At 45.2% G+C, this 144,179-nt stretch overlaps 1 protein-coding gene across 1 annotated transcript; it reads left to right on the top strand.

Moving 5' to 3' along the window:
• The first annotated feature begins 33,234 nt into the window (after positions 1-33,234).
• On the top strand, positions 33,235-122,072 carry Myrfl (myelin regulatory factor like). Its single transcript, XM_051139709.1, has 25 exons — positions 33,235-33,355; positions 45,976-46,066; positions 56,118-56,185; positions 56,275-56,524; positions 57,186-57,277; positions 63,387-63,537; positions 68,095-68,290; positions 70,742-70,818; positions 71,897-72,007; positions 74,420-74,510; positions 79,858-80,058; positions 85,885-85,993; positions 86,724-86,833; positions 97,512-97,678; positions 98,293-98,356; positions 101,184-101,269; positions 103,599-103,673; positions 103,964-104,016; positions 104,178-104,363; positions 114,954-115,016; positions 115,705-115,792; positions 118,042-118,116; positions 121,035-121,146; positions 121,440-121,514; positions 121,806-122,072. Exons 1-25 carry the CDS (start codon positions 33,235-33,237, stop codon positions 121,890-121,892), a joined length of 2,799 nt encoding a protein of 932 aa, XP_050995666.1. The 3' UTR covers positions 121,893-122,072.
• The last annotated feature ends 22,107 nt before the right edge of the window (positions 122,073-144,179 follow it).

The following is a 144,179-nucleotide window of genomic DNA, read 5'->3' as shown; positions in this document are numbered from 1 at the left end:
TTGGTTTTGATTTTGCCTCATCTTCTGTTTGCTGCTGGTTTCCTTAGTGCCTACTTGAATGTACTTGAAGCCTGTAAACAGAGCAGTGAGTGATTATCACATGATGATCTACCGCCATATTCACAAACTATTTCTTTACACATTTCAAATGTTAGGATGAAGCATACCCAAGATGCTGTGATCGAATGAGAAGAGACATTTAGCCTCTGTGCATGTGTGCATGTGTGCGTGCATGTGTGCGTGCATGTGTGCGTGCATGTGTGCGTGCATGTGTGTGTGCATGTGTGAGTGCATGTGTGAGTGCATGTGTGTGTATGCATGTGTGCATGTGTGAGAGAGAGAGGGCAAGGAGGAGAGGGAAGGAGAGAGGGATGAGACTCTAGCACTGCTATGAACCACCAGGAAGAGAGGGATGAGAGTGATTTGACAACTTAAAAACAGTAGGAAATAATCCAGGCAAAATGAGCAGGGAAAAACATTTAAAAGGAAACCATTTATAGAAAGATATGGAAGATATAGAAAGATATGGAAGAGTACAGTGAAACTATGTGACACTTACATGAATTTAGAGGAATTAAGAAATGGACAAAGAGATACAGCATTTCTGAAGCTTTTTTTTAAAAAAAAGATTTATTTATATATATACAGTATACACACACACACACACACACACACACACACACACACAGTGCTCTGCCTGCATGTACACCTGCAGGCCAGAAGAGGGCATCAGATCACATTACAGATTGCTGTGAGCCACCATGTGGCTGCTGGGGCTTGAACTCAGCACCTTTGGAAGAGCAGGCGGTGCTGTTACCCATTGAGCCATCTCTCCAGCCCTGAAGCTTTTATTTCTAAGGAAAATATCACCAATATTGTGATTAGGCAGATTCTTTCCAAATCTCTGAAAGAATATTGATAATCTTCAAACCCAGATAGCTGAAACAATCCTGTACAATAAAAGATCTTACAGAGGAATCTTCATCCCTGATCTCGTTGTACTATAGAGCAACAGTAATAAAAAATGGCATGGTAGTAGCATAGAAATAGGCTGGTTGATCAATGGAATAAAACTGAAGACCCAAAAATAAATCCATACACCTATGGACATTTGATTTTTGACAAAGAAGCCAAAACCATACAATGGAAAAAATCATCTTCAACAAATGGTGCTGGTCTAACTGGATGTCTACATGTAGAAAAATGTAGATAGATCCATACTTATCACCCTGTAGAAAACTAAAGTCCAAGTGGATTAAAGACCTCAACATAAAACCAGACACACTAAATCTGTTAGAAGAAAAAGTGGGGAAGAGCCTTGAACTCATTGGTACAGGAGACAACTTCCTGAACAGAACACCAATAGCTCAGGCTCTTAGATCAACAATTAATAAATGGGACCTCATGAAACTAAAAAGTTTCTGTAAGGCAAAGGAAACAGTCAACAGAACAAAAGGCAGCCTATAGACTGGGAGAAGATCTTCACCAATCCTACATCTGACAAAAGGCTAATATCTAACATATATAAAGAACTCAAGAAATTAAACCACCACCAAACCAAATAATCCAATGAAAATATGGGGTTCAGAGCTAAACAGAATTCTCAACAGAGGAATATCGGACAGCTGAGAAACACTTAAAAAGAAATGCTCAACATCCCTAGTCATCAGGGAAATGCAAATCAAAACGACTCTGAGGTTCCATCTTATACCCATCAGAATGGCTAAAATCAAAAACTCAAATGACAGCACATGCTGGCAAGGATGTGGGGAAAGGTGAATACTCCTTCATTGCTGGTGGGAGTGTAGACTTACACCACTTGGAAATCAATCTGGCACTTTCTCAAAAATTGGGAATAATGCTACCCCAAGACCCATCTATACCTACCACTCCTAGGCATAGACCCAAAAGATGCACCAAAATATAACAAGGACATTTGCTCAACTATGTTCATAGCAGCTTTATTCATAATAGCCAAAGTCTGGAAACAACCTAGATGTCCCTCAACTGAAGACTGAATATTCCATTCATATTTACACAATGGAATGCTACTCAGCTATTAAAAACAAGAAAATCTTGAAATTTGCAGGCAAATGGATGGAACTAGAAATAATCATCCTGCATGAGGTAACCCAGACCCAGAAAAATGCACAGTACATACTCACTTATAAGTGGATATTAACCCAAAATAGATGTCCTCTGAGAGACTCCACCCAGTAGGGGGATCTGGAGAGTTACTGGGACTTGAAGCTGGACTCTGGGCAGAGCACTGAGAGTTGTAGGGAAGAGTGTGTGTGTGGGAACAGAAGGTCTAGGAGGGAGCAGGAGATCCACAGCGAGACCACCAAGGCCTGTGGATCTGGACACAAGGAGGCCTGCACAAACGGATGCACCAGCCAAGGACAATGCATCCAGAGAACCAAGACCCATGTTCAGATGCAGCCGATGGACTGTCGATTCTCCACGTGGGGAAGGGGGGGCGGGGGGAACGGCTGCTGAACCTCCGACATGCACTCTGGTGCCCACGATTTGGTCACTGCCCCTTGGGAGGACGGCCTAGCCGGCACACAGAAGAGGGGCATGCAGGGTATCCTGATGAGACCTAATAGTCTGTGGCCAGACAGTTGGGGAAGGAGGGCACCCCCTGTCAGAGACCTAGGAGAGGGAATAGGCAGAAAAGGGAGGGAAGGTGGGAGTGGGAAGGTAAGAGCGAGGAGATAACAATCAACCACAATGTGAATCAATTATAATAAAGCTGGGAGGCAAAAAAGAAATATGGAATCGATCAAATAAGAGGAAAAGCAGAAGCAGCAAGAGAAATCATCCATGGTGCTTGGTACAGCTGAAGGTGAGGTTGGAAGGTAAGCTTTGGTACAGAGCTCCGAGAAATTAAAAAGAAATGGGTGAAAGAGGACAACAAATGAGGAAAAGCATGTGGGGGACAGCCATCAGGTAAGCATGACTGCCATTATCCAGTTCTTGGGGGAGGCTGAATATAATGTGGAGAAAAATGACAAGGCATGGGAGGAAGAGGAGGGGGAGGAGGAGGAAGAGGAGGAGGAAAGAGAAGAAGGAGGAAGGAGAGGAAGGGTAGGGGTGGGGGGGAGGAAGAGTGGGAGGAAGGGAATGAGGAAAGAAGGGGGAGATGGGAAGAATGGGAGCAGGGGAAGGAGGAGGGGAAGGAGGAGGGGAGGAGGAGTGGGAGGAGGGGGGAGAGTGGGAAGAATGAGAGGAGGAGGAGGTGGGGAGGAGGGGGAGGTGGGGAGGGGGGGAGGAGGGGGAGGAGGGGAGAGGAGGAGGGGGGGAGGGGGAGGAGGGGAGGAGGAGGAAGGGAGAAGGAGGATGAGGGGGGAGGAGGAGGAGGGGGGAGGAGGAGGAGGGGAGGAGGAGGATAAGGAGGAGGAGGAGGAGAGCCATCATACAGATTACTACTCGGCTGACTAAGAAGTCACTTGCAGACAGACTATCTCCGGAGAGGCTTGGCCATATGTGGCCTCTGTGGCTATGACAAGAAGGGTTGACTTAGCACTTTCTCTAAGAGGAAAAAAATATTAAGGAATATTTTGATAGCATTTATCATTGAATTTAATAACCTGACCTTAAGACATTAGTTAGAAGGGAGCATTAGAGATAGAAGAGACTACTACATAACGCTACAAAGACAAAAAGAGGAAGGTGGGTGGGGGGGTATATGATCGTGCCTAGTATCTCTCCTCTTCTCCCAGAGGAGGCAGGAGGATAGAATTCAAAGTCATGCTTAACTACATAGCAAGTTCAAAGGCAGCATGGACTTCAAGAAAACTTTTTTTTTTTTAGTTAAAATACTAAAAAAAGTTATTTCCTAAGCATCAAATAACAAAACATGAAACAGATTTTTAGGCCTCAGAAGAGATTATGTAGCAATCATGGTTTAGGTAAGTGGTTCCCAACCTGTGGGTTGAGGTCAAATGACCCTCTCACAGGGGTCACCCAAGACCATCAGAAAACACGAATATTTACATTCACAATTCATAGCACTGTTTGTTGGAGGTTGGCCTGGTGCTGTATATTCTGATGCTAATTACTGGTGCCTGAGATCTAGTTGCTGCCCTGAGCAGCACAGTCTCATGTACCCCAAGTATTGCTGTGTAACCCTGCCTCCTTGATTGGCTGGGAAAAAAAAAAAAAAAAAAAAAAAAAAGGCCCAAACCTGGGCAGGGCAGAAGGAAGAGGCAGAGCAAAGGTTCTAGGGTTTTGAGGAGAGAAGGATCTTGGGAGGAAGAAGCAGACAGGTACTGGAGGAGGAAGAGGGAAGAGGATCACTATGGGATGGGAAAGAGCCAAGAGGAGGAACTCTGAGGTTCCCCATGGACAGAAGTGGCCCCGATGAACAGCGTTAGCGAGTATTTGTGGGCTATGGAAGGGAGGTAGCCCAGTAGGAACTATTAGAAGCAGGTGGCATGGGGTGGAGGCTGGGAGATAATGGAAGGTAGCTTAGGGGGTTAGAATTGCCAGGTCCCCATGAAATAAGGCTATTCTAAAATATAGCAGGTGTCTGTGTCTTTATTGACTGTGAAAGTGGGCTAAATAATACCGCCACAGGTATTTATAAGCCTAATGATAAACATTTATGAGGCCATACTTTTAAATGAACAGCAACAAGTGTTCTGAGGCAGCAACAAAACAATTTGTGCCTGAGGGTCAGCACCACATGAGGAGCTGCACTGAAGGGCCACAGCATCAGGAAGACTGAGAACTGCTGATTTAGGGTAAGCAAAGTGACTGAATAAAATGACAGAAAATCAGATCAGTGAGGTGAGAGGAGGGAATCTGTAAAGCCAAAAGCAAGAATGCACGGAGAGCAAAATGGCTGACTGAAAAAAATGAACAAAGTAGGCAAAATTTTAAGGCAAGTTTCTCATGGAGAAGAAGAAAACGTAGATAACACAATATTGAGAGTGGGAAAAGTTGGTCATTACAGTTTCTGAGGTGACTAATCAGATGCAGTGGGCATCATCAGATGTGCCAGTTAACTTGAAAATTCAAGCAAAGTGGAAAAGTTCCAGGAAAAAAAAAAAGCTGAAGAAGAAATAAGCCTTGCTATTATTTTTTTTGGGGGGGGGGTTGTTTTGTTTTGGTTTTTGTTTTTTTGTTTTTTGTTTTTTGTTTTTTTTGAGACAGGGTTTCTCTGTGTAGCCTTAGCTATCCTGGACTCGCTTTGTAGCCCAGGTTGGCCTTGAACTCACAGTGATCTGCCTACCTCTGCTTCCTAAGTGCTGGGATTAAAGGCGTGTGCCACCACGCCCGGCAAGCCTTGCTATTCTTATTAAAGGTAGTAGTTAAAAATTTCCTTACAATCTTTAAAGAATGGGCTACTCTAATATGCAAATTTACACAGATCATAACTAATGTTGCCTTGACACTAACACTAGATAGAACCAGTATGAGGGACGAAAAATATGGGTTTGTTATAGCCATGCACATAGCAAACTGACCAAGTAAAATTCTTCTCAGGAATGCAACAAAAGTAGAATATTAGAGAACTGATCTCCTTCCCTGTAGAATTCAAGTAAAAAGCTAGTTGATCAACAGTTGCAGAAAACGGATCAAAATCGATAGCTGCTAATAATAACCCAGCCATCTTTCAGTCTGAGAGTACATACAGTATGATGAATTCCATAATCAGTATTCATCGGAACACAGGGAACAGCTTTAAAATAACCAACAAGACAATGGGCCAGAGAGAAAAAGACCCACAGTGGAGAAAGCTCTCCCCAGGCCCTGCCCCTTGCTGGGGAACGACAGGCAACCACTGACTCCTGAGTGTGGGAGAGCCCACCTTCTCCAGGGATAAGCCCCCTAATTGGTTATCCAGTATCAAGTGGTCTGCCTCAAGACATATACACGAGAGCAGCCTAAATAGACGCAGCAGGTTCTATCTATATACTTATATGTATGCGTATATTTAACAATAATTAAAGAAAAAGAGTCCATGGATTTGAGAGGGGACAGGGCATGGACACACAGGAGCTGGAGGGATGTGGAGGAATGTTTAACTCAGAACATGGCTGCTCTGACAAGAGATCACATCCAAAGACCCCCTAGGTCTGTGTGATCCAGCTGGAATACAAACAGGCCTTTAATCCAGGAGACAGAGGCAAACAGATCTGAGTTCAAGGCCAGCCTAGTATAGAGCAAGTATCAGGTAAAGAAAAGCTCGGGTCCAGGTGTGGTGGTACATGCCTTTAATCCCAAACAGAGGTAAAGTTAGTTTGTAGAAGGAAGCACCCATGTTTGAAAGTGATGTCTAATTGAGTGGCAGGCAAGGTGATGAATCACAGAAGATTTGACAGAATAGGATACGCCCAACTCTCACAAGGAGAGAGAGGAAAGGGAAGCTACTTTTAAGAGGCAGTTTTTCAGAGAAAGGAAGCAGTTTTACCAGGATAGTAATAAAGGTGGGTTACACAGAGAGAACTCCAGTGAAGACAGAATGGGCCAGAAAACAAGAAGATTAGAGCAGATTGTTGAGTTAGTTTGAGGCCAGGCAGAGCAATTCCAGGCTGAGAGAGAAGCCAGATTGAATAAGTCAGCTGGGAGAAGAGTTTGAGGCAGAACAGCTGAGTTGAACCAGCCAGCCCAGAGCTCAGAAAGAACAAGAAAAGCTGAGCTTATTAAGCAATAATTCTCAGAGGCTGAAAACATTTTAGGCCCAGGTTAGATTTTTATGGAGGCTACAAGCTTCCAGGACTCAGCCCAGGTTAGCAGAGGAGACAGTGAGCCTCCCAAACAACAACTGAGCCAGGAGAATAAAAGTTACTTTTACAGAGAGAGGAGAGACGGAGGTGGAAACGATGCAAATACAGTACTGAAATAGAAAATTCTCCAAAACCTGAGCACCCACCGTGGGCAGCTCCCACCTGCCTATAATTCTAGCTCTTGGGACACCCTCTTCTGGCCTCTGGACATCTGCATTCACGTGTGCATACCCCCACACAGTCACACATATAACACAAATAAAAAATGAGTTAAAATTCCTTAAAATCAAGACAAGGATACATTTTTCTCCGTTTTTAAAATCTGACATAGTAATAGAAATGCTACCACAACACAGAAAGAAAAAAAAAAAAAGCTCAGTTATTGGAAAGGAGAGACTAAAAAGAGTTTTGCAGGTTATGTAATTCACGCAGAAAATCCAATTAAATAGTCCTTCACTAAATTATTTGACCTTAATTGGGAAGTTGACTAAAATTAATATAAAAACTAATAAGTAATTGTGAATTCAAATATTTGCTGCTTTTGTTTGCAGCTGATGATGGAACTTAAAGAGATTCAATGCTCGTGACCAGAGAGCAAACACTCACCATTTCCTGCTCCACAACAGGAAGGCGGCACTCCTCCTGGACTGGAAGAACTGGTTTCAAATACATGTGGCCGAGTAAAAGTTAAAACCATGCCGAGGCAGCAGCAGAAAAGAAGAAAAGAAAGGAACGTCTTTGGATCCTACTTATCAGGCTGAACATTAGTGCTTTAGCGCAGAAGTGGACAGACCAGCCAGGAAAGCAAAATGACAAACTCTAGAGCACACTTGTGTACGTAAACTTCCTATTGGCACAGTAGGCTTGCTGTATAGAGCAGTGGTTCTCAGCCGTCCTAATGCTGTGACCCTTTAGTATGGTTCCTTGTGGTGACCCCTCCCTCAACCACACAATTATTTCCTTGCTACTCCATCGCTGTGATTTTGTTACTGCTATGAACTGTAGTGTGAACTATCAGGCATGGAGACCCACAGGTTGAGAAGCAGTGCTGTCAATGACTAGTAGAAATACCTATGGAATGACACCAACAAGAAAGGGGAAATAAGAAATTAGATCTTCCTCAACACACACAGCTTAAGTATCTCGAACTTTAGGACTTCTGATGTAGAAAATACAGATAAAATATATTTTAAGAGTTTGGAGCAGAAAGAAATCCTAAAAGATAACTATAGATTAAGATTGGGTGTGTTGTAAACTCTTAACTTTTGTCCACCAAACTATGAGAAGACATCTGTGACCATATGGAGCGGAGACTGGTGCTTCATGCTGTACACAGGAGGCCGAGGCAGGAGGATTTTAAGTTTGAGGGAGGTTTAGAAAGTGTGGTTTTGCTAGAGGTAGTTGGGGCGGGTATTATCACAAGAGGTGGGCTTTGAGGATGTATGACCCCGCCCCGCCCCGCCCAGCTTCTAAATACATTCTCTGCTTTGTGTTTGTAGTTAAAAGAGGTGAGCCCTCAGCTCTCCGATCTTCCCACCATGCATACTACACACCTCTGCTCCACCATGATGGACTCTCATCCATGTGCAGCCATAGCCAAAATAAAGCCTTCTTTAAATTGACTGTGATGTTTATTCTATAGGAACTAATACAGGCGTATAGGTGAGCGAGCGTGCTTCTCAAGCATGTATTGGTTCTACAAGTACAGAGAGGACAACCTAACAGGAAAACCATTGAAAGGCTCAGGGTGTTGGCCTTTTCAAAGTTAAAAGTACATAAATGACAAACATTAAAGAAGTGTTCACTCTCGATCAGAGAAAGAAGACTGCAGTGACATATTTAAATATATTTAACCGGCAAAAATAAACCCAGTGGACTGGAGAGATGGCTCAGAGGTTAAGAGCACTGGCTGCTCTTCCAAAGGTCCTGAGCTCAATTCCCAGCAACCGCATGGTGGCTCACAGTCATCTAGAATGAGATCTGGCGCCCTCTTCTGGACTGCAGGTGTACATGCAGGCAGAAAGCCGTATACATAATAAATAAATAAATACTTAAAAAAAACAAACCCAGTAAAATCCAGTTTTGAAGATTTTAATCAATATGTTCAGTCACCGTGGAAAGCCTTTCATTTGAATGTTAAATATTTGGAACAAAATAAGTCATTTTAGAAAGGCAAATGTTGCATTTTTTTCCTTATCTATGGAATCAATATTTAAAAAGAAAGAAAGAAAGAAATGAAAAGAAAAGAAAGAAAGAAAAGGCCTATTTGGGACCAGTGAGTGGGCTTATGTGAAGGGAGGAGAAGATGACCCAAGAACTTAAAACATGTGCACAGAAACGTCAAAATGAACCCTATTTTTAAGCAATGCATACATGACAATACATTTAAAGGTAAGAAAACTGAAAATGTTAAGCATTTACAGATACGTGAACATGTGATTTCACTTTAAATTTTTGAGCCACAGTATTGTTGGTGTACTTTTAAACAACTATTTTTAATTTGAGTTCTTTAAATCTCTTTCTCCCTACTCCACCCCAATCCCTTCCAACACCCAAACACCAGGTAGGGGAGAAAGAAGGTTAGTGAGGAGAGGGGGCATGGTTTTCCTTACCTAATTCCTGCTGTGCAGGGTCTTCAGGCTCCTTGGGGCGAGTCCAATCCTCATTTCAGGATATTTCTGAGTCTAACTGCTTCAGCAGCAACCAGAAGCAGCAGAGGGAAGCACCAGCAGCCTTCTTCCTTTTCAGAGACCCCAGTTGCTCTGCTCCGGGGTCTGGCTTTTATCCCCAACTGGCAAAGACCACTCCCCCGCACGAGGTAGTTCACAGCTGACAAAGATCTCTTGCCTTCTCAGGAGGCAACTATCAGGTGTGGACAAACTGGAGCAGCCTCTATCACCTACACCTGGGATTAAAACAGATACACGTTTACATAGAAACCAAAACTTCCATAGCATTGTGTCTCACTGTGTAGCCCAGGCTGGTCTGGGACTCGCTGTGTAGCCCAGGCTGGTCTTGAACTCATGGCAATTCTTCTGCCTCTGCTGCCCAACCACTGAGATTATATGTGTGGGGTACTGTGCCTAGCAACAATTCCACTTTTAGGTATATGCTCAAGAGAAATACTTGCACGAAGTACCGCAGAATATGTACATAATAATGTTCTAGAAAAAAATTCAAAGGTATATTTGTAAGGTGTATATACGTTCACATAATGGACTATTGTATGGTACCAAAGTGTGTAACTAGTGCCTACTTGCAATGTATTAACTTAGTAACATAGAATGAAAAAGTGACCTTCAGAAAACGACATATATAGGATACTCCTTTTCTCATAACGGTCAGTGCGCTATCTCTCTCTGTCTCTTTGTCTGTCTCTCTGTCTCTGTCTGTCTGTCTGTCTGTCTCTCTGTGTGTGTGTGTGCGCGCACACGCGTGCGTGTGAACTGGGGGAGAAACAAATCCCTGCACAAGTCATTGTTGTCATTAAAAGTAAATGCAAAAAAGAGGAAGCAGAGGAGAAGCAAGCATGGACTATCAGCACCGTGTTAGGAAGCAAAGTCTCCGGCTAGCCCAGTCCTGTGCTGCATGTGCATCCCATGGCGGAACCCTGAGAGTCTGAGCAGAACTGGTGAATTAATTTTCCAGTTTTTTTTTCTCACTTGACCTGTGTGAAGCTGTGTGTTTGCTACAGGAAATCAAAAGACAGGTAAATGATGCTCTGTGCTCCCGGATAAGCTCAAACCATGGGGGCAGTTAATGTGTCAATTTTTGCTCAGGCGGATGCTTCTGGCAAATTTAATCACTTGTCTGATTCTGCTGTGCCCCGCTGGCCCTCCCTACCTCCACAGCACTGAGCCTAAGGGGTGCCTTAGCGTCCCTGTGTTAATTCTGACCCATTTACTCACGTACTTGCTTGGCCCCCAAAGCCTGAGCCTGAATTTCAGCTCTAAGCTTAGCTTTTTAGCTCACGGAAGGGAACTGAATCTCCCTTCTCTGCCTTTGAGAGCCAGAGGCATCTGGGGGCACTGTTAGCACCCACAAGAATTCATCGGCAGTAGATTATATGGCGTGAAACTCACTTCTACTCCTCTAGGAAGGTGTCCTGAGTAGCCAGAAGTTATTTGCGTCAGATCTGTTAATCCATATTCTGTCTAAAGGCACAAATCTTTCAAAAATTTGCTTTGCCCTTAGTCCATGCACCCTATACCCAGACTATAGTTGGTTCTTGTGTATACAGTGTGTTAATTTGCGCTCTATCATTGGTTATCTGGATTCGTGCCACAGTTTCTTAACCGACTGGTACTAACATTCTAACCTAGCTGCCTCTCCAAGTTGGATGTAGTTATATCAATCCCTGAACGGGGACAAAACATGTCAATGGATATATTTCAAATGCATATGCATATAGCTGAATTACATTTAAAATCCACTATCCACCCGCAGGTCATGTCTCACCTTGTGTTTAATGGAGCAGCCACAGGCTCTGCACCTCTGCTCTCTCCCCTTCACGCCACTGCTCCTGCACAGTCGTCGTCCAACGCTACTGAAAATGCGACTCTGGCACATTGCCAGGTCCTTCCAGATGAAATTAAGCATGCTCTTTCCGTGTTCTCACCGCATGTTCTCCCAAGGTCATTTTGGTTACAGTTACTGGTGGTTTTCTCACACCTGTGATTTGAGCTTACAGACGGCACGGAGCATCATTTACTTGTAGTTTGATTCCTCATAGCAAGCACACAGCTTCACACAAATCAAGTGAAAAAAAAATAAATAAAAAGGAAAAGAAAGGAAATGAAAATTCTTTCCATTAAACTTAATGGCAGGTCCTTTTAGACCCGGGGCTCAGTGTGATCTGTGATAGAGGCACTTAAGCTCCTGGTACTTCCCTGTCATTTGATCATTTCCAGGAAAGTATGTGTGTTTGAGATAGATAGACAGATAGACAGACAGACAGACAGACAGACAGATAATAGGAAGAGAGCTACAGAGATAAAGAATGACTGAAAATGCTTAAAGCTAGCCAGGCGTAGTGGCACATGCATTTAATCCCAGCCCTTGGGAGGCAGAGGCAGGTGGATCTCTGAGTTCAAGACCAGCCTGGTCTACAGAGCAAGTTCTATCTGGGACAGGGCTACACAGGGATACTGTCTTTAAAAACAAACAAACATTTAAATTTAATTTTATGTGTATGACTATGTTACTGACATGTGTCTGCACACCACTTTTGTGCCTGGTGCTAGGAGTAAAATCTGGGTCCCGTGCAAGAGCAGCCAGTGGTTTTTAACCACTGAGCCATCTCTCTAGGCCCTATATGTATAAGGGTTTGATATACGTGTTAGAAATATCCTACATCGGCTATCCTAATCCTAGTAGTGAAACAAGAGACAAACTTGGAGGCATTATTGTATAAGACAGCAGACTGATCAGTGACAAACATCAGAATCTTAAGTGACCACTCAACTAAAGTGGCAAGAGGACCATCCCATCGATTAATTGAGTGACTAACTTATTAATTAACGTGCTTACATTTATTTTTGTTTGCAGCCCTCTGGAGAGAACCGTGGCCTCACGCACACTAAGCAAACACTCTACCATCTTTAGTGAGCTATGTCCCTAGCCCTGTTCTGTGTCTTACAAAGCTGTAACCAAAGTCCTTCAGGGACACTTGCCGAATGCTCCATTGGAAAACAAGAAGCTCCACAACAGACATTTCAGGATGGGGAGAAACTATGGAAGATGATAGTGTTAGATTGGTATTACTGGTTTTTACTAGAAATTGAGATGTGAGTGGATGGCTTTACTTAGGAGCACGTGCTGGGTTGTTCAGGATGACATGCCAAGATGTCAGCAACTTATTTTAATATGGCTCAGCCTAAGAGAAAGAAACTGTTTACTACTTAAAAAGGAAGAATATTAGGGTAATAAAGAATAAATCTGGATAAAAGCATATGGGCGTGCATTTCATGGAACTATTCTTCCAGTTTTTCTGCTAGGCTCATGTCATTTTCAAAATAAAAAGCTAGGTGAAGAGAGGAAAAAGGAAATAATTTAACTTCTAATTATATTTTTTCTTAGGTTATTCCTAAACAAACTATAGCTATGCAGTGAAAACACATTTTATTTAGTTCTGTCTTGACCTTGTGGAGTGAAAATAGTTCTAAAGACTTTGCCTTGAGAAGGAGTGTAGAGAGACTGCCACGCTTAGCCTATGTCTTTAATGTATATAGATTTTTGAGGCCGGGTGGTGGCGGTGCACACCTTTTTCTCAGCACTCGGGAGGCAGAGGCAGGAGGATCTCTGTGAGTTCCGAGGCCAGCCTGGTCTGCACAGGGAGTTCCAGGACAGCCAGGGCCACACAGTGAAAGTCTGTCTCAAAACCAAACCAAAAACAAGAACAATAAAAACCCCACAGGTTTTGAAGACATAGATTAGAGCCAGGTGTATACTGATGAATGTAATTTTCCACTTTAAAGTTGAAAATATTGAGCAAGTTCTAACTTTTTATCCTCACAAAGCCTTTAAAACAACCCAGTGTTCTTGGCCACCTACAAAAAAACCGATTATAATGATGTGCCCCCGCCCTTTTGAAGTTAAAGAAAATAACTGTTGTTTTTTTTTTTGTTTGTTTGTTTTTTTTTTTTTTTTTTTTTGTTTTTTTTTTTGTGGCTGAATGGATCTGCATGATGAAGGAGGAGATAGGAGAAACACTGACAAAAGGACACATAAGAGATAAGGCATTTATTGCCCATTTATGTAATTACATGTGTCACCAAGGACAAAGGTCCTTAAAACAAAGCCAGAGGCAAAGTAGAAGTAGTTCCTGAACTAAGAGAGATAGATTTATTATTACTTCCCTCTTCATGATTTTGCTTTCGTGGGTGGTTGCGTGCCATCCTTCCATTTTACAATCACGTTTGAGAACTTAGCCGTCTTTACGGGCTCAAGCTGACAGCTGAAGGAATGGTTCATGTCAATAAAAAGGCGATGGAGAATTTTCAGGAGTACTCGTAGGCCCCGAGCCCCGAGGTCAACACTTAACTTCCTGAGGTCTAATAGCCCCCCATTTCAAGAGGAAGCAGCAGCGGGACCACAGCAGCATGGATGTGCTGGATGAAACCGAGGCTCTACAGCAGTTCTTTGAAGGTAAGAGCCCAACTGGCAGGCCGGCCGCCATGGTGGCTTCTGCCAGGCGGCGGCGGCTCCGCTCACTTTCACTCTCTCTGCTTTGCAGCATTCGCTACGCTTCACCCTGGGACGAGTGCTATCAGATAACTCGTGAGCTGGGCGCGCAGGCTTTATTTGCTCCATTGATAGCAAAAGCGGTACGGGCAGTGGCTTTTAAAACACGGGATTCCGTCTCACAGAGCTTCTTTATCAAGAGTGAAGAGAACGCTCGCTATGATCCCCTGCCTGTGTCTTGTCTTAGGGCTCTTCACGTGTGTCCTTTATGATTTAAAAATGCCTGACTTGTCTTCTCTCTAAAATCACTACATACTGTGTAACAAGAAAGTAAGATTTTAAGAAGAATTTCATTAATTAATTAAAATGTTTAGTATAATTTAATGTAATTAACTTCAAATCAGCTTAAAACAACAAAGGAACACCCATTTCCTGCTGCTCCATCTTTCTGTTTATTCATAACAGTTTAAAAGCATGTAGCTAGGTGAACATTTGCTTTTGCTGTTGAATTTTTCTTCTCCCTGATGGGAATGACAGACACCCGACATTGTGACACAGGCTTTCTCCCTTCTTAAAACCCAACATGGCGGTGCAGTTGTTCATATTTCATTGGGAGGATATTCTTATAGTGGGTCTTTTGAGTACGTTAGAACGACCTTGCCCTCTGTTGCCCCTTTATAATGTGTAGTTGGGAGAGTCAACAGTATCTTGGCTTCAATTAGCCAGGCTGAGGCTTCCTCTGGAAGGGGAAGGTGGCTGAACTTTTACACGTTTCAGGGTTTTCCACAGAAGGTAAACAGGAGTGGTCTAGGGCACACTCACTCAAGGGCCGTTAAAATGCAGCACACTCAAAGAAGTGATTTTTGGAATTTCTTGAGTTTAGTAAACTGCCTGACAAATAAGGGATATTTACCGGTAGAGAAGAATTAAGACTCAACAAACACTGAACGCGAAGGAGGTTGGTCCTATCAAAGGCATGGTGAGACTCTAAGTCACACCCAAAAGGGATCTACACGATGAGGTAGTTTCTAGGGTTTGGATTTTGCTGGAAACGGCAAGAAAGTCAGATTAATCCGTGAGAGTCACTGTGTTCCCTTGATCCTGCATCCAGTCCCCTGGAGTTCTGTCTGCAGCAGTGGCCAGGGTTGGCATCACGCACCTGGGGCTTGCTTGGTATGGGCTGGATACACTAATTCCGTTCTGCTGTCGTCTTCGGAAGTTATATCCTGCGGAGCTGTCATGTGAGTGGCAGGACACACGCCTCAAGTTCTAGTTACTCGTGCACTTTTAACAGAGAAAGACCCCTTCATCCTGTAGACGCAAAAGCTGGACTTTGTCTCCTTCTACAGAGGAAACCTGGTCTCTGGTCTTTGCTTTTCCTGGAAGGGCTTTTAGGCTCACGTGATTTACCTGCTGTTCCCATTTGCCATAGAGATAGATCTCTATGATGCTGTTTCCATAAATCTCTTCTGTAGTTATTGGAATACGTATTCTACATGGTATATAATTACCATCATGGTCATTGTTGTCACCATCATCATCGTCGTCACCATCATCGTCATCATCGTCATCATCGTCATCATCGTCACAGGTTCTTTGTTAGCCTCAAGCTAAGCTGTGGAGCCTCTTTGGTAGAGAGAAGGAGTCCATTCTCCATGCACAGAAAGCAGATTGTTAGCGCTCCTCTTCCGAGTGTGGGGCAGGAACGGTGGTAAACTCCTGAGAAGTATAGAGGCACAGCCCTGAAAAACCACAGCTAGTTGCCAATTTTAAAAACATCCTTCCACTGTCCAGCAAACACCAAGTGTGTATCTATGCCAACTCTATCCCGTCTCCTTTAGTGCTGGCTGGCAGGGTGCTGAAACCTTTCCCTTAGGTTTGCGTGATTTCCTCTCCCTAAACCTTACAGAATAAAAATCCTCTTCAATCTAGAAACAGCAAGACTAGATGTGGTGTGACGAGGAGGGCCCGCTGCTGCAGCTGTGTTCCTGTTCCTCTCTCACTGTTTTATAGCGAATGCCACCTTATATTTAATTTTATTGGCTACTAGTGAAACAGAACATGACTGATCACTGAATATATTGGTTGTACTAACTCACTTTTAAAAAATGATTGTTATGGGGGAGGGATTTTATAACCTGAAAATAATCCCTCCCCTTTTTCTGTTTAAAATGATATCAAATCATTCTATTGCAGTACTATTTAGCATATAAATTATAATTTTAAAAAAGATTTAGACATTTTTAGCTTATGTGTATGTGTGAGTGCTTGCTTGCTTACATGTATGTATGTATATATGTACGTATGTATATATGTATGCATGTACGTATGTATGTATGTATGTATGTATGTATGTATGCCCACCACATCTGAGCCTGGTGCATGTAGAGATCAGAGGAGAACATTGAATTTCCTAGAACTGTTGTGACCACCCTCTGTGGGTACACAGAAATGAACCTAGGTCCTCTGCAAAAGCAGCAAGTTGCCTTTAACCACTGAGCCATTTCTCTTGTTCCAAGGTGTGTGTGTGTGTTTTTTTTGTTTTGTTATTTAATCAAGATCTGAAACCCAATAAAACTTTTGGGAAACTGTTGTACATTTGAAAGCAATCTTTATCCCTTCCTTGGAGTCTTTGTATAAATAAGACCCTTTTCCTTAGAAGGATTTTGCTATGTAAACGTTTAAGTGAATGATATAATCTTGAATGAAATGGCTTTGCCAGTCAAAGCTTATGCTGACCCCGGTGTTTGGTTTAAGTTGGATTACTGAAACTCCGGCTCCCCTGGATGTCTGTGGGGGTGGCCTTTAGAACCCCAAGCTGTACAGGAACAGGGACTATCAAGAACAGCCTACCTAGAAAGCTGTTATCTAAGTTTTGAACATTTCCTGTTTCTGTTTGAATTCCCCAGGCAGCCATTATCACAAGAGGGCAGTAAAGACCCAGGGAAGGCAGAAATAGCTGCTATCCCAGCAGTTCTCAACCTGTGGGTTGGGACCCCTCGGGGGGCATCACCTGCGACCATCTAAAACACAGATATTGACATTACAGATCATAATTAGAGTTATGAAGTAGCAGTGAAAATAATTTTACGCTTGGTACATGAAGAACTGTCCTAAAGGGTTACAGCATAAGGAAGGGTTGAGAATGCTGTGTTACACACAAATGTCAGGGGACACCATGGGTGGCAGTGCAAGGGTCAGGGAAACACAGAAGGCTCTGGAGCAGAAAAACAATGGCTATTAAATAGCTTTTAATTATTAAATAAAATTAAATAAATGTTAATAGCAATAATTACCTAGATCCATCTAGAATGGCTTCAGGGGAGGTGAGGTAAATCTGTTGAGTAGATGAGAGATACAGCTTGAGACATGCTTGCACAGTACAGCATACAGCTGTTGCTCCATCATATTTATGCAACGAATGGATGAGATAACAGCACAAACCACTGTTCCTGGTTTTGTGATATAGTCCAGGCTGGCATCACACTAGACATCCCCCTGCCTCATCTCCCTAAGTGCTAGGATATCAGGTATGTGTCACTAAATCCAGATTTTAAAAAAATTTATTTATTTATTTTATGTGCATCTGTGTTTCCTCTGCATGTATGTCTATGTGAGGGTGTCAGATCCCCTGGAACTGGAGTTACAGACAGTTATGAGCTGCTATGTGGGTGCTGGGAATTGAACGGGGGTCCTCTGGAAGGACAGTCACTGCTATTAACCACTGAGCAACCCTTCCAGCTTTTTGCATGTTTAAAAACAAACGAACGAACAACAACGCAGGATTATATGGCTTTACTCTTTAGCATTGCAGAGTGAACAACTCTTATCACCAGGCATTCTTGCTGACCAGCACAAGCTATGACCTAGAGTCCACATCTTACCAGAAGCCTGTGAGTGCCAATATAGTTTATTAGAACACGTCTAATCGCGTCCGTGCTGTCTGAAGTTCCATTGATGCTTTGGTGGCAGGGTTGAGACCACACGGGCTGTAAAACTTAAGATACTTACTGTCTGGCTCTGTATAGAAAATATTTGCCATCCCCTAGTCTGCAACCTAGTTAGTAATAATAGTTGTTATTTATTGAGCGTTTTTTTTGTGTGCTGCGTTTGGGACAGTAATTAAGACCACGGACTTTGAACCAGTCATTCTGGTTGTGACTCATGTGTGTTGCAAAGTGCTAATTCCAAGACTAGGGATGAATAAACCTCTCAGGACTTATGTTTCCCTATTTGTAAAGTAGAGAAAAATCACATTACCTCGATTTGTAGTTGTTTTTCATCATGCCTGGTGCTAAGAGGTCAGTGGGTCTTGCTATGCTTAGTTTTAGAGTTATTATTTTCTCTACTTGCAGAAGTTCAGGGCCGTGTTTCCTCTTCCTGTGTGAAGCTTAACCCTGCAGTTAAATATCTTGCTTAAGGGTCATCCAGGTGGTAAGTGCAAGGTCGCCGTTTGCCTTGCAAGCCTGAGGATGACTTCAGATCTCTTAAACCTACGTTAAAAACAAAAATCAAAAAACGAAGCAACCTGGGAGCTATGTCACGAATCTGTAACCCTAGCAGCCCTACAGGGAGATTGGAGACCGTCATAGGAGAATTACCCAGAAGCTGGAGGCCAGCTGGTATGGAGTCTGTAGCACAGGGGTAAAGCAGTAAGAGAGACTCTGCCTCAGCAAGCAAGGGAAAAGGGAACAAATGCTACAGATGCTGTCCTTTGAGCCCCCCACCCCCACCCCCTGCAGGCACCCGGGCCCAAATCATCATGGACTCCTCTCTGTTTATTGAACCAGCCAATCAAAAACAAAACAAAACAAAACAAAAAACCTGAAAACAAAACAAAACTGAATGTTTCTTAGGATCCCGAGTTGCCCTAAAGGGCTTGCCTAGCTGAAGAAGACGACAATAAGGAGAAAAATTTAGATGACAACCTACGGGATAATGAGTTAGGGGCTGGCTAGGGCGCTCAGTGGTTAGGAAAACTTGCTGCTCTTTCAGAGGCTTTTTATTAAGTTCCCAGCACCCACAGGGTGGCTTATAGTCTTGTAATTCCAGTTTTAAGTGCTCCAGCGCCATCCTCTGGCTGCAGCGATCACTAGACAAGCATGTGGTGTGTGTAGATATGTGCATGCAAAACGTTCGTGCACATAAAGCTTTTAAAACATTTTTAAAAGGCGACAGCAAACACAAATCAGCAGTAGGATCTTTGCTCCTCTTGGAGCGTCCTTTCTCAGAGTGTTTTCCCACCATCTCCTCAAAGTGTCTCCTTGAAGCATTCTCCTCCTCTCTCACCAGGCTCTGATATTTATGCCCTCTCAGAGTCCTCATTATTAAACTATCTCTGGCTAGAAAAGACCACACCCTCTCCCAAACACAGGAAGCCGGTATCAGCTGCGCACAAGCTAAAAGCAGCTCTCTATCCCATACTTGGGGTTAAAACAAAATCATGTTTACATAATGTAACTGAATTTTTAAAGGAACCAAAACTTCCACTACAGTTAGTTGGTTTGGTTCTGCTTTTAAGATGGGACAGACTAAAGCGTTGGTTCCCATCAATCAATAAGTCAGTCTAGAGAAGCCGACTGAAGATGCAGGGGTGTGAAAGAAGAAGGTGAGGAGAACGTTAACCCAGGCAGGAACAGCACAGAGAGCATCTGGATGGAGCGTTCCCAGGAGGCAGGCCATCCACTTCTATAATGAGAGGGGAGGTTCAAAAAAAGACATGGGTGCTGTGCTAAATGTCTCAGTTCTTTCGGCTTTGCCAATGGATTTTGAAATATCCTAAGAGGAAACAAGGCACTGAGAGTGTTTAGGAACTTGAAGTGGGAGCTACACAGTTATTGTCTGTGAAGTGCATTAGCTTCTTAGGGCTGCCATCAGAAATCACCAATACACTTGGTGGCTTAAAATAATAGAGAAATATATTTTTTTTTGTAGTTCTGGACAGAAGTTCAAAGCCAGCGGGTGAGAGTTGCACTGCTGACTATAACAGCTCTAAGGACACTCTTCCATGTCTGTCTCCCAGGTTCTGGAGGAGGCAGGTTATCTTCTGTTTCCCTGTGCTGTAGGGGCGTCTGATTTCTGCTGCCGTCTTTTCTTTCTTTGTTAAGTTTCCTCCCATCCTTTGCTGGATCCCCTGCCCATTTCTCCATGGTCATTTATCTCTGGACTTAGTCCACCCTCGGATTCAGGTTGATAGCATCTCAAGCCTCTGGACTTAATTGCATCCTCCAGGGTTCCTTTTCCAAATACAATCTCATTTACTGAATCTGAGTGGACACATCTTTGAAAAGGGCGCTTGTCAGCTTACAACACAGAGCAGAAAAGCAATTTTGTTATGGAGATGACAAGGCTGCAAGTCAGTGCCATAGACATTTAGTTTTGAGGTCACACGTTATTTTTGCATGTTTTCCTACAAGCACCTGGCTACCCAGGTACAGTCTGAAGTAGGTGAAAAGCTAGACTTGACTAAAATGAGAATTTCCCAAGCGAGTGCCGCAGCGAGAGATACGAGGAAAGCTATGGATTTGCAGGAGTGTGATGGAATGGTAGGTTGAGCCTGGTCCTGAGCAGCGCAAGGCAGGAAGAAGTAACTAGGGAACTGAGGACACAGTACTTGAGATGGTGACGTGAGAGGGTGCTCCAGCCATGGCCGTACTAATGTCTTGACAGGGTCATGAGAAGAGGTAGCTCCGCTGAGGTGAGAACAGCTGGAGGGAAGCAGGTTTAGGCCCTGACAGTTGGGGTGCTATTGGGTGATGTTGAAACCCTCAGCAATGATACGGCACCAGAGAGAGAAAGGAGAAAGCAGAAACTCAACTCGCCAAAGAAAAGGGGGGAAAAAAGGGGCCAGAATTCATCAGTTGATGCCACCAACAGGGAGTAGGCCGTGTGACATGTGACCCTGAGCCTTGAAGAATGGAGCAGTCTGGGAACAGAAATGAAGAAGAAGGAAAGGCCTTTTCTTACTTTTAGGCCTGAGGCACATGTGAGAGAGAAATCCACCTTTACTTGGGATGATCCGTAGTCTGGCTGTTTCTCATTGTACAGGGAGTCTTGCTCTAGGTCCTAACCTTCTGTAAAAATGTGTTGAGAAACACTCTAGAATCCTCAGTCATTTACTTCGGATGCATTTCCATATGGTAGAATTGTTGGCACATGAGATTTAAAACATCAGTAAGTCTTTAGTTAGTATTGCCAGATTATCTGCTGTAAAGTTTGAGGGAGGTGCAGTGATCGTTTTGTTGTTGCTATTTTTTCCCCAAGTCCATCTGCTGACCTGCATTCTTGTAGCTACCCAATGTTGGCTTGCATTCTTTTTGTTTTGTTTGTTTTGTTTTTGTTTTTTGTTTTGTTTTGTTTTTTTGAGACAGGGTTTCTCTGTGTAGCCTTGGCTGTCCTGGACTCACTCCATAGACCAAGCTGGCCTTGAACTTGCAGAGATCCACTTGCCTCTGCCTCCCTGAGTGCTGGGATTAAAGGGGTACCTGGCTTGATTTGCATTTCTTTAACCTAGGAAAAAATCGCTCTAAACCAGAGCCCTTAACCAGAGGTTCCATTTGGGGTTGAATCCCACAAGCCTGGGGGGAAATGTGTATCTACGAATGGTCATATTTACAAGAAAGCGTCTTACCAGGTACTCATAAGCCCCAACACAGAAGGGTTAGGGCCGCTGAGACTGCCCGAGGATTTGGGCCCTTTTTGGAAGACCCAAAGCCCAAGGCAGCTCCGAGGAGGAGGGGGAGAGAGGAGGGGGGAGGGGAGGGGGGAGAGGAGGGGGGGAGAGGAGGAGGGGGGGGGAAGAGGAGGAGGGGGGGAAGAGGAGGAGGCGGCCGCAGTGGCGATAGACTCAGGCGTCTAGAGACTCACAGATTCTACTGACAATGTTGTTTGGGGATAAAGAAGGGTTTCACACGCACAGAACAAACGTGTTGCTTTCCCTTTGTGTTCTGAATTGCAATGTAACTCGCGCCAAAACAAAACTAACAGAAACGGGGAGCTAGTGCTTGAAGGTCAACAAGCGCCATTTCCCTGGGATGTGACCCGACCCGGAAGGGGGCGGAGCCCTGCCCTGGCTGGCTTCCTTGTGCCCCCAGCAGCCACAGCCTTGCTAGGAGCACCTGGAGAGGAGCTATCAGGAATCAAGCTGGTGTGTAGTCTCATAGAAGGGACATTTTGGCAGTGCCTTGGTGATTGATGTCTTGCCTGATTCAAAAAGGATTCTGGGAATAGTTTACATTACAGGAGACCTTTGAAAGTGGTCTAAAAGCCAGCATGAGGGAAAATAGAGACAATGGAACCTCCTTATGGGATAACAGCGAAACCAAGGTAACAGTGGTAGATCAAGGAGACTAAAAATAATCTTTTAAACAACTATATCTATTTACTTGGTTTTTTTATTCATCCACATCTATCTATCTATCTATCTGTCTGTCTGTCTGCTCTATCTATCTATCTATCTATCTATCTATCTATCTATCTATCTATGGGTGCATGCCACAGCATGCATGTAGAGATTGGAGAACTTGGCAGGACAATTGTTTCATCCACTATGTAGGTCCTAGGGATAGAAAGAATGCAGGTCATTAGGCCTAGTGGCAAGTGATGAGTTACCATCTTTTTGACCTGGATTTCTTCTACCTCAGTGCTAGCTCAACTTCCAAATATTGACCCGCCTCTTCTGTCTCCATCAGCAACCTCTCATAAACACCCTCTGCCCATGGCCTCTCTTTCCCCCTCACTTTCAGTGCTCCCTGACCTGACTTCTGTACCCATTTGCTCTCAAGTTTCTTCCAGTTGCTGGAGCCCATTGGAAGTCTTTGCTCAGGCCCTCTGAGAGTCGCCTGCCCTTGCTCTCGTCACCTTCTGTTTACTCACACGCACACACTCTCCTAGTTACATCCACGGATCCTTGCCTCTGGCTTTCATCCAGCTTGCTCCTCTCGCCTACCCCCCCCCCCCCCAGTGTCCGCGCCAGATGCCTGCCTCCAAAGCACATCTGCTTGAGCAGCACAAGCTCTACCCATGGGTTTCCACTGATCTGGACAGCACAAACTCTGTCGACAAGCTCCAGGCCTGTGCTCATAGCTCCCGAATGTTCACACACACAGACTGGATTGACACTGCTCCTTTCCATCCGGACTGCGCTGTGTCCTGCATGCTCTTCCCTTCACGACAAGCTTGTGTTCCCTTGCTCTCGTGTGCGGTTTTGTCTCACAGCTATGGAGGCTTACGGCTCCCAGATCGAGCCCTCGGCATCTCTGGTCTGGTGAGGGCCTTCTTGTTTCCTCGCATGGCAGGAGGGGAGGAGAGGAAGCTGGATGAATGGTGCACGAGACGTGTTAGCACCAGGGCTGGAACAGTAGCTTAGTGGGTAGGAACCCTGGATGCTTTTCTGGAGGTTCCTGGGGGATAGAGTCTCACTAGGTAGTTCAGGCTGGTTCCAACTTGAGCTTCTACCCTCAGCCTCTTAAATGCTGGGACCACAGGGGGTCATACTTAGCCAGAGATTTATCTTTACAAGTGTGATTTTTATCACGCATGACGAGGTATGTCTGTTGTCTCTGTGGCTGCAGATGTGCACATGGTACAGTTTACATGTGGAAGTCAGAGGACAACTTTTGGGAGTTAGTTGTTTTTCTCCCTCCTCACTGGGTTCTGTTTCCTTAAAAGGCATTCTTTTGGGGGGCAGATAGGTCATGGAGATGGTGTGGTGTTCCATAGAAAACATGGTGGAGATGCTAACTGGCATGGTTAGGGATGGAAACCAAAGGCAAAGGTTAAAGCATAGGCTTTACCTATGTTGTCCTAGGTTCAAATATTGTTTCTTTTGCATCCGGAAGTGGTGCTGACAAACGGGTCCCTTTCCTCTTCCACAAAGGGGTTATGTGATACCTCATAAGAGAGGCTGAGAAGATCAAATACATAAAAAAATGTGTCATCCTAGTTAGCTCCAGCTGCCAACTCGACACAGCCCAGTGCTATCTAGTGAGTCGCCAATGAGGGAATGTCTCCACTAGATGGGCCTGTGGCCATGTCTGCGGGGCCATTTTCTTAATTATTGATAGATTTGTGCCATATACCTATGTTTTGTCAACTGGACACAAATCTGAACATAGTCAGGAAAAGGGAATCTCGGTTGAAGAAATACCTCCATCAGATTGGCCTGTGGGCATTTTCTTAGTTGCTGATTTATGTAGGAGGGTCCAGCTGGTGGTGCCGAGCCTGGGCACGTGGGCCTAGGCTGTATGAGAAAGGTGGCTGAGCCAAGCAGGCAGAGCGAGCCAGGGAGCTGCCTTCCTCAGTGTTTCCTATGTATGTTTCTGTCCTGATCTTCCTGAGTGACAGGCCGTTACCTGACGTATAAGCCAAATAAGCCTTTCCCACCATAGGTGCTTTCAGTCATTGCATTTATCACAGCAACAGAAAGCAAACTACGACATATGCCATGCTTGGCATAGAATTGTTACCCAACCACGCAATGTTATTAATTTTAAGGAAAATAATTGTTAATAAAGGAGTTTCCTGAAGCAGGATATGATCAGGAACAAAAAAATATTGTCACTTAGAGAATGGTTGGTTTTGTGGTACAACATGCTGCTCTGGGAGTCAAGCCCAAGACCTCACACATGAGAGACACGTTCTACCCCTGATCTGCACCCCCAGCCATGTGTCAATTCCTACTGCATCCGACACAGCAAACAAGTGAAACTGTCATCATCATTTCACAGCCGAGGGAACAGAGTCCCACAAGGCATGCACTGTGTTATTAGTCCTCGGAGCTTGGGTTTGGACAGGAGTCTGACTGACTCCTGAAGACTTGTTGAGGATGTCTATGGGTTGTAGAATTCATGGCTCCTACTAAAGCATGCAGATGTTTTTTTTAACAGTTTGCATATGAAATGATTCTGGACTGCTGGTAGCTGGTACTTGGCTGCCATCTGGCAAAGCCCAGTTCCAGCACCATGCGAAGAAGGCAATGGATTATGCTCTGTAAGAGCAAGCAGCTACAGAACCAGAGAAAATGCAGCCACTTTCACAAACACCAGAACACCAACACGGACCTGTAGTGCTGCTCACCGAGTAACAAAACCCTGTTAGGGACTTGAGGCAGCTGGCTAGCCCTGAGGTTCAGTAGTAAATATTGACTCTTGATCTTTGTATCTGGGGTAGCCCGATGGAAGGCAAGTTCAGCATTTGCTACCCTGGTATTAGCAGGTAAAAGAAACAAATGTCATGTATAGCAATGGGAAGAAATATGTTCATGTTATTTTATAGTTGGAGTTAATGCCACTTTTACAGTCCAAGGCTCTTGATAGCTTTAAGTATTGGGAGCTGAGAGTTAACACTGCCTAGAACTCTTCCTGGCTGTCAGCAACCTTTCTTTTCATGTATGCCAGCCTGGCTTTGAACCCTGGCTCTTTTGCTTTTCTGCTGTGTGACTTAACTGGCTTCTGACTTAACCTGTTAGTTTAGAGGGGTTTCTTTTCTTTCTTTCTTTCTTTTCTTCTATTTGTGTAATGGGAATAACAGCACCTACCCCATAGCATTGTGAGGGTTGATGCTGAAAGGCTGAGATGGGTGAAACCAATGGTAGTTATTGATCTTTATTCTATGGCAACTGTGAAAGGAACCAAAGTGTTTGTTTTATTTATTTTGAGACAAGGATGAGTCTAAGCTTATACACAGACCTATACATTTCTTCTTCAAGGAAATAGCCCTGCCTCTAGGGAGTTATTATAACTTTTACATGTTCACATTAGTTATTGAGCCTTTATAATCATAAAATCCATTTATAGCCCTTGGTTGCTAAGCAACAAAGGACAAAGTACTAAGTATTTCCTTTTACTATGAAAGGTTCAGCTTTTCCATATTTGTCTTGAAATCAGCATATTTTAGAAAGGACAGAACATCCAATTTCTGAAAGGGCTTAGCTGGCATTTTTGTGTGGAAATAGACTCAAGCCTGAAATGAATTCAGTGTTATTAGTTTGCTGTCCTTAGACAGGCTTAAGCATTATTGTATGGAACGTGAACTAGACAAAGTTTGAAGTTGAGGGACTACAAGTTCATAGTAAGGCGAGGTGACATGTTACCTGTGCTCTGTGATGCTCTCCTTGTGAGGCCAGGTTCTTTAACTGGCAGTAGTCTTGAGGGAAGGTCGAGGTGTGTTCCCTGAACATAAAGAGACACTACTGCCTGTGGACCTCAGTAACCAACAGTTGCAGTCAGGTCGTTCACCCGTACTGGGAAGCGTCTGGGAAAGCTGGCTCTTATGTATCTCAATCAACATAATCAACGCCCTTACATAAGATTAAAAAAATTTTAATTATTTCTGTTGTATTCAAGAGGCAAGGCTTCAGAATAGTATACCACTATTTAAAAATTTTACAAAGAACTTCAGCACAGTACATCATAGTTTCAGGGCTCACGAATGCATATATGAAAAACCAAACTTTTAAAGGTTTATGTGGCTATTTCTCTTTTCACCCACATTACAACAGCGCCAAAACAGACTAGAGCATCCCATCTGAAGTTCGGCAGCCCTTTGTCCTGAGACGCAGTTTCCAGAAGCAGTGGGGTACTACAGATGTGGAGCTAAGACAACGCGCACCCGTTGTCTTTCCTTGTGGAGTTAGAAAAGCTATTGCTTTGAAACAAATCTACTGAGAAGGCCCATAAAACGTTATCCATACAGGAAGAGGCAGAAAGGACACTAAACTTCTTATAGCTTTGGTAACAGCTAGTCAAGGCTTTGCTGCTGAGAGCAAATGGCTTTCAGAAGGATTTGTGTGAGAATGTGGCAGTAAGAGCTGTCTGTCAGAAATAGATTCATCCTATTTGACAAGAAGAGGGAGACTTTAAAAACCTCAAAGATAATCAGTAACAACAACAACAAAAGTAAACATAAATCTAGGCCAAAAAAAAAAAAAAAGATATCTATTGTCCACATGTGCTAACTATGGTGCCTCAAGCAACATTTAAACTACTGGCCCTCTGTCTGCCTGACAGGAAAACAAGGCAGAAATTTGCTTGCTGCCCAGGGATCTGCAAAGCTCAACATCGTGGTGAGGTCAGGTCTATGAAACAATGCCAAGGATTTCTCTGTTTCTTTGCTAGCTTTCCATGGAAAAAGCAAAGATCTGTGTGCCACCCATTTCTATGTGTACTTACTCTGACAGTGTTATGCCCAAATTTTGAGAGACTCCCTGAACAGACCACCGAAGAGCCAAGTCCAAATGCAATTTCGAGGAAGCCTTTAATGCAGGTTTGAACCTGGGCCACACCTCCAATGCACTGACACAGCAGATGCAGTGTCTCAATTGAGAGGGGTTTTTATAGGTTTTAGACAAAGAAATGGGTTTTACAGTACATGATTGGATGACTTTGGGCAGAAAAGCTGCAAGCAGGGAGTTACAAGCCTTGACATTTCGTGGTTGGGTAATAGGTGTAGGGGCAAGTTGGCCTATAGAAAGATTGGTTGAGGCAGTCATAGGGGCATTAGGAACTTTGGCCTGGCTTCTCCTAATTGGTTGTTGCTAGGTGCCAGACCACCTGCTGGTCAGCTGGACCAGCAGAGAGTGTACTTGGACTTTCCCAAGGTGAGCTGATTGTGTTGCTAGGGAATATTTTTTATTTATACTACTTTGTGGTTTTTTTCTGGAACCTGGGTTCAGCCCTTGGCCAGGTTTAACACAAAATGGAATTTCTTTCTCAAAATGGAGTTTGTCCGGTCCTTACAAGAGTCTGTTCCCAGTTCACCTTCCATGTTTCCCTCCCACTTTCCCATTTGACCAGGCGTGTTCACCTCATCCATTCACCGGCCCCCAATTCAACTCTGAGAGAAGTTTATAAATATACAAATCAAAATTTTATTATGCTCACTTACTGTGTAACTGTCAAGTGTGTAGAAGAGAGAAAACAACTACGTGAGTCCTGGCATGTTGGACTCAGGTCACCAGGCTTGGAAGCAAGCACCTGAGTGTACATAAAATATGGAAAATATATGTGAAGGGTAAGTACATACATAAGAGAGTACACATATAACATAGTAATTACACATATACCTAGTAAGTCTATTTAGTGTTGGTCATATGTACTTGTATTTAGGGCTGACTACTTCAGACTGGAAAACCTACCAGGGATTTTGTTGCTGGACAAAACTGTTTCTTCTGAATAACAGAAACCCCAGGGCCAGGCACGAGAAACTTCTCTCTGAGATCAGGAGAATCCAACAGAGTCACCAAACAGTATAGGCTACTCCGTTGCCTTGTCAGTGGCCATTGGTTCCTCGTAGCTCTTCATCCTGTGAGTGTCATTGTGAGTTCCCCGAAATCCACACAGACAGTTGTCATTATACGGATCTCGTTTACAGTTATATTGCAGAGATATTACTATATGGTGTTTTCCTGTCATGTCTAGAAGATGCTTCTAGCAGTAGCTATCTGGGTCCTCTGATTCTAACAACCTTTCTGACTTCTCTTACACAATTTTCCCTATGTAAAAGTAATTTTTATTCTCCTGGCTCAGTTGTTGTCTGGGAGGCTTATATTTTCTTCTGCTAACCTAGGCCGAGTCCTGGAAGCTTCTAGCCTCTGTACAATCTAACCTAGGCCTGGAATGTTTTCAGCCTCTGAGAATCACTGCTTAATGAGCTCACCCTTTCTTGTTCTTTCTGAGCTCTGGGCTGGCTGGTTCAACTCAGCTGTTCTGACTCAAACTCTTCTCCCAGCTGACTTAATTAATCTGCTTCTTTCTCAGCCTCTGATTTGCTATGGTTGGCCTCAAACTAACTCAGCATCTGCTGTAATCTTCTGGTTTCTTCTTGTTTTCTGGCCCATTCCGACTTCACCCGAGTTCTCCCTCTGCAACTCATCTCTCTATTACTATTCTAGTAAAATTGCCTCCTCTCTCTGAAAAACTGCCTCTTAAGTAGCGTCCCTTCCTCTCTCTTCTTGTGAGAGTTGGGCGTATCCTATTCTGTCAAATCTTCTTTGATTCATCACCTTTTCTGCCACTCAATTAGATGTAATTTTCAAACATGGGTGCTTCCTTCTACAAACTAACTTCACTTTTGTTTCAGATTAAAGGCATGTGCCACCATGCCTGCATCTAAGCTTTTCTTTACCTAATACTTGCTCTATACCAGGCTGGCCTTGAACTCAGATCTGTTTGCCACTGTCTCCTGGATTAAAGGTGTGTTTGTATTCCAGACAGATCACACAGACCTAAAAGTTCTTTGGGTGTGATCCCTTGCCAAAATATCCATGTTCTGAATTAGCATTCTTCTACACCCCTAGATGTTGTGCATTGCCCCATAGATGTGTCCTTTGGGGCTTGACATTCCGTGGTCACTTATTTTCTGCATTTTTATTAGTTGTGGATAACTTTAATAGTCTCCATTGTTGCAAAAAGAAGCTTCTTAGATGAGGATGGGAGCTGCACTTATTTGTGGGCATAGGACAAATATTTGGAATACATTGCTTTGGGAAAAGGGCAGTGGTTGGTTCTCCTCTGGGTTCATTGATCTTTCCATCCATGGGTGGTTGATTAGGATTACAGTACCACGAATGAATTCCCCATATTGAACAGACCTTATGCCCAATTAGATAGCTGTTGGTTATCCCCAAGAGGAAAGGGCCACTATTGCACTCCCGAGTGTATGTTACTGGGCTGGTCATTGTTGCTGTTCATGGGCTTTCCAGCTGAGTAGGACTATTGACTGCTTTCTCCCCTGGCCGCTTGCATTACGTCTTCTGAGAACTGATCCTCATGAAGAAAGTTTCCATAGCAGGTCCAGCTCAACCCCCCAGGTCCTGTGTCTGAGGTGTGTGGTACGTTCAGTAGCAGGATTTTACCTTTAAGCTATGAGAAGCAACCAAAGGCAACAGAGTAGCCTAGATTGTTTGGGGAGTCTGTTGGATTCTCCTGATCTTGAAGAGAAGTTTCCCATGCATGGCACTGGGGTTTCTGTTAGGTAGTTTATAGCTCATGGGGGAACATTGTCATCTGCAAGCTCTAATAGATCAAATGAGAATACCAATGTAAAAATGTACATTATGAAACAATAAAACTATTTTCACGTCTTCCTGTGCCACTTAAAATTTTTTTGTCAGCTTATGTACTCCAAATTTATCAAGTACAGTTAAAACTAATATTGGTAACATGCAGCCAGGTGAGTTTAGATTCAACCTTTCTAGTGCCTTCTTTACTCCATTACACGGTCATGCTAGTGTGTTTACTGAAGATAAAAATGAAGAACAAAAGTTTAATTCTCAAACAGTAGTGCCAGAAGAGGGCCTTGATGTTAGGGTCCCAAACTGCTGGGGAAATAGAGTTACAGACTCCCAGAAAGGAGGGAGAATCCTGCTCAATCTCTATCCCAAATGATTAATTTAAAAGTAGTGTAAATTTGATAGTCTACCAGCGAACACACTGAAACACTTCAATCAAAATACAATAGATCACTTTCCCTCTCTGCTTTGAATCCCATGTGAACTTACACATTATTTACTAAGAAGAGGGGGCAGTGAACTCCAGGACAAACTTCCAAGACCGAGCCAACCTTAAGTATTTACGCCAACTCAGAGTTAAAAAAAAAAAAAAAGCAATAAAAGACACACACTAGGGTTGGATTTTAATCACATCAACACTGAGGACACCTTTAAGCGTTTTTCAGTCATACGTGGCCAGCACCATCTGCAGATCCACAGAGGCCTCACAGAGGTTACATCTGCCTGGCCACCTTAGTTATTAGAGAACTCTTGCATCTGAGAAGGGAGCCCCCGAGCCAGCTCTCTCTTGTGGGTCGCAGCTGTCGTCGGCCAGTTCTCATGACAGTTTTCTCTGCCTCCCTGTCCCTGTCTTTCTCATTCGGCAACCACAGTGCTTTGAAGCAATAGCATGGGCCACTGTAATACTTTAGTATTAATTAACATGCTGCTTATGTTTTTATTAGGAACATGACTGTTTTATTGACTTTAGTGTTTCTGTTTGTTTGTTTGTTTTTTAACCAACAGTCTATTCTGCTATTATTTTGTGTGATCCTATAGGAAGTTCACATATAGTAGATGACAGCAAGACACACTCAGGCCCTTGCAATGACTAAGTCCATAGCTCTGAAAAACGGGGGTGGTAAAAAGTAATCCGATGGAGTAAGGTTACTGCTAGGATTAAAAATACTGAGAAATACTTGTAAATTGACTTAACACAGTGACGCTATGTCCTACGTTTAGAGTTTACCCAACACACCTTTCTGATTAACTAGCTCTCACGTGGCTTGTCTGAAGATCCCTTCGCTCTTTCGGGCCCTCCTTAGGGACCACACTTTACTATTTGTCATCTTTCCCTTGAAGGGCGCTGCCACGGTTAGCTTCCGCTGTCAACTTGACATAAATCTAGAGTCACTTGGGAAGAGGGAACTTGGACTGAAGAACTTTCTGGATCAGATTGGCCTGTGGCCACATCTGTCAGGCATTTTTTTTTTTTTTTTAATTGCCAATTACTGCAGGAAGGCCCAGCCCTCAATGGCTGGTGCCATCCCTAGGGAATTGGCCCTCCCCTGTATAAGAACGGAGGCTGAGCAAGCCAGAGGCAGGAACCTGGTTAAGCAGGGTTCCCTTATGGCCCCAGCTCCACTTCATGGCCCTAAGTTTCTGTCTTGAGCTCTTGCCCTAGCTTCCCTGTAAACTGTAAGCCAAGTTAACCCTTCCCTCCCCAAAGTTGTTACTGGTCACGGTGTGTAATATAGCAACAGAAAGCGAACTGGACTAAACACTGGTATCACCGCATCAAGAGGTGACCTGTGTTCTGAAGAACAAGTCCTTTCTGTCCTATTTTCATATTCAATGATTTTATGACCACCGCCCTTCATTTGCTTTGTTTTTTTATCACCACTTCCTTATAATGCCGTACTAAAAGATTTATCATCTGTTCATTCCCAAATAAAGCCAATGCAAAGCTGTGTGCTTAGCTCACTGACGGCATCTTGTCAGAGCAGCGGCTAGTCAGCCAAGCCTTGTGTGCACCTGCCTCGTTCAGGGTCCAACACTGCGGTAATTTGCCTTTTCTATATTAATCCAAGTTACAAATGACATTATTGAGAAAAATAGGAGCCTAGCCTGTCTATGGTAGACACCAAGCTTCTCTCTAGGTTATGCCTTCTGGAGGACCGTGGCATCTTACTCTAGGGGGCGGTTCTCCGTCTTCCTAATGCTGCGACCCCTTAGTGTCGTTCCTCATGTCGTGATGACCCCAACCATAGAGTTATTTCGTTGCTGCTTCATAACTGTAATTTTGCCACTGTTATGGATCATAATGTAAATATCTGATATTCAGGATATCTGATATGTGACCCTGTGAAAGGGTCATTTGACACTCTACTCCCAAAGGGGTCTCTACCCACATGTTGAGAACTGCTGCTAAAGTCATCAAATTCCATGGAATTCTAAAGTATTCCCTCTACCTTTTCCATCCTTCCTACAATGCCAGCCACCCGTCTCTGACCTATTTACCACTCTCCCACTGGATTGGAAGCTCCTGTTTGGTGTCTCTTTGAGTGCGATGTACCACACCGTTGTCACTGCCTGTTTTCTTGCTTGGCTGCTCTGCTCTTCCTTGCCTTACAGGTGAGGCGGGGTGAGTGTCGCTCACTCTCTAGTGTCTGGCACACAATACCTCACTGAACAGTCACTGCATGAGGAATAAAGGAATGAGCAATTCTGCTAAGTGTCTAGTTGAAATAGGGATGCACACGCCCATCCAGTCTCCCAAATCTGCCATCCAGCTGCTGTACAGGACAAGGCCTGCAGAGCTTGTTCCCAGCAGGCATGTGCAGGCTGTCTGCTGTCTCCCGCTCTCAGAAAAACCCAGAAGCCAGGTTTTCAATAGCCTTCTCTAGAGCGTTATAGAAACCCCAATATGGAGGTTGCCGCCTGTTACACAGTGCACTTACACTACCAATTGAATAAAGACAGATTTCCATTTTCATCTCTCAGTTATCGGTCATTTAAGCTCTAGGTGATTCATATCGTGTTAAAGTCCAGAGAGAGTCCATTCAGTCGCTGTCTTTAACAATGAGTCCTGTTATCTGTGCCGGGAAAGGGTGATTAGATCCTGGCTAGATCAGTATACACTATCTATACGTGGGAAATCCTCAAGATCTTGGGGGTGGCAGGTGGCACTTTTCCTGGGTGCCTCGTCCTGCTGCCTGCTCTGCATTAGGTACTTTTTTTTTTTTTTTTTTACCGCCACACAGGAGCCACACAAAGAGAGAGGGATCTGTTTTGGCTCTCAGTATCCAGGGAACACAGCCCTGCGTGATGGCGGCAGCACAGCACTGCGGCTTGGTCCACAGCACTGGGAACTTGCAGCTCGTTCACATTACAGCTGACCGAGGAGCAGAGACCGGACTAGAAGTGGAGGAAGACTGGAGCCTTGAAGGTTCACTCCTAGTGGCCCATGTCCACCCACTAGCTCTTACATTACAGAGGTTCTACAACCCTCTCAAACATGACCACTAGCGCAGGACCACACATCCAAGCACAGGCCTGTAGGAGACATCTCCCATTCAAATGTAATGGTCACCGAGACTATGGGCAGGATGCGTCCTTGAGCCTCTCCTTCCCTAGGCTGCTCCCCTGGTCTCACTTCCGTCTCCAGGAGTCAGCATGACTGCCAACACCAGGCCCAGGAACCGCTACACTCCTGAGGAGGCACAACACCCACCGCTCTGTCCTCCTGGCCCTGCTTCCATCTGATGATGTGTGGGCACACTCTTAACAGCCGTCCCTGGGAGGACGAAAGGTCAGCCCTGATTTTTAGCGTGGTGATGACATTAACATTTTCACTATGGCTAATTTTACGCCAGTAGCAGCTCAGTGTCACTATGATCTCGGGAGAAGAGAAAAGTCTGAACTAGTTGCTTTCTTCACCCTGCTGCACACTCTTGTACTTTCGTTTGCACAGAAACTGAATCAGAGTCTCAGGCCCATAGCCCAGATTCTGTTTTCGCTGACAGCGGCAGCCTCATTGACCCCTGCTCCTGACACCATTTCACGCTGATGAGTCATTCAGGTATCCCAGAGTACCCTGCTCACGTTTTTGTTTTTTGTTTGTTTTGTATTTATTAGATAACTGCCATGCCCCAGGTCATGTTCTAGCTGTTGCATATGCTGCTGTGATGTCTTTATATATATATTTTTTTCCTCCTCTCACTGCTCTGTGAACTTTCTGAGCAGAGAAACTGTTGATAACAATACGAGGTAGCAACGATGGAGCTGGTAGCTGCACTAAGTGCTTTCTGCGCACCAGCTCACTTAGTTTAGTACCCTATGATGTCCGGCTACTACTGCCATTTTACAGAGAGTGAGATCGAGGCAGGCCACCCTCCCATCTGTGGACATGCGATTGTGTCACTCACTTCACGGTGGTCATTGCTCTGCATAAGCGTTACCATTTATGATTGCGTCAGTTACTTTTATGTCACTGTGATCACACACCTGGCACATGCAACTTTGATTCGGAGGACATAGTTCATTATGGTGGGGAAAGCATAGCAGCAGAGGCTCATGGCCTCAGTGTCAGGAACACGAGACTGCTGGCCATGTTGTGGAGGCTGACCAAGGAAGCCTGTGGGGGCACACGTCATATTTGTACTAACAGTAACTATAGCCACTCATGCACGCCTTCATTCATGCAACAAGCTTAGTATTTACTGAATAACTACCACATCCAAGGTCATGTTCTGGGTCAGTGGTTCTCAACCATCCTGATGCCGCAACCCTTTAATACAGTTCCTCATACTGTGTGGACCCCCAACTGTAAAATTATTTTGTTGCTGCTTCATAACTGTAATTTTGTGACTGTTATGTATCATACTGTAAATCTCTGAACGCAGGCTATCTGATATGTGACCCCCCCCCCAGAGGGGTTGTGACCCACAGGTTGAGAACCATTGTTCTAGTCACTTAGGAGCCGTACAGTAAGAGACAGTTCGCGTGGTAGAGGAGCCTAGAGTCGAGTAGGGAGAGCTGGCACACCACCTGTCATTGCCACCTGGCTAAAATGCAGATGTGCAAAGCTGGTGGAGAGCTCCACGGAGGGCATGGCTTTTGCTCTCAGACACATTTGCTGCCTGCTTCCCGACCCTGAGAGTTGGAACTCAGTTGCCCACTCCATCAAGACACAACTCCCCTGACACTCCCACGAGGCCTATGCAGCCTTTCTTCCTGCACTCGGGCCTTGTCGTCCCCTCCAGCCATGAAGCCTACAAGGCAGAAGCAAGCAGACTCCAGGGATGGAAATGGGCTGCCTGCTGGGAGGAGAGGTCCGCAAGCAGGGTAGCCTAAGCAAGTGTTTAAGACATTTAGAGCAAAGCGATTATTTTTAAAAGCACAAGATCTTATTTTAAGAGCCATCCGAGAGTTGCTCTCTGTGGGTAGAACCTCCTGAAACAGTTTTATCTGACACTATGAATTTATCTCGTTGAGTTATTTCCTCCGGGTCTAGGAAGCACAGATGTGATCTGGGGTCTTAAAGAAGGCTGGCTATAGCAGGGACCATCTCTCTGTGGTCATCGTGGTGTGTGGACAAGATGCCAGGAAGAGCCTCTCTCCTGTATCCATCTGGGAAGGGGAGCGGATGCAAGTGGAGGCATTAGTCAGGCCTTCCAGGATACAGATGCCTATTTCCACCTCCAGAATTGTGTGTGTGCTTGTGTGTGTGTGTGTGTGTGTGTGTGTGTGTACCTGCACGCGCGCATGTGTGCATGCGTGTGTGCGTGTATGTGTGTGTGTGTGTGTGTGTGTGTGTGTGTTAGGGGAGGGGTGCCCTATAAAGCAGATGGGGTGCCAGCAGGAGCGTCCATGTGAAACCAAACAGATTTCTCCTTCCATCTGCTTTGCTTAGCACTTGGGTTGTCCAAAGCCCAGTGAAGCGGCAGAAGCAACCACGTCCTCTCAGCAGTTGGTTGGCACTGTCCACAGAGGCAGCTTAGCCAGCTTGCCCAGAGTCACTCAAAGCGTGTAAGTGACAAGGGGGAGCCAAGCCAGGCTTGCCTTGACACAGTTTCCTATAGCCAGCCTGGCCTCGAACTCACTACGTAGCTGAGGATGGCTTTAAACTTAGGTTCCTCCTGTCTCTACGTCCCCAATACTAGGATCACAAGCATGTGCCACCACCCCTGGTTTAAACAGCTCTAGGGAGCAAACCCAGGGCTTGGAGCATGCTAGGCAAGCACTCTACGGCCCAAGCTACTTCCTGGCCTTCTGGCTTAACTCTGAGCTTGCTCTCTGTACCCTTATTATCCTGCCTCTCAAAGCCGAGGTGCTGCCAGCAACCCTAAGCCTTGTGAGCTGCGTAGTAGTGACAACCACAGGCTAGGACTGAACTACAGGTTTAGTGACATAAGGAAGGTAAAGTGTAACATACAGCCAAGGACAGAGTGAAAAGTTTAAATTTTGTCTGTTTTTGGAAAGCTGCAGTAGCATCCAGATGCATCTCCCTCCTGTTGCTGTTCTTAAAAAATTCCTTTGCAAAAAGCAACCAGAAGGAACCTTTGAAAATGCGTGCAAGACACATCCCACCTCTTCCCAAAGGCTTCTGGTAACTTGGTCTCGTCATGCCTACACTTCTGTGCTCTGTTCCAGGAGGACTCACTGCCCACTCAGCACAGCACAGCACCCTTGCTCTTGCCCTCCACACTCCCCCTGCTGCCCAGCGTGCTCCCTTCTTGATGTTTGCATAGCTGTCTTCTTCAGAGAGGCTTCAAAATCAGAGTGATGCCCTGTAAGGCAGCCTGTCACACTGTCCTGTTATACCGTCACCACTATCTGACGATATCCTAGTTACTTCTTCTCTACGTTGTGGGTTTTGTACCCAACCCTAGCTTAGCAAGACACCTGGAAGGTTTCTATTTCATTCTCCTCTCTCCTCTCCTCTCCTCTCCTCTCCTCTCCTCTCCTCTCCTCTCCTCTCCCCGCTCCTCCCCCTCCTCCCTCCTCCTCTCCTCTCCTCTCCCCGCTCCCCTCCCCTCCTCTCCTCTCCTCTCTTTCTTCCTTCTGTGTGTGTGTGTGTGTGTGTGTGTGTGTGTGTGTGTGTGTGTGTGTGTGTACATGCTTTACAGCATGCAGGTAGAGGTCAGAAGACAATTTACAGGAAGCATTTTTCCTGGATATTGAGCTCAGGCCTTCAGGTTTGGTGCCAAATGCCTTCGCCTGTTGTGTCATCTTACTCATGAAGGACCCCACGGAAGGCCCTCGTTTCCTTTTGCTGCTTTTGTGTCTCCAGCACATTGCACAGCTCTTGGCATACGATGGGCACTTAGTAGACACTGTTTGCCTCAGTGGAAGACAAAGAGATCTGTGCTGCAATCTGCTGCACCCTAGCCTGCCTTCAAACTCAACCTAAAGCCTAATGGCCACGGCTCCATTTCTGAGCATCCCCAAGGTTAGGGATCTCTTTTCCCTATAAACTCAGGAAATGTTGATGACGTGTCTCATCCATTTCGCCCTTAGCCACGTGCCTCTAAACAGAGTTGGCTATGTTTCTTCTCCATTGGGCATCACAATTCCAGAACACACAGAGAGAAGCCTTCACATTCTTTTTGTGAAGCCAGCACAAGGCGTAAGACGTACCGGTGTGAGCTAGAACTGAATTACTGCATATTTAAATCACACCCGGGGAAAGAACCCACAAGATGAATTAAGCCCTTAGCCAACTATCTAGCATCTATTTCAGACTTTAATAAGATGAAAGAGAAGACTTTGCTTTCCACCTCTGGCCAAAGCCATAAGACAAAACTCCATTTATTTCAGATTCTAAAGGCATGAGGATTTTGTTATCTAGAAAACTAAAATGTTTTGCACAACAAAGTGAGCCACACAGAGTGGATGCTGGGATTTGCCAAAGACAACCCCCCAGCCTGCTGTGCGTGAGCCAGCCTGGAGCAGCTGACTGCAGTGTGCTGGATGTGAGAAACCATCGCTTACCTTAGCTCAACCCTTAGGCAGCAGCTTCTAGATACTGGCTCCCTGTGATGCTTACCATGGTTCTTTCCATGCCGAGACCCTTTGATACAGTTCCTCATGTTGTGGCGACTCCAAACCATAAAACTATTTTCATTGCTACATCAAAACTGTAATTTTGCTACTGTTATGAATTGTAATATAAATATTTTTTTTCTGATGGTTTTAGGTGACACCTGGGAAAGGGCTGTTTATACCCCCAAAGGGGTCATGACCCATAGGTTGAGAACTGCTGCTCTGAATGGTGGACTGTATACAAATCAGCATCTTCTTTTATCCCCAACACTAATGAAAATTATTCTAATATAAAAGAAAATCATTAAACTTATCACTGGGTGTTCCTTGATGGGAGTCTTCAATCATTATGCCTCCTGTGTATGTATCTATATATGTATGGTATTGATTTAAAAAGTTAAACAGATTTTTCTCTTAAATAAATTTTAGTATTGAATCACCTTTGTGTAACTTAATGATAAAGTCTCCAAAAACTAAATTCTACCTAACAATATTCTATTCAGCACTTGGGCATAATACTCAACAATGGTATTACTGTGTAGTTTTCTCTGTGCATTTCATTTCTGTCAGTTGTGGCTTTATAAAAGTATTTCAGCCTTTTACCTTTCCTCTGTGTTCTGGCATTGTGAAATTAGTGGAGGAACCATCATTTTGTTCATGTTTTAAATGTGTGCTCTGTGATGCCATTTTATTAATTAGTTAGCTAATTTATATTTCTCTCCGTGTGTTGTGAATGTATGCTTTTTATAGTGTTGTGATTTAAAACAAAGCAAAACAATATCTAAAAACTATGACCAAGGCAACATAGAGAAGCAAGGGTTTATCTGGGCTCAGGGTTCCAGAAGTTTGGATTTTATGATGGTGGAGCAGAGGTGCCCCGCATGGCAGCTGGAACAGCAACAAGCTGAGGGCTCACCTTCTGAAACATAAGCAAGAAGCTAAGAGAGCCAACTGGGAATGCTGTGGGCATTTAAACCTCCTAGCCCAGCGTCATGGACGCACTTCCTACAATAAGGCCGCATTCCCTAAGCCTCCCCAGAGAGCATCTCCACCTGGGGACCAAGTAGTCAGGTATCTGAGTGCATAGGGGACGTGCTCATCTGAACCAGCACGCTTCTGTTCCACAACTGTGAAACTGGTAGAGCAATTATCACATTCATGTTCTAAAGGTGTAGTCTGTGATGCTGTTTTACTTAATTAATTTTTAGTTCTGTGCGTTTGTGTTTGTGTGAGTGTATGCCACTTTTTTGTAGGTGCCCACAGAAGCCAGAAGAGGGCATCTGGAGAGTTACAGGCAGCTAAGCCAGAAGAGGGCATCTGGAGTTACAGGCAGCTCTGCGCCACTAACCTTGGGCCTTCTGCAAGAGCAGCAAACACTTTAATCTATCTATCTATCTATCTATCTATCTATCTATCATCTATCATTTATCTACTTATCATTGTGAGATAGGTCTCACTAGGTAGCTCTGGCTGGCCTGGAACTTGCTGGGTAGACCAGCTTGGTCTCAAACTCAGAGAGATCTGCCCTTGGTCTCCTGAGTAATGGGATTAAAGTTGTGTCCCACCATGCCTGGCCTCCGTGGCAATAACAAAGAATGAAAGTTTTCCTATTTATTTGAAGGCTGAGAATAATTTTAGACTTTGTCTTTATTTTTGAGAATTCTGGCAACTTGGCTTTAAAATTGCTTTAAAAATATCATTTTTATGCAATGTTGTACAACATATTTTCTCCAAGTATAAAGTAGCTGTTTGTAAATAATGAGAAATTATCTTAAATCCTATAACTAAGGCACTGTTAATAGTGTTGTTGTCATACTTTGTCTCTCTGTATATCTATGTAGAGAAGAATAAATGAGTGGATAGGATAACATTTTATGAAATAAATATTTATTTCCTAAAGTACATTTCCTTCTTGGCCCAGGCTGGCCTCAGACACACAATCCCATGGCCTCTGCATCCTACATTCTGGGGCTCACAGAATTGCACCACAGAATTTGTCTAATAAATAGATCTTACCTTACATATATTATATTAATTTTACTTTAATTCAATACAACAAAAGTAACTTAATGTGAACCCTTGGGATTGCAGATTTAAAATAATTTTAATACTGTTAGAGAGACCAATTTTTTTTCCCCTTTGGAGAGACCAATTTTTAAAGAATTCTTTAAGGCCAAGAAATGGGCCTTAATTACTGATGTGTGGACTAAATATTTTCTACCTGGCTCAGATTTAGGTAGTGCTATGGCTTATTATTCCAAATTCATGTGCTAATAGAGTTACCAAGCTGGAAACTCAATACATCTATAGTACTGAGGCACCTGAAAAGTGACAGTTTAGAAAGGGTTATTAGGGTGGGACCCCCAGGATTGATCTCTTGGTCTTTGGTTAAAAACAACAACAACAACAACAAAAAAGGAACAGAAGCTAGACACACAGACATGAAGGTGTGGTCTCCTGGCATCATTTGACACAATGTGCTGCTTGGTACCCTGCCCCCAAGGAAGCTGTCACAGAGCTGAGCCAGTATGAGTGCCAAGCATTGAAATTCTAAAATTATGAACTAAACAAACTACCTTTCTTTGGAATGTTATCTTGCCTCGAGTACTTAATTATAGTGACTAAACTCTGAGTAATCACCACCATCACCACCACCATCACCACCATCGCCATCATCACCACCATCACCATCATCACCATCATCACCATCATCATCATCATCATCATCATCATCTTTCGAGGGGCTCTGAGATATGGATGATGGAGTGATTAGCATTGTGACCTATCATTTCATCTCCAACCTTCCAACTTTTATTGCTTATATTATTTTTCCCTTATTCAATTCACAAAACACCCCTCCAGTCCTTTCAAAAAATAAATCTAAGAAGTCTTGACAGATAAATGGATTAGATGCTGGACAAGAAAAAAAAAAAAAAAAAGCACCATAGGTAACATTCTAGGGATAATGGGAATAATTTGAGTAGGAACATAAGTTATATTAAAAATCTGTATTAATGTTAAATTTTCTGGTGCTCATAACTGAATTGTAATTGTGAAAACAATGTTTTTATACATAGGAGGGTGCCCTGAAATATCCAGGTACAAGACTGCACTCTTAAATGGCTGAGAAAGGTCTGATAGGAAGATGTGTGTGTGTGTGTGTTTGTTTGCTTTGGGCTTTAAAGATAAATGACTTTGTATGTGTGTGTGTGTGAGATATACGTGAGAGAGGAGTATGAGAGTGTGTGTGAGAGTGTGTACGAGAGAGTGTGTGTATGTGTGTGAGTGTGTATGTGTGTGTGAGAGAGCTTGTGTCCATTGAATGTGCCCACTCACAGAGCTCCTACTTTCTTCCGTGTTATTTTGTATATTTATACTTCAAAAGAATAAATATTGATTTGTTTGTTTGTTTGCTTGAGACAGGGTCTCTCTGTGTATTCCTAGCTGTCCCGGAGGTCACTCTGTAGACCAGGCTAGCCTTGAACTTACAGAGATCCTCCTGCCTCTGCCTTTGGAGTGTACCACCATACCCAGCTGGGAAGAAATACTTTAAAGGACATTTGATTTAAGTGGCGTGGACACCACTAAGAGGGAGCTACTGTTTGTGTTCAACAGAAACTGGAATAAAAGTGGAATAACCAAGACTCAGAGTGTGAAAAACAAAACTAAACCAGGATTTGGGAAAACGGCAGAAATATTTAGATTATTATCTAGTTTTCTGCCTTACTACTGTATCATTTCATCTAAAATGCTGGATTTCAAAAATAAAAAAATAAATAAAATGCTGGATTTCAAGTCTGTCCATTCAAATGATTGGTTGGAATAGCTGGGTTGGTAACTGGGCAGTACACTGAGTTAGTTCTGCCTGTTCTGTCTGGGGGGCTCCCTGCTGTACCTGTGCTGCGGCAGGTGCCTGTGCGAGAGCAGTCAGCTCAGAAAAGGCGCAGTGGACCTTCTAAATGGCACCTACCAAAAACTTTGTCGCCGAAGAACAATGCACGTCTCTCCGTTTATTTAAATATCATCTTAAGGCCTCAGATGGAGGTTTCTAGTTAAAAATTACTCTAGTGTAATGATACATATGACAATGCTATAATGAAACTATTATTTAGTATGTTAAAATAAGGAACTAATTTCAAGGTGTTTTTAAACAGACACTTAGGTGTTTTGGGCTTTCTGTTGTTGTCAGTGAACCGTCCCCGCTACACTCATCTGAGTGTTAACTGGTGTTGTTTGTATAAGAACACTTAGTTCTTATGGTTTATTTCAGCCAAGCATCCTATTTGATGATCTGGACATTTGGGGCAATCAGTTATTTTTCTCTTGAGTTTGTAAGTATCAAATCTTTTTAACTGCTGGCAAAAGTGTTTACTTATTATTATTGTGTGTGCATGATGTGAGTGAGTGAGGGTGTGTGTGTGTTGGGATGTATGTGTGTGAGGCATGTATGTGTGTGAGGCATGTGTGTGTGTGTGATGTATGTGTGTGAGGCATGTGTGTGTGTGATGTATGTGTGTGAGGCATGTGTGTGTTGGGATGTATGTGTGTGAGGCATGTGTGTGTGTGATGTGTGTGTGTGAGGCATGTGTGTGTGTGAGGCATGTGTGTGTGTGATGTGTGTGTGTGAGGCATGTGTGTGTGTGATGTGTGTGTGTGAGGCATGTGTGTGTGTGATGTATGTGTGTGAGGCATGTGTGTGTGTGATGTATGTGTGTGAGGCATGTGTGTGTGTGATGTGTGTGTGTGAGGCATGTGTGTGTGTGATGTATGTGTGTGAGGCATGTGTGTGTGTGTGATGTATGTGTGTGAGGCATGTGTGTGTTGGGATGTATGTGTGTGAGGCATGTGTGTGTGAGGCATGTGTGTGTGTGAGGCATGTGTGTGTGTGATGTATGTGTGTGAGGCATGTGTGTGTGTTGGGATGTATGTGTGTGAGGCATGTGTGTGTGTGATGTATGTGTGTGAGGCATGTGTGTTGGGATGTATGTGTGTGAGGCATGTGTGTGTGTGATGTGTGTGTGTGAGGCATGTGTGTGTGATGTATGTGTGTGAGGCATGTGTGTGTGTGTGTGATGTATGTGTGTGAGGCATGTGTGTGTGTTGGGATGTATGTGTGTGAGGCATGTGTGTGTGTGATGTATGTGTGTGAGGCATGTGTGTGTTGGGATGTATGTTGTGTGAGGCATGTGTTGGTGTGATGTGTGTGTGTGAGGCATGTGTGTGTGATGTATGTGTGTAGGCATGTGTGTGTTGGGATGTATGTGTGTGAGGCATGTGTGTGTGTGGGATGTATGTGTGTGAGGCATGTGTGTGTGTGATGTATGTGTGTGAGGCATGTGTGTTGGGATGTATGTGTGTGAGGCATGTGTGTGTTGGGATGTATGTGTGTGAGGCATGTGTGTGTGTGATGTATGTGTGTGAGGCATGTGTGTGTGTGTGATGTATGTGTGTGAGGCATGTGTGTGTGTGATGTGTGTGTGTGAGGCATGTGTGTGTTGGGATGTATGTGTGTGAGGCATGTGTGTGTGTGATGTATGTGTGTGAGGCATGTGTGTGTGTGTTGATGTAATGTGTGTGAGGCATGTGTGTGTGTGTGATGTGTGTGTGTGAGGCATGTGTGTGTGTGATGTATGTGTGTGAGGCATGTGTGTGTTGTGATGTATGTGTGTGAGGCATGTGTGTGTGTGATGTATGTGTTGTGAGGCATGTGTGTGTTGGATGTATGTGTGTGAGGCATGTGTGTGTGTGATGTATGTGTGTGAGCATGTGTGTGTGTGATGTATGTGTGTGAGGCATGTGTGTGTTGGTGATGTATGTGTGTGAGGCATGTGTGTGTGTGTGATGTATGTGTGTGAGGCATGTGTGTGTGTGATGTATGTGTGTGAGGCATGTGTGTGTGTGTGATGTATGTGTGTGAGGCATGTGTGTGTGTGTGATGTATGTGTGTGAGGCATGTGCATGTTGGGATGTATGTGTGTGAGGCATGTGTGTGTGTGATGTATGTGTGTGAGGCATGTGTGTGTGATGTATGTGTGTGAGGCATGTGTGTGTGTGATGTATGTGTGTGAGGCATGTGTTTGTGTGTGATGTATGTGTGTGAGGCATGTGTGTGTGTGTGATGTATGTGTGTGAGGCATGTGTGTGTGTGATGTATGTGTGTGAGGCATGTGTGTTGGGATGTATGTGTGTGAGGCATGTGTGTGTGTTGGGATGTATGTGTGTGAGGCATGTGTGTGTGTGTGATGTATGTGTGTGAGGCATGTGTGTGTGTGATGTGTGTGTGTGAGGCATGTGTGTGTGTGTGATGTATGTGTGTGAGGCATGTGTGTGTGTGTGATGTATGTGTGTGAGGCATGTGTGTGTGTTGGGATGTATGTGTGTGAGGCATGTGTGTGTGTGTGATGTATGTGTGTGAGGCATGTGTGTGTGTGTGATGTATGTGTGTGTGGCATGTGTGTGTGTGATGTATGTGTGTGAGGCATGTGTGTGTGTGATGTATGTGTGTGAGGCATGTGTGTGTGTGATGTATGTGTGTGAGGCATGTGTGTGTGTGTGTGATGTATGTGTGTGAGGCATGTGTGTGTGTGATGTATGTGTGTGAGGCATGTGTGTGTTGTGATGTATGTGTGTGAGGCATGTGTGTGTGTGATGTATGTGTGTGAGGCATGTGTGTGTGTGATGTGTGTGTGTGAGGCATGTGTGTGTGTTGGGATGTATGTGTGTGTGTGTATGTGTGTCATGATGTATGTGTGTGTGGTGTGAGTATATGTGTGAGGTGTGTATGTGTGATATTTGTGTGTGTGGTGGGCACGTGTGTTTGGTGTGTGTATATGTCATGATATGTGTGTGAGGTGTGTATGTGTAATGTATGTGTGTGTGGTGGGTATGTGTGTGTGATGTATGCGGATGTGGTGGGTGGGTGTGTGTGTGATGTAGGTGTGTGAGGTGTGTGTGTGGTGTATATGTGTGGGTTGGGCGTGTGTGTATGGAGGTTAGAAGTCAACATTTAGGAATGGGTTCCCTCCTATTTTCCAGGGATCAAACTCAGGTGGTCAGGCTTGTACAGAGAACTCTCTTTTTTACCTGCTAAGCCAATTTACCAACCCCCCAAAATGTCTTTTATTCCTCATTATATTTCTTTTACACCATATTTTGTATTCTTTTAAAATTCTAATAATACTACAATCAGTAAAAAATATTTTTTTCATTTTGAAAGTCAAGAAGAAGGAGATAACTATAATATGTTAGCAAGCCTATAAAAAAGTAAAGAAGATGTTGAACAAACCAATCAGCAAGCCATGCGTCCATCCATCCATCCATCCATCCATCCATCCATCCACTCACTCCTCTATCCATTCATTATTCACTTATCTATCCAACAAATGATAATGTCGTTGCTTATCTTTCATGCCTTGCCTCAGTATGGATCAAGTAAGAAAGACACAGTCCCTCTCCTTAAAGGAGAAGAAGGGAGGGATGGGGGAGGGGGAGGGAAGGAGGGAGAGAAACAGAGGAAAAGGACAAGAAGGAAGGGAAGGGAAGGAGAGGGAGAGGAAGAAGGGACAGAGAGGGGGAGAGAGGAGGAGAGAGGAGGAGGAGGGAGGAGGAGGGAGGAGGAGGGAGGAGGAGGGAGGAGGAGGGAGGAGGAGGGAGGGGCGTTCAACAGTGTGCAAGACAAGTGGTCAGTGCTGCAGGGATTCCTAAAAGGGAACATTAACCAGCCTCAGATGTTCATAAAAAAATAGCTGATTATCACAAACGATCAGAACAGCAAGTTCTGATTGGCTAAAATAAACCGTAAGAACTAACTGTCATAATATAACTAATACCAGGAAGTCTTGCTTGAAAGGGTGATCTGAAGAGATTTCAAAAGGCATTACTTAAATGGAAAAATGACTACGTTCCCAATAATTGCACTGTGTCATTTGGCTGCCTTGTAACTCTGGGCATCTGCTTGTCAAGGTTTTAGCAGTCATTCTGAACAGTCATGGTTCTTAAAAAATCTTTAATTTTCCTTTGCAGCTCAGGGAGCCAGTGGCACTCTGGAAAATCCAGTGCTGGACACAAGCCTGCTTGAAGAATTCTTGGGCAGTGACTTTGCTTTAGGAGCCTTGTAAGTAATGGTGGCACCGCTTGCCACTTGGTGGTTTTTTTTTTTTTTAAATTGTGATGTAATTGATCTGGAGAGAACTGGCATTATCATTATTATTATTATTATTATTATTATTATTATTATTATTATTATTATTATTATTATTATTATTATATAAGAGCTTGAGTAGAACTGATCTTATTTCTTCTATGAAACTTGGGCAGATTTCACCAGTGCTTTTCTTCTCTTCATGGAGGTGATTCTTGCTCTTCCAAATCTCTTCTTTTGCAGCAAGTTTAGTATCTCTAGCAAATAGGGTGATAGTCACGTTACTGATGGGTAGGGCCAGCTTCGGCCATTTGTGGCTTCCAGTGAATTGGTTAATTTTATCTAGGTTATTAAGTTCAATGACAACTTTCCTATTGTATATTTTAATTGTTTTCATATTCACGAGTATTCGTCTTTGTATGTGTGTGTGTGCCATGTGCGTGCCTGGTGCCTACGGAACTCAGAAGAGGGCACCAGATCCCTTGTAAGTGGAGCTACAGATGGCTGTGAACCACCATGTGGGTGCTGGGAACCAAAGCCAGGTCTTTCTGCAAGAGCAGCCAGTGGTCTCCAGCCTTTCCTATTATGCTCTAACATAAGTAGGCCCTGTAATGCTGGCTCTGCTTTTGCCGTGGAGCCAGGCATGCCTTTTCCTTATCAGTCTGGCGGAGTGTTTATTAATTTTCCTCACTTTTTGAAAGAAAGTTATACCTTTGTTGTTACTGGTATTGATATAGCCATTCTAGATTTATTTTTTAACCTATGTGTAGTAAACTCAATGCACTTTTTAAAATTTATCCATCTGTCTGTCTGTCTGTCTCTCTGAGTGTATTTGTGCGTGTGTACTTGTGTGAGTATGTGCCACGTGTGTGCAGGTGCCTTCAGAGGCCAGAAGAAAGTACTGGATGCTCTTGGTGGGTTGTGAACCGCACGAGGTGAGTGGTGAGAACTGAACCCAGGTCTTCCGCAGGAGCAGCAAGTGCTCTTTACCACAGAGCCATCTCCTCAGACCTCAAACTCAACACGATTTGGACATAGTTCTGCGTTTTGATAATCTCATAAACTACTACTATACTTATAATATTCAACAGCCCTCCTAAGCCCTGGTAACCGTTGGTTTCTCTTCTTTGTCCCTATAATTTACCCCCCCCCCCAGAATGTCAAATAAATGAAGCCATGTGGCACCTCGTGAATCTGTTGTCGTCGGTTAGAATGCCTTTGTGCATTAGTTCATTTCCTTTATTTCTGAGAAAGACTCCCCTAAACGCTTACACCATTGTTCAGCCACTCCCAAACTCAAAGACCTTTGGGTTGCTTATACTTCTTGGCAGTGTTTCTCATGTACAGATTTTTTTTATTTACTTATTTTTATGTGCATGCCTGTACATGCACAGAGCAGAGGAGGAGGCAGTGTCCTGCTCTGCCACTCCATGACTTTTTCTTTCGAGACATGGCCTCTCACTGAACCTAGAGCTAGCGTGGCTTCCAGCAGGCACCACCTGTTCCCCCATCTCGGCCCCACATAGCACCTGGGTGGCAGGTGTGTGAATGAGGCCACCTCTCGATTTTTGCATAGGTGGGAGGGATCCAAATACCCTCCTCACATTTGCAGGAAAGGTGCTCTTACCACTGAGCAACCTCTCCAGCCCCTCCTGTTAGGCTTTTGTGTAACCAAGAGTTTACATTTCTTTAGAGTAAATATCCAGAATAAATATGGTCATATTGTTGTAAATGCAAACTCAACTGTAAAGATTGCCAAGTACTCTATTGTGAGCACGCTATTTGATATCGCCATTACAATCTATTAGCTATCCAGTTGCTTCTCTTCATCGTCAGAATTATCAATTAAAAATTGTAGCCCTCTTGCCGGGTGTGGTGACATACACCTTTAATCCCAGCACTCAGGAGGCAGAGGCAGATGGACCTCTGTGAGTTCAAGCCCAGCCTGGTCTACAGAGTGAGTCTAGGACAGCCAAGGCTACACAGAGAAAAACTGTCTCAAAAACAAAACAACAACAACAAAAAGTAGCCCTGTTAACGAGTTTGTGCTTGTTCTTCATCACATTTTACTTACTTTTTTTCCTAATGGTTAATTATGTTAGGCATTATTTTGTGTGTTCCTTTGCCATTGATTCCTTTATTTTTTATTTTTTGAGAAATTATCCTTTATATCTTATGTCTATTCTTAAAAATTAGGGCTTCTTTCTTTTGGTTTAGAAAACTTAACAAACCATCCTGGAGCTAAAAATCTTGTTCTTTGTAATCTGTGAATACTTTCTACAGTCTGTAACTTGCCATGCAGGTCAGGCTGGCCTTGAACTCATGGAGACCTGCCTGTTTCTGCCTCCTGAGTGCTGGGATTAAAGGCGTGCACCACCGCCTGGGCTGCTGAGGACTTGAACTGCACTTCCGTCATAATAGATAGTTTTTCCTTCTGGGGTCTTTGATGGGGTTGAAGACTAGATAGCCACAGTATTAATATAAGTTTAGTTTAAAAAAAAAACCCAAACCTTTAGACATTAGGATAAGAATCAGTAGCATAGGACAGATAGTGGAATAATTTCTTAAAAATTGTTAACTACAAATGGGCTGACTGGTGTTTGTAAGTGTGACTTACTGGATAATTCTTATAATTACTTTGTTGCATATAGCTTATTTTATTTAACAGGAAGGGGAAGATGAAGGAGAGATAAACATGTTTTTTTTTTGTTTAGATCACAAGTGGGACATAAGAAAAAGACTTGTGAGAGAGCAGGTGATGTTTTTCCCCTTAGAAGTCGAACCACCATTTGGGGCAGATTGGTTGTTAACCAGCTGAAAAATATCCTTGAACAAATTCTGAGAGGAGATATAAATGCGAGCCAAAAATAGGAGGCAGGGCCTTTGGAGACTTGGGATAGTTTTGGCTGTTCATCGCTCCACTTAGCGATGCTCTTAGAGAGAACCGCTCGAGGGAAGGCTTCAGGGCTCTGGGCACCTATGTTGATGATAATGTGAATCCTCAATTTTCCTTTCATACACAATTGCCTTGCAGTTGGAGGAACTATAGCTTCTTCTAAGCAATTAGAAAATTCTCCCTCTTAAATCGTTTGAATGGAAGTGTGTGGGTAGATACAGGACCATCAACCTCACATCTAGGAAGGCACAATGGCTTGCACCTGTAATCCTGACTACTTGGGGAGCTGAGACAGGAGCATCACAAGTTTGAAGCCAACCTGGGCAATACAGCCATCTCAAACAATAACATCAACAATAGAAGCAGCATCAACAAATGCCCAAGAGCTGTGTGTGTGTGTGTATGTTTGTGTGTGTCTGTGTGTGCATGTATGTGTTTGTGTGTCTGTGTGTGTCTGTGGTGTGTATCTGTCTGTGTATATGTATGTGTGTGTGTGCATGTGCGTGTGTGTGCATGTGTGTGTGTGTGTGTGTGTGTGCGTGTGTGTGTATGTATGTGTGTGTGTGTGCAGCTTTATCACCACCTCCCCTAGGGAAGTGGTCCATCCCATCCGAGGCATCAAACTATGGCTAGGCAGTGGTCATGGTATTTCTCATCACCTCTTTATCTTCTGAATGGTCTAGTGATATCTTTCATTTTTCAAATTAATACTTTCTTTTCTAATCTCCCATGATAAATATGGTTAGAAAATTTAAAAATGTTTGTTTTAAGTGGAATCGCAATTATATATATTTATGGGGCAGTGACAGTACAATGAAAGTATAAAAGCACAACGATCAAATCAAGATGAGGTGCTAGCATGCTCACTACCTCAAATATTTGCTAATGCCTATGGTGGAAATATTAAAAGTCCTTGCATTATTTTGAAACATGTAGTTATATGTCAACCTGCATAGTTGCTCTGCTGTGTCACAGGCCACTGAGTTATGTGTCTTCTCTGGCTGTGTCTCTGTACTCACCCATCATCGCATATCTAGTCCCCAGCACTGTTGTTCTACATTTAATTATGTGTTTTGTGCCATGTATTTGTTTCTATGGTTCACAAAGGAGGGGCTAAGAATAGGAGTGGTTCAGCAGTGCTCCATATGGCAGCAAAGCTGGGATTAAACCTTGCCTAGTGGTAGTGAGCACACATGGCCTTTTTTCTATATGTGGCTTTTGGACTAATTGCTATTTCAGAGAATGCTTTGGAAAAATGCGAAACCCCAGGAAATACGCGAAAAGCGTCTACAATGATCTATTGGAAAGTATGACTCAGAAGAGACCCAAGCCAATCTTTACAAAGATTGTCAGAGCCCCCCGATCAGATAGCCTGTTGGCTACTGGATCAAACATGCTCCCGCGCAGGCAGGTGAGTCTGCCACACCGTCTAAGCAGGAGCAAGAAGCAGCAAGCCGTGACCTTAGGGGTGTTGGGCTTGGTGATCATGATATCAGTACAACTGGCACCTCACTTTAAGTTAGAATACTTTATGCAGGCTGGCAGGATTTAACCCAGATATGTAGTTTTGCTTTTTGTTTTTTGCTTGGGCAGAGTTGAGTTTCAGGTCTGGGCTTACCACTCTCCTGAGTTATTTCCTCTTCTACTAAATTACCCATTACTTATGCCCTGAAGAAAAAAAGCCATTGTCAGGGATAGATAATTGCCTCAGAGGTTAAGAGCATTTGTTACTTTTGTAGAAGAAGCAGGTCTGAATCCCATTGCTCACACCCATCTGTTACCCTGACACCTTCTTTGGGCACCAGGCACACACGTGATGCACACAACATTCAGAAGGCAGAGGGAGGTGGATCTCTGTGACTTCAAGGTGAGCCTCAGCTACACAGTGAATGGCAGGCCAGCCAAACCTACATAGTGAGACCTTGTCCTAAAAAAAAAAGAAGTTCCAGCATCACAGATGGACACGGCATCACTGGTGAGACTATATTACGGCAGTACCATCAACTATAGGGCAGAATGTTACTCTGTGCACTTAAGGTGTGTTGGTTGCATGAGGATGTGTGGTGACTTCATAGTAGAGGGGCCTTCATGGCGGTTGGGACACACAAGTCATGGAGGAGTCAGCTCCTGGTTTTATTTTATTTCTATCTAGTGGTTGGGGTTTTAATTAGGACCTGGATGAATAAGGAGTCAGGAGTATATACATTTCTGTGACTCCTAGACCAGTGGTCCTTAACTTTCCGAACACTGTGGTCCTTCAACGCAGTTCTTCATGCTGTGCTGACCCCCAACCATAAAATTGTTTCATTGCTACTTCATAACTGTAATTTTGCTACTGTTAGGAATTGTAATGTAAACATCTATGTTCCCCGATGGTCTTGGGTGACCCCATGGATGAACTGCTGCCCTAGCGCACGGCACAGAGCCCCTTTACTTTGAAGTTGGGGAAGGGAGTAAGGTGGGTGTGTAGTTCTGTGGGAGGAGCCTGTTAAGAGCTCTGTGAATTCATTGGCTCATTTAATTCCTGGCTTCCAACTAGTGAATCCTGAGGAAGCCTAGAGAGAAGCCTAGAGTGGCCCCATTCCTCCTCATCCTAAGAGTTTTTGTAGAAGAAGAAGAAGAAGAAGAAGAAGAAGAAGAAGAAGAAGAAGAAGAAGAAGAAGAAGAGAAGAAGAGGAGGAGGAGGAGGAGGAGGAGGAGGAGGAGGAGGAGGAGGAGAGGAGGAGGACAGGAGGAGAGGAGGAAGAGGAGGAGGAGGAGGAGAAGAAGAAGGACTATAATGAATAGGAGTAACCTGATGTGCATCTAAAGCATGGGGGAGGGGGTCTCTGGTGCAGCTCATGGCTCCACTGTGACTCTTGCCAGATGTTAACCTGGGGCATACTGTGTATTCTCGTCAGTCTTGGCTTCACTGTGGATCAAGGACAACCACAGCGGTTCTGCATCTGGGACTCTAGCCATTAGGTGAGCCAATGGATGCAAGGTTTAGCCTGGCGCCAGGCCCAGGCAAGATTCTCGAAGCAGGGTCTCTGTGTCTGAAGCAGCAGTCGGGGGGGGGGGGGGTTAGCAAGAGAGCCAGACCTTTGCGGTTGCAAACAGGTGGAGGGGAGTTGGGTGTCTTCTCTGGTGTGTTTCTTGCCATCCTTTCCTGAGATAACTTTCTTGGGATGCCTTGGCCACAGATACGCCCTCAGAGCCATTGTTCAAAAATCTCAGTTTCAGGGTAGTTGTCACAAACTGTAATTGTACTTGGACAATTGCTGTTCTCCAGGGTCCTGAGGAGCACTGCAGACACCCTGTTAATGACACATCTTTAACACGAAGGTCCACATGGGGGAGATAAATCGTGCATGCTAAGAGTACAGGAAACATCATCTCTGACCTCTATTTTGTACGTGGAGGGTGAGAGGCAACCGTGACCAGGGCAGACGGGTTCCTTGTTGAGAGGTTACCCAGGGCAAAGAGCAGTCTGGCCTGGCAGGGCACCCAATTGTTTTCCCCTCCAGGGCCAGCAATGCATTTGGAAGGTAATAAAACACAGACTGACTCCTTCCAGACCTCAGTGTGGATTTAAAACTCTCCACAGACAATGCAGTTCCTTGTTGCTAGCTCTTGGGGTAAGCCACTTCCTTTCCTCACTGTTGGCAAGCCACTGCTGCCACACCTCTACAGTGGGAGCAGAGAAACAATGGCAGATGGTCTGGAGTCACTTAACAAGCTGAAGACACATTAGAGGAAGGTAAGAGAAGTAGAAAGTGAGGGCTCGGGGAAGGCCACCATTCCTCAATTGGTGGTGATGAAGGGCCTCTCTTGATAGAAGGCTTTCCATACACAGCGTGTTCATGCTTTAAAAAAAAAAAAAGTTTATACTTATGGAGTCCTAGTTCTGTGTCAGGTACTGTGTGAAGCTGAGCTCACTAGACAGCTGGGGTGAGGGAAGGCACAGGGGAGTCACTGGAGAAAGCTGGGAACTGGGCAGGACAGCCACAGGAGTATCACACTTTGATGAGTGTGGGTCCTGCACAGTGTCACTAGCAAACTATGCAGTCAGTAAGTCTAGACTCGATCAAAACCACCATCTGAAAGCAATACTGGCTGCTTTGGGGGCTCTGGACAAATGGCATGGAGGTACATAGGACATAAATTCTCTTTGGCTTCCTCTGGCTTTGCATAACCCACTCCTCCATTAATCCTCCAAAAGACAAAAGCAGATTGTATATCCAAAAGGGAGAAGAGTAGAAGGCAAATAACTACATTTTCTGCCAGCTGAGAAGAATCGCTTGATTTTTTTTTTTTTTTTTTTTTACAACCATCTATTCCAAGAAGAGCGACCGGCGTGTCCATCATGCTCTGGTGTCTGCCGGTTTATGGAAATCTCTCTAGTGTAAGAGGAAATTTCGAACACAAGGATCTCATGGGGGCCTAATGCATTCTGCCAGGATCCCCGACACTGGGATCATAGGAGGGAACTTAGAGTGCGGATTAACGCCAAACAAGCCTGTGCATCCCCACCGACTTTGCTGTTGACACTTTGCCTGGTTTTGAACGCAGCGCTCATGAATTCCTCCTTTAAATTTCCTGGGAAGAACTCCAACCTTTCTCTAAATACATGGGACGCACTGAGCTTGGGCTGATAACACTGTGTATTAAGATAAATGTGGCTTTGCTGAATGGGATGGGTGGGGTGGGGGGAGCAAACTGTGGGGAAGGCACGTAATGCTTAGAATCCTTTGAAACTGCCCACACATATTGCAGTCGCCGGGTGCAGGCGTTCATTTCTCTAAACAGTGAGTACTGGGTGCAGGGGTTCATCTGCTTTTGTTTGACAGGCAGTTACTCTGTTCAGGCACCAACTGTAGACTCTCTCAAGACCTGGTTCCTGGTACGGTTCCCCACCACACACAGCAACAGCACCGAAGTCAGCAGGAGATGTAGGCGGTTATACACTCACTCTGGGGCAGCCCCTCTGTTTTCCAAGATTCCCCGTTAAGTTTCCAAAATTCTTGCTTATTCCAAACTCGCTTTGCTCGTTCTGTCAGGCCTGAAAGTCTGTGTGTTTGTATTGGAGTTTTAGTTGCTTTGTGTTTTAACTTTGGTTAGCTAAGAGGTGTAAACAGACCATGGCCGCCCTGTTACCTTCCGCTAAGTCTCAGTGTCACTCCAGAATCCTGTTGCTTTTGTCCACTTTCCAGCGTCTTTGAGAGTCATGTCTTCCCACGACTTGAAGTTCCCACTGGCTGGGAGATCAGGTCTGGCAGGAGCTTACCATTTATTCCAGAAGCAGGAAAGAAGGCTGCTGGTGATTCTTCGGCATTCCTTATTTGGTTGGCTGCCCTGGTTTTAATGTCACAGGCTTTCTGGCAGTATCTGCTGTTTCCTAGTTCTGTGTGCAAGCTATCACGGACTTCAGTGAGGCCTGATCAGATAGGGGCTGGCTATTTATTTGCAATTAAAATTACTAAAATGGGGGGTGGGGTGGAGGCTGGAGAGATGGCTCAGTGACCATCTGAGGGCACAAGTTCAATTACTGATATCTACATCTGTTAGCTCACAACCACCTGTAACACTAGTTCCCTTCTGCCCTACACACACACACACACACACACACACACACACACACACACACAATTTTTTCATCACAAATTACTTAAAGATTGTGTCTCCTCCTTTGCCACAAGCACATCCAGTCTTCCTTGAGAGTAATAGTCCTGCTTCTCAGTTGTGTTAAGTCTGCTTAGATGTACTCAAAGCACAGCCGAGGAGGGGTCTTTCAGTTCAGCATTTAGATTTCTTTTCTTCCTTCCTTCCTTCCTTCCTTCCTTCCTTCCTTCCTTCCTTCTTCTTTTCTCTTCTCTTCTTTTCTTTTCTTTTCTTTTCTTTTCTGAGACAGGGTTTCACTGTGTAGCCTTGGCTGTCCCCAAACTCACAGCAATCCACCTGCCTCTGCCTCCCAAGTGCTGGGATTAAAGGTATGCGGCAGCACGCCCGGCTTAGATCTCTTTTTCTTTGTAGTGCTGGGGATTGACTTACACATGCTCTAAGCAAGCTCTCCGACATTGAGGTAGATGTGTAATGCACGCTTCCTTGTTCACCCCAGCAGCCTTAATTGTGCCTGGTCACCCTGCACCGCAGCCTCCCTGGCTCTGTTTCCTTAGAAAACAAACCTTTTCAACTTTGGAGTGATGGCCTCACCTAAGGGTCTAGTTGTTCCTTTCCTGTTTCCAACTCCACTTTTCTTCTAAATTTGAAGCTACGGGTGACTGTAGTGTCCCGAGCTTTGTTTTGGAGCTTTGTTCGGTGGGAGTTAGTTGTCCCTGCTGAGTCTCTGTTAATTCAGTCCCATCATCCTGTCTCTCTGCCACCGTGAAGTGTGTTCTGTTGTGGTCTATACCCAGGTACTCTAAGCATTTTAGAATTTCTGCCTTTATAATATTCCTTTACAGAGATAATAGATATTCTCTCTTCATTATTCATGGAGGGCTAATATATTTTAAAGAGCCAATTTGAGGATAAAACTTAAAAAATGTATCTATTTAAAAATTACTGTTTAAACTTAGTATGCAAGTAATGGACAGCATCAGGGTATTTTCATGCATCTGCACCGTTACGTCCTAACCCCACCGCCTCGCCACTTCCCTTCTCACCTCTACTTGTCTTCCTCCCTCTCCCAAATCCCCAAATAGGAATTATGAAAACAAACTTTTATCACCTTTCATTATGTTGGAATCCTATTCAGAACCCCTGAGTTACTTCCAAGAGCCTGGGATGCCCCATACTTCCACGGATGGAAGACCATTCTTGCTTCAGCGGCATCATTTTGCACTCTATGGAACACTAAAGTGCGGAGCGTTACAGTACAGGCTTTGTGGACATTTTCACAGTTCTCACAATGCAGAGAAGAGGGTGTGGTAATGATTTCTATTTTATAGAGCGGGGCAGATGCCCAGAGAGGAGAGGTGAAGGGAAGAGCTGCACTTGAAGCCCAGCCTGCCACACTGGGGTCATCTTGAGGAGCTTAGCTTTCCCCTCTGCCCCCTGAGGTGCTGCACCAGAAGGGTTGCCTCCCACGGGTGACTAAAACAGAACGAAATAGAGCAAAACCAAAAAGCAATATTTCTAATCCCCCAGGCAACAGCAGCTCCCTGACACCCCGCCTTACTCTGCTTCGGACCCACGCTCTCCTCCACAGCTCAAAGGTGAGTGCACCCACCTAGCGCCTCGCATGGTTGACTCAAGTCTGGGCAGTGAGAGTAAGAGACACCTGTCGCTCCTGTCTTCCCCGCAGGCTCATGCTGCCGGACCCCAAGGCCTACAGCAGGGAGGATCCCAGCTACCTTCCTCCACTCCACCATTGCACCCAGGCTAATGCCTGAGCACCAGCACCCACCACAGAGCATGTCCGGCCAAACCCACAGCAGCTATCACAGCGGCTACCCGGAGTCCGGTCACCCTGCCACCTCCCGGCACCAAGCCGGGCCCTCCCGTCTGGGGATGAGTTGCTCTTACCACCAGCAGCCTCTGTGCCACGTTCCTGGGTAAAGGATACGATATTAAGTTACGAACCACATCAGCTTCCACAGCTGGAGTGCCCGGGGGGCGGACCGCGGCAGCATGTCCAGCAGGTGGCAGTGTGGAGACGTACATAGGTCACTATGAGGCACTGAAGTATCTGGCTTAGAGTCTTTTTTCCTTAGAAATCTCAAGGTCCTCAGCAACAAAAAGTTAAATGTCAGGAACATATAGAACAACTCCAGGTGGTCATAGGATGCGCCGCTTGCTTATGCTGCCTCAGCAGAGAGGGGCTCAGGGCAGTTTGAGAACGAGTTAGTTCTCAGATACCTGTCAACCAAGTTTTCCTTTTCTTTTCTCTCTTTATGGTCTCTGTTCTTCCTTCTCTGGAAAGCCAGGGCCGTCTGTGACTGTGGTCAAGTTCCATGCAAAGACAATCCACAGATGTAAAATGAACACCCAAATGTTCCGCTGAGTCTTCCCTGCTCTGAAACTATTGCTGGTTTATCTTTTAGGCAGGTGGATCTTAGGTATAGAAAGACTAAATTTCCGAATAGGAGCGCGCAAGAAACTTTATAGGATTGGTATTAGATTTAGGGAACCAGAGAGTAAAGGTCTGGGAAATTCAGTTTGTTTTCCATGCAACAAGCAAAGATGCTAACCAACCCTTTGGTTTCTTGACTTCAGAGCCCCGCTTCCTCCGACAAAGAAGAGAAAGCATGCGCAGATACGAGAGGACTCCGGGGACTGCTGCGCGTGGGCCCACCACTTCAGACCAAGTGAGCAAGTGTGGCCTTCTGACAAAGTCAAGGCATGAAAGCCTTGGCTCTTGTGTCCAAGCTTTTGATAAAGCCCCACACAGTCCCAGCTCTCAGCAGTCCCACACAGCTGTGTTCTGTTTTCCATCCTCTTAATGTGTCTTTCATGCAGGTCAATCGCACAGCTGAAGGTTTTCTATTTCAGGAGAAAGGTGTCTGTCTCAGAGAATATAGGCTCCAAGACTGTGGTATACACAGAGCTTTCATGTGCTTGTTGGCTGCCTGTTTCCTTGTTGCCCACAATCCTTTATAACTTTATTGTGTTTAAGTGTATGTATGTAATGTGTGTATACACATTCTTGTGTGTGTGTGTGTGTGTGTGTGTGTGTATGTGTGTGTATGTGTCTCACATTTAGCACATCTGTTTTGAGCTTAGGGTGATGGAGTTGGGGATAGCTCGGGCTTTTGGAATCTGAAGGCTCGAACTGTTGGGACATTTAGGAGAAAGGATAATTCTCCAGGCCAACTCTATTTGCTACTGTAAGCACTCACATGCATGCAGTGTGAACAGTGCCCCAAATTAAGTGTGCAAATCTTATGTTCTGTCTCCAGGACTCAGTTTTGTGAGAAACCTAGCATTTCCTCTACGGGCTCCTCTGCCTCTTCTTAGCCCCAAACTCTCAGGATCCATGCTCTGAAAGGAGATAACCTGTTACTTCTTTCCAGCTGTGGTTGCTGCCTTTGATTTAAATAACTCCGTGGTGGGGGAGGACCCTGCCAGAGGCAACTAGCTTCAGCTGTGGTATGGGTACATGTGTACATGGCTTTGCCATTTGCATCTGTGGACAATGACATTACTCTCCCAGCCAAGTCCCAAATGTGGCCATCCCCGAGAGTCGTCATGATAGAATTGTCCTGGACATCAGTTCTGTTTGACCTGAACCTTGACCTTCCTGCCTCATATCATTTCTCACTGGTCCACGAGCACTAATAGCTAAGCCTATTTTTTCTCCTCCGCTGCAGCACAAATTGCTTACTAAAGCCTGCTTTGGGATGCAGAGCCTGCTGTCTACCTTTCTGTGCAAGTTTACTCTGGCTTCTTTAAGGATTTAACCCCCAGCTGGAACATAAACACTGAGCACGTTTCCAGGCGGCTGAGGGAGCGGTTTGCCCACTCTCCTGCGTATGCCCCAGCTGCCTTCCAAGGGTTTCCTCAAAGGGCCATAATGCTGCCCAATTAGTCCCAGCTGTTCCAGAGTTAAACTTTGTCCTGTGGTGGCTTCCTGCTACCATCTTAGAATGGGCATTAGTTTTTTTTTTTTTCACTATCTTCAAAGACAGCTCTGAAGAGCAAGTGAAATGCCCCAGCAGGTAGGAACTCCCGGATCCCTTGTTTAAGTTGTCTTTAAAGGTCACTGAAAAGCAGGCCAAACGTAATTGGTGCCAGATAACTGTCGAGGATGAAAAACAAGCAAGTTCCAGGACCCAAACCAACCAACCAACCAGCCAAAACCCAAACCCAAACAAAACCCATAAAAGACTAGCTAATTCAGATGCCATCGTGTTGGTGGGTTGGTGGGAGTCTGCTGTTTGATTTGGTAATACAGAGACCAAAGGCCCTTGCAACACTTGACAGTGGAAGGAAATTCCTGCACTAGTCTTATCGTCAGGAGCAGGATTGCACACACACACACACACACACACACACACACACACACACACACACACACACGCAGACAATGACTAAAGGTGTTCTAAGTTAACCAGCAAGGCTTTGCGAATGTATTAGTTTTATTCTCGTGTTGTTTCAAAATGCCTGACGAAGCAATTTAATTAAAGCCGAAAGCAGTCCATTTTGGCCCACGGTTCAAGGGGGTACTCTGTCGTTGCGAGCAAGACATGACAGTCTAAGACTGACTTAGGCAGCTCAAGTCCAAGGTTTCCAGTCACATTCTGTTCACGCTCAGAAGGGAGAACAAAATGAATGCTGGCACTCAACCCTGCTCCCCACTGATGCTGGTACTCAGCCCTGCTCCCCATCGTGAATCACAGCCTATAGGATCCTGCCATCCACATATAGGGTGGGTCTTCAAGGATCAGCTGAGGGTTTCCAGAAACAATCTTATAGACACCTCCTGAGGTGCATTTCCATGGTGATACTGAATCCCATCAGGTCTACATTGAGAACTAGCTGTCACAGCTGCCCTGGCAGGACACATGGGCAAGGTTTCCAAGGCTTTGTATGTGGAGCTTGAAATGTAGAACTGCAGAGAGAGAGAGAGAGAGAGAGAGAGAGAGAGAGAGAGAGAGAGAGAGAGAGAGAGAGCGCACTGTTCGGACTCTTGTTTCCTTGGTACTGACCTCACTTGCCCAAATAAGAGAGGGTTCCTGTTTCCCTGGGACTGTTTGATTATATATATATGTACATGTATATGTATATATATATAATTTTATTTATACAAAGTGTGTGTGTGTGTGTGTGTGTGTGTGTGTGTATGTGTGTGCCATGTGCATGTCTGATGCCTGTGGAGGTCAGAAGAGGATGTTGGATGCCCTGAAACTGGAGTCGGGACGGTTTAAGCCATCTTGTGGGTGCTGGGAACTAAGCTCAGGTCCTCTGCAAGAACAGCAAGTGCTCTTAAACCATTGCAGCATCTCTCCAGCCCGCACTCGCCTGTATTTTGAACATCGAATACGAAAGAGGTTTTCAGCCCTCCAGACAGGATCACAGTGAGGGATACAATAGGTGAACATGCCATATAGGGCAGAGATATGCCTGTTTCATCGCTGCAGCAGCTGGGGACCCTCAAAGTGTGGGCTTCCTTATATTATCAAGCAAGAATCATAGTTGCTGCTTCATTCACTTCTGAAGGTCTTTTAAAGCGGGGTGTACAGGGTATTTCGAAAGGCGTTCAGTCGCAAGTCATGGACGTTCTCCTCACCCCCTGGTGTGTTAGATTTTTCTCTAGAGATCCTTAGATAACACGGGAGGAAGAGGGAAGTTTACATCCAGGTTTTCCTCTTAGCAGCTGTGGTACTAAGCAAATCCTTTGGGGTCCTTGAACCCCAGTGTCAGAACTTGCTGATGAGGTTTAGAATCCCGGTCTCATAACCACTTCAGATGCATTTGACGACATACCCTCAGATGTGTTCTCTCAGCCAGTGATACAACAGCTAGGAATAGACCTAACACAAACGTAAACAGCCCCCCCAAAGGCCATGCGGCTCAGGACGTCCACCGTTGCATTACTCACATTTCAGGTGGTTGTCAGTGGCAGGTTATACAACAGAGTGTGACTTGGCAGTGAAAACAAAGGGCTGCCATCTGCAGCAGCAGCAGCAGCAGCAGCAATTCAATAATAAAAGAAATCTCATGAATACAAAGGTGGGGAAGAGATGCTAACACCTATATTACTTTGCTGTACTCTCCCTCTCTCCCTTGCTCTCTTTCCCCCTTACCCTCGCTCCCAGCACCCATGTCAGGCAGCTTGTAATCACCTGGAACCCAGTTCCAAGGGTTCTGATGCTGCCTCGGGGCCCCTGTGGGCACCTGCACTCATGAGCGCATACCCAAACAGAGAGACACACAAAGACTGAACAACAGTAACTTGTATGAACAGACATAGTCACATCATTAAATGAAGATCTCAGTGCTGGGGGAAGGCTACGTCCCCGTGCTGTTGGCCAAAGAGACTCCGAGACCTCCAAAACAATACTGGCAACAGAAACTGCTATTGGTTTCCCTCTGAGACCTAAAGACCTAAAGAAACCACATTCTCTGGTCACAGGACGTAGAGAAATCAATCCAGAACCAGGCTGGGAACTTCCTATCTGCTGGCTAGCCCACAAAGTGCCGTAAGGTGCTATGGTAACTGCTGGGGAAGAATTGACATCAACGGTCTTGTTCATTGTGGGCTCTGAACAAGACACCAATCAGCCAGGCAAGATGCACCTCTGGGCAACAGTGTCAAGTCTGTTAGGGGAGCAAGCAACCAGTTTATGCTTGGACCTGAGGCCTGCTCCATAGGAGGAAATTCATTTCTGGTATTTTAAACCTAGTGAAAATCCTATGGCTCAGGAGGCCATAGGCCCTAGTGAGAAGGCTACCACTGTTATTTTACTAAATGGTCATGACATGTCCTCTACATAATTATGTTTATGTCCATTGGCTGGTACTGTCAACTTTGGCCAGAGAAGCTTCGTTCTGCAGTGGTCAGTGGTGACTGCAGGGACGCATAAGTAGTCACAGTGGCAAGAATAAGTGACTGTTGACTGCTCAGCCATACATGAGACCAGGTTGTGTATACAAGCCACATTTCCATTGTCCATGTACCAGCTGATGAACACGCAGGCTGACTTCACTTCTTTGCTCTTGTGATAGAGAGGGGAAAATAGGCATGGGTATGCAAGCGCCTCTGTGATAGGATATGGAGCACTTTGGGTGCATGCCTATGGATGGTTCTGTTGGATCATACCTGTTCTCGTCTCAGTATTTGAGACCTCAGGCTGATTTGCATGCTAGCTGCAGTGGCTGACACGCTCATCAGCAGGAAATGAGTGTACCCCTTCTCTACACACCTTCCAGGATTTGTTGTCATTTGTTTTCTCTTGATAAGAGCCATTCTAACTGGGGGTGACATGGAATCTCAAAGTACTTTTAATTTTCATCTCCCTGATGACATAAGGACACTGAACACCTTTAAAAGCATTTACTGAGAGAGATGGCTTACCAGTTAAAGGGCACACGTTGGCCTTATAGAGGTCCTAGACCCCCATGATGACGCACGACCACCTGTAACTCCAGTTCCAGGCAATCTGATGCCATTTTCTGACTTCCATGTGCACAAGGCACACACGCGATGCACAGACATACATTCAAGCAAATCCCTTATAGTAAAATAAATAAATATTTTGTAATGTATTTAATGGCCATTTGTATTTCTTCTTTTGCAAATTCTCTGCCCAGTTTCTTAGATCAATTTTTAAGTTGAGTTGTTAGTTTTCCTGAGTTCTGTGTATGTCCTGGGCATTGATTGCCTGTCAGATATATATCTGTCAAGGACTTTCTTCCATTCTGTGAGGTGCTTCTTTACACAAATTGTTTCCTCTGCTATACAGAAGCCTCTTACACCATGAGGTCCCACTTAACTCCACCCTAGCCTTATTCTGAGCTACTGTTCAGAAAGTCTTCATATTGGTCTGCATTTTCCCTCTAGCAATTTTTAGAGTATAAGGGCGAGAAATAAGGATCTAGTTCAATTCCTTTACATGTGGGTATCTACCTTTTCTAGCACCAGTTTGAAGAGTCTACATTTTTCTCCCATGTGCATTTTTGCCATCACTGGAAGATACAGAATCCTGGGGCCACAAGACCTGCACCAAATTAGGATGTTGAATGAAATTAGTAAAACTGAAAACCAAAATCACCAGATTGCCTAAAAACAAACACACATAAAATAGACCAGATTATGTTGGCTCCTTATGATGCAAAAGTTTAGGGTTGGGCCCAGAACTCAAGCCCTGTCAGGACCAGGTGCCAACACTGTTCTCCCTACCTGCTCAGGGCTGACAACCTCTCCAGATGGGCTTCCTCTCTGTTCCCAGATGGTACGAGCTGGTTTTGAGAACATATCTCACAGGCTCAAATCCTATGGGAAACAGAGCATCTTGGTCACTTCATTACCCAAAGTGCTGAGGTTTCTGCTGTGCTTGTTTTGGATTAGGCCACAAGGCCACACTAGATGCAAGTGGTTAATTCTGCATCTCGACTGAAGCTGGGTGACTGCCCTCGTGGGCCTGGGCATAGAATTCATTAGGATCCGACGTACAGGAAGTATCGAGGAGCTAGGTAGGAAGCAGGATCCCACAAGCGTCCAATGACCTTTCTTGGAGCTCATTGGCCTGAACATATCATTTCTTAGGGATATGGATTCAGGTCATCAGCACATCTCTTGTCACCTTGCACTCAGTAGGTCAGCAGCACACCTCTTGTCACCTTGCACTCAGTAGGTCACCCATGATCACTCTGCTTCACACGCAACCTGCTCCCTGGCGCCATGAGCTACCTGTGAGTCGTAGCAGCCCAGCCTGCTAGGGGCAGTCTAACTCACATGTTTGCTTGTTTTTGCAGTGACAAGTAGAACTCACAGCACCGAAGCGCAGGACCGTGACAGAGAGGGACATAACGAGATGCCCATGGACCAGTGCTCTCCGGCTCTGAAATGGCAGCCATACCAAAGTGTTCCATGGCACGGCTTATTAAACAGTCATTATGAAAAGCTGTAAGTGGTCTTAGCAGTGCCTTGGGATGGACCAGAAACTCAGTGCCCCATGTGGGAGTGGTGCTACATTTTAGGACTGCATCCAAGTATTTGGGGTTAGGTGCCATCCCTGACTGAATTGTGGCAGGGGCGGGGGGACCCTGAGAAAGTGTCTGTCCTGACCCTTATAGTTTGTATCTTACATAAAGAATCACTGAGGGGCTGGAGAGATTACTCAGAGGTTAAGAGCACTGATTGCTCTTCCAGAGGTGCTGAGTTCAATTCCCAGCAACCACATGGTGGCTCACAACCATCTATAAGGTGATCTGATGCCCTCTTCTGGCCAGCAGGTGTACATGCAGGCACAGCACTGTATACATAATAAGAAATCAATAAATCTAAAAAAAAATTAATGGGACAAAGGTTCCTGGCTTTCAAGAATCCAGGCTTGAAGTTACAACTCACTGCAATTTACTCAGTAAATGTTGGAGGGAACTTTTTCTGGGATCACAGGCCCAGTGAAAAGGAAGAGCTGGGGGCTGGCCCGATGGTTGAGGAGCTTGCTCTCCAGTTTTTGACCTGAGTTCGATCCCTGGGACCCGCACGGTGGGGAGGAGAGAACCCGGGCCCTACAAGTTGTCCTCTGACCTCCATGTGTACATCACTCCCCAGGCAAATGTTAAAATAAATAAATAAATAAAAATAAAAAGCAAAAGGGAAACAACTAGAAAACAACTAACACCCAGCTTTGCTGTAAATTTGTGATACCACAGCATTCTCTGGTTGGTGTATTCAATTGGTTGCCAAGTGACTGTTCCTAACATCTATGCCGAGAACCAGTATTGTCTGGTTCAAAGTCTGGTTCAAAGTCAGCGGTTTCTGACCAAGAATAGAATTTTCAAGTAATAAATACAGTATGAGATGAAAAATACTGGGCAACGCACTTATGGGTCCTTTTAGTATTTTCCAAGTTCAAGTGTAGAAAAGCTTGTCTCTGGGACAGTTTTCTTGCTGACCCATAGGCTCCAGGAGTGAATGTTTTTCTCAAAGTCAAGGCTTAGGAGTCAAGAAGATTTGGGGAGTTGTGCGTACTAGGAAGCAAAAGGAAGCTATTTTCATTGAAATATCACAACTGTGCCTGGGTCTGTGTGCAACTAGAAAACAAAGGGAAGGCTTCTAGCTCTTGCTTCTGAGACAGCCGTCCCTTGATTATCTTTTGGAGAACATTTTATGTTCATGACATTGTCACACACAAGGCATGTTTTAGTAAAACCTCTCCTGTTTCCATGCATCTGAGCTGGCCAACTTTAAAACAGCAAGTGTTATTTCTCTCTAACCAGAAGAGACTAAAACTGTGTTTCCCGATAGTTCAGTGAGTAGAAGCACTCAACGGCCAGTCCTGAGTCCCATCCCTGGGACCCACAAGATGGGTCAGGAGAGAACCAAAGCTGACCTCCACTTGGGCTGACTCTCTAGAGCCTGTACTCACAGACAGAACACACACACACACACACACACACACACACACACACACACACACATACACACACACACACACATACACACACACACCCAGTCTATTTCAACAGCCTGTCTGTGTTCCACTGATCTGAAATAGAAGGGGAACACAGGTGAAATCAACTGAAAGGCACAGGGCAGGTTTATTTTGAATACTCAGCCACCATCCACTTTTTCTGAACAAACAAAGAGGCAAGGCACATTGAGATGATAATTCAAGCTCTCTTGACTTGACTATGCAAGTCATTGAGACAGAAAATCACTTATTTGTTTATAGGTAAAACATTTAGTTTGTTGCAAAACTGTTGTTTCCCTGAATTACCTCAAAGCAATAAAGTTTAACCCCTCCCTTCCTGAATGTTCCTAGTGTATATGGCCAGAGAGCACTGCAGAATGTGTCCAGCAGGCTTCATGTGTAACTCTCACAGGAAGAGCTGCCTTTGCCCATGGTTAGAATGGCGGTTTACTCAGAGGCTGTCACTCCCAGTTCAGCAGAGTCCAGCTTAGTCCTTGGTCTGTCCATGCCTGCCTACAGTATCTCTGTTCTTCAGCCTGGTGCTCGTGTCCGAGCTGTAACTCCTCTATGGTCAGGCTTTTGGACAGTGAAGTTTGAAACATCGTAAAAATCTCCCCCTTTCACCAAGACAGTTGTTACCCATAGTAAATTTAACTTTATCCATCTAGGCTTTAGATTTGGGCTTCTTAAACATTTTCCCTTCACGGCCCTTTTGCCTGAACACTTTTTGTACAACCCTGGGAAGGTATATAAGATAGGTACACAAAACACTTGAAAAACAATTCTTTGATATAAATATAACTTCACCATTAAAAAAATAGAAACAAATTTGCATGGGCACACTTGTTAATTTTTATATTAAGAATTAAATCTTGGCTCAATATTTGATACTGTAAGACATGGACTAACTTCAGGATTTTCCATGGATGCCCTTGATTTTGTTATTATTAGTGCTGAGAACCCTGATTCACATAAATATATAGTATAAAATTATGAAAGGTGTATTTAAAGCCATTTCAGAAACTGTTGGCAATTCTATCCAAACCCTAAGCCAAAATTCATTTCATGATTTAAAAAAAAAAAAAAAAAGTCAACTTGGCAGCTCAAACAGCAATTTTTAAAATCAAATATTTAAGCGCAATCCAATCCAAAGGTATACTCACTAATTACATGCTGAATAATTGTGTCAGGCAAATATTAAAAAGTATTTGTTTTCTGTAATCAAATGTTTATATTTCTGAAGAACAAAATAGTTTGAATGGATGGTAGAAGCTCTGCAACTTGTAACGTACAATAGTTTGGACCGTGAGGCGTTTCAGGCAGCCATGACTGGCCTTGTGTGGCGTGATGTGGGTGCACTACAGTACGCACATGCGTGTTCAGAGCTCAGTGACACCATACAAGATGACATGACAGGAGCAAACGCAGCCAAAGCACTATGGATTCACTGCACATTTGATTTTAATTAACTATTGGGCACTTTGTATCTGCAAACCTTTCACTGTTAACAAATTTTTTTTGTCACCCGAATTTTGCCTGTTCAATTATGTGGCCCCTGTGTGGGGTTATTGACTCACAATGTAAGAAGCACATTAGGGGATTGATTGTGGAAACCAGGATCAAAACCAAGCTCCTACACAGAATAAGACACACAGTTTTTGTCACACTCCTTGTCCAGTGGCTTTTCCTTGGCTGCTGGTGAGCACTGTGATCCCCAGGCCTTCGATTGGTTACTTGAGGGTACCAGCGGTGCGGGGACTCGATGCATTGGCAGGTACCCAATTCACAAAGAACTTGGACATTCCTTTCTCAAGAGACCCATTTAACAGTTTCTGGTTTTGGAGTCACAGCAAAAATTTAAAGCTCTGTGCTTTTCTGATAGTAGCAGCGACCCTCACTGGGACTTCAGGGTCGCAGGGAGCCTCATAGGAGACCAGTGGGCGTCCTCTTCTGTTCACTCCTGGCTCTGAGAAGAAACTGCTTTTGTAAACAAAAAGTTCCTTCTTAGGAGCCTTGATGAATTAGAGATCATCCTCCACATGAGCATCATGCACAGGAAAAGCCCACTAAGGAAGCATCCGTTTTATTAATGTTTTTAAAAAGATTTCTTTTGTTAATTATATGTATTTATGGGTATAAGCATATACTCTGGAGGACAAAGAGATTGAATTCTGGAACTGGGGTTCCAGGTAGGTGTGAGCTGCCCAAAGTGGGTGCTGGGAACTGAACTCAAACCCTCTGAAAGAGCAGCGCGCACTCTTGGCTGCTGAGCCAGCTTTTCAGCTCCTCCTTTTATTAACATTTAAAAGTACTGTTAGGAATCGTGTTATACACAGAGTATTAATATTGGAAATCAAAGAAAGCAAAATTCCAACTAGCCACCTTGTCACCATCGTACCCCTTTCTGCAGGAAAAACAAACAAACAAAAAACAAACCCCTGTGGTAGGTTTTCAGCACCACTGCCAGGTTGGAGGGATCAGAGGGAAGAGAGGCTGTTCTGGGGTGGAGGATGGCTCCAGGCAGCACAGTGACTAGCTCCAGTTAATGTGGTTTAGAGTTGTTCCCAGCAGTTCTGACCAGCCTGATTTTTTTTTCATAAGACAATCAGAGGGCTGAACACTCTTTCACCTGAGTAGCTAAGGCGCCTATGAAATTTAGAAACTTCTTTTAAAAGGGAGGAGATTAATTGTACCCCAGATAATGTTGAGTGAGGTGGTATCTTCTCAGATTCCAGCCCTCCCCATTTCTACCGGATGATGTGGAGTCAGATTAAAAGTTTAGAAATCACCAAGGGGAAGAAGCCCGGGGAAACAATGCTTCCATTCGGCAAGATGCGTTCTGCTTCCTTGGAAGAACACAGAAGCGGCCAGGGCGCTTCCAAATATCATTTTCATCTCTGCAGCTAAAAAACACAGGAAGCCGATGGAGTAAATACAGCCAGGGGCGCCTTGCACAATGAGCTCTCTTAGCATGCTTATGCCACTGATGGTATCGATGCAAAAGGAAAGCTCTGCAGTTGGTTTCTCAACTCCTCTCTTTGCAGGCCTGACGTGGGCTATCACGTTGTGACAGACAAAGGGTTCACTTTCTCGCCAGTAGATGACGCTTTTGTTTGTCAGAAGAAGAACCATTTTCAGATAACCGTGCACATCCAAGTCTGGGGAAGCCCGAAGTTCGTTAAAACCCAAATGGGCCTACAGCCAATAGAAATGTTTTACTTGAAAGCTTTTGGAATTAAGGTAAACCTTTTATTAATTGAATTTACTTTAACTGGCATTTCTTAGGCATCCTAGTTATCCATCACTCCGCAATCCTAACCTCAAAACCTTAGTGACTTAAAAATAACAGCAGTAATTTATTCAGACCACCAATCTGCCCCCTGGTCACATGTGGCTGTGACAACTCATCTCTGTTCGCTATTGGCCAGAGAAGGCCCCTGCGCTGTTTCTGTGAAGTGCCGGCCATATTAGGACTTCCGATAGCCTGGTGCTTAAGTGGGACTGTGGCTGGGAGGCATCGGCTCTTCTTCTCAGTGACGTGGCTTGGGCTCCCTACAGCGTGAGAATAAAAGTCCAAGACAGAGCGTGCAGAATCTGCCAGTTCCTCAGGTGTGAGCCCTAAAACCGCCCTCCATAGCCCCGCCCCCTCCCGGCACCGCATCCCCTCAAGCCATGGCTTTTAGTTCCCACTGGAAAACAATGTATTCTCGTCTCAATGCCTTTGCTGTCAACCATTTTAGTTTTGATGCTGGGGTTATGGCCCCAGGGAGTGGATTTAATCTCAACACAGTTCTCAAAACGTAATCTGCCTTCAAAAGCCAAAGAACCCTTAGTCAGCAACCCTTTTCTATAGTTTAACACAGGGCATAATTCATCTAGGATAGCAGTGTCAGGTTTGCTTTATCCCTACCTCAGACGTCAGTGACTTAAAGACAATAGCAGCCATTCCTGTGGGTCGCACATCTATAACTTGGTCAGTCTGCCTATGACGCCTCATAGGCCATCATCCACAGCTCAGCTGAGTTCTAAGATGCACAGAGTGAGGTTTAGAGTGGTCAAAAGCGTCTTAAAGTGTTACTTCTATCCAGCCCCTAAGGAGAAGCGATGTCCATTACATATGTATTTCATCCTAGTGGTGAGCTTTGTCTTTGGTGTGGCCGCGTTTATTCTCAAACGAACTCTTGAAATGAATTGGCAGCAATAGTAGGACATGAACAACAAATAAACGAGTAGCCACAGGCCAACATCTTTTTCTGGCTGTACCCACTGTGAAAATGTTAGGACACAGTAGAAGTTGCGAAGAGGAGATGGAGTCACTCCTGGCTGACGTCCAGCGCCTGGTGGACTAGTCTTCCTCTCGTTGAAAATGAATGCTGCCCTGCCAACATGCCATTATGGAAGTCTGTGGTACTGAGCACGTCACGGAAAAGCCGATACAGTTTTCTGTTGTGAGGATGCATGGTATTCAGGGCTGTGCTGTTGGAAACTCCATTGCTGTCTTCTGTAGTTGCTAGCAAAACTTCACAAGCATTTGTGTGCGTCCACATCCACATGTACCTGAGGATAAGTTCCAGGAGAGGACGTCCGTTGCCCCTTCACTTCTTAGAAGACGGTTCCAGTGTGAACGTCCACGTGCTGTGCTGTCAGAGCGCGGCCCTGACACTGTTCACATAGTAGGCTGTGTAGCGGATGTAGGGTGAGCACCACCCTGTGTATTACTTACATGCCAAGTCATTGTCACTTCATATAAGTGTGTAAGCTCTGCCAGAACAGGAGTGTGCTAGTGTGTGTTTATGTGTGTGCGCGCACACGTGTGCTCTCTCTCTCACACACACACACACAGGCCAGGTTGCACTCACATGTATGTGTATGCTAGTAGGGATCAAATTGATGGCATTGTGCACACCAGGCAAGCGCTCCGTCACACCACCAAGCTCCACCCTCAGACTTCTTTTTGCCTTTTGTTCTAAGATCTCACTAAACTGCCCAAGCTGTTCTTGCCGCCTGCCTCAGCTTCCTGAGTACCTACCACTATAGGCCTGGACCACTAGGCCTAGTGATTTTTATTAATTTTAAAATTAATATTAATTAATTAAAATTAATATTAAATTTAAAATTTACAAATTAAAAAATATATGCCTGTCAATATGTATTGATTGTAAATATTAATGGAATCCATTGTGTTTCTCTGTGTGCATCCAAGTACATTAATCTTGTCCATTTTCAACTTTTATCCTTCCCTGTTTTTCTTTTAGAAAGAAAAGGGCAGTAGTGAGAGTTGTGACTGCTTTGTTCACTTATCTGTAATGCTTAGTGCGGTGCTTGGCACATAGTAGGTGCTCACTAAATAGTGAATGGCTGGCTGGATCCTTTAAGTTGTCTTGGTCTTGTTTAGTTTACTTTTATTCATTTTTGCTTCTGTTACTTTGGTCTTTCAATAGCATACTTTATATTTCATCATTTATGCTGCAGGCATTTCTTTTGTTGCTCGCCAGTGGCACACGATAGGTAGTGCCCTTTGTTTAATGTAGCGTCTTCTTCAGAATTCAGACCTTTCGCCCAGAGCCTGGCATGGTACCCTGGCAAAGGTTTTAAGTATCTGAACATTTTCTACTAATGGGTATTATTTTTTTTGTGTGTAAGTTAACCAATCTATTAAGAAATTGATTTGTTTTTTGCCTTTTCCATCAGGTGGAAGCCGTCAGCCAGGTGGTTACTATTGAGCAGTCCCAGGCAGACAGAAGCAGACAAGCTTTTGAGCCTGTTAAGTAAGACTTTCCTTCCTGAGTGTCCTGGTGAAGGCTAAGGGACATGGGTGGTGCCATTTATTTTTTTCTTATTTACAACAAAACCCACAGTAGGTCCGAATCAGTAACAGGATGCTAGTAGGTATAAACACGTGTTTACCAATAAAAATAAAGCTTTGAGATGTTTGCAAAAAGAAAAAAGAAAAAAAAAACTTTAAGAAAAGGTCCATTAAAAAACCCACCATTGTTTTTATAAGCTGTGATAATCGATGATCTTACATTTTGAGTCCTTGAGATAGAGCATGGCTAGATCATTTAAATTTCAATTTAGGCTAGCACAATTTTGATTGACTTTAACCTCAAGGTTTCCTTCCTATGCGTACAATTCATTTTCCTGTGTATTTTATGGTTACCTTGCCAGACGGTGGCCTGAAAGCTTGGCTCCTGGTAGTGTCCACAGCACTAATGAAGCAATAAGTTAGAGTCCGGCCCGTGTGGGGCAGGATGGTCATCCAGCCGGGACAGAGCTACTCAGAAAAACTGCTGTGGGGTTCAGGCAGGCAAGCAAGCACGTGACCTGGCGCATGGGGGTCTCCCGTGCTTAGGCAGGCAGGCAACACGGCTTTTTGAAGGATGCTGACTCCTGTTGCTAGGCTACGGGAGGTCACCTACGAGTAGGAAAAGCCTAAGTGTTCAGGACGAAAAGTACGAAGTGGTTTGTTAGGAGTGAGGTGCTACTGTAGCAACAGTGCAGTACCCACGAGAGCGTCTTTCCTCGCCTGCGGAGGCAGCAGACGCCATCTGGGGCACACTGAGTTCGTGGTCTTGGGGTCCAAAACCTGACGCTTGGCTTCCGCTAGCAAGGAGTCATTCTGTGACCTTCCTTAGTAGATACCGCCCCCCCCACCCCCCGCCGCCACGCTCTGGATCCCTAAGTAACAAACCCTAGAATAAATTGTCCTCTGCAGTGTGACTGAGAACAGGGGGCCAAACATCCTGAGGGGCGTGGGGGTCGGGGTGGGGGGAAGCTCAGCTAATTAGACGCGATCAAAGGCTGTAGTCTCTTACATTCTTTTGATACTTCCGTTGTTTGTTTCAGAATTAACCTTCTGACTGACCAGGTTACCAAAGTAACGCTGGGACGATTACACTTCGGTGAAACCACGGCAAACAACATGAGAAAGAAAGGGAAGCCAAATCCGGACCAGAGGTACCCGAGAGCCACTGTGACCAAGAATGGCCAGACGCATGACCTAGCCAGGAAGTCCCCCCTCCCCCCCCCCCCCGTGCCCCCCCCCCCCGTGCCCCTCTGATCCTCCGGGCCACCTAGCCAGCACCCTCAGCCTGCTTCAGGCTGTCCTTGTCTGGGTCGGTTTATTAATGCATCTCATTTACCCAGATACCTTTGTTCTCCCGTGCTCCTGCCCAGCAGTGCTCGCACCTGCTCTCCCTCGGTGTTCTCTAGATGGGCGCACACAAGCCTGCCCACCGCTCTTTGACTGGGGACTGACTGCGCTTTACCAAACCTATGTGCTGGTCCTGAAACTCGGCCCCGCCCCCTCTTAATTTCAGAAAAAAGACAAGGAAAAAACAAAACAAAAAAACAAAAGAAAAACCAAAAAAAACCCACAAACCAGGCAGAGTGTCCTATACCCACAATCCTAGCACTTGGGAGTCAGGCAGGAGAATCTTTGAGTTCAAGGCTAACCTGTGCTATGTAGTAAGACCTTGCCTAAAAAACCAAAAGGAAGGGAAAATAAAAAGGAAAGGAAAAAGAAATGACAGGAAAAGTTCCTTAATAATGTACACCTGGCTCCTCCTGACCCTGCCGCCCACCCTGCCCCACCGCCGCCCCCAGGGCTGGCAGAGATGTTTGCTACCTGTGCGCATTCGGCCTCTCCAATATCTGCTGACTCAGGCGTTGGCAAGTGAGCTCAGCGGCAGCTTGACAAGCCTCTGGGTGGTTCTGTCGTGGGCTCAAAATTTGAGACCCGCTGGTCTTAGGCCATGTGCTTTGGTGTTGGGTAGGACTGAGCTTAGACACGACACTGTTATTAGCTAGCTGAGTGACCTTGGGTATGTAACTTAACCTGTCTGAAATTCATTTCTATCTATGGCCACACCACCCGGAAATACTCCTGGCCTTGTCTGTAGTTCATTATCTATACTGTAAAGTGGGTTCAAGAACAGTACCTGCTCCAGTCCATTCTGTGGGGACCTTCATCAATAGCAGTAAGATGCTTAGTCAAACACACGACACCTGCCTCAGTCTCCCGTGGGAGCTGATGACAACAACCGAAGCAGTCATTACCACTGTTGATGTGACTTTGTTCAAGGGGAGCATTCTCGCTGCCAAGAAACTGGAAAGGCTGAAGTGCCACTGTGAGGGGGCCTGGAGTGGCTCAGGAGTTACCATCCCAGCCACTGGAGCTCTGCCATGTTCAGGGGGAAAGCCCTCCCCGCATCCCTCAGAGCCCCAGAGCTCAAGAGACAGACTGCCTCTCAGAAGAGGAGGGTGTTTCTCGGCTCCCAACACAGCTAAATCAGGGTTTATATACCTCCTGGCTTCTTTTTGGTCCTCTTTTGTTTCGTTTCATTTTGTTTCAAGACAGGGTTTCCCTGTATAGCCCTGGCTGTTCTGGGAACTACTTCTGTAGACCAGTCTGGCCTGAAACTCAGATCCACCTGCCTCTGCCTCCCCAGTGCTGGGATTCAGGGTGTACACTACCACCTCTCAGCCTTTGGTCCTTTTCCTAGGTTGCAATATTATAATGAGCAAGGCAGGGAACAGCCTAGAAAGATTTCCCCCCCTAAACATTTATTTTATGGTCATCAGTGTTTTCGATGCATGTATGCATCTATACCACTTGTGTGCCCATTGCCCATGGTAATCAGAAGAGGCTGTTAGCCTCCCTAGGTCTGTAGTTATGGACGGTTATAAACCACCCTGTGGCTGCTGGGAGCTGAATCTCCTTCCTCTGTAAGCAAGTGCTCTTCACCAATGAACCACCCTTATCTCTCCAGCCCTGGAGAGCTTCTGGTTTGACTTTCAAGAAATGATCAGATCTTAAGCTAGTCCTAGTGAGGGTCCCTGTGAGGGAGTTACTTAAGTGCCATGTGATGAGATTTGCTCTGGGAGCAACCAGAGGGAGGTTAAAGTGTTCAGCTACAGTCAAAGCCTGAGGACATTGAAGGCGCAGGATGCCTGGAGCAGGTCACAGTGCTAAGGAACCAATGTAATGGGCATATCCTCTAAGTCCCCCTCCTTTAAGGCCCAAGATATGTGGCTTATATGGTTGTGGACACAGAGACGCTAGTGGCTTTGTCCTGTGTTGGTAAACAGTACTTTAGTGACACACTAGGGTGAGGCCTGGACGAGTCCACACGAGAGGGCTGAGCTCAGCCCTGGGTGGTCTCAAAGACACACCTGGGACAGTAGCAAGTCAGCTAATTGCTCTTCCATTTTACTGGGGTGCTGTTGAAATAGGAGGGGGAGGCAGTCTGTAAGGAAGTGACCCCTCTAGCCAAGCTCACTGTTAACGCAATGTCGGGTGCTGTTTAACTGCGCAAATGGTGTCTCTGTTCTTTGATGTGCCCCACCCGTCTGCTGTTTCTGAATTAGATACTTCATGTTGGTGGTTGGATTGTATGCTGCTAACCAAGACCAGTTCTATCTGTTGGCTGCCCACATCTCCGAAAGGATCATTGTAAGGGTAAGCTCAGTTCTCTGGTTTTCTGAACCACACAGATGCTTTTTCTCTCTTGCAGGAAGATGTTGGCCTGTCAGCGGCATACTTGAACTGTTCTGTTTCCTAACTGTTGTTGTTGGTAGTGATAATAGCAGAAACTGTTATGTAGAGAAACTGTTTTATATAGCAGGCAGTTTTGTCCCTTGAGGATCATTCGGCACAACTGGCATCTAGGGCATGAATACTGTGCAACACTTGACAACGCACAGGGAAACACCCTTACCGGAAGTATTCCCTCCCTGAATGCTATGGTACTGAGGGTGGGAAATTCTGACCCCGACTCTCTGTTGGAGGCACTGGTTAAACATCTATGTGTGATACCACTATGTGCTGATGACGTATGTTCATTCTATGAATACACACTATGCCCAGAGGAACAGAGGCTTGGGAGGCTAACTCATGCAGGGTCACTCAGCGTGTAAGTAGTGGCATCTGCTATAGCCCAGCCCTCTCTGACCCAGGCTTGCTGAGTGAGGGAAGTGCCAGGAAAGTTTTCTGTGTCCCAAAGTGATTGCTGACCCCAGGGCATCTGGGCTACTGCCTCACACATTCGCTGAATGATTACAGCTGTGCATGGGTGTCTTGGCAGCCACAGGGACATTAAGCTACTAGTAGCTGCAGCTGCGGCTGTGAGTCCAGACTGGCTGCTACAGAGAGTTGCAAGAGACAACGGGTTCCCCAGGCATGGCAGCCTTGAGTGAGACTGTGGTGTCACAGTCTTTTGAAAGAGACATAAGGAGGACGTGAAACTCCAGTAAGGAGCATCGTTCACTGTGAGCATACCCATGTTCACAAAGCTTTCATCCCCAGGCCCTGGGGACACAGCTGCCTGCTTATGGAAAATGGTGTTTCTTCTTGCCTGCTTCGAGCTGTTCTGAAATGAACTGACTTTAACTGACTGATTTCAGTCAGTTAAAAATAATAAGTTATTTGCTGGGCAGGATGACGCATGCCTTTAATCCCAGCACTTGGGAGGCAGAGGCAGAGGCAGGCACATCGCCACGACTTTGAGGCCAGCCTGGTCTACAAAGGGAGTCCAGGACAGCCAGGCTACACAGAGAAACCCTGTCTCAAAAAACAAAAGCAAAAGTTACCTACTAGTGGAAACCCTGAAGTTACCCCTAAAAATTTCACCGGCGATGAAGCAATGACAGAAATCAAATAAAATACACGAGCGAAAGCCAGCTGTTCACACACAGGCTGCTTTTGACATAACCATAGGCTACTGAGGCTCTTTTGAGGCAAAAACAGGCAGCCAGTCACAAAGGTAATCTGTTTAAGCCTCCTGAGGTCAGCACCATGGTGGACATCTCACGCGGTGTAATGTGATTGCTTTGCTGTAATAACAAATATAATCCGAATTCCAGTCCAGAAAACTGCCTGCTCACTGTTTCTGACTTTTCTTCAGAAGGAATGAAGACAGAAGTGCCATTCTTTCTACTTCGACATTGACTAGTGAGCCTCATCAGTGCTTAGGTCACACTCCACGCTAGTCACATGCGTCCCTTGAATAATTTACCTGCCCCACCCCCTACCCCCATGGACTAGGAACCATTTTTCCAATGGCAGAAATCAGTCTTTTACTATTCTTTGGAAGTGGCAGTGTGAGGACTGTGCCTGAGGCTCTGGCCTCTGGGAGGTGTCCAGGACACCACATTTCAAAATTCTTCCTGGAGGGAGAATGGGGGGGCCAGAATTTGGCCATTGTCCACATGGTTTGTCAACCATAACACCTTTAGAAATATATTAAACTTCCGTGGTATAAATGGACTAATTTAGTAAAAAAGAAAAAAATGGTTTTGCCAATGGATAGCTGTATTTCTCAGGCTCTGGGTGGAGTTTCTTCAGAGTCCTCTGTGTTAAGGGCGAGGCTTCTCTTCAGCTCTGCTTCCTTTCTGAAATATTCAATTATAGCTAGCTTGGGGTGCTGTATGGCAGGCAGGAGGGACAATTGCTTTTGTCTGTCTTTCAGTGACACTCTGAGATTTCCTCCTTTTGAAAAGAGGATTATAGAATATAAATGGCCCCATCCTCAGGGATCCCTGGTTTCCCCCCCCCCCCCCGCAAAGCACACTGAGGTAGAAAGTCGACACCTAAGTAAGACTGGCGAGGGGCAGGGGTAGAAAAGGGCCATCCTAGGAGCCAGCTCATTTCCATGTGCTCTTGGGGACTGGTGACCACAAAACTTACTTTTCCTCTACACACACACACACACACACACACACACACACACACACACACGCCTGGGGAGCTTGTACAGACACAAATAGCCAGGCCACGGCCTGAGTTTTGATTTTAGTAGACCAGGGATGTGTACAAACACGCATTTCTAACAGGATCCTGGCAGCGAATGGGATCTGCACACTACACTGAAAGAGTCTGCTCGGGAGTATCTCTGGCTCCAGCTTTAATATCTATCTCAAAGGGTGCACAAACTGACTTCCTAAGGGCGCTTCTACTATTGGCCCCTTGTGTGTGTTTAGAGTCATAAACAAAGTAAAAGAAACTCCTGTGATTTTCATTCCAGACTCATTTCTAACGCTGTTTGCTATCCCAAGCACCTGCAGGGGGCGCCCTCTGCATTGTGTTCTTGCTGAAGGCAGTGCCCCAGGATTAGGCATGGGTGTGTGATTACAGGTTAAGCTGTGATTGTGGTGTCCAGCCAGTTATGCTGAGGGTGAATTTGTGTTGATTCATGCACATACGATTTCTCTTAACTCCATAATAACCTTTGGAGATGGGTAAAAACAATGAAGAGATTTTCTGCCCCCTCCCACTAGTCTTCAAAGGATAACGCTGGTACCCAAATATAAATGACTGCCCCAAAGCTCTACAACCAGTTGGTTTCATATAACTTAGACAAGATACTCAGGTCTTTCTTAAACATATGAAACCATGAGACAAAAGGCATTTTAGAAAAGTAAGTGAAGGTGGTTTCATTTGTTATCCAGTGAACACTGTTGGGCCTTATGTAGATATAAGCTCATAATTCTGGAGAGAGTACATTATAGATTGCTTTGCTACATGGAGACATGGATTCCAGGGAAGGGAGATAAATACACAGATCTTAACAGTATTTCTCATTTGAGATGATGACCCCTGCTTAGCGTCCCTTGTAGGTCCGTCCGTGTTCCTTGTTGAAATAATTTGAAAATATTTTAGGGATCTGTTGAAGCAAATATAAATGTTGCAATTGCATTTTTAAAAAATTACTTACATCTGCTTCTCCATTACCCAGTTACCAAGACTGGTAAGAATTATCCCAAAGCTCATTTGCGACAACAGCCAACGGCAAGGATCCCTCACTGTCTTGTTGAGGTTCCTTGAAGCGGCTCATTATGCTCAGCAGACAGCAAAATGCAGCCGTGATCCTTGCTTCTCTGTTGATCGCTCACCATAAAGGAACCTGAGTCCAAGCCAACTGACGGTTCACATCCAGCGGCCCCTGGGGACCCGCAGAAGAGCTTTTGTGCAAATGAATTTATACAACATACCACTTAAAGCTGTCAGCTTGTCTTCTCCCACCCCTGTTGCCTCTGAAGAACCGGTGGCTGGGTCTTCTGAGAAGTGCGGGGTTCAAGCCGGTGGGAACAAAAGAGGAAGCTGGAGTCGGCCAAAACTTCAAAACTTCAATTGAAATCAAACTAAGAACTAAATTTGGTGGCTTCTTTTCATTTTTTTAAAAAAAACATATAACACATGCATGCAGGAGGCAGACAGAACATTCAAGCAATACTGTAACAGTGTGTGCTGAACTGTGACTTTGCCACTCACCCCAGTCCCTAAGTCTCCCCGTCTGTGTTCATGAGCAAAACCTTTGTGGCGACTCCTTGTGTGGCGCCTGCACCACCACAGTACCGAGTCAAGGGTGAGGGACTGCTGATTTAACACACAATAAAACAGCGGGTCCTTCGTGCTAAGAGAGCAGCTGCTGCCTTTATTCAGTGCCCAAAGACCCTTTTTATAGGCAGCAAAGCAGGCATGCCACTCACAGGTGAAATCCCTCAAGAGGTGATTGCGCACACGAGGAAAAGTCCCAAGGAGGGGAGGGGGTGCATTCTCAAAGTGGTAACCATGACTAGCTAACCAACATAAGCACAGACACGGAAGCTGCTAGAAACAGGACATACAACAGAAAGACAGGCAGGCAGCCCAGTCAGGCCTAGTTCCCACATCCTTGAGCTATCTTCAGGGATAAGTGGTACCCAGATACTGGAGGCCCACCAGCCAGGCTGAAGGGAAGTCACTTCTGTGTTAGTGGTCCCTGCTGAGGGGTCAGGATACTAGCACGTCTGGATTCTCTACAACCGGCTACAGACGCAAAGGGCACATTTAGAAGAACACACCATCATTTAGAAAGAGGAAACGGGATTTGTCGGGAGGAATGCGCGGGGTTTGGAGACCCGTATGTACAATGCTTGGAAACACATCAGTAGCTACAGGGAACAGGAGAGCGTACAACTGAGCAGAAATTCCTTGCCAAGGAGTTTTATTAGAAGTCTTTTGTAGTTTTGCTTGGATTTTTTTTTTTTTTTTTTTTTTTTTTTTAAGGTTTCTGGGACTACTTCTAGGCTACACAGTGAAATAGTAGAGTTAGAGTCATTGCTTGGGCACCAGGGGAAATTCGCGTTAGGTGTAGCGTGGATTACCTAGATGTTCTTGGGAAATTTATTATCCTTTCAGAGAGCCAGTATCAATAAATGAGCATCGTGGTACTTAATGTCATAGAATTGCTGCACAGGGGCGGGGTAGCATGCATGAACGTAGCATAGCTGCCGCTATTCCATGCAGAATAGCAAACCCACGCTCAGGGAATTGTTGAGGTCTATCTAATGTGTTTGCGTTATTGTCAGAAGCATGTGCAATCAGCAATATCAGTGTCTCGAGGTTATAAAAGGCTAGTTAAGTACAAGGTATTTATATTTTCCGAGCATTCAATAACTTCTACATTTTTATATAAATGTAAATTATTATTGTGTCTGAAGAGTGAGTCGTTTTTTCCATCCTTGCCCTCCCACCTCGCCTTTTAACGTTGACCATGCCGTGTGACTGAATACACGGTTCAGTCTCTGAGAAATGTTACAGAGATTAGAAGGCCTCAGCCATGGCATGTTGAGCTCCCACTGTTGGAGATCGCTCTGGCTCTCCGGGGCTCCAGTGTTATTTATTTACTTCTGCGTTTTCCTACCCAGTACAGGAGTCTCACGGGAAGAACTGGGATAACAGGCTGTTTTTCTTTGCTCTGAGGACGTATGACCGACTCTTTCTGCCACTGTAACTCTAATTGTGGCATGCCGCCGTGTCTCTCCAGGCCTCTAACCCTGGGCAGTTTGAAAATGACAGTGATGCATTGTGGCAGCGCGGACAAGTTCCAGAATCTGTCATCTGTCACGGTCGAGTGGGAATCAACACAGACGCACCTGATGAAGCCCTGGTTGTCTGTGGCAACGTGAAAGTGACAGGGACCGTCCTGCATCCCTCTGACGCCCGGGTGAAGGAGAATGTCCAGGAGGTAAGTCTGGGGTATGCCACAGGGCCCTGCCTCTGACGCCTCAATCCAGTGTCTGGGACTCCCCGCCTGACCCGCCCGGCCAGGGCATGTTTATGTGTCGTCACCTGTTGGTGTGAAATGGGCCTGGCTGGATGATAATGAAGGTTGGGTCTGTGGGGGCGTCGTTATTGGAACTGTAAAGCTGGTTTTGCCCCTAGAGGATTGGGTCCACCTAACAGTCAGGGGGCAGAGGCAGCATGTCCCTGGTGTCACGGGCGGCCTGTTTTTACAGTTCCTGTCCACACACCAGTGCCTTCCTTCCACGCTGGGCATTTCCTGTTTCCACGCTGTGCCTTTCCTGTTTCCCATTGGCACTTCTCCATCTGTTTGCTGACGGAGACCTCTGCAGCCCCTTCCTTCCAGGGTCCCTTGTCCTGTCTCCGCGAGCCTTTGTCTTCCTCATGCTAAATCTTTGAGGAACACTTGAAAAGCTCCCCAGTGGCAGGCCTTATTGGGCCAGCCAACTTTGGGCCAGACATCTGGTGCCTTGCTCAATTTAGGACAGGCAGTGTGGCCCAGTGGATCTCAAAGTCTGGCCTGACGATCCACTTCAAGGAAGATGCTTCCCGAAGCTGTATCAGGGCGTTCAGCTGTGACTTGGAAATGGGCCTGGCTGATCCATGGGAGTCATTTGTTTTCTAATTAGTGGGGATAAGAGTGAAAAATTCTAGGAAGTTGTAGTAGCTCTGAGGGCCAAGATGATGAGGATGAGAAGAGGGGCCACTCCTGATGCTTCCTCAGCACCCACCAAGTCCCCACCCTCTCACTCCGGTTTCTTCTCACAAAAGCAGTGTTAAGACTGTTGAAAATTTTGTTTTAAGCCTCGTTTTTTTTTTTTTTTTTTTTTCTCCTTTATTTATTCCTTTGGCCACTGGAGGATCTCATCTGTTAATTATTGGCCTTTCTTCCAGACTGCATTCCTTTGCCAGTGCAAATGCACATTGGGTTTTTCTGAACTGGCTGCTCAGAGGATTAAAAAAAAAGGGGGGGTGTAATTGCTGACTTTCACACTACTTGCAAACCTGCCGTTCACACGTCATTAGGGTTGCTGTGACATCCTCGTTGGATGGGAATTCAGGACTGGAAAGTTCTCACACACATTTCCAAATATTAGTTCAGAAGTTGGAACATTAGAGACACACACACTTGTGTGCATTTCTGGCAATACCAATGCAGACATGTCCTCGCATCTGGCCACACCAATGGCGTATGAAGTCTCAATTGGAAAAGTCCCGGTGGAACGTCACAACTTGAGAACGTCCCTCACAAGCCTGGTTGTTATCACCAGGCTCATGCAGAATTTAGTTTCTTATATTTATTTTTTAATTTACTTTGCAGGGCCTTGTATATGCTAGTCAAACACTCTGCCACTAGGCTACATGTCCAGCATATTTTCTAAATGAATATGGACGGTTTTGCCTGCTTGTATGTCTGTCCACCGTGTGTGTGCATGCCCCCAGAGGGCACCAGATCTCTAAAACTGGAGTTGCAGATGGTTGTGAGGCACCATGTGTGGCGCCCGCGCCACCACGGTACCGAGTCGAGGGCGAGGGACTGCGGGTTTAACTCATGCACACACACACGCACACACGTGCACACACACACGCACACACGTGCACACACACACACAATAACACAGCGGGTCCTTCGTGCTAAGAGAGCAGCAGCCACAGTAACAGCCGCGGCAGTGGCTTATTCTTCTCCCTCCTAGAATTCCAAAGAGCCTTCTTATAGGCAGCAAAACAGGAATCCCCCTCCCAGGTGAAATCCCTCAAGAGGTGATTGCACACAGGAGGAAAAGTCTCGAGGATGGGAGGGGTGCGTTCTCAGAGCAGTAAACATGACTAGCTAACCAAGATAAACACAGACATGGAAGCTGCTAGAAACAGGACATGAAACAGCAAGACAGGCAGGCAGCCCAGTCAGGCCTGGTTCCTACAACCATGTGGCTGCTGAGAATTGAACCCAGGTCCTTTGGAAGAGAAGTCAGTGCTCTTAACCACTGAGCCATCTCTCTGGCAAATTTCATTTTCATTTAGCAAAAAGTCATCTGTTTTGCTCTTGATGAAAGAAAATTTATTGTCTTAAATAACGTACGTCTCCGGAGCTTCTCGAATCCTTCTAGGAGGCTTTCTCTGGGTAAGGAACATATCCCCTCTCCCTGGACTCGGAGTGAGAATCCGGCCCCACCCACCCATGTCACATCTGCTCACAGCAGCCTGAGGGGATAAAGAGAATTGTAAGCTATAGCTAGAAGGCTGGACTTTAACCCAGAGATGTGCAATCTGTGACTAGAAAATGTTGAAATATGAGCATTTGACCCCCATCAAGAGCTTTGTCTTAGATTATGTGTGGGATACTTTTTACCTGTATAATAAACTAAGTAAACAGTAGATTTACTTGCACAAAATACACATTTATATGATAGATATATTAAAATTATCTCATATTAGAATGTGTTTTCCATCTAATTTTTGGAATGGCTATATTCTTAAGACTGCTAGCGGCCCCGTTTGCCACTTGTTACAGAGATGAGATAGGGGATGGGAGTCATTAGTGGTTGAGTGGGTCCTGAACACCATCTTTTCCTCCTCTCTGAGTCAGTTTTCTTTTCCAAAATTTTAAAGAGAAAGCCATCCTTCCAGGGTTTCTAGAAGGATTACAGAGCATTTGTTCTGCTTGGTAATTTATACACAATAGAAATTTCTCACTCATAGTTCTCGAGGCTCTCCCAAGGAACCCCAAGATAAAGGCACCGATGGGCTTAATGGCTGCTGAAGGCTGCAGCTAAAGGTGTGCCACAGAGGTGTGCCTGGCCGCTGTTTTCACATGGTAGGACAGATGGAAGGGCACAGAGGAAGGAATCTGACCTACTGAGCTAGTCCCTTACCGATTTTGTTGTTTTGTTTCAAAGTCCCGTTATGTAGATCAGGCTGGCCTTGAACTCACAGAGATGGGCTTGCTTCTGTCTTCTGATTGTAGGGAGTAGGCTTGTATAACCACACTCCACTCTTTATAGCTCTTCTGTCAAGGAGCGTAGAGACCCCATGACTTAACCCCCACTGTGGTGGTATTAAAATGTTTAGGGAAGCGATTGTTTTAGCTATCTGGGGTCTGTTTGTGGTTCCATATGAATTTTAGACTTTTTTTTTTTCTACTTCTGTGAAAATGTATATAACCCACCTTCCATTTATTCCTAATTTTTCTGAGACTTTTATCATGAAGGCACACTGAGTTTTGTCACATGCCTTTTCTGCATCTGTTTGAGGGGATTTGCAATCTCTGTCCTTAAGCCCATTAATTCTCTGTGTTACATTTACTAATTTGCTTATCTTGAACCAGCTCTGCATCCCTGAGTGTGGAGCCCACAGAGCCATAATATGTAATTTTACTGCGTTCTTGAATTCAGTTTCCTAGCATTTGGCTAAGAATCTTTGCATCTACTTTCACCAGGGAAACTGGTCTTTGGTATTTTAGCTGCCTTTCAGTCATTATTTTATTTTGGCGTCAGCATAACCCTGGCTTTGTAGATTGGATTTGGTGCTGCTCTTTCTCTTTCTGGTTGGTGCTGGCAGAGTGCTGTGTCCCCCAGAACTGCTACTTTGTAACTCCTGAAGGCGGGAGAGGGAAAGTCGTGGAGCCCGCACTACCCGCTACCGAGGTACCGACTCAAGGGCGAGGGACTGCGGATTTAACTCATGCGTGCGCGCGCACACACCCACCCACCCCCCCCCCACACACACACAAACACACAATAACACAGCGGGTTCCTTGTGCTAAGAGAGCAGCAGCTGTAGCAACAGCCGCGGCAGCAGTTTATTATTCTCGTTCCCCTTCAGAGTTCCAAAGAGCCTTCTTATGGGCAGCAAAACAGGAATCCTCCTTCCAGGTGAAATCCCTCAAGAGGTGATTGCACACAGGAGGAAAAGTCTCGAGGATGGGAGGGGTGCGTTCTCAAAGCAGTAAACATGACCAGCTAACCAAGAGAAACACAGGCATGGAAGCTGCTAGAAACAGGACATGAAACAGCAAGACAGGCAGGCAGCCCAGTCGGGTCTGGTTCCTACAGAAAGTCTTTTTTTTTTTTCCTTCTTTCTTTCTGGGTGACTCCTGTTGCAGGTCCCATCTCCCTGCTTGTATCAGTATCCTTGGGCTTACTTGCAAGACACTCGGAGTCAGGAGTCCCATACCTGTGTGAAGCTGAGCAGCAGATATGGATTCAGGTGGTCCTGCCCTGATGAAGACTGAGACAGTGGCAGCTACAGTGCCTGACAGCTGTGCCCCAGTGCGGTGGCAGACAGGGTGTGGATGCAGGAGAGGCAGGCAGTCTGTGTGGTTGGTAGTCACTGCAGATCGCTTTGTGGTAGGACCTCACGGATGATAACACCCGTATTTGCTAGAAGAGGCATTTAAGGTTGACGTGGAGAGGCCCGGATCAGCACACAGGATCCCAAGTGGCCACTGTGGCTGCAATGGCGGGTGCCAAGTCAGACCTTGGAGGAAGTTCATTAGAGAATGAGGCACATGCTTGTTAATCAGTGGGTCCTGAGGTGAGAAGAGGGCAGGGCAGGGCAGGGCGGGGTGGGGGCAGGGCGGGGGCAGGGCGGGGCGGGGCAGGGCAGGGCAGGACGGGGCGGGGCGCTGGTCTTCCTGCTTCCCTAACTATAGTCATCCACTCACTTAGAGATGGCCTCTGACCCCGCCATCTTACTCGGAAGTTGCCAGGTGATATATTTCTACTTGCCAGAATAGCATTGATTCCATAATCCAGCTAATTTTCTAAAAGAAAAATCAGGGAACATACTGAAAAGTCATTGATTTTTTTTAAAAAATCAGACTAATATTATTATAATTAGATATAGCTGTTTTGTAAATTTATTAAAAAATATCCTTCAGATTAAAGGCGATCTTTTGGATCAAGCATTTAGTCTTCGGGAAGATTAGCTTCATTATCTTGCTATCAGTTTTCTGGGGCCCAGCACATTCTTTCGAGGACTTGTCAATGACAGCTGGGGACATCAATAGACACAAGAGGCGGGGAGAAGATGCCTGTGCTGGCCTGAACCCTGAGAGGCTTGGGGAGGGAGTGGAGGGAGACCCACTCAAAGAAACTCCCTTCTGCAAAACGTCGAAAGCAACTCAAGAGTGTGGGATTCCTCCTTACCTAAGGGTCGTCCTCGAACTAACATCGCATGCTCAGTTTCTAAGTAGAAGCTGGGACGAAAACCCGTGCACCCGATTGAACAGGACACCATGGTATCCTGAACAGACTCTCCAAAGTCAGAGTCCTCGAATTTTCTAGAGAAGGGAAGGCAAGACCAGAGCAGGAGGCACTTTGGCCTCATACTTTAGACTCAAACCCCCACCCACCCACCCACCGGGTCCATTTTTTAGAGTAGTGGTTCTCAAACTCCCTAAAGCCGCGGCCCTTTAATACAGTTCCTCATGTCACTGTGAACCCCAACCGTAATATTATTTTTGTTGCTACTTCATAGCTGTAATTTTGCTACCGTTATGAACCATAATATAAACATCTGTGCTTCCCCATGCGCTTCTGAGGGTCGTGACCCACAGGTTGAGAACCACAGTGTTAGAGGCTGATGCGTGGATCTTAGCACTTCGCCTTCCCTGAGGAGAACGGTAGATGTGTCTCCTAATCTTGATGGGTCAACAGAAAGCTGCCGCTGCTCACTGTCAGTCTTCCCAGCCTCTTGGTGTCCCGTTGGGCATTGATTTGAATAACAAACATGCAAACAGGTGAGATTTGTTCTCCTTTAATTAAATCAGGTCGACACAAATGAGCAGCTGAGGAGAATAGCCCAGATGAGGGTCGTGGAGTATGACTACAAACCCGAATTTGCATCGGCCATGGGGATAAACAGTGCCCACCAGACAGGTACAGACATGGAGAGCCTCTTTCATTTTGAATTGCCAGCTATGAAGCATCTCGGTGTCTGTTTATCCTGAGCTTGTGCACTGCGGCGCTTGACAATACCTGCCAATTCCACACATCCTCTGAGAAACCCACAGTTGCCCCAACAGGGAAGGTTGGAGACTGTGTGGGTTGCCTCTGCTTAACACCTCTTCGCTGCACCCCTAAGTCTTGGTAGAGTATTTTGAATATAGTGCTTGTGAGGTGAGGGTCCAAGGCCAGAGAGCAGAACAAAGTGTGTGAAATGGGGGAGCCCTGGGTAGTCAGGGATTGGGAGTGAGAAGATGACAGAAGGGTGAAGCCAGGTAAGAGGTCATCTGCACAGTAATGCGCATTCCTTAGCCTGCGAAAGCCGAAAATAAGCAGGAACACCGAGGGACCAAAATCTCCTGTAGGAATATAAAGGAGTCAATGCTTCCTTCTATGTATAGGGATTTAAAGGTATTTATCCACCCTGCCCAATGTTGGGCAGGGACTTTAAGGAAATAAGAGTGAGGAGGAGGGGGAGGGAGGGAAGAAGTGGGGGCGCATGTACTTTCAAGTCTGCAGTGGTTCTTGCCTCCGTTGTTGATCAAAGCGAAAGCTGAGGTAAAGTTCTCTTTTCCAGAGTTCCATTCTGTTGTAGGAAACCCTGCGTGTGTTTCTCCTGCCCCCACCCTGCCCCCTTAACCCTGTTGGAGTGTTTTGTGTACAGGAATGATTGCCCAGGAGGTGCAGGAGATCCTGCCCACAGCCGTGAGAGATGTTGGGGGTGTCGCCTGTGGAGACGGGGAGACGCTGGAGAACTTCCTCATGGTAGATAAGGTAATCCATTGCTCAGTTGCTGTCTGCAGCCAGCTATGTGCTGTCGCTCGCTGCTGCACCCCTCGGCTGGCAGCGAGCGGAATGGGCAGATACGGTTCACTCAGAGACTTGAAAAGGACTGTTCCCTGAGTGAGAGTTGGTACCAGTTATCACACGACATATTTCCAACACGTAATAACAGAAACAACGGCAGTAATAATGGTGAGCCCGTGAGGGGAAAGGACTATGCCGTGGTCAGAAATTCTTCTCAGCAGGGAGTATTGAAGGAAACCTGGCCCAGACAGAGTTCACTTTGTACGGCTGGTATCAAAATAAGGTCTAGACAGCATGGGAAACCTTAACAAAAAGCTCGATCACACCTTGTCTTTAAGAGCGGAAAAGTACGGGTGGAACAATGGCTCAGTGGTTAATGGCAGTGGCTGGTCTTCCAGGGGACCCAGGTTCGGTCCCCAGCATCCACCTGGTAGTCACAAGCATCTGTAATGCCAGGCCTGCACTCACACGGCACACAGACATACATACAGGCAAAATACTTACACACACACAGCATAATAAAGTAATTTAAAAGTAGAATAAAATGAAAGCAGACAGCTTATAACAGAACACTTGAGTTCTACTATACGAGGAAAACTGTAATTCTCCAAGGTGCTTCTCAGAATAGTTAAAATGGAACATAGTATTGCAATTTTTGCATAGATTTTCTTTTCTTAATGAAATTGTGTTTAAATTCCACAATGGCACCATAAAGTAGGTCACTTTTACAATGCTGTTCGTGAATCCTGTCTGTTTCACCAAGGGCTTGTTGGAAGTCTTTGGTATGCAAATTGCTCTCTGTTGAAGGATGCCCTCACTCCTCTCCACGAGGCCCCCTCGCTGGATAACAGGTCTAAGTCAGTCAGTTCCTCTCTTGCCAGTACAGCCCGTGTGATTTGAGTAGTTCTATAACACCACGGCTGGCAACCTTGTGATACCCTGCTCCTTTGCAAGGCTCACAAATGATGCTGCCGCTGGCTCGCTGTGCGCCCAATGACTGCAGTAGGCACGGAGAGCAAGACTGATTGCCAAAAGGGATTGATTGATTGATTGAGTGAGTGATTTTTAGCAGTGGGCATGAATGTTTGAGTGGAGACTAATTTATAATTTGTCAGTTCATGGCAGAGTGCTTCTCAAACTTCAAAGTGCACACACCCCACTGGGGAGGGAGGGCAGGGAAAGGGAAAGTCTGACTAAAATGCACATTTGGATCTGACAATAAGCGTGTTCCTCCGAGGCCTCTGCATCCGTCCCTGCCTCTGGGTTTCTGCCTTGAGCTGTGCCCTGGTTTCTCTTGGATAATGGGCTGTAAGATGGAAGAAACCCTTTCTTTTCCAAGTTGCTTATGGTCAGGGTGTTTTATTACAGCAACGGAAGCCCTGACTACGACACCCTCCCCTCTCCAGGCTGGGCCCTGCTTCCCTTAACTAGCCGTACCCTTCTCATTCTCAAACCTGCCCAGTATGTTTCCGCTCCAGAGCTATGAGTGCTTTCTGCCCCGAAGACTCTCTCCGTGGCTGGTCTCATGGTCTGGACTTCACCGCCCAGGCCTTCCCTGATGGTTCATGTCAAGCGGTCTCTCTCTGCATCCGATCACTTTTGTTTGTGCGGTTCTGCTGGGAAATAGTGTACACTCCTCGTTCATAGCAGCTTGGAGGGTATCTCCGCCCGACTGACGTTATCTGTAAATTTACGTGTTCTTTGCCAATCTGTCCAAATAGTTGTATAACAGCTGAAATCTGTATTTTTCCAAATTATTTCTCTGGTATTTTATTGTGGTTTTTGCCCTAGGGCTTAAAGCACTGTAGGGATTCAACAAACATTGGAAGCATGAAATAACATGTTCTGTGATGTCGGGGTTGGTCCTGTCTCTACAGAGCCCCCAGCCTCTAAAACCGCACCCTTGAGTGCCCACCCCAGTGCCCTGCCACTCCCTTTCTGGAGGTCAGGGAACACACTTCTTAGTGTCCAGCATGCTGTAGCGATCCCAAGAAGAATGTATTTATGTCAGTGCTCCATTTCTGAATCTCAGTGAAGGGAAGAGAAGTACTTATTTGCATAAGAAAATCTGAAGAAGTGATTTTTTTTTCTGGGAAAGATGAATTCAGATTTGGCCTTGAGATGCCAATCGAACACTCAAGAAGAAAAAAGTCCAGAAGGCTACGTGGGTTGCTGAGCTCCAGGGAGCGGCTGGGGGCAGAGAGGGGGCGGCAGGAAAGTGCGAAGATGCCAGGATCATGGACAAAAGTCGCAGATGAAAAGCCTGTGGCCAAGTCTGGCCCGAGGATAGTTTTCCTCTCATAGTTTAAAAAACTTGCAAATCCGTTGTCTATATTTAAAAACCAGAAATCTTCGCAGACTCTTGTCTCCTGTGAAATATCAGAAGTTTTGGAAACATGGGGCCGCAGCGAAGCTCTCCAGCAGGGGTGCCATAGCCGTTCACACTGAAGCTTCCTGTTATCCGTGTGGCCCCACACGGTTTCAAATTTGTGTAGAAACAAGAAGCAAGGGGGCCAGCGTGAATATTTGGAAGCGGCATTCAGATGTCCCCAACCTTCCTAAGGGCTGCGATCCTTCAGCGCAGTTCATGTTGTGGTGGTGACCCTGCCCCCCCCACCATAAAATTATTCTGTTGCTCCTTCATAACTGCAATTTTGCTACTGTTATGAATTGTAATGTAAACACCCATGCTTTCCAGTAGTCTTAAGCGACGCCCAAAGGGGTCACAACCTGCAGGTTCAGAACCACTGCTGTAGAGACAGAAGGGCACCCACAGAGGCTGAGAGGGTGGGGGAAATGATGAAAAGACCAGGCAAGGCCAGCACCACAACCCCCAAGTTCAGAGGACCAGTAAGGAGGAGGGCGGAGACAGATGCGCTAGGAGGTCCTAGCTAAACTATGCTTGGAGTGGATACCGGATGCAGGCAGCCTTCCTGGTATGAAGCACTGCCTGGCTGGGTGTGACGACCTCCCACCTATAGTCTCAACATTCGGAAAACTGGCACAGGAGGATTGACAGTTTCAGGCCAGCTTAGGCTAAACAAAACCCAATCTCAGCAAACAAGCAAACAACCCACCAGACTGTTGGCTGGTACTCATCTATGGCACCAATGTGACAGCAGACTTTCTAAAAATTTGCTATGGTCATTGAGGGAAATTGGCTTTGTCTTTCTGCATAGTAAGGACTCTGTGGACCTCTTTCTTAGGTGGGTACTCAAGAGTCCTCCTTCTGTGAGCTTGGTCCAGAATTCTATTCATTTATTTGTCTCTAATTTTCTAAATCTATCATAGCTGTAGGCCGTGACTGATTATTTTCTCTTTTAGTGTTTCAGCCTTCTTGGCGGTGCTAATAACAATTTAAAATTACACCACTGATTTGCACTTTGCTCTGATTACTGGACCGTTTCTCCACTAACACTGTAGGTTTATTTCCTCCTACTGTTGAGGAGAATTTCTAGCACAGCATCATAAGTGTGTGATGAAGAAGGATTGATTCTGTGCAAACAGTGCATGAGAAAGCCTGGGGGACTGGAGCAGTTAGTAACCGTGCACACGCACATCCCATGGCACACGCATGTGTGTCAGAGGACCACTTATAAGAGCTGGTTCCATTCTTCACCATGTGGGTCCCTGGTTGTCAGCCTTCATCTCCAGAGCCATCTCCCCGGCCCAGGCGAGACACTCTTGTCGCTGTTTTTCTATTAAAGGTGGTTCTCCCAACAAGAACCCCTATCCCTGAACTGCCCCACCTCCCCTTCTTGCTGGTCCTCTTATCACAGCAGATTGTGAAACAGAGCTCCTCGCCGGGGATGATGGGGTGTAGTAACCACCTACATCAGGAGTGAAAGACAGACGCTGTGTTGGCCAGGCGCGCTTGCTAGCCCGGTTTGGGTTCTGGCACTTACATGCTTTTTCACAAAAAGAAATTGCCTTGCCGAATTACTTCACTGTGTTTGTGTGCTCCTCTGTGCAACACCACGATTATTCTTTTCAAACATTAGCAGTAATTTTCATGGCATTTTAAAAATCACGACTATGAAGTTGTGTTTTAGTTGAGGCCATGTTCATAGCTGGACAGAATGAAGGAACTGAATTCGCTTCAGCTGTTTATAACCAAGGATGATTAGCAATAAGAAAACCTTTCCAAATGGTATATTCTTCTCAGCACTAATAATTTCAAACGTTTACTTGGAGACTAGACATATTTATGAAGAAAAAGTTCCACAAGTACCCAGATGTACATTCCTGGTCAAATATCCTCGGTGAGAACCCATCACTGGGGTAACGGGGTATTAAAAATCCACAGCATATTTGATCCTCCTTACAAGCTTCGGTGTTGGACAATAGTCAGAATTTTAAATCTTTGGGCAAGAGTTTACTTATCTTAGGAATTTCCGTAAAGTCAGGACAGGCCATAATTATAATAAGAAAGGAGTAATAAATTATCTCTCCATCTTTATTACTTCCCAAATAGGAAAATATGTGAATTATCTCCTTGCCCATTGGACCTACTACAAGATATATACGGCTCTGGAAAACCTGAGCCGAAGAAATTGGACCTGGTCTTTTATCACTATTGACGAGTAACTAGGCATGTGCAGCCGTTGTGCATGTCTCCTAGGGCGGTATTAAAAGTCCCTAGGGGAAGACATTGCAGGAAGAGCCGATAGTAATTTAGAGACAATTTTCGTCATTCTTCACTGTCTGCTTTGGTTAGAGCTAAATCACAGTATATTGAGAAAAACCTTTTTGCAAGGAAAGGAGAGGCTGTACGCAGGGCCTGATGGGGAAAAGGAGAGGCCAGGCTGTACGCAGGATCTGATGGGGAAAAGGGGAGGCCAGGCTGTACGCAGGGGCTGATGGGGAAAAGGGGAGGCCAGGCTGTACCCAGGAGCTGATGGGGAAAAGGGGAGGCCAGGCTGTACGCAGGATCTGATGGGGAAAAGGGGAGGCCAGGCTGTACGCAGGATCTGATGGGGAAAAGGGGAGGCCAGCCTGTACGCAGGAGCTGATGGGGAAAAGGGGAGGCCAGGCTGTACGCAGGAGCTGATGGGGAAAAGGGGAGGCCAGGCTGTATGCAGGGGCTGATGGGGAAAAGGGGAGGCCAGGCTGTACGCAGGGGCTGATGCTTAGGAGCTGTAGGCTAGCACGTAGCCTGTGCGTGAGTTGGGAAGAGGCCATGGGGGATGACTGGCAATGTGCTCGGGCTGCTGAACGGACATCTACTGACCATGTATGTGACCCACTGTAAACATTACCGTGTTGCTTGCTGTCCTCTGCCCTCTAAGCTGAGTGAGCAGTCATATGTCATCCATTATGACTTAGAATCATGGAGCGCTATTTTTAATCTTCATTGTTTCCACCTTAGTTTTATTAAACAAAAGAAACTGCCTGAGAGTGTATCAGAAACCTTAGAAAGGGTTGAATTTTTTATTTTTTTTTTGGTCAGATCTTTTGTTTATTTTTAAAGAAGAAAGGTTTTAAATGATGATGATCATGATTTTAATGACATGTATGTGTGTGCATGGGAGTGCAGGTATCTGAGGAGGCCGAAAGTCAGAGGCATCAGGTTCCCCTGGAACTAGAGTTTCAAGCTGTTTTGAGCCGCCATGTGGGCGCTGGGACTCAAACTCACACCCTGTGCAAGAGCAGTATGTGCTCCTAACCACTAAGCTATCTCTCCAGTCCAGAATAAGTTTTAATGTACACAAAGTTGGAAGAGTAATTGTCTTATAGGGTTTTATTGCTGTGAAAAGACACCGTGACCCCGAGAACTCATATAAAGGAAAACACTTAATGGGGGCTGGTTTAGAGTTCAGAGGTTTAGTTCATTATAGTCATGGTGGGAAGCATGGCAGCATGCGGGTAGAAGGAGCTGAGAGCTCTATACCTGGATCTGCAGGAAGAGAGAGAGAGAATGAAATTGATGTTTGGCTTCAGCATTTGAAAGCTTAAAGCCCATCCCCAGTGACACATTTCCTCCAACAAGGCCACACCCACTCCAGCAAGGCCACACCCACTCCAACAAGGCCACATCCATTCCAGCAAGGCCACACCTCCTAATAGTGCCCCTCCTTCTGAGTCTATGGGGGCCATTTTCATTCAAACTCACAGTGATGAAAACCCACACCTGTCTCACACAGGCCCCATAGTAGATCAGCTCTTTCTCTCATTGCTGTGACTCGGGTTCAGTACCTGATGGTGGGGAAGCTCATGGGAGCAGGAGCATGACGCAGCAGGGCCTCGGGGTCTTCGTGAATGAGGAAATGAAGAAATGAGGACACAAGCTGCAGGTAGCCTGGGCTATCCCCTTCACAGGGCTATCCTCAGTGACCCACTTCTGAAAGCTCTGTGCTTAATACAGCACCACCAGTCAGGTGGCCAGGTGTTTAAGCACACGAGTCTATGGGTATCACAGATTCAAATCCTAACAGGCTACAAATTCTTGTTTGTTTGTTTTTGTTTTTGTTTTTCGAGACAGGGTTTCTCTGTGTAGCCTTGGCTGCCCTGGACTCACTTGGTAGACCAGGCTGGCCTCAAACTCACAGCCATCCTCCTGCCTCTGCCTCCTGAGTGCTGGGATTAAAGGCGTGGGCCACCACCGCCCCGGCACAGGCTGCAAATTCGTATCTTTCTCCAACTAAGTTGTTTAAACTGAGTTCCAAAGACACTTTAACATATTTGCTTTGTCTGTCTTCTCTCTCCCTCCCTCTCTCCCTCCTTCCCTTTCTCTCTCTCTCTCTCTCTCTCTCTCTCTCTCTCTCTCTCTCTCTCTCTCTCTCTCTCCCTCTCTCCCTCTCTCCTATAGCACATGCATCTAGAAGCCAGAGGTCAGTCTTAGTTATTTTTAGAAGTACCGCCAACCTTGGGTTTTGAGACAGCACCTCTCATTGGCTTGCTGATTACTCTAGCATGTCTGTCAGTGGGTCCTGGGGATTGTCTGTCTGTCTGTCTGTCTGTCTGTCTGTCTCCGTAGAGCTGGAGTTACAATGCATATCACCATGCCTGCCTGGCTATTCCTCTCCCCTTGGGTTCTGGTTGCCTGACGTACACCTTTGCCATCTTTGGCTCATTGCCTGATGTACACCTTTGTGCTTGCACAGCACAGGCTTTTTCTGGAAGGGGAGGACCACTGCCTAAAACGAAACTGCTATACTATAGTCATGCATAATGTTTTACTGTAATTGGTGCTGAACTGTCACAAGTGTTTCTGTTTTGTTTTTATGTGCATGCGACACAAAAGGAGTACATATGTCCATCTGGTTTGGGCAGCTATTGAGAATCATTTTCTAATAGATCTAGTGTTTTATTGGGGTAGAAAACAGTGATACTCTCATTCTTTATTTAGTCTTTAGCAGTCTAAAAAAAAAAAAAAAAAAAAAAAGAACAGCTTCCTTACAAGACATGTAGTTGGCATGCAACTGAGGAAGCAAAAGCTTCTTTCCTTCCTTTATGAGTTTTCTGGAAAAAAAAATAGTTAAGCCTCTTATATTTTCTAAAGTCAACCAATAAAACGTTTTCAAACTGAGTACGACTATGGGGTTTCAAAGCACATTTTACTCTTTGATCTATTCCAGCACTCTCTGTCCCTTGATGGTCTCTGGCTTCTTCAGGTGGTTCTTGGTTACCGTAACTTAGCCACAGTCGTGGGGGCCATCCTCTCCTCTGACAGTTAGCTGTCTCACCTTCCACTTGTGTCCTACCTGCCCCAAGCCTGGGGCTGCTCCTCCTCCCAAGGCTCCCGGCTCCCTTCAGTGGGTGGTGTTCACAGACCACAGTCAAGGTGCTTACTGTTAGTGCATCAGGAATAGATCAGGAAACCATGGTGACACTTATAAAGAGTTGCTAGACTTTTACCTAAATTTTTGGCTTTGTATTTATAAATATAAACATGTTGTATCATAAATACTTAAGAACTCAAGGTGTTTAGCATAATCATGTATCTGCTATACTCAGTTAGAATTGTGTATTGCACATGTGTACATAGAATCCCTTACATTATTATGCACGTACAATTATTGTGTTCTCATTGCTGATGATTTTTATTTTGGTGTGTGGAATATATCTTTCTTAGAAGGATTAATGAATTACTGTTTTGAAGCCATATTTAAAATAAATCCTCTCTGTAAGGTTCAACCAGAAACTTGATAGTGCATCATGTCCATTTCTTTACTTTTTCTTATCAGATGCCTTTTTGGTATAATTACCACCATTTTTTTTAAGTACCCACACAGTATTTTTTTCACTCTCTGTATTTTATTGTCTTTTTTTTTTTTTTTAAATAGCCTTACAAGGCAATAGGATTCTAAACAGTGTTTTCCTATGTTGTTCATTTGGTTTTTTTCCCAACCCCAACTCCCCGCTTACCTTCCCACCCCCTTTCCTGCTGTATCCCTTCACCCCTAGCTTCTCCCCTTTAGCTGTGCTTCTCCCTTTAGCTGTGCTTCTCCCCTTTAGCTGTGCTCTGTTGCCCTCCCCACCTCACTCCCTCAGAACATCCTTTCTTCCAGTCACACTGAGCCCCTTTCGAGTTTCTGGTCTTTACACATATATTCTCCCACCTGACACCGTGTGTGTGTGTGTGTGTGTGTGTGTGTGTGTGTGATCAATGAGAGGGTAGATTTATATGTGAATGAGAATATAAAGTAAAATACCCACATTATTTTAAAAGCAAGTTTACATATGTGTACATAGTACATATATGTACACATATATAAAATGAGTAGAGCCTGGCTTTATTCATTTTACCTGCCTTGGTTCTTCTTTCCCATTATGTATAAAATTTTTAAATTATAATTTTTATGTTTTAATATGAGAAAATCTACACGTTTTGTATTTCCCCCTCATTTTTAGAGATAATGGATCATCTGAGTAGCCCATCCTGCATTTTTTTCTTCTAATACCATCATAATCTTTGCTGTGCAATAGGACATGAAGGTTTCTTCATCTTTCCTAAAGTGGAGCTACTGATGTGTGGCGGGTGTTCGAATTGATGTCTGCCCACCCCGCCCTTGCATTTTACCAGCCAGTCCAGGTAGTAGATTTCTAGAAGTGGCATTACTGGCTCAGAACACAAGCACACATGCAGCTCTGCTAGGTGACTGCAAAATTCTGCTCCACTGCTTACCTTATCACTAGGTTTTTAAAGTAGATTTTTTAAAAAGGCTGTCTGATAAAGGATTTTAGGGGAAAACACTATTTAGGGGGGGGTAAATTATAGAATACAGGCAGGTGTGCGTGCGCGCACACACACACGCGTAAAGCAAGCATAGGCCTTAGAGACGAACCTGTTGGCGCTTAGCTTCTCAACACATTCTGCTTTTCCAAGCTGCTACCTTGACACCTCCCAATTTGCCTGTTGTGTTTGCTACTTAACAGAGTGGACACAATGCCTGCCCACCTTAGCCCCTCCATTTGAGTAGGGAAATGGCTAGGGGTGAAGGGATACAGCAGGAAAGGGGGTGGGAAGGTAAGGGGGTGATTGTTTTCCAGGATTTGAAACCATGAAAACTTCAGTTTGCACGAGCTCCCCAAACACACAATCCCAAGCTTGACTTCCCAGCCATAGATAAACTTGAGTCATTGGCCTCGGGGCTCTACACTCTGTGAGAGTGGGCTGCTCTGTCAGTAAGGCACTGCGAAGAAAAGGAGAAAAGTCATGGGGTCAGGGTGAGGTCTGGCAAGTGCTTGCCAATGCTCTTTATCATGGTTAAGATAGACACATGTGTTCATCAGTACACCAGTACCTTGTGGGTGGGACCAGATGTGGCCTGGGCATTCTGGTCTTGTGGAGTTCCATCTTTCTCTGTCTCTTCAGATGTTTAAGTGTCTGTCATTGAACAAAAGGGATTAGGTGTGTTTTAAAAATTCTGTTTGAGAGTCAGGTTAAAATTTGAATTATACGTGATCACTCCGGAGATATTAAAGAAGACAATATCTCAAGAATTATCATCTCATTTATAAATGAAGAAGCTGAAATCTAAAGAACTTATTACATTTTGCCTGGTGGCAGAACTCCAAGAAAAGCCAGGATCTTTAGAGTGATGTTCTTTATTTTATTTTTAGATTTTATTTTGGAGACATGGTCTCCACATGTAGCCCTCTGGTTTAGAACTCACTTTACAGCCCAGATTAGCTGGAACTCACAATCCTCCTGTCTCAGCCTTCAGGATGTGGGAGTTACAGATGCTACAACACCTGGCTAAGCCTCCTTCGTGACCTGAACAATTTGGTGCAGGAAGAACTGCAGTCACTTCGTAATAGGATTTAGCAACAAGCACACAAATCAGGCCTTGGAAATCTGTTCTCACTTTCTTCTTATGGGTTTTAAACATAGCACAACAGCCATAGAAAATATGTCTTTGAACTTCAAATTTGACAGTGTCCTCCAGTTCCATTTCCTTACTTCGGTTATAAGGGCATAATTTCATTTTATTACAAATTGATCAGAAGCAGTTTTACGGCACAGCTGGCAGTCTGGGTAGCCTGTTCTGAGTTTCAAACCACTTCAGATTTCTCCTGAGTGAACTTGATGCTGCTGGCACACAACGGTTTCCAGCAGCGGCTGTCTTGGGCTAGCGTGCAGACAGGTCCTTGGTGGCCTTAACCTCTCCAGCTTTGCTGCTTGTGTTGCTTTCCTTCCTAGGACCAGATCTTCATGGAGAACGTAGGGGCGGTGAAGCAGCTCTGCAAACTCACCAACAACCTGGAGGAGAGGATAGAGGAGTTAGAAATCTGGAACAAAAGGCTGGCCAGGCTGAAGCGCCTCAGCAGCAGCTGGAAGTCCTCCCTCAGTGAAGCCAGTTCCATCAGGTACGCGCGCATGCAGCGTCTCCTCAGGCTACCTGCCTGGCTTTGCCCGTGCAATGCAGTTATACTTCCTGACACCAACGTTCCCAATCCCTCCCTTGGAATATTTTAGGATGCAATTTGCCTCCTGATAATTTTGTTACTCTTTCTGCTGGTGCTTTTAAAGCAAAATATGAGCCATCCACTTATGAGCCTCAGCCATTAGAGGAAGTGCTAAATATTAGCAAAAGAATGTTTTTCACTTCAAGGAGGAGAGGTGGTCATTTCTAAATTTGCAATGGGAAATCATGTTTGGTCCTCAGGGGGGAGTCATTTTATTGTTTGTTTTTAGTACTTAAGGAATTAAATGTACATTTCCTGGGCTCTAGTTCTTCTTCTTTTATTTTTTTTTTTAAAGGACAAAAATAATGTTAATGCATTCATTAATGCTTAGTAAAGGTTTTTTTTTTTCCTTCTACAAAAGAACTCCAATTGCTTTGACTTTCCTTTTTTCAAATTATCACTGTATGACAAAAGAAAAGTCCTTCTGCTGGGTTTGTGACAGCCTGGGCCATTGTCATATGCGTCCTAGAGTGGCATTTGAATAGTAATCAATTTCTCTCTCTCTCTTTTAAAAGCAAATTTAGCAGAGCTGTTAGTATATCTTCACCAAGAAGGACCATTTCCAAAAAACCCACCAAGGTAAACAGACTGAGATGGGAAGAAACAGAGATGGTGCTCTCTACAGGAACAAGAAGTCTTAGAGGGGCTTCCTGGGGTAGATCTGTGTCCTTGCTGCTGAGGGAAGGTGGGGAGCTGAGGCAGAAAGATGGAACTAGCAAAGCCTGCATTTTATAGCCTGAGCTGTAAAATGAGTTTAGGGTTAGCCTGGGCAACTTTGGAAGAGCCTGTCTCAGAAACACAGAAAACTGGCTGCGGGAGTAGCTAGCTCATGGCAGAGCCCTTGCCTCACACAGGAGCGGCTCTGTTTTCAATCCACAGTAACAAGTAACACACGATAACACACACACATACATAGACATGTGCGCGCGCGCACACACACACACACACACGAAATTGATCAGCACCTCCTCCCTGGTCTGTTTCCCTCCTGGCCTGTCGCATCCTTCCACAGGTGTTAATGACTATTAGCGGGTTTTTTGAACCACAGGAGCCTAAAGAAAAGGAATCAAGAACATGGCCAGACCACTTCAGAAACAACCTACCAGTTACTGTTTACACGAACTCCATCTCGTGAAATCCAGCAGCCTTCACACGAAACATCAGCACCCACTCATAGACGTCTTTACACTTATGTATGCACACATGTACTGCTGTGAAACACTACTCCCGGGAAGACATGAACGAACAACTGCTCACCTCAGATAAGGAACCAAGGACAGGCCAAAGTATGACTATTACTAGAGTCCAACTTAGGAAACCAATGAGTTTTATTGGGGTATGCCTCTGGTGAGAAAATTGGTCCTCCTTGCTTCCTTCTTCTGTCTCCAAGTGTGGATGGACAAGGCATCTTGCTCAAAGCGTTGCTGAGGGTGATTGTGGGAATGCTGGACATTAGTGTGCATGAAACACTCAGATGTGTGCATGCCCATAGTTGTCAATACGTTTCAAAGCCACTCTCTTTGTGGGTCTTGTGATGTGTAGCAGAAATGGTCCAGGGAGCCTGATAAAATGCAAGTAGTGATGCTCTGTTCATTCTCGTGCTGTCTCCGTATCACTCTCTGTTTCCATGAAGTTGGCTTTCCCTTGCCTGTCACTGCCCACTCTCTAGGTGACCTTTGCTCCCAGGGGCCTCCTTGGGTGTGAAGTGGGGCTCGTAGGCTGGGCGGGGACTGCCCATGTTACTATGAACAACATGATACCATGACCAACATACTGTGGTAAACATGCACTATGGACAGTTAGTGGTATGACGTGACCAGGACCACACAGCTCTCAGTGCTGGCAAAGACACATTCTGGAGGAGATGGCCGTCACCTCCATGTAGTGTTAATGCAGTCAACAGGACTGCCCTTCCATCTGTCTATTTCTCTGTTTCCAAAGGGTAGGCTCTATGCAGTGGAAGGGGAACAGAGAGGCCCTGGCAGTTCAGAACAAGTAGAAGAGAAGAGGGAGGGGACGAGGGATGGATCCAAATATTTCACCCCAAATAAAGCCTCTTGAGACAGAATTTGCCAGGGCATTTAGATTTCTGACAGGCTCCATAGTAATTCTTAGGTATATTCAAATTGGAGAATTGTTAAACTGTTGAGTGGGCACTCCTAATAACTTAGAGAGGCACTTGGGTATGTATTATTTTAACATATAAATTAATATATTATGTATATATTTATTTTAAAAATATATTTAATAGATTTTTTATTTTAATGCACTTTAACTCCTATGTTAATGGTAAGGAAGATGAGAATCAACAATATATGTAGGACTTGACTATCAGTCATTTCCCAATGTGTGGCCAGAGGACTGTGAACAAAATCAAGGAGATTTAAAACAATCCAGCATCTGGAAAGAGTGGTTTTTTGGGGGAGGGAAATTACTTGTTCTATGAATAGTGATATTAATTCCAATAAAATTCATCAAATTCCACGCAGCCCTTCCTCTGTAGGGCAGCAGTCAGACATCCTCGGACATGACATTCCAATGACATTCATGGAAGACCTGGTTCTAATCGCCCCCAGGCCTGTGTGCTTTTACACTGGAGACCACGTTCCTTAACCAGAAACAAGTCCAAGAAATAACTAAAGGCCAATTTAAAGCTCTCTTTTAGTTGGTTCCACTCCCGTATATCCCGTATAGTCCAAATCAGCCTCCCACTTGGGCAGCACTGATCAGAGCAGGCAGCGACCCCTTCTGCTCCGGCCTCTACCAGCATCACAGCTCCTGCTGCACAACTGTAGTTCTTGTCCCTTAACTCGTGTGACAGCTTTTACGGAGCTATGTGTCTGCCCTTAAAGTGTGTTTCATTACCCTCCTAGAGACAGTAGTTACCGATTTTCATATCCTCTATGGCTGTACATAGCAGCAATCATGACTAGACGAATAAAAAGACACGGACCCAGAGCTGCCCTTACTCATAGGTGGGGCAGCGGGACATGTACACACCATGAGGTGTGCTTGGTAGGATTCTGTGCCACAAAATCTTTCCTATGGCTCCCAATAGTCTCCTGTGGGGCTTTATTCCTTCGTATCTGGGGATCTCCTTAGTCCCGTAGAAGACAGTGTCTGGGCTCATCTCCTAGGCTGTCTTCTTTCATAAAGAACTAGCCTGGTATGCAAGACTGTCCTGGAGACACCGGGGAAAGGACTGCTGCTGTAGCCTGTGACTCCGGGAAAGGGAGGCATTGAGTGAGATTGCTGTGTTCAGAGAGGCGGGAGCAGAGGGCTCAGATGTAAACTGAGGCAAGGCAGAAGCAGTCACCCCCTGGGGGTGCAACACAGATCCCTGCAGGCGCAGGGCTCCAGGGCGCACAGCTGCTGTGCTGACCCAGCACTGTTCCATTTTCCACAGGTCTCTTTCTCAGGAAGGAAACAATCCTGTCCGAACTGGGTTTTCCAGACGTTGGTTATAGCGCTAATTGCTGTGATGACGTTTTGGTAAGAAAAACTTCAATGTGATGCTATCAAGATTTTTTTTTTTTTTTTTTTTTTTTTTTTGTCTTTCTTTTCTCATATTTGAACCGGGGACTGACCTCTTTGCTTTGAAGACAAGGAGCTTTTTAAACCAGGCAAAACCTTTATAAACGAAGGAGCCCTTTTGAAATCCATGTCTTGAAGAAAAGACCACTGAATTTATGGACTTTGATGTGAGATGAATGATGATTTTTATTTTTTCAACCAATTGTGATTTAACAGCAGACTTGTGTGTGTGTATGATATGTGTGTGGTGTGTGTATATGTATGGTGTGTGTGTGTATGGTGTGTATGGTGTGTGTATATGTGTGTGGTGTGTGTATGTGTGTGTATGGTGTGTGTATGTGTGTATGGTGTATGTGTGGTTGTGTATATGTGTGTGGTGTGTGTATGTGTGTGTATGTGTGTATGGTGTATGTGTGGTTGTGTGTGGTGTATGTCTATATATGTGTGTGTGTGTTATATTTGTCTTATCTTTGCAAATAACACTCTTGAGTTCTTTGTTTTCTGTGTATTTGGGAGAAGGGGTAAGTAGGAAACTGGGTGCAGGCCATGCTGCCTGGCTACTGATACCCATTAGGACATTTTGCATTCTTCATTTAAGACTTTGTATCAAAGAGACACCAAGAACTGTAGAAATGCATTGATGCAATGAAACCAAAAGCCCAGATTACTAAGAGAGTAAACAAGGAAATGGAGCAACAGAGGCTGTGGTTGCTTTGACCTCTGTCTCTGTATGGAGGTGGGATTGGAGGAACCGGTAGAGGAAGGGATAGAGGTAGTTACAGGGGTGGGAACCAGGGAAGGAGTGGATGCAGAAGTGGAAGAAAGAGTAGAAGAAGGAGTAGAAGTGCTTGTGAGGTGGGAGTGTGGAAAACGGAGGTGGGAGTGGGAGAGGGTGGAGGAGGGAGTGGGGGGAGAGTGGAGGAGGGAGTGGGGAGAGGGTGGGAGGAGGGAGTGGGGGGGAGAGTGGGGAGAGTGGAGGAGGAGTCGGGGGAGGAGTGGCGGGGGGAGGGGGGAGAGTGGAGGAGGGAGTGGGGGGAAGGTGGAGGAGGGAGTGGGGGAGGGTGGAGGAGGAGAGTGGGCGAGAGTGGAGGAGGAGTGGGAGGGTGGAGGAGGGAGTGGGGGGAGAGTGGAGGAGGGAGTGGGGGGAGAGTGGAGGAGGGTCGGGAGAGTGGAGACAGAGGGGGAGGGTGGAGGAGGGAGTGGGGAGAGGGTGGGCAGGAGTGGGGAGAGGGTGGAGGAGAGAGTGGGGAGGGGGAGGGTGGAGGAGAGAGTGGGGAGAGGGTGGAGGAGGGAGTGGGGAGAGGGTAGAGCAGGGAGTGGGGAGAGGGTAGAGGAGGCAGTGGGGAGAGGGTGGAGGAGGGAGTGGAGAGAGTGGGGTTGGGAGTGAAGGAGACAGTAGAGGTGGGAGTGAGCCTATTGGTTAACTACCAGCTGTCGCTGAGAACACATGAGGAATTCCCTTCTTGTGAATGGAATTCACTTGTGGCACCTCTCTCTGTTTTTATGCTGTGACGGGAAATCTACCACCTTCATGGGGGAACAAAGCACTGTGGAGTTGAGTTTGGAAAGCAAGGTGTGAAGTGCGGCTGGCAAGGCGGCAAGCCAAGTGACCTTATTTCTAGCAGACTTTTGTGTGACTCATGAGAGAGTCTAAAATTTCCCTATGAGGAGGAAGGCACACACTGTTTAGATGCATGTGCACTGCTGGGATTCACATCCCAAACCCTAGAACCCTTGAGGAACGCTTCCATTTTGCTGAATACGTTGTGTTCACGAGAGGAAAGCCACCTTCATTATTTTGGGGTCGCATCCTGAGGGTGCTTTGTAGTGTTTCCTTTCTTCCTTCTACCCAAGCTGATATATTGTACTCTGAAAGATGTTGGAGGTGACTAAAGAGTTTGTGGTCCATGGCTGTCCTCTGCCTCCTTTTATCTCCCTGCCCAACAGTGTGGATGAACACCACCAGCAGGAAGTGACTTTTGTTCTTACTCTTTCCCCGAAGGGAGCAGAGGGCTGCCTCCAGCTGTTGACAGGCTTCCTCTGGTGACAGCTTGTCAGGACCAGGGCTTCTTCAGCACAGAGTACTCTCTGAGCCCAGGCCTCTTTTCTCTTTCCTAAGCAGAAAAGCCTAACTGTGCTGGTTTCCATGGTGTTTCTGCCAGTTACTGCTGCCTCTCTCTCCTCCTCCCGTCTGTGTGGCCTGTGAGCACATCTTTGGCCACCTGGAGGCTTGAGTGAGATATTTATGGAAGCAAATCTGTCACACAATGCCTTTTCCCGCCAACAGTGCCTTGACAATAGTTGCCCTCTACATACTCAGCTTAAAGGTTCAAGACCAGCGCTTCCCAAGTCTCCCTCTGAGGTAAGAGTTCAGATCTTGTGTTCCTTGGAGAGAAGAACTGAAAAAAAAAAAAAAAAAACAGATTTATCCTTATTTATGTGTACGTGGGTGCCTGAGGAGATCAGAAGAGGGCACTGGACTCCCTGGAGTTGGGATTGCAAGCTGACTAAATTCACTGACATGAGAGTGAGGAACTGAACTTGGGTCCTCTGCAAGAAAGCCAGTGCTCCCAATCTCTGAGCCATCACTCCAGCCCTGAGAGAAGGGGTCTTTGAAGGCCTCTTTCGCTAACCATTTTGCACTCTTTTCAGCAATATCTCAAGCTCTCCCAAACCAGCTCTGCCATCCACAGCTCCCACTTCAGGTATCTAACGCATTTCCCCTTACTGCGCCACCACTTTGTGTGACATAAACCCAACCCGTTTCCCCTCACCGTGCCACCATTTTGTGTGGCATAAACCCAGCCTGTTTCCCCTCACTGTGCCACCACGTTGTGTGACCCTCCTTCCTCTCAATGCCTTGCAGTTCCCCATACAACTCTGGTGACCACACAGACCTCCCATCAAGTGCCTGAAATCACGTTCTGTGAGATCCTGCCGTGTCAGGAAACTTTTTGCTGCCCCGTGTGGGGACCAAGAATATTATTTTCAAGCCCTGCAGCACAAAGACAACTGGAGGCAGAGAGAGAAATCCAACAGAGACATTGGGCAGGTAAACGGTGTTCAAGCAGAAACAACCAGGCCTTTGAGTGTGGGGTTTTCCCTGTTAATATTTACTTGGATGGTATGTGAACAGATTGAGCGAGACAGTGGCTCTGCTCCTCTGTTTGGCATAGCAAACTCTTTAAGGACACGGCCACATGAACTGGTAACCATCTGAATACTGAGCGCCTTCCTCGCGGAGGAGATCTTAGTTAATCATTTGTAATATTTACCCAGCAGAAAAGTTTCATTTGTTTGTCACCAGCCAAGATGGCAAGGAAATCATGTGCACAGGAGGTAATCATGTGTTGGGTTTTTTTTTTTGTTTTTGTTTTTGTTTGTTTGTTTTGGTGTGGGGCTCATTAGGACTTAAGTGGTACAGAGTCTGGGCTTTCTGTCTAAACTAATTCTGGGAAAATACAAGAAACACTGAGAAAGGAAGAAAGAAAGGAAGGAAGGAAGGAAGGAAGGAAGGATACGCTAATGGAAGGTAAACCATGAGTTAGTGGAAACCACCAGCTTGGCCTTCCAAGGAATTCTCTTGTCTCCGCCTCCCCATAAGAGAGCTGGAACAGAGGCCATGTGCACAATTTGCGCAGGTGGTAGGGAGTCAAATTCAGATCGTCACATTTGTTCAGTGAATGCCTTATGTCTGCTAAGTCGTCTCAGCGGATCCCTTAATATTTTTAAGTGTAAAAAGTTAGTACTCCGGCTAGAGAGATGGCCGAGCAACCAACAGTGTTCCTGCCCTCAAAGGCTATTCGAGTTGGAGTCCCAGCACCCACATGACATGGCTCACAACTGCCTGTCACTCCGGTTTCAGGTGATCTGACATTATCAGGCCTCTCTAGCCACTGGCATGTATGTGATGCACAGAAACTCATGTAGGCACAAACATGTGCACTTAAGTAAAAATAAATAAATCTTTAAAAAGAAGAAACCAATCACCATCACAAGTTACCTAAAACCTTCAGCTCTGTGGAAGGGTGTGGAAGCTTGTTGTTGGCCAAACATTTTCTGACCTTGGCTGTTCTCACTGGGGACATGGATGTCCTCCTGTAATAGCCGTCCGTAGAAGAGACCATCACACCTATACTAACTAGATGGATCAGTGACATTGCATTCTAAAGAGGGAGAGGTCAGAGCTGGTCTACTCTTCATTTCCGGGGCTGGCTTTGGTCAGTAACAACTAGTTCTCCACATAAGAGAACACCAGAAAGAGCGGCTCTGAGTGACCTGGCTGAAGCGCACGGCTCCACCCATCTCCCGGCAGTGAGCCTCTGCCCATCCAGTGCTTCCATGTCTGTGGGAACTAGAAAAAGGTCTGCTGCAAAGTGCCTGGACGTGTCATAGATTGTCAGAGAGCAGCCACGCTAGGGATGTCTTGCCTTCCTGACCCTGAGCATCCTTTGCTGACAAACTTTCATAATGACCTTATTGAGGAAAGCATCAAGAGCGAGTGTAGCTACAAATCTAGGTGACCTTCTGAACGAATCAATTCAATTACTTTAAAGACAGTAGAAAGTTGCTTCCTCCCAAGCCCATGAGCATCACCGTAAACCTGTTGATGCAACCACTTAGGCTTTCAAAGCTCTGCCTCAGAAGAGCCTCCGGTGTGTGTTGATGTGCCCGTCTGATGACTGAATCACTGGGGAAGTTAGGACTGGAAGCAGGGCTCCTGTTCCATCACCATGGTTCCTCCCTGTCTGACATCCTGCCATCATCGATTTGGACTCAGGCTGTGCACACACATGAGCCCGCCTCTAAAATATGCAGATAGCAACCACTCAGGGCTTCTAGAAAGCCTTGCTCATGCCCTCATCTTCTTCAAGCGTGCCTCTAGCCATCAGGGTGTTCCCTGGTGCAGGGTGTTGCCCAGAGCAGAGGACGGCTGCTCTTCTCTTGCAGATGTAGGCGTCCCCTCTGTCTAGAGCAGTGCTCCTTAGCCTGTGAGCCTCAATCCCATTGGGAGTCAAAGGACCATTTCACAGGGGTCACCTAAAATTATCAGAAAACACAGATCGTTACATTGTGATTCAGAACAGCAGCAAGATGACGGGTTGTAAGATGCTCTAGTGCATCCCCACAACAACAGGTATGAAGTAGCAATGAGAATAATTTTATGTTGTGGGGTCACCACAACATGAGGAACAGTATTAGGGGGTCACAGTGTTGGGAAGGTTAAGAACCACTGCTCTGGGGGTGCTGTATAGCCTCAGAGGTCCTAACACAAAGCAGGAGCATGCTGGGTGACTATTCTTTGTAACCAGATGGTTTTGAGACATGAAGAACAATTAAAAATTAAGGGATAAAAATTAGAAAAAAAAATAGGAGAGCTCTCAGTGGGATGCAGAGTAATATCTGGCAATTTACTAAGCCCCCGAAGACATTCATGAGACTGCTCCCAGAGGATTCAGACTACAATAAAGCAAGTGAAGGAAATTCTGCATTGTTATGACACGCTAAGTGCTAGCCATAATTTTTCTTTTAGGTCTGAGTTGATTGCTTAAGTCTTTGTAAAGCATCTTTCAGAAAAGCCACTCACCCTACCCCCACTCTATTTCCTACTCCTTGACAAAACATTTGAGAAAGATAGATCAGGAAGTAGAAAGTATTTCAGAATATTGAATTTCTACTCTGAGGAGCCAACTGAATACAGTGGATTAGGTTTTAACCTGTGGAAACTATAAAGATTTAAGTAGACAGGAGGGTTTCAAATACGAGAAACAAAACAAAAGATCTGTCGGGAAAACATCTATGGAATTCTGCAGATTGTGATAAGTTGGTGAGCGGGAAAAAAAAAATCAGAAAGCAAAACAGCATTTGGAATCCATGCTCATTTTGTTTTATACATAAGAACAGATGTCCTGAAGAAAATGGTCCCTGTGCTAACGGCCTCAGCTGCGATGGGCGGGGTGCATTGACCTCTTCCTACATGCCTGTTGCGATCATGGGGCAAGAAAGGCATCCCAAACACCACACTGGAATTTAGCCTTCAGCAGGCACATGTAGTATGCCCCCACCACCACCACCACCACCACTGCAGCGGGATATGCTTCAGTTGGGTATCAGTTTAAATCTCTCCACTGTGTGTGTGTGTGGTTTTTTTTTTTTTTTTTTTAGTTTAGTCGGTTGGGAGCTCATCTACCAGTGGTGAAATACACCCTTAGCTTTCTAATGAAAGTCAATTAAACTTATAGTGAAAGTTGCTGGAAGGCACCCATAGACAGAGACATTCCCCTGTTTGACACAGCAGGATTGATGGTTTTTCCAATAGCCAGCTTTCATAGAAGGGACAAGTTAGGGGCAGTTTGTAGAGAATTTAAATTTTACTTTCCGCTTTTGAAAAAAGTCATTTTTACAATTTTAATTTATAAGGTTATTCCTTTTCAACCTCACTTAACAAATTTTAAACTTTATTGTTACTATGTGAGAGTATATGAGTGTGCATGGTTATGAGTGCAGGCATATAGTGCATGTGAAGGCTAAAGATAACTTTATAGAGTCAGTTTTCTCTGTTCTCCTTTAGGTGGGGTCTAGAGATAAAAGTTCAGGTTATGTGGCAAGCAGCGTTACCCACTGAATCATCTCTTTGTCCCTCAACCTCACCTTCAAAAATTATTTATTTAAAATTATACACAAATGCAAGTGCCTATGGCAGCCAGAAGAGGGCATTGGCTTTCTTGGAGCTGGATTTACAAGTGGTCGTAAGCTGCCTACGATGGATGCTGTGAACCACACTCGGATCCTCTACAAGAGCAGTGCAAGCTCCAGATTAATTTTTGTTTTATTACTGCCTTAAAAAACCCAACAAAAACAACAAAAACCTTTATCAGGGCATGGTAACACAAATCCAGAATCTCTACACTTAGGGAGATCAGCAGTTCTAGGTACTAGCCTACCTTAGACAGTAAGACCTTCTCTTCACACACACACACTCTCACACACACACACACACTCACACACACACACTCACACACACACACACACACACACACACTCTCACACACACTCACACACACACACACTCACACACACTCACACACTCACACACACGCACACACTCTCACACGCACACACACTCTCACACACACACACTCACACTCACACACACTCTCACACACACTCACACTCTCACACACACACTCACACACTCACACACACACTCACACACTCACACACTCACACACACTCACTCTCACAAAGAATATATCACAAGTTCTATGGAAGAGAAGTGACTCTGTAGTGCTATTGCCAGAATTTAAAGTGAGCTTCTTTCCCTGCAGCTCAGCGAGAAAGAACGAAAGGCGGGGGAGAAACGGAGGGCAAGGAGACACCCAGCTTCTGCTTTTTTCTTAGGCCTCGGTTGCCTTGCAAACCTGAAGCCGTCTACAGGCACAAGCTCAAGTGAAACCATTAGCAGAAAACAAGCACCTAAAATTATTATTGGAGCAGCTTGAATCTAAGAAATCTGGAAGCTCCATGGGAAAGCATATATATATATATATTTATGTACAAAGGAAAATGAATATTGAGTTTTCTAGAAACTTCTCATATCTCAAGATCCATCAGTGGAATGCATCCTTCTGGGCTGCATGTTCAGACACTGGTGTTGCCCTTCTCATTCCTGTTCACTGAGGGGGGAAGACATGCACCCTCTCACATCTGCTCTTAGCATCCTTCACGTCCTATCCTGGGAATTTCCCCTTTGAGTAAGGGGAAGATATTTAAAGGTTAAACAACTGGCTTGTCTTTTCCGTTTCCTTCCTCTTTCTCTTCTCTTCTTCTGCAAGAATTTGCAGAGTTCCAAAGAGAGCCTATGCATTGAGACACACACACACAGACAAGTTTGTGCTCAAGGTGTTCACAGTCAGGTGTGTTGGCGTACTCTTAATTTATTTCTATGTTGGGTTCCTTATACTTCATTTTCCCTTTTCCACCCCAATCCCTTCCAATACCCCAACACTAGGTAGGAGAGAAAGCAGGTTAGTGGGGAGAAGGGGCGTAGTTGTCCTTAGCTCCTTCCTGCTGTTCAGGGTCCTCGGGTTCCTTGGGGCGAGTCCAGTCCTTGCTCCCAGGGTGTCTCCAACTTCTCGTCAAACTGCATCATCAGCAACCAAGAGCAGCAGAGGTGAAGCACCAACAGCCCTCTTCCTTTTCAGAGCCCCCAGTCACTCCCAGGGGCTGGCTTTTATCTGCACTGCCAAAGATCACGCTCCTGCACAAGGTAGTTCCCAGCTGACAAAGATCACTCACGTGCCCTCTCAGGAGGCAACTATCAGGTGTGGACAAACTGGAACAGCCCCCATATTCCACACCATACTTCTCAGACTTGACACACAGGACATTTTGAGGTCCGAGGCTTTTGGTGGCTTGGTCTCAATTTCTTTTTAGGTGACTAAATTTACAGCAACTGAAGCACAGAGCATCTTGCTATCTGAGGCTTTTGGCTGCTTCCAGAAAAGTCAACAGTGGTAATCTTGTAACCTGAGGCTGTTCCTCTGGCAGCTCAGTCTGTTCAAGGTTAACCTTTTTTCTTGAAATGGGCTGTTCCTCTTTAACCCTTTTGCCCTGTAAGGCCTTCTGCTCCTCCTGGCTTCCCAGCACACCCAGGAGCTGTGGGAACATAACCCTGAAAGTGCACGGAGCAGGACAGGGCGGAAATGGTGGGAAACTCCGGCTCTCAGGTACCGGGTGTCCTTCCTTTACCAAAGGCACTTTTTGCTTTCCCTTCAACCTTTACCCGCAAACTCTCTAGTTGCCCAGCCAACTCTGCAACCCTTTCCAAAAGGAGAGAATTTAGCGACACTTTTAGTTTTCTATTTCACCCACTCACAACTTTTCCAGTTGTTCAGTCATTCCCCCAACCTTTTAAAAACTGGAATGCAGGAGGAAGACAATGAAACAAAACCAGCGACTCCCCTCTGGGGGTAATGTGGGAGAGAACCAGTGGCAGAGGCCACATTAAACCTTTTGCTCATATCCTGGAACAGCATATTCATTTTTCCACAGCCTGCTGCCTCCTCTACACCATTAGAACCCAGATTTTCCATTATTCCAAGCCCTATGTCTGGGCGCCAATTATAAAAGTATCTTTTATTTGCCTGTTTCAATTGTTTTCTGGGAGGCTCACTGCCTCCTTCTACTGTCCTAGACCTAGTCCTGGAAGTTTCTAGCCTCTCTACAATCTAAACCTAGGTCTAGATTGTTTCCAGCCTCTGAAAATTACTGCTGAATAAGCTCACCCTTGTTCTTTCTGAGCTCTGGGCAGGCTGGTTCAACTCAGCTGTTCTGGCTCAAACTCTTCTCCCAGCTGACTTATTCAATCTGGCTTCTCTCTCAGCCTCTGAATTGCTCTGCCTGGCCTAAAACTAACTCAGCCATCTGCTCTAATCTTCTGGCTTCTTGTTTTCTGGCTCATTCTGTCTTCACCTGAGTTCTCTCTCTGCAACCCATCTCTCTACTACTGTCCTGGTAAAACTGCCTCCTCTCTCTGAAAAACTGCCTCTTAAGCAGCTTCCCTTTCCTCTCTCTTCTTGTGTTGGGCATATCTTATTCTGTGAAATCTTCTCTGATTTGTCACCTTTTCTGCCACTCAATTAGATATCACTTTCTAACACGGGTGCGTCTATGTACAAACTAACTTTACCTTCATTTGGTATTAAAGGCATGTGCCTCCACACCTGGATCTAAGCTTTTCTTTGCCTGAAACTTGCTCTGTACCAGGCTGGCCTTATACCAGAGCTGAACTCAGATCTGCTCGCCTCTGTCTCCTGGATTCAAGGCATGTTTATATCCTAGCTGGATCACACCGACCTAGAGGTCTTTGGATGTGATCTCATGCCAGAACAGCCATGTTCTGAATTAACATTCCTCTACACAGGTGAACAGTGTGTAAGCAAGCCCTTCCACCTAGTGTAAAAAGTGCAGAAGAAAAGAGAGTTTTCAAGAAAGATTGTCTCCCAAATACTGTACCCACTTGCTTCCGCTTCCTGTCCTGAAAACTAAATGTAGAAACTTGAATATAGACATAAATGTGAAAAACAAAAACAAAACAAAAGTCAGTTCCCTGTGGTGGTTTGAAGATCTTCTCCACAGTCTTGGACATTTGAGTACTTTGTCCCTAGTTGGTTGTGCTGTTTGCGGAGGTTTAGTGGGTGTGGTCCTGGTGAAGGAGGCATGCCACTGCAGGTGGCTTCTGGGTTAATAAAGTAACCCATCCCTCTAGGAGTTGCCTTGGTCATAAATTAAAAAATCATCACGAGAAAACACTTTTTTGGTATTCATATAATATTGATAATAAGATGTAAATTTATTTTAAAAACATTAGCTGGCTTATAACTACCTTTAACTATAACTCCAGGGGATTTGTCACCCCCCCTTTGGGTGCCTTCATACACAGGATAGTGCATCTCATCTATACCCTCAGGTACATACACATAAAAAAGAGAAATGTGTAAAAAAGAATTAAATCTTGGCTGAATACTTGATCCTGAAGGACCCAGAGCATCTCCATTCTCTTTTGGAATTGTTCAACACTTGGACCTTGTCATCCCTGAGGCTAAGAATGTCTTTGCATAAATAAATAGTATGTAATTGCAGACCCGTGTTTAGGGACATTTTAGAAACCGTTAGAAATTCTTTCCTAATCCCAAGCCAGGATTCATTTAATGACTTTTTTTTTTTTTTTTTTTTTTGAAACTCAAACAGCCAACCCAAGTGACAATCTTTAATGTCAAACATTCAAACACCATCCACCCAAAAGGTACACTAACTTGGCATCTTTGTGCTAAGACGTGGTGGTAGGAAACTACTATAAGTCCTTGCTTTCTTGAATGATATGTTTCTCTAAGTGCAAGAAGCTTTGTAGACAAGTGAAAGCATGCCTGTGTGCCATAGTTTTGAATGAGGGACCAAAGCCATCTTAGTTGGTATTGGGTGGTGTGATGACAAAGTGCGTATGGGGTGTTCAGAAGCAAGGCCACACTGAAGTGGCCTGCTGGGTTACCATCAGGTGCTACCCAAAACACCCAGAACTCAGTAAGCATGTTCTTTTGAATTAATTTTTGATGGCTGTGCAATCATGGCTCTTTTACTATTGCCAGCCATTTTACAACTGTCACACATGTTTATGTGATCCCCATAAGGTCACATTTTTAAGACACTGTGGCTGATTCATTCCTCAATGAAACTGAGTTGACAACCAAGGCTAGCCATCGCACTACCAGGTGATTGCTCTCAACATGTAATTTCAAAAGGTTTATTTGGGGCTGGCGAGTGGCTCAGAGGTTAAGAGCACTTGTTGCACTTCCTGAGGACCCAGGTTCGGTTCCCAGCACCAGATGTGGACACACAACCATCTGGATCTCCGGTTCCAGTGCCTCCCGACCTCTTCAGGCATAGGCACGTGCATGGTGTACATTACAGGCATGCATGCAAAACTTCTTACACATGAATAATCTAAAACACTTTTTAAATAATAAAAAATCGAAAGATTCATTTTGCGTAGTCCTGATACTGGAACAGTTCCCTCTTTAAAATAGCTTTGGAAATGGCATATTCTACTGTAGACAGAGTGGCTGCCCTGGCTCTGCCCCCACCCCAGTGATCTGATGCCTGTCTTCAGCTGCCTGGGTCCTCCCCTTACAGTTTAGACTCACTTCTTTTCTGCATGGGTCTTGTTTCTTTCATGTAATTCTAGGATGGCAGGGCGATGGTGCACAGAGTCAGACAGTTTGGAATGTAAGCACTCCCCTCTTCCTTATTCCTTCTGTTCGCCTGTCTTAGCCTGTATTTTCTATCTTTTACCCTTGACTTCATCTGTCAAGTAGAAAAAGCATCCTTCTGGGCTGTCATTGGTGTTCAGAAGAACATAGAAAACGTCAATGGATAGCTGGTATAGTGGTCATTATTTACCCTTCGCTGCAAATATATATTACATGATTTTTCCCAAATATGGAAATATACAAGTTATTAAACAACCAAGAAGGAGCAGTTTTATAGTTCTGCCCATTTTCAAGCACCTCCAATGCTGTTTGAATGAAGGCTGATGCTCATCATTTTACTGCAGAGTTTGTTTGCTTCTATTTATTTTTCTTCATTTTTACTCAGTCTAACCAGACTATCCAATTTAATAGGATCTATTCTGTAGGGAAGAGGCCATGGCACAGGCAGGGTAGGAAAAGCCAGTAGGAACAAATGCATCCTTGACTCCACGCCCTAGTGATGGCGGGACGAAATTCTCCACAAGACTGTTCCCCGACTTCTCGCCTAACTCTCCTCTGAAGGTCCAGGATAGGCCAGAAACCAGACGCCAACATACATGCGGTTGTTTCATCCTTGCCCCTGGTTTCTGAATGTTCACTTGTAATGATTTTTATTCTTACCCCAAAATAAAGGAAATAGGATCCTCAGCAACCACATCGGAGCCAGGCTTGGGCTAGGCACAGCTGCTGCCTTTTGGGCCTGTCCTCACCCAAGTCGAATTGGCATCAAAATAGATGAGGAGGAAGATAGATGACAGCGCAGTGAGGGGGCCTCTTAGGACTGCCCAGCAAAGGAATGGCCTGTCCCTGCAGTTCTGAGTCTTCACCCCTGGATATATTCACACAGACATCCGCTGGTGACTGATTTTAATTGTTTAAATATTGCATAAGCAGTGCTGAGAGTTACCCTAAGGTACATACATCTAATGCCTTTGATTAGCACCTTTTTTTTTTTTTTTTTTTTACTCAGACTCTAGATGAGAAATAAAGCTACTATTAGCTTCTAACTAATCAGATAATAATGCTTCCTTAATATGATCCAGACTGTCCCAGGACTTATGGAGGGCCAGAATAATAAGGTTTCTTACTTTGGAATGGTCAGGAAGGAATGAAAACACATTTGAAGTGAAGGGGTAGCACACATGTAATATGCCTTGGGCCAGGGCCAGATGTGCATCACTGACTGAGGAGCATGAGCCATGGCCCTGGGGAGGAGGCAGCTGTGAGCTATGGGGCCTTCTGGGATGGTGGTGTAGTTTGCTCAGGCTGCCATGACAGAATGCCCCTGACCGGGTGGTGTAAACAACAGACATTTGGTTTAGTTTTTGTTTTGTTTTGTTTTTGTTTTTGTTTTTTTAAACACTTTTGGAGGCTAGAGGTCCAAGCTCTTGGTGTCAACAAATCTAGCTTTTTCGGAGGTCTTCCCTTTGGCTGCATAAGGTCACCTTCTTGCCATGTCCTCGTGTGCTCGCACAACGGGTCCCCTGGTGTCTCGCTGTCATCCCCTGCTCTGATGAGGACAGCTGTCAGGTTGGACGAGCGCTCGCTCACTGCCTCACATCCTCTTAATCCCCTCTTTAAAGGCCATATCTCCAAACAGAGTGGCATTCTGAGGAAGAAAGTGTTGGGTTTTCAACATACAATGGGGCGTGTGCAACTTACCCGTAACACCCTCTCGGGTGAGGGTGAGAATAGAGTAGATCTGGAGGAAATGGGCTAAGGTGTGGGTGAGTGTGAAGGTGGGGCAGGGTGGGGATGTGTTCACCTCACAGCTCAGTCAGCCTTTTATCATCATGAAGAAGCCCTCATGACTGACAGATGTTTTTACTCTTCAGAAGACAAAAGCAAATCATTCCTGACAAGAAATGCGCTTATCAGCCCCAACTGGGAGAGTGACTGTAAGTTGACATTTAATTGACACTCTGTTTGCCCTCTGGGACTAGGCAGCCCCACAACATTGCGAGCATTACTGGAGTGAGCAATGGGAACAAAAAGACAACCACCCTACCTGCCACACCCACCACCACCAGACAAATGGACAGACAGACAGACACACACACCACACACCACTGTGGCCACACCTTATAATCTAGTCAGTTTGAATATTAATGAGGCATTCAGGAAGGTCACCTGCAGCCGGATAAGCTGCAGTTGAGCTCCTTGATTTTAATGATGTCTTTGAAGTTCCCGCCTTTCCCATTTGTTCTGACTGTATTTTTAGTTCTTCTTCTTCTTTTTTTTTAAATTTCCCGAAGCAGACTGCATGTCACATCGTATCCCCCATCTCTAGTAAATTCCAGTTTAGCAGGACTTCTATAGTCCAGAAATTCTTCTGGATGTGATGCGGGCTGTTTCTAGCAGCCTGAGATTTTAACTAACAGTCTCTTAAAATTTGCCGTAATTACTCATCTCCGAAACAAGCACAACAGCCTTGTCCTGACCTTCTCTTCCTTTTCTCATTTGGGCGGGGGACAGGATTCGTCTGTGTAGGACCTTATGTTGGGCAGCTTGAGAAGTAAGCATGCGCACACCCCCTTCCCTCTGCTCAGGGCTTTACTTCATTTTCTCTGCTTCTCTTTGACCCAGGGATTGATACCACCATCACTTCCATTCAGATTATGGAAATCCAGCAAATGATAGACCGCCGGTACTGCAGCAGGATGCTCCACTGCGGGTGGGTAAGCCTCCCACGTTGCTCTGGCTGCTTCTGGAAGTCACTCAGCATTATAGTTTTGAGACTGGAATCAAAACCAAAGCTTCATATTGAAGTCCATGTGTGTTTACGTTGCTCCCTAAGGAAAAGCACACTGGGTACATGGGAGATGAGGAAGTCAGAGTGGTTGGTGCTAGCACATATCAGTAAATCACAAGCCCCACAACCCAGATCTCATCATTTAATAGTTAGATCCAAAGCAAAATCCCGGGGAACAGACTGTCCCTGGGGGCACACACCAATGCCAAAAGTGGATAGTTGATTTTGAACACAAGATGGACACAGGTGACATGACCGCTAAAGGTATGGTTAGAATTGCTGAGAAAATCCAGCTCAGCTTAGTGTATCTATTTTAGGAGGCAAATAATTGTCCAGACACTTTAGACATTTGATGCAATATCCACCCCGGTGTGTACGGCCTGACACAAGGCAGTCATGATGCAGCTAGACACAGAGAATGCAAGTGCTGCAGCAAGTACAAACGCAGACTGTAGACATTCACAATGGAGCTCATGTCCTATCTGATGCTTACCTGCTGGGTGCCTAGACGTGAGGTGTTCCTTTCAGTTGGGCGGGGTCAACCCAATAGATTAAGGCTTCAAGTTGATGGCTTTGAATTATAAAAATAACATGTATTTAAAAATTACTTGTGACACCTATATTTATCATCACACTGAACTCTCACATTAGCTCTAAGAAGTTGATGTTATTTATCTCTGTGTTGCAGTTTTCTGTGAACTAAACATGTTTGCTTTGGATCACCCTCTAGTAAGCATCCAAGACAGATGTTAGGCACCATGGTAGACTGACACTGTGAAGATCGGTCAGATGACTCAGGCCCATTCTAGACTCAAGCAAAATGCTGGTTTTCATACATTACTTTCTCACCTATAAGACAGGGCTATTGTCAGTTGTGTGGGAGTGCTGAGAAGCAGCAGGTATTGGAAGATAAATGACAGGAAAGGAATTTCATGTGTTTAAGCTTCCTAGATGAGCTATAGGCTCGAATACAAAAGCTCTGTGTGTGTGTGTGTGTGTGTGTGTGTGTGTGTGTGTGTGCGCGCACATACATATATATGTGTGTATCTACCAATAATGTTAGGGTTTTCAGCTTTTTGACAGTTTAATAAGTAAAAATTAAATATATTCCTGGTGCACAATGTGATGTGCCTTTTTATATCTTCATATAAAATGCATTTAATTTTAGCTTTTTAATATAGTGATAAGTAAAAATTATACATATCCAAGGTTCACAGTGTGATTTTTTTTAAAATTATTTATTTTATGTTTATTGGTATTTTGCCTGCATGTATGTCTGTGTAAGGGTGTCAGAGCTCTTGGAATTGGAGTTACAGACAGTTATGAGGTGCCATGTGGGTGCTGGGAATTAAACCCAGGTTCTCTGGAAAAGCTACCAGTGTGCTTAACCACTGAGCCATCTCTCCAGGCCCCCATAACATGATGTTTTTATATTCTTAAAGATTGTAAAATGCTGGCTTTTTCAACTCCCTATGTTTTTTTTTTCTTTCACATTTTGGCAATTAGTTTAGTATTATTTAAAGAAAATCTAAAGTGGCCGGTTCTTTTTCCCTTATCTGATCTGTGTTGTTTCCCACCCTGACCATGGAATGGCCAATTACATGGAGTGCTTGGTTAAATACATACATGTCATTCCCTGGAGTGTTTCATTACAGTGGTGGGACACCTCCTTCCCTGTAAGCATCCCCGTCTGGTAGGTGGGCCCAGGGATAAGAAGGCTGCCTTACAATTCCCTCCATCATTGAATGGTAACCAGGGCTATCGCAGTGTGGCTGACTTTCCTTCAAGTATACATATTTTCTGCTAAAAGTGTTTAAAAAGGAAGGTGGCTTATGCTGGTAATATCTCATGTTTTCTTTCCAGGGTGATTTTAAGTTTACTTCATTTTTCTTCTGAAATTTGTTTCTATAAGACAAAAGTCATTTCTTATGCATTTGATTTTGTGTGTTTGGTCTTTCCATATTTTATCTTAAGGCACAAATAAGTTCACACTGACATTGGAGGAAGTCTGTCTCTGAAAACTACAGGAACAGGAGCAAATTAAACTCAAGTCTCTAAATTTACCATATGATATTTTGTAGCTAACACAGTGTGTAGCAATTGTCAAAAATCCCTTTGCAGCTTTTTGGGAGTGTGTTTTGACTTGTGATTTTATTTTCTTCTAAAATTAGGCCTGGACATTATAACTATAATATTCCTGTTAATAGAAACACACCCACCAACGTCAAATTCTCTCTGGAAATCAAGTAAGTATGTGGTTGTATGAAACAATGGTGCTTGCTCATTCACTGAGCAGTAAGGCCCAAGTGTTGTCATAGTTCAGTGAGTTAGGGGGTGAAATGCTGTCAGTGTGTGTTGACTGATAAAGCGTACCAAGAGTGGAATCACGCAGGCCCCTCCAGGAATGAGGGGACTGGAAGCCATATTCTTGTCTGTAGGAAGTCTGATATTCACAGGCCACAGGGTTCTCCTGACAGCCTCCTTTGAACACCAGTATTAACATGGCCCCCAAATTGGAGCTGAACATTTTGGTGACCTCCCAGTGGGAATCAAATGCAGGTGGTATTCATTTGCTTTAGGACAAATGATGAGCCTGAGTTTTGAACCAGGCAGACCATGATTCAAAGTATGTCCATTACGTCTTCATTTTGTGATCTTGGATGAGGCAGTTACGGTCTCTGTGCTACCATTTTTTCCATCTATAAAATGGGTATCACATCACATAATACCACTGCATGCAGAGCTTTTACGAGATATTGTTAACACTGATGAAATTAGTAACTGCCACTTACTGAGCACAGACAACTGTCATATAGTACACATGTTTATAATGGGACATCTAATCCTCACAAACAGCCCTCCCAGAATGAGTTTTTTCCTCAATTTATTCTTGACAGGTAGAACAGTAGGAAATACAGGTCAGACATGCATTCTGGAGCTGGAGAGATGGTTCAGTTGGTAGAGTGCTTGCAAGCATGAGGCCACAAGTTCAATCCCCAGTACCCGCATAAAAAGCTGGGTGCAGTAGTGCTTACTGTCTAGCCAGTCTAGCCTTGGGTGAACTAATGGGTTCTCCTAATATGGTGGGAAGTGATAGAGGAAGGCAGCCAACATCGACCTCTGGCCTCCACACATGCACATGCATGAATACATATTACACATATATTAAAAAACATGTCCTGAATTCACAGCTAGTAAGGGGGCGGTACTACGCCTCTGGGTGTGTCTCCCACTGTTCTCCTGCCTATCTTGTAAGAAGTGTGTAAGGCAATGTCCATTCTGGCCGCCGCGAGGCAGTGAATAGGAGCTTGTTTTATAGCTACAATTCCTCTAAAACCACGGATATGAGCTGTAATTTAATCACCGTGAAGCTCAGATTTCATTTTTCATGTGGTGGTACGGACCAAGCCCAAGCGCATTAGGCATTTGCTCTGCACTGAGCTACCTGTCCAGAGTTTGGGTATTTTTAGACAGTGTAGCTCAGGCTGGCATGGCACTCACAGCTTCTACTTCCCAGGAGACAGGATTCCAGACGTGTCCTGCCATATGTGGCTTGTCATTCTCATACCCTAACTTTCCGCCCACTTCACTCAAACTTCTGCAGGGAGCTTCTCTTAAGAAGGAATTTTATTTAAATAGTTTCTCAGTTCCAGTTGTACCCTTTGCTCCTGCATTTTCACTCTTTCCCCTTTCCTCTAACCTCTCCACTTCCCCGTGCTCCCATGGTTCTGCCCTCCACCCGCCCTCCACCATCAACCACGCCCCTGTGTCCTCGTCCTCCACCATCCACCACGCGGCATGGTAGTCAACTGTGGTTCAAAATATCAAATGGAAGTTTCTAGAAATAAATAATCCTTACATTTTAAACATTTAAAAAAGAATATGTTGTTATAAGTATTCCTTTTTTATTATTTTAGTGTTGTTTATCTCTTGCTGTACTTAATTTAAAAATCATTCTCTCTCACAAGGATGTATGAGAACAGATAGTGGAGGCCAGGGTTGGTGCTATCTGCAGTTTCAGCATCTACTGGGTGTCTCTGAGAAGAAGCCCTGAGGATGAGGGAACTACTTAACTGAGAGCATAGCTTTTTCTTGTTTGGGGGTGGGGGTGGGGGGAAGAGGACGAATCTCATCCTCTTAGGGATGATTAATGAGTCGGCTTTCAGGGAAGAAAGCACCCCACCCCCTTTCTTGTAGTTCTTCTGCCCTCATAACTCTAAAAGATGGTAATTTTTTTATTTAAAAAAAAAAAAGGTAGTTCTTTGACAACTTCAAGCATGTACCTAACGCATTCCGGCTACTCTGTGCCCTGCTCCCTCTCAGCTCCTCCCCACCTCTCTATCCACCGTTCCTCCCTTCGAAGTCATTGCTAATGTGTGCTTGCCGTGTTACTTCAAACAGCACCAACCCAAACCAGGACTTGTGGTGTCTAAAGCCTTAGGGGCTCCAGATAAACGTTAATTCAACTGCCAGTGAGAAGAGAAGAGATATACCCCAAAGCAATGACAACATGTGGTGACAAGATGTTTGGATTAGGCATTAGAGTCATGATTCTAGGCTTAGGACCCTATGGCATGAGTCACCTGAGGGTCAGCCTCTCTCCATAGCAGTGAGGCGAGAGTGAGCCTCCTGCTGTCACCGAGGATCACCCAGCAAAATGCCTGTTTTAGACGGCGCTGGCTATTTCTGTGGCAACTCAACCCAAGCTATAGTTATCTAAGAGGAATGAAACTCAATTGAGAAAATACCTTCATAAGACTGGGCTCTAGGCAAGCCTGTAGGACTTTTTCCAGCTTAGTGGTTGATGGGGGAGGGCCCAGCCCACTGTGACTGGTGCCACTCCTGAGCTGAGCAAACCATGGGGAGCAAGCCAGTAAGCAGCACCCCTCCATGACCTTTGCATCAGTTCCTGCCTCTAGGTTCCTGCCATGTTTGAGTTCCTGTCCTGACTTCCTTCCGTGATAAACAGTATAGTGGGAACATAAACAACATAAACCCTTTCCTCCCCGAGTTGCTTTTGGACATGGTGTTTCATCACAACAACCCTGACCAAGGCCCAGGCCCAGGGAGAACGAGTTACATGCCCAGCAGTTCATCTTCTTATCAAAATGTAGCCTAGTAGAGTCTACTAACAGCTTCTGCCCCCTTTCCTCATCTCTTGAAGCACAACAGAGCCACTGATAGTCTTCCAGTGCAAATACACCCTCGGGAATATATGTTTCCACAGTCAACGAGAAAGAGCCCAAAGCCATGGAGAAGAGGCTCAGATGACCCAGGTAATGTTTTCTGCCTCCTTAGCATCATGTCCTGGTTCAAGCAGACAGCCTTCAGCATACCTCTTCTTCCTGTTGAGGGGAGGATGCCTAGAACAAAGTGCCAAAGCCTGACCCTGGCCACCCCACTTGGCGAGGCATCTTCTCCGCATCTTTAAGAGACTGCAGACTGTTCTGGTGACATACATAAAAGAGAGAGCATAGAGCCTCTCCTACAGTTGTCAAGGGCATGCTGCCCTAGCCTGCCCTCCTTCCCACATGTGGTGTGAGACAGGTGTGTCTCCTTCCTTTCTTAGGGATATCAGCACATTTGGAGCCTCCCAGTGGCCCCGTTCTCCGACAGTGCATACCATTTCCGAGTGGCTGCACCAGTAAGCATGCTTGGGTTTTTTTCTCCCTTTTCCTCTTTAGCAGGAAATTAAACATGCGATAAATAAAAGTAATGTTAATAAAAGTTAATGCTGCCGGGCGTGGTAGCCCACGCCTTTAATCCCAGCACTCGGGAGGCAGAGGCAGGCGGATCGCTGTGAGTTCAAGGCCAGCCTGGTCTACAAAGTGAGTCCAGGATGGCCAAGGCTACACAGAGAAACCCTGTCTCGACAAACAAACAACAAAAAAAAAGAAAGTTAATGCTTCCATCCATCCCTTCCCTGTGCCCGCAGGATTTAGCGGACTGTTCGACGGATCCTTTTTTTGCTGGGATTTTCTTCACGGATTACTTCTTTTACTTCTATCGACGTTGTAACTAATTTATTCAAGTTTGAGGACTTTACTGAAGAAAAGCACTCAGAAATACAGTTAACAGCGACCGGTATTTCCTCTCCCAACGTCTTTTACCTTTCTGTCAAGCACTCGTATTTTTGCTGAAGGACCCTTTCAGGCTTGGCTTCCAGTGGTTTCAAGGGTTAATGAGGAGAATAAAGTGTTTGCTGGAGCTTGAGAAAACAGTGTTTGATTTTTTTTTTTGTCACAACTGGGAAGGAAACACTTCTGTGTTCTTCTCTTATGGAAGATGCTGTGAGGACAAAATAGTTTTACTCTGGTTTGTTTCATTTCTAGGCCTTTGAGGGAATAAAAGGCAACATTAACTTGGACCCATTAAATATGGAGAATTTGTGACAAGGTGGGGGAGGGGTGGAGCTGTGCGAGCAGGTGAATGCTGCGTGATGCTGAGCATGAAATTAGGCAAACTATTGTGTGCATGCGAGTGATATATATTTACATATATACACTTACATGTAAACACTAGGATATAAACCTGTCTTGATAGTGAAATGGATACTGGATTTTCTGTGTGAAGATGATAGAAGCCCTTTGTGCTGGGGCCTTGTTCTGACTTGTGGTGCATATCCCCTTGGAGGGCCAGGCCGGTGCCTGCAGAGGCTCCCCTCCCTCTTTCTGCCCAGTGTCCCCAGGACTTCATGGCCTCTCGTCTTGGGAGCAATGAATGAAAGACCATCCTTGTTAGCAATCACCTCCGGACCAATTTTCTCCATGCTGCTAGCTTTAGAGAGCTGAGTGCTGAGCCACACAACCACAGCTCCATAGCACAGGCCTGCGGGGTCTGGCGTCCCTTTAAGTCACTCCAGTTAGTGAGAACGAGGCTATTTGATTTTGTTTTAATCATCACAGTGGTAACCAGTAGTATTAATGCCTGTACTTTGAGAGTCTATGAAATGCATGCCATGTGGGTAGACATTAACGCTGTGACCTTGACAATCTATCAAAGACAGGGGACTTGATCTCACAGAGACATTTTGACATAAACTTCCTGACACAAAAGGAGTTTACAGTCGTGGCTGGTTGGGACTCTTTGTGGGACTGGCTCAACCTGCAGTCCAAATCCTGGCTCTATCCATGTCTCCTTAGGCATGGTCCTTAACTTCCCTGCATCCTTTGAGTGGCTCTATCCGTGTCTCCTTAGGCATGGTCCTTAACTTCCCTGCATCCTTTGAGGAGCAGGCGAGGATGTAAGAAAGGGTTAGTAAGATGAAGTAGATACAGCAAAGATAGGTTCCTAAGTAAACACAGACTATTCCTGCAGTGCTTGAACACAATGGACAGATTACACTGGGATCACCAAGGCATTGAGTAACTACACACACAGATAAAGAGATGTTTTCATCAACCAGAACCCAAGCTGCATACAGAACATGTGCGTGTGTGTTGCATCAGGCTTAATTTTCTTTTCTGTGTTTTGCAAATCGTTTCTCCTTTACTAACTGCATAGCCTTTGTGCAACATGGGAGAAGGGACATTTCATGATCCCTCAGTTTCTTATATCCACTTTCAAAGCTGCTTCTGCTGTGCCCTGGCATCAGCTTGCCCCCACACAGCTTGGTGCCAGGTACTGGAGTCCTGCCCCACGCCTTACAGCGGCGGCTGTGGCAGACAGACCCATTGAATACACCCTTCGTGTAAAGGAGTGTTTGTCATAGCATAAATCCCACAGCGCACAGACTTGTGGTGACCTCTGGCACACTGACATCAGTTATTGTGAGAGCAGATGCCTCTGGGAGACTCTGTATCTCAAGCGTCTTTCCAGTTGCGAGATGGTCACTGTGGACCATGACAGTTAGTCAGCTTCTCTTCATGCCAGAGGCTGACAGATTTTCCACCTGAACATTCCTAGCCTCTAGTAATTAAACCACCTTTAAGAGTCCTCCTTTTCAAGACTTCTTACCCCTGAGGAAAACATCAGATGAGTCCGGAAAAACATTGTTCCAAATACCTATATAATATGTCTCTAAGGTGTCATGTCACCAGAAACAAGATTTTAGCTAGTAACGATATGTCAGAATTACTTACATGTGAAAAGTATACCACAGTAATGTGTGGTATAACAGGAGAAGGCTGTAGCGATGGTTGAGAGGACTATTGTCCAAGTGTGGGGATCTGTGTTTGAGTCCTCGGCATCCACATAAAAAGCCAGGCATGGCTGTGTACACCTGTAGCTGTGCCACCGGGGCATGGAGATGGACAAATCCTATAAGCTTGCTGGCCAGCTAGCCCAGCCAAAATGATGAATTTCCAGGTCAATGAGAAACCCTGTCTCAAGGCATTGACAGCTTCCTCTGGCTTTCACATGCAGTGAACACAAATGTGTAACACACACACATATACACACACACAGACACATACACACACCCATAGACACACACACACATACACAGACACACACATAGACACACACACACAGACACACGTGCACACACACATATACACACAGAGACATAGACACACACACACATACACATACACAGGAAAAACTGGACAAGGGGTTTATAGGAACTCTGTATTATTTCTGTGATTTTCTGCACTATTGTAAAATTAGTTTATTTTAGAAACATTCAGAAAAAAACCTTTTTAAAATAGCAGAGCAGATGCATCACACACGAACTAAACACTATGACTGATACCGCTGTGGAAATCCAGCTTGGAAAATGGTACTTGTTTTAAATTCCAAACTACTCAAAATATCTCAGTTCCTTGCTTTGCCTGTCATTTAAGATCACATTATGTATATCAGTTTAGTTAATCCCAAAGTATAGAGTATTATAAAATAATCATATAAGTAAGTTCAGTTCTAATAACTTTTGTGGGTTCTAATAAAGGTATTTAAGACTTTGGGAGCTATCTGATTTTTAAAATAACCGAACCATAAAATATAAAACAAAACCATAAAAATTTACTTGTAACAGTTGGCACGTAGACATCCAATGCTCCAACAAAAAAGAATTAGAATAAAAAATTTTAAAGGGATAGATTACTTTTATTACGTTTTCATTCTTTTTTCCTATACAGTTAAAAAGTTACTTATGGATCTTTTAATTTTATGTGTGTGCATGTGTATAATTGTGTGAATTTATGTGCCCCATGTGTGTGCAGAATTCTGTAGGGCAGATGAAGGCATCATATGCTCTGTAACTGGAGTTACAACCACAGGTGTGAGCTGGTATGTAAGCGCTGGGACTGAGCACAGGCCCTTTGGAAGGCCAGCTGGTGCTCTGAGCCTCAGAGCTATCCATCCAGCTCTGTTGTTCTTAAAACCAGAATCTCACTCTAGAGTCTAACCTAGCTTCAAAGTTCGGTGGTCCTTCTGCCTCAGGCGCCCGCGTTTTGGTAACATATGTATGAGCCATCATGCCTTGCTCCCATACAATTTTTGGATTTCATCTTTAGTGATAGAATCTCAATGGTATATTACGTCATGAGATCAGCGAACTTCAAAAGAAAAGCAAAAAAAAAAAAAAAAGTAATTCTGTTAGCACTTTCAAGACCTCTTAGATGATCTCACAGCCCTGTGACTTGAGAGCTAAGAGAATTCTTCCTGTCGCCTCTTTCTGGGCACAAGAAATGAGCCATGCTTTCTGGTGTTAAATGTCACCCCTATCCGCTCTAGTATTTCACTTACCATTGAGAGTTTCTCTTTTTCCACAACTCCTTAGAATTCACAAGAGACTACCGACTCAGATACTGACCCCCCCAAGTAAACCCCTAACACGCTGATGGCTTGAGTCAGGAGTGCACCCCTAACACGCTAATGGCTTGAGTCAGGAGTGCACCCCTAACACGCTGATGGCTTGAGTCAGGAGTGTTTCCTTGGGACCTGAAAGCTGATTAGAGGCCATTTAGTCATGATACAGAATTGGGGAGGGATGTGGAGGGACAGAGAAGGTGTGCATCTCCTGTCCCCAGCCACTAAGTTCCAACTATTTATACTGCTCTGGAGCTCACTTAGGAATGCTCGGAGGAACACCCCAGTGAAATCTTTATTTGGCAACGCTGGAAGTGTTCAAGGGCACGCATCATTGATTTCTGCATCGGATTCTGAAGAGCCAGTTGAGCTCTTAAGAAGCACCCAAGGATTTAGAATCTAGTGCATTTTTAATGAGAGGTTGCTTAAAGCCTCCAGAAACATGGCTTCCGAGGCTTACAGTTTACCAACGGTGTTGCCTATACACGTCCGCCTCTTCTTGGCCTGCTTCCATGAACGGAAAAGTGTTTGTCAGTTCTTATGACATACAATTGGAGGAAGGGATGGCTGCCAAGGATCACAGTCTCAATCTTTCAATTTCTTTATGGCCCCACATAAATATAAAATGAGGTCATATTTTAGAAAGATTCTTGATAACATGCCTTGACCGGAGTTGATCTCTCAAGCCAGCTTTTAGTGACACCAGGCTGACTTTCTGTTTAAATGCAAACTGACCCAGAGGCCAACTAATCTCAGGTGGCTTGGTGATAGTCCTGGCTCAACAAACTGTCCTTGGTGTAATCCTGGGTAGTCACTTGCCTGCCATTCATCTTGCTTCTTCACAGCAAAACTGAATGGAGAGTAGTCTTCCTTACCACCGAGGGTTTTTGTGAACATGAGATAAAATAGACACCTATGCATTGCTGTAAAGAGGAGAGACTACATGTATACAGGAATCACTCAGCTTGGTGACTGGCAAGAAACTACTTTGAAGGTGTTACAAGATTCAGAGTTGGGTATGGTGGTGCATCCCAGCACTTGGGGAGACAGAGGCAGGAGGATCGCTGCGAGTTCGAGGCCAGCCTGGTCTACAAAATGAGTCCAGGACAGCCAAGACTACACAGAGAGACCCTGTCTTGAAAATTAAGAGAGAGAGAGAGAGAGAGAGAGAGAGAGAGAGAGAGAGAGAGAGAGAGAGATTCTATTAAGGGAAAGTTACTTACATGTCTATAAATTATCCTTCTCAGGTAGGAACATGTTTTCTAGACCATAATAATCATCAACAAACATTTGTTGAGAATTGTTATAAGAGGATTCTTACATACCTACAGTAAGGAAAGAAAGCATTGCCCAAACATATCAGAGTTCACTTCAGCCTTTCCTTGTGATTGCTTTTAATTGCTAATATTTGAAATAAAAACATTCTTACATTATTACTGCTTGTATTAATATTTTCTTCCCAAGCATATTAAAAAAAAAAAAAAAACTCTTAAGAGCTTCCAATAGAAACCGGAAAATCAAATGGGCTATTTATTGTCTATCGTAAGATTTCAGGGCCCCGACAGTTGGCTACGGTGGCGTCTTCTCATCGTTTTTATTTATTCTGCTGTGTTTAACTCTGTACAGAGTTAAACTGCATAAACATCTAAATTAATTGCACATTGATCATGAGACATTTAACTAACGTCTTCTATTGTGTTCAGACACTGAGTGCATTCTGTAGGTAATGGCGCTGATGGAGAACTGTCATGTCTCAAGCGGGCTGGCCTCCGTCCGGCCTCCACGATTACCAAGAAACAGTTACTGTTGAGTGTGGCCATTCTTGGCTTCCAGAGCAGCTTCCAGAACAGTCTGCAGCAGAGGATCTACTCAAGACGATACTGAAAGAGAACAGCTCTTCTTGCTCTTAGCATGTCCCAGAAGGGAAAGAAAAAAAAATTAATAAAACACCTCAATGAAATAGAGACGGTATCGCACATATTTTGTTTCCCGGGCTCTACAGGACTTCCTCGCTCTCCTCCACCCCCCATGTATGCATGACTTTCTGTGCTCTGTATTAGCTGCTAGGAACAGCTGGGCTCGAAGACGTTGCTGTCCTTTCTGGGGCATTGTGGAATAGCCCAGATAGCCCCACAGAACGTGAGAAGCCTTGACACCCTAGCACTGGCCTTTGTGCTGTCAGAGTGGGGGGAGGGGAAATAAATACTGCCTCCTGGGGGCATGCAAACCGGAGAAGCAGAAACTTCAAGCAGGAAGAAATGGCTGAGTTGTCAGGGACCAGATGAGAAAGATGTTGGCTTATGTTTTCAACAGAGGAACGGGGTGGGGGTAAGGAAAGTTGCATACGAATCTGCTTGTCATTATAAAGTATAACAAAGCATAATAGTTTAATAAAGCATTGTAGTGGAGTGCGTGCTTGGGGTGTATGAAGCTCTGGCTTTGACCCAGGTCACCGGAAAGCAAACAGATTTTAGGGGCATCAGGGGCTACAGAATCGATTCTTCCTCTTCTCACCCTGCCCAGGTCCTCTGTGAGTCTTGTTTCAGGAGAGGGCCTCTTGCTCCTGAGAACATGACATCTTTCTTCCAGTGCCTACAGGCCTCCATCTGTCCCAGAAGATCCCAGGAAACTGTGAGAAAACACAGTGTGCTGGGTGGAGCATGGGATGACTCAGACAGCTGGCTGGAGATGCTGGCTGGAGAGCTGGGCCTGGGGACAGTGACTCATCCGCAGGTTCTGGCCTTCCCAGCTGGGAGAGGCTTAATCAACCGCGCAGCGAGGCAAAGGCAAGGCGGGTGCATGTGTCTTTTGGTCACTCCGTTCATTTTAAAGTAAGAATGTCTTTCCTGCTAAAGTCGGTTTATTTGTTCTTAAGTGCTTATAATAGAAAGGCTCATAAGAGGGTCTGGAAAAGTCCCTCAGCACAGCTTCCCTGCTCTGTGGTTGGAAGCACCCTGGTTTTTCTTTTCCAGAACTATCTTGGCTCTCCATCTTTGTGAACTTTTGAAGTCAATCCTAGCCACTCGCTACGGAGAAATCATGACCCAAACAGGCATAGAGAAGACCGTATCCCCTTGGCAACAGTGATTAGCTCAGGTGCAAACATGTGACCTGAGGTAGGCCGATCAGAATTGACCCTGAGACCATAAACAAAGCCCCACTGCTTTGTAGGAATTAAGCTGCAGCTGCGTGGACCGGACAGCCTGCCTGAGAATGGAGCTGTCACAGAGGCAGAGAGTTAGGAGAAAGACAGATGTCTAAGCTAGATAGGCCCCTAGACTCAGCCATGAGTGGACGACAGCATTCCTGTGCTGCTTTTTAGCCAGATTGAATTTAGATCTTGGCACATAGCCAAAAGAATCTGGCTGAACGCAAGCCTCTATCAAGACCGAGCAGTTTCCAGCAGGGTGTGCACCAGCTGCAGCCAGGACCTGATAACCTTGGGTCTGAGTGCTCTCCGCCACTCTCCAGACTGCAGAAGGTTCACAAAGTTGCTCTTCCCTGAGAGGAAAGGACGGGTTGCTTATGTCTTCCTCCCCCAATCTCTAAGTTTGAAGTCAGAATTAGATCAAGCTACTGCTAAACTTGTACGGTATTTTTCACTTCACAATTTTCTTTTGTTTTGTTTTGCTTTGTTTTTTGAGACAGGGTTTCTCTGTGTAGCCTTGGCTGTCCTAGACTCACTTTGTAGACCAGGCTGGCCTCGAACTCACAGTGATCTGCCTGCCTCTGCCTCCCGAGTGCTGGGATTAAAGGCGTGCGCCACCACTCCCAGCTTACAATTTTCTTTAAGGAAGGAGAGCCTAAAAGTTAGTAGAGAGTGGTGGGCTTATCCTATAAAAATGTGGGAGAATTCCACATCTGATGTAGAAAGTGCAGCTCAGCTCCATGGGAACCAGTCACCAGAGGCTTACTCCCATCTCTTTCTCCTTTGGAGGCCATATAACATCTTCCTCTCTTGTCTTTACACTATCAATTTATTCTTTCTTCAGACACAGTTTCTCTGCTCACTTATTAGCTTGTATCCGTCATGGCCAACCTAAACAGTTGCCTGGACCCCAAGGTTCCACGTACTTCCAGATTGGTTCTTTAAGTCCAAGTGTCTCTCAAGTTTCAAATTCCACAAAAGACTATCTGACTGGTGGCCAAGCTGTCCACTTGGGATTTAATCAGCTGTGGCCAGCTAAAAGAGTTACGTGGTCTATATGACAGCCTCATGCAAGCAGGGATGGGTAGTAGATAGACTCTCTAAAGAAGAGAGAGTGGGGGAAGGCAGGCATCGGCATCTTTGGTACAGCCTCCTTATTTCATGATCTGAGAGGCAGAAATTAGAATTATTTCTATTTTATATGAGACAGGGTTGGTGTGATGGTTAATTTGACAGAATCTGGAAGTACCCAGGATTTGGGGCGTGCCCATGTGAGATTATCTAGACATGGTTCACTGAAGTAGGCAGCACCATTCCCTAGGCTGGAGTCCTGGGCTGCATCCAAAGGAGGGAGCTAGTTGAGCGCCACTATTCTCTCTGTGGAGGCAATATGACCAGCTGCCTCAAGCTCTTGCCGCTATGACTTCCCTGCTGCGACAGATTGCACCCTTGAACTGTGAGCCCAAAATAAGTGCTTCCTTTCTTAAGCTGTTTTTTTTTTTGACAGGAGCTCAGTGGGGAAGGCAGCTAAGTAAGTAGCCTGTCCGAGGCGGCTGTGCACCAAGTAGATAACAAACATGCCACATGGCCAGCCACGCTGTGAGTGGTTTGGCTAAGGCAGTGGTCCCCAACCTTCCTCATGCTACACCCCTTTAATACAGACCCCCCCCCCAGCCATAAACTCATTCCATTGCTACTCTGTAACTGTAATCTTACTACTGTTATGAATTGTAATGCAATATCTGATCTGCAGGACATCTGATATGTGATCCTCCCAACCCCCACCCCAAAGTTGACTTACTTAAGAATTGCTAGGCTAAGGCAATTGGTGTCTTGGTTCTTAATTGATGGGTCTGAGGTAAGTGCCGTCAACCAAGTGGCAGCTCTGGTTATAAAGTGTCCTGTCTGGGTGTTCTGGGAATGCAAATGCCTCCACATCAGCTTGAGTGCTCATGCTCACATAAACTTAAATGTTTCTCCTCATCCTTTGTCTTCCATATCCCACTGAACTGGGGCTTGAGGGAAAGGAGCAGAAAGGGGCGTTCGTGCACCCACAGAACTGTAAGGTCCAAATTGGTCTCTGATGTTGCCTGGTTGGGAGTCTTCCTCCGGGCCCAATCCTACCACCAGCAGCTCTGAGGATTCCCAGAGTCTGCCGATGGTCCACAGTGGTCTCTGCTTAGCCATGGTATGCCACGTGACATGTTTCCCCTTTCATCTTGGCGGTCCCTCGGGGGTTATTTCTGGTAGCTACCATTGCGAAAATTAGTGGCACATCCATTAATACCTACCAGAGATGCCACAGATAGTTGCTCAGGGCACTGTTCTCAGTGGCCCTAAGAGGGAAGCTTTTTCAGCCTCCGTCAGGCTGTTGCCTGGACTATGACTGTCCCTCCCCACCCCCACTCCCACCTCACCGCACCTGGCCCGAGGCAAACTGGCCTTGTCTCCTTGAGATTCAGAGTCAAGTAAATTCAAGCCGCCTGCATCCTGGAAAGATCTGAAAGCTCCCTCACGGAAGCTGCCTCCTGCCCTGGAGCCACGCTGATAGGTCTTTCCCTTGCTTCAGCTAGGACGAGGCCATCGGTCTTTCAGATGAAGAGATCCTGGGGACTCGGCCATGGACAGTTGTGCTTAAATCCTAGGTTAAGTTTAAAGTACAATGTACATGCATAAATGTGAGTAGACTGGGTTGTCTGCCAGGTTTTCCATGCTTTCTAAACAGTGTCTTAAGGAACCTCGCCACTGAGGAGCAGTTCCCGTGACACCTTTGAGAAACACAAAGGAATCCCCGGATACATGTGGTTCTACCCCAGCTCCAATGCTTCTGATCTGAGAGGTTCCCCAGCTCCTCGACTCTGCTCCTCAGGCACACTTGCTTCCCCCCCCCCCCATTTTGTGTCACTATGCAAAAGCAAAAGATAAAATGCTACAATACGGAGGAGCACACAGACCCAAAGGGACTGCTCTCCCATTGAGGTGCTCTGCAACTGGAAGATTTTTGTCTTTTTTGATGCCTTGATGCACTGCATGGACCCCTGGCCTTCGGAGTTTCAGGACAATGCACAACGACAAGGACAAGGCACCAACCCTGCACCCACGCATTGGTGTTTCTTTATTCTTGTCTTAGGCATAGATGTTCTGGAACTGATTGTCACATCAATCAAATTTAGCACATCTGCTTAAAGTGCTTTTGAAATGCAAATAATGCTTTTTTTGCAAATAGTGATTGCAAATATGATAAGTTATCAAAACGTGTGGTCTCGTGGTTAACTTTTGAGCGAGGTCACAGAAAACAGAGACAACAAAAATCATGTGGAAAAGAAGAAAACAATGCTGTGTGTGTGTGAGTGAGTGTGAGTGTATGTATGTCTATGTATGTTTATGTGTGTGTGTGTGTGTGTGTGTGTGCATGTGTGTAGAAAGCAGACTTAAGGTAGCCAAAGTCAAGAAGCTTTACAGTCTTTCCTAACACCCCAAACCCTGACAGGTTCATAATGTTAGAATCTCTGAAGGAGAGATAAGCCTGTTTTTGTTGTGATCCCAAGTGTGGGATGGGGAGCAGTTTTGTGAGAACAGGTGATGTTAATCCACTGGAAGGCAAACCGCCTCCTGTGGGAGCTTGATTGTTGCCAGCTGAAAAGATTCGTGAACAGACTCAGAAGAGATATATAAGTGAGCCAGAAACAAGAGGCGGGGCCTTGGGAGACTTGGGATAGTTTTGACTGTTCATCACGCCACAAGCAATAGTCAAAGTCATATGGATTTTTTAAAAAGACCAGTTGGCATGAAAACTGCTAAACTTCAGATCAGCCATGTAGAAGTATTTAAACACAAAAGTCAGCCGACATGACATACTGGCCTTCTGCTTTCATGGCGTGGATTCCTAAGCAGTAACTACTATACTGTTGTCAAGATGACCCACAGGAGTTGAGGGGGCAGCTTAGACAAATGGTCCCATTAGTAAAAGCCACACAAAGCCTGTGCCAAGGGACAGGGAGCTGCACTCTCTCTGGTCCTGTGAAGAGAACTGATGCCTCAACTTTGCCCCAAGCCTGATGACTCCCTAAAGCAGAGCCCTGCATACTTTTGGTAAAGGGCCAGGTAGTATACTTAGCTGGTCAGGCCATCTGGTCATTGCTGCTGCTGTCCACTCCTGCCTCTATGACACAGCAAGAGCCGTAGTCAGAAGGAAGCTGCTGGGTGCAGCTGGGGTCCAACAGATTGTTATTTATGGACACTGAAGTTTGAATTTCCTGTCGTTTGCATATGTCACAAAATAGCCTTCTTTTGATCATCTTGCAATCACTTATAAATGTAAAAACTATTCTTAGCTCATATGCAGAGGCCTCTGTTTGGCCTGTAGGCTACAGTTTGCCTAATGTGCTGAAGTATAGAATATCGGATTATGTCAAAGAAGAAAATCTGGCCCCCCAGTCTCCATCGGCCACACTAGCAACTCAGATTATTGGGTAGTTTATTCAAGAAGTGTAGTGCTGAGGGCTGCGGACACAGTAGCTCATCTAATATTTCAAGTGACACCAAAAATGAGGCTTAGAAAAGAAAAATGCTGGGGCTGAGGTTAGGACACGGCAGAGCTGCCTGGGGCTTGGATGAATTTTGCTTAGTTAGAAAGCCTGTGCTCTTAGCCCGTGTCACCTTTGTCTGAAATCCTAGATCTTGTTTGCGGGAAATAATCTTCAACATTTGTTTCAATTAACTTATGTTTATCTGACTTATCCCTTGCTGGCAGCTAGTTTCTTCCCTTGCGTTCTCGGGGGGATGGGGGGTGGGGGGGCAGCCATGGTCTGTGACTCTTAGACCCTAAAGGCACCTAGCAAGCTTAATCTAGAAAAACAGTAAGATAAGGTCAGGCCTAGCTACAAACTTTACCTTAAAAAAACCAAAACAAACAAACAACAACAACAACAAAAAACCACAAATAAACAACAACAACAAAAAATCCCCCCAAAACAAAGCTCTATAAAGGCATGGGTCGAGTAACACTTGCAATTTTCTTTTCCCTTGAAAATAAGGCTAAACAAGCCAGGCGGTAATGGTGCATGCCTTTAATCCCAGCACTTGGGAGACAGAGGCAGGTGGATCACTGTGATTTTGAGGCCAGCCTGGTCTACAAAATGAGTTCAGGACAGGCAAGGTTACACAGAGAAACCCTGTCTCGAAAAACAAAAAACAAAAACAAAAACAAAAACAAAAAAAAGAAAGAAAGAAAGAAAGAAAGAAAAGAAGGCTGAACAGGTACACACCTGTTGTGAGTGAGGATGGAGACGGTCTCTTAACATTGGTTCTCAACCTGTGGGTCTTGACCCCCACAAGGGGTCACATATCAGATATCCTGTGTAGATATTTACATTATTTTATATATTATATTTACATTACAATTCATAACAGTAGCAAAATGACAGTTAAAAACTAATTTTGTGGTTGGGGGTAACCATGACAGCAGGAAATGTACTAAAGAGTTGCAGCGTGAGGAAGCTGAGCTCTTCTGCATCAAGCGCTCGCTAAGGGCCCGTTCATTCTAGGCCAGACTGACCTTCTACTTCCTGCCTGACTGACAAAAGACCAGGTGGCAAGCAGTGAGGTGGCAGGGCGAAGCCAGGACTCCTGCCATCTCCACACTTGTCAAAATAAAGGGGTAGAAGATTAACTCTCTAGAGGACACGATTCCTGACAGAAAAACCTACCTATGTTTTATACGTGCGCATGCAAGAGTGTGTCTACTGCGTGTGTTACTGCAGTAAACACCTATGTTATTAACAACAAAAATAACTGCAAATTATGACTTATTTATTCCTAGAAAACTGTCATAATTTCTGTAAGTTTCTCAAAATAGTGGGAAAATAATGAAGCAAACACTTTAACTTGTCGGATGGATACAAGTGGGATAAATTATTAACAGAAAACTTCAGATGCATGAAATAGTGTGATTAAACAGATTTTAAAGACTACAGGCAGGCGTTCAGCTGGAATTCTAAGATAAGTCAGAGAGTGGGGGGTGACCTGGCTGCCATCCAGCGGCAGCAATGGCGTTCCCTGACCACACACATTCCTTCACTTATCCAGCTGGGAAATATGTTCAACCTTGTAGGTGCAAATAAACATTTACCAGCCTAAGGGAAAGGCTGATTCGTCACCTTAATGGGAAGCAGAACTTTCGTCTCCTTAACTTGAGAGACACCAAGCTGCTGGTGACAGAGCTCAGGCCTTCAGCAAAGAGCCCTGTGTTAGAGAGTAGGAATCAAGACTGACATCAGCCAGAGAGGGTTTAATGACACGGGTGTCCAGACAGCTGTTTTAAATTTCCTTTTTATTTTATTTTTTGAGATCAATAACGTAATTGCCTAATTTCTCACGACCCTCTCTTCCCTCCAAATCCTCGCATAGATCCTCCTTGCTCTCTTTCAAATTCATGGCCTCTTTTTTTTTCATTAATTTTATATGTCAACATATAAGAAAAACTTTATCATATATACGACACACACACACACACACACACACACACACACACACACACCCTCTTCCACTTCCACAACACTCTCTGAGCCTTGTGGGGGCAGGAGTTGTTTTGTAGATATATTCATCTGCTGGAACAGGACACCACAGCTCTGCATTTTGATTGGCTGTGGTTTTCTGTAATGGTCCTTTTTTTTTCTGTTTCAAAGAGAAGTTTCCTTAATGAGGGGTGAGGACCACACTTAAGTGTGCGTGTGAGGACAAATACTTAGAATGTGCTTGGGGAATATGCTGGTTTAGCATTTGGTGATTTTGGCTTCTCCTCCAAGATCCATGATGCCACTAGGCCTGGGCGGTTGACTAGGTTTCCAGCACCAGGCATGATTCCCCTCCCTCTGTTTGAGTGGGTTGTAAGCCCAACTACAGAGCTGTTGGTTACAGCCAAGATAAGCGTGCCACTATTGCACCCCTAGGGTTATCATGCTATGGTGGTCATTGCTACGGTTCACAGGTGCTGTGGCTGTGTAGGACTGCTGCTCCTCTGCTTGGATGGAACCTTCTAGTACTAAATTAGTACTAGTACTAATCTAGTAATTAATTAATACTAATGACACCTTGTAGTCCTCATAGAGGAGAGCGAGTCCATCTCAGAGGCCTCTGGACCTTGTGGCTAAGGCACATAGTATCTTCAGCAAGAAGGACATGTTATCCACTTCTGAGGGTAGCCATGGGCAAAAGCGATAGCTGATAGTGTTTCCTGAAACAGTCATCAGGAGCCATACTGTCATCTCATTAAAAAGACGTATAATACACATAAGTAAGTGTGCAGACATACACATAGAATTTAAGTTAGACTTGCCCATCTGAGCTAACAATGCTTTCTCCAAGAGCCCAGCACCAGGCATGAGCAGCCATCTTTCGGGTTAGTGGGCAGTCAACTTTATAATGGAGGTGTAAGTTTATATAATTGAAAGGACATATGACAACTTATAGAAAAGGCTTTAAAAATATCTTTGCTACGACAAAGGTAGTCTCACCCCTAGGACTTGCTTTTCCAAGAAAATAGTTGGAAAAATGGGCTAAAAGTAACAAACAGAATGCTAATTACTGTAAAGTTTGAGCTGACTTAAATAATTAGCAGTAGGAATTCTGATAAATAGCTATGGTGCACAATGAAGGCCATGAGGCTGTTAAGTAGAATGGTTGATCTGTGTTCGTGGATATGGACAAATACCTGTTTGTATTTTGCTAAGAGGAGAAAAATCTCTGTCCACTGATTCTATATGTAGAAGTGAAAAGTGTGTGTGTGTGTGTGAGTGTGTGTGTGAGAGAGAGAGTATATGTGTGTGTGAGAGTGTATGTGTGTGAGTGTGTGTGTGAGTGTGTGTGAGAGAGTGTGTGTGTGTGTGTGTGAGAGTGTGTGTGTGAGTGTGTGTGAGAGTGTGTGTGAGAGTGTGTGTGTGAGTGTGTGTGAGAGTGTGTGTGAGTGTGTGTGTGTGAGAGAGAGTATATGTGTGTGTGAGAGTATATGTGTATGAGTGTGTGTGTGTGAGAGTATATGTGTGTGTGAGAGTGTATGTGTGTGTGTGTGTGTGTGAGAGAGTGTGTGTGTGAGTGTATGTGTGAGAGAGTGTGTGTGAGTGTGTGTGTGAGAGAGTATATGTGTGTATGAGAGTGTATGTGTGTGAGTGTGTGTGTGTGAGAGTGTATGTGTGTGAGTGTGTCAGTGTGAAAGAGTGTGTGTGAGTGTGTGTGTGAGAGAGAGAGTATATGTGTGTGAGTGTGTGTGTGTGAGAGAGTATGTGTGTGTCTATTACCAGAGGCTTCTCAAGGCCTGAAACTTACAATTTCACACAATATTGTGACACACAATTACACACATCCATATGCACATCCACATCTTCCAGAAATAAACATTTGCAAAGGAGTGGCAAAAGGATGTTGCAAAATTTTGTAACTTACTAGGTGAGTTCATATCTAATAAGTCAATATGTTTATCATCAAATTCATATAATTCGATTTTACTAATGAGATCTATGGTGAAATCTTCATTTCAGGGCGTTATGGAGAGGGTGGTCTGAGAGCAGACCATAATCTAAAGTGGTATTAACATTTTCTTTTTAAACTTTATCAGAATACTCTTCAGGCCTGCCGAAATACTCTTTCGGATATAAAGTAAAGGCATTAAAGTATCAAAAATCAAAGTGTGTCGCCCTCTGGGAGCTGACAAATGAGTGCTCTTTGTGACTTGTGGCAGGCTTGGCCTCTGTCCCAAGTTGGACTACACTTCACCCTGCCCAGCCCCCACTGTTTCCTCCTTCTGGTTTTTCCAGGCTGTGCTTACTGGCTCAGAATGTACAGTTCCCAAAATATATTCTGGATGCCTCTTGGGCCATAGTAACCTGACAGGTTTACACTGCAGAGTTTGGCCTCTATCAACCCCCGCTCAGAAAACACAGCTATGGCCTGCGACAAGGACCCAGGATCACATCAGGGTGCTGTGGCTTCTCTGTGACAGGTTATCGCCCAGAAAGCCAAAGATCCGGAGCCTGTCTCAGCAGCTGTGGCCCTTAACGGTGTCAATGATGAGAGGGACACCTGCACAGACAGCCAGAGGCCACACAGCCACGCTGGCGTGAATGGAAAGCAGGGGTCACTTGGGTCCTTTCTGCATGACTTGCAGGCCAGGGCCTGCCCCAGATGCCCTGTTTGGATCACTGAGCAGGAGAGACCTGTGCACACAGTGAGGCAGAAACACATCTTTCCCAAGAACTGATGGCCTTCTTGGAGCCAGCACACCGACGGACATGATGCCCCTTGCCAAAACCCCAGGAAATTGCACAGGAGCAGACACTGGGCACCCAGAGTCTGCAGACAGCTGCCATGGGAAATGTAGAACAAGGGTTGTCGTGAGGGGGGAAAAAAACAAGCTTCTGATATTCTAAAAACACTTCTGAAAGCCATGTAAGCTAAAGATTACACCAGGACACGGCTACACGGGCCGTGCCATAAACATGAGACAAGATTTGGAATATAAGTTTGGGGATTTTGTTGTTGTTTGTTTGCTTGCTTGCTTTTGAACCTTCTGTTTGGTGACAGCATTTGGTCTTTGCAATTTTACTCATAAATTAATTTTGTTGGATAAACTGAATCTGTCTCTATCTGTACCACCATCCTATTCTCATTTTACCCTAGGCAACCATTTTAACAGGCTTAGAGTTGTGGATCATTCTATTTGGATGTGTTTTGGCAAAACATATAATATTTTTGCGCACTTTAACTTACATAAATAATCAGGCAGGATATCTTATTCTGCTTTCTGCTTTTCCCTCTAAGCACTAGTATGTGTGTATGCTGCTGGACTCCATATTGCTGTATGTGTCTCTAGCCTGTTGCTCCTGCTAGCTGCATAACACTCATTCACACTCCCCATACGGACTCACTTGCTCTCCCAGTGAGTTGCTAGAAAATATCATTACAATTAACACTCTCGTACGTACACCTGTAGGAAGACGTCCCAAGCATCCTAGGGCCATGTTGTTGGAGTGGTGGGTGCAGACTTGCTCACCTCAGTTCTGCAAGGTGCTTACCATGATGTGACCCCAGCCTACTCTTCTGTGAACACTGTGCGAAGAGCTCTGTTTCCACAACTCCCAGACAGGAACCGCTTCCGAAGAGGTAGCTCCCAACACGCAACGTTTCCCTCTGGAGCATCTTCTGGGTATATTCCAAGGAGTGGAATAGCTGGGTCTTGAGGAAATTCCCAGTTAAAAACAAGGAATTCCCGAAATTTGTGGACAAATGGATTGAACTAGACATGATCATTATGAGTGAGTTAACCCAGAAGCAGAAAGAGTCAAATGGTATATACTCACTTATATCTGGACACTAGCCCAAGGGGTATGTGCCATGAAAGTCTTCACTTACCAGGAAAGTGGGACAGAGGGGAAGACATCCTACTGGGACTCTAGGTGAGAGAAGCATGGGAGAATGGGGAAATAGAAGAATCCGGAGGGTCCTAGAAACCTAAAAGAAGAACATTATGATAGGCAGATCTGGACCCAGGCGTCCTCCTCAAACTATGGCACCTGCCAAGGACAATACATGCAGTAAACTTCGAACCCCTACCCAGATCTAGTCAATGGACAGGACATTCTCCACAGTTGATTGGAGAAGGGGGTATGACTTTCACAGGAACTCTGGTGCCCCATATTTGACCAAGTCTCCTGGATGGGGAGGCCTGGTGGCACTCAGAAGGACAGCAGGCTACCAAGAAGAGATTTGATACCCTATGAGCACATACAGGGGGAGGAGGTCCCCCTCAGTCACAGTCATAGGGGAGGGGAGTAAGGGGAAAATGAGAGGGAGGGAAGAATGGGAGGATACAAAGGATGGGCTAACAATTGAGATGTAATATGAATAAATTAGTAAAAAATATTTTTTAAAAAGAACTTGTTTGACGGGGGCTGGAGAGATGGCTCAGCGGATCCAGCATGTCCAGCCAGCTACTGCCATCATGCCATCTGTGCTAGCATGCACTGTGGTCCTCTGGAACTGTAAACCAAAGCAAGTCCCTTCTCCCTTGAGTTGCCTCTGTCAGATTATTCGTTCACAGGATTGAGAAAGTAAGGTGCCCCTCCCCCTACTCATATCCCTTCCCCAATCACGTCACACACCCCTGCTTGCCTCCATGGATGGGATTAACAACGAGAAGCGTGCTGAAGTGTTTCTGTGTGTGTCTGCATGCACCTAAGCGGTCTCTCTCTCTCTCTCTCTGTCTGTCTGTCTGTCTCTCTCTCTCTCTCTCTCTCTCTCACACACACACACACACACACACACACACACACACGGCAGATGTTGGGGGGGCAGACCGTAACCATGGTAACCTGTCCTAAACTGAACAGCAGCTAGACTGACTTCTGAACATTCTGAACCTGTATAAAAAAATACCAGTGGATCTCATGAACCTTACTTAAAAATCAAGTTCAAATTAGAAAAATGAAACAACACAAAACAAACAAACAAACTGAGTCACTTCCTTATTTTCCCTTGAAGAAATGGGAAAATTCCATTTCGGAGCCTGACAACTACTATCTAATTGAGCAGAATCTACCGTGTTGGGTTATGGGTAGTTACTGGAGTGTCCATGTGCCCAGGAGAGAGGGTAATCACTTGAACAGACAGATGGGAAAGGCGAACATCCCCCTCCCTCTGCATCATGTGTTTTCCAAGGACGATTTCACTCTGGGAGTCATCTGCTTCCTGAGAGAGGCCTCGCAAGGATCCAGTTGAAGGTACAGAGATTGAGAGCCCCGATGAAGACAGAGCCTGGAGCTAAGTAGCTGCTTTTCCCAGACTCCTTCCGCCCCTCCCCCAACCAGGCCCTTTCCCCTTTTAACCCTGTGATCTTCTGGAGCTTTGCAGGGACCTCACTATGCACTGATAGGAAGGTTTCTTTCACAGAACAGCACAAGAATATCTTGGGCTTTCTGCAGGGTACCCAAAAGCTCCCAAAAGTAGAGAGACAGGCAGACTCAGGGAGATGCAAAGTCCTCCTCGGCAGCTTGTGATGATTCCTGAGCGAATTGCAGGGATCTCGTGCTCAGAAAAGAGAGCACAGTGCCTGTGAGTCTGAGTCCCTGAAGCCAGAGACTCGGGGGGGGGGGGGGGGGGGGGGGAAAGGGTGAGAGGGGAGATAATGATGATCTAAAACCAGAGCAAGTCCTCCTCTGACGTGATGAGTTAAAGAAATAATGCACCTAAAGGAAAGCGAATGAAAGGAATGCATCCAAAAAGAAAGCACATCACCTGTTTTCAGGACGAGTTACCAAAAAAAGTTTGTCTTTGTTTACAACAAATGCAGATGCTTTTCCATCTGTGAAAGACTACTCCACAGAGAATCCACGAGACAGGCAGAGAGGGAGAGAGGAGCTAACTGTCCAGGTAAAGATGAACGCCGCTGTATCATGGCCATGGCCATTTCCCAGTAGTCCACACTAATTCTCGGCGAGGCGCTTTGGGAAAGCCCCGGACTTAGGAATGCCTTCCTGAAGGTCATACTCAAGTGGCAGAGGGACCCGGCTACGCCGCAAACAATTCCTGGATTCTCAAGCAGGAAACAGCCTTGGCATCGCCTCTTCTCATCCTGGAACAGAACAAACACCTTTCGTTACGGGATCGTATTTTAAGGGTTTTACCTAAGCCACAAAATATTTCAGTAGGAAAGGTGACGAGTATTGTCTCTAGAGAGCAAACAGGATGCATCAGTAGGCCGGTGATGAGGGCAGTGCTTCTTGTCGTGTGTGTGTGTGTGTGTGTGTGTGTGTGTGTGTGTGTGTGTGAGAGAGAGAGAGAGAGAGAGAGAGAGAGAGAGAGAGAGAGAGAGAGTGTTAGTTCATTCCATTTCAGCATATCTTACTCTGGCAATCAAAAAAATAAAATAAATAAAAATAAAATGCTTCTTTCGGCTTCCAAACCTGTTTTTCTAGGATTTGAGTTTCATGTTGGCCCCGTCACTTTGCCCTGTTTAGTGAAAATAAAAGACAGAGGCTAAACCAGCTACACACCCTTAACTGGGGTCAGTTAGCTGCAAAGGGCTAAGGAAAGAGCCTCCTCCACTTGCAGGCTCGCTGCCTCCTGCTTCCTGGTGTCGTGCTTTTCGATTTCGCCCTTTCAAACTACGTCTGAAAGGCAACGGTGGGGCATGTGGGCACCACCCATGTATGTGAGTGCTAGTTCCTTTTCCGTTTACCGAGGAGACTGGCATAGAGAGTAGGAGCTGCCCGGTGTTACAATGCCACTGATAACAGTGGGAGGATGAGGTCCAGGGTTCAAATCTTTATGGGGAGTGCAAAGGCCGCTGCCAGCCCTACCCTGGGACTGAGCTGCGGGAGTGTGGCCCTTTGTCCTGCTTATTGGCATCTTTATCCGCTCTAGTAGAATGTAAGCCTGCGCTGCCTTGAGTCCTCACACTCAGAAGGCAGTAAAACCTCCCAATCCAGGGACGGCTCCCTGGGTCTGCGACCGATGCAGAGGTTCAGGCCCCTGCTCGGAAGGAGCCATGGTAAGTTTAACACGCGCCAATCACTGTCTTGAGATTCTTAATAATCTTATGTGTTGGGTTCGGGTTTTTTGGTGTGTGCACGTTGTGTGTGTGTGTGCACGTGTGCTCATGTGGGCACATGTGCGTGTGTGTAGGTCTATGTGTATATGTGTGCATGTACAGTCCAGTGGTTAGAGAGCAAGCTAGGCTGTGAGTCCTCGGGAGCCATCCACCTCGTTCTAGGGGTTGTTTACTTGCGTCGAGGCCTCTCATTGGCCTGGTGCTTTGTGCCAATGAGGCGAAGATGGACAGCCAGGAAGCCCAGGGAGCTATCTGGCTGCCTCCCCACCTACCCACTGTTGACATTACAAGCACACACCAGCAAGCCCAGCCTATAATCTTACCTCTGACTTTGTGCTTCGCTGATGAAGACTAATGATTGGGACAGTGTCACAGAGGCAACAGACTTATGTGTGTGTGTGTGTGTGTGTGTGTGTGTGTGTGCATGTGTGTATATGGGCATGCATGTGTGTATGTGCACATGCGTGTATGTACATGTGTATGTGCATATGTGTATATGTGCATGTGTGTGCACATGTGTAAATGTGTGTGTGCACGTGCGTGCATGTGTGGTATGTGTGTGTGTGTGTAGTTCCACCTCCAGGACCATATCAGTGCTTCCTACCCTCCCTGGGCTCTTGGATACTCACCTGCATAATGGTGGTCCAGACAGGCATCACGTCACTGGGATGGAAGCAGGAGTCTCACATGTGGGGGGCCTGTGCCATGGCATATCATCAAGGATATAGACAGATCCAGGCCAGCCTAAACAGGCTGCTCCAACAGGCCTTCACTGAGTAACCGAGCAAGCACTCACACCTAACCCATGCTGAGGGCCTGCCTTGGAGGCCTGGCTTGTCCTCAGAGGGCAGCGGGCACCGTAAAATGTGTACGTCTTAGACCCCGTTCTCCAATGTCACTGCTGCTTGCTGTTTGGACGGACAGCATTTTGCAAGTGATCCACAGACTGTATTGCAGGTCTCTAGGGAATTATGCATCCATGTGGTGAGTTGAGCTCTCAGAGATCAGAGCTTTTCAGATCTTGAGGGGACAAAGGCAGATGCAGAAGCACAAGAGTCTCACACTGCAGAGTCTGTCCCAAAATGATGACCCAAAGGGGAAGCAGACACAAAAATGTCACACCCCCCAACAACATCTCGGGTGTCAGTCAGCACGGGCAATGGAGGGATGCCCAAAGGAAATCACCCATGTGGGAACTGTGCCTTCTGTGGACAAAGCAGGTCAGCCAGTAAGACTTGTGAAGACTCAGTTGGATTGCCTTTTGGTATGGGTGTGGCAATTTCTTCTCAATTGCACATGTTTGAACATTTGTGAATATTTGTTTCACTGATGTCTGAAACATTTGTAGCTTTTGTTGTTGTTTGTTTGTTTGTTTTTCAAGACAGAGTTTCTCTGTGCATCCCTGGCTGTCCTTGAACTGGCTCTGTAGACCAGGTTGGCCTTGAACTCACAGAGATCTGTCTGTTTCTACCTCCTGAGTGCTGGGATTAAGGACATGAGCCACCACTGTTTTACTCTTGTATAAGTGTCACACTTTGGAAGGTCTGTCCTGATCCTCTTAGGGCTCTGACCCTACATCAATGGGATGGAGAGCATCTGCAAATACAGTAATGTCCCCAAAATAATTCCCACTGGTATGGTGTCTCTGTATGCTTCTTTTGCTGACCTTTGAACTCCGCTACTACAGGACACATGTAGTGCCATAGCAGTTCAACTGCTGAGACACAGAGCAAAGGTTGGTTTTCCTTGTTTAGTTGGTTGGTTTTGTTTGTTGGCTGGTTTTGTCTTGTCTTTGTTCTCATAGTAAAAAT

Source organism: Acomys russatus, chromosome 31 (assembly GCF_903995435.1).
Source record: "Acomys russatus chromosome 31, mAcoRus1.1, whole genome shotgun sequence".
NCBI lineage: Eukaryota > Metazoa > Chordata > Mammalia > Rodentia > Muridae > Acomys > Acomys russatus.
This window is presented reverse-complemented; position numbering and strand designations above follow the sequence as displayed.

What these genes read in the sequence shown, in the direction of transcription:
- Myrfl (XM_051139709.1), top strand. Translation starts at nt 33,235, where the DNA reads ATGGCGGCAGCACAGCACTGCGGCTTGGTCCACAGCACTGGGAACTTG. An exon ending in CAAGCTTTTGAGCCTGTTAA is followed by an intron (nt 70,819 to 71,896) that starts GTAAGACTTTCC and finishes TGTTTGTTTCAG; the next exon opens with AATTAACCTTCTGACTGACC. An exon ending in ATTGCTGTGATGACGTTTTG is followed by an intron (nt 101,270 to 103,598) that starts GTAAGAAAAACT and finishes TCCCGCCAACAG; the next exon opens with TGCCTTGACAATAGTTGCCC.